The sequence below is a fragment of the Equus przewalskii genome, chromosome 23 (assembly GCF_037783145.1).
Source record: "Equus przewalskii isolate Varuska chromosome 23, EquPr2, whole genome shotgun sequence".
Taxonomy (NCBI): Eukaryota; Metazoa; Chordata; class Mammalia; order Perissodactyla; family Equidae; genus Equus; species Equus przewalskii.
In genome coordinates this window covers 20460525-20604703 of record NC_091853.1, presented here as the reverse complement: position 1 = coordinate 20604703, position 144179 = coordinate 20460525, and the positions used below count along the sequence as shown (strand labels likewise).

General features: G+C 39.1%; 1 protein-coding gene across 2 annotated transcripts; it reads left to right on the top strand.

The window, feature by feature from the left end:
- Positions 1-28324: 28324 nt before the first annotated feature.
- Positions 28325-85078, top strand: CENPF (centromere protein F). 2 transcript variants are annotated; one of them, XM_008533144.2, is made up of 20 exons: positions 28325-28470; positions 30898-31100; positions 31930-32126; positions 36350-36471; positions 36911-37002; positions 38599-38884; positions 40014-40216; positions 48645-48770; positions 50150-50278; positions 53637-53759; positions 59041-59176; positions 61085-64479; positions 65745-68591; positions 69791-69943; positions 72499-72675; positions 73266-73427; positions 75766-75928; positions 77145-77621; positions 79075-79253; positions 84146-85078. In XM_008533144.2, the coding sequence occupies exons 2-20, from the start codon at positions 30939-30941 to the stop codon at positions 84347-84349; spliced, it is 9333 nt and encodes a 3110-aa protein (XP_008531366.2). In that variant the 5' UTR covers positions 28325-28470; positions 30898-30938; the 3' UTR covers positions 84350-85078. The 2 variants fall into 2 exon arrangements, with proteins under 2 accessions (XP_008531366.2, XP_008531367.2); XM_008533145.2 differs by having other exon boundaries at positions 28413-28634.
- Positions 85079-144179: the final 59101 nt, after the last annotated feature.

Here is a 144179-nt window from a genome sequence, read left to right as displayed (position 1 = left end):
AGAACACTAGGGTCATAAGCAAAGGACTCAAGAACCACCTTGAAGAGACTCTCAGTGGCTAAAGAGCCAATTTTAGCATCAATAAGGATAATAACAGCAATTAGTTATAACATTTCAACTGTGTTGAAATCGGTAAGTTCATAATGGTACAATTAAAAAAACTAATTAGTCATCACTGGAATCAACTCATTATTTTGAAAAATGATAAATAAAAGGATAGAAATAAATCATTCTCCTTGTCTTTCCTAAGAAATTATAGCACTGCTAAGCAAGTAGTAGATGAAGAGGAGTATTTCATTAGGGAAATATCCTAAATAATAGATAAAAGGGATGATAAAATGAGAATATTATCATTTTGCAACCTCTGATGAAGTAATGGATCTAGGCATGAGCTTCAGTGGTCGCTAACATCACAAAAAGAGAGAGAATCAGATATTAGACTATCAGTGTTTTTCTTTGAGAAAGATAATCTGAATTTGATCAAGCCTCTAGAATAGATTCAGCTACCAATTTACAAAAAATACAAAAACAGAGGAACATGTTCAGACAGATCTCAGAGAAGCAAAGAGCAACATCTAGGCTATGGAGAACTCTAGAGGAAAACTTTTTTTTTTTTTAACATACATTTCAACAATGAGGGGAATAACAGGGGTAAGCTGTACATTAAAAGAGACTTAAAAGATATACCAACTATCACAACACATGACCTTATTTGTATCCTAATTCAAGTAAACAGACTCTAAAACAAAAAACCATTTGTGAGGGCATTTGAACACTGATAATTGTAAAATATTTTAGATATGATGACTGGTATTGTGTTTATGTTAAAAATCAAGAGTCCTCCTCTTTTAGAGATATGTATTGAAATATTTACAGTTGAAATGTTATATCTGGGTTTTGCTTCCAGATAAGACAGAGGTGGGAAATGGGTGGGAATATAGATAAAACAAGATTGGCAACACATTGATGATTATTGAAGCTGGGCAATTGGGTATATGGGAGTTCATTATACTCTTCTGGTTAATTTTGTTTGAGTAAATAATGAAGTTAAACACCTAATAATAATGAAAAGTTTAAAAAAGAAATATATTACAAAAAGAACACATTCTCACTTCAAACAATATTGAAGTATATAATTAAAAGGTGGATTGTCTGTTTTCACATCCCATTTTCATCTTAACATTCCCCAGAGGTAATCACTTTAATTATATATATGTTTTTTTTTTTTTAAGTGCAAGGAAAAGCCAAAGTTAAGTATTAGCTACTACAAAATGCTGACTGTGAGTCACCCTATATTTTGGGTAGGACATTCACAAGATTTTTTTTTACGTCTGGAAGTACAGATACCAAACTGTTAACAATATAGGGGAGACAATGGCCTTTTTCTTTGTGCTAAGTTTGGGGTTTGAATGTATCAGAGTAAGTTCAGAGGTACCTCACATTAGAGAAAACACAACATAAAGATTCTAAACTTAGGAAACAAATTTGCTTTGGATTGGGCAGAAGGAATCTTCACGAAAAATACGTAACCTTAAGTATAACCAAGGGCTCCTTTAAGTGATGAACACCACTACCGATTTTGATTTTTAAGTTTTCAACTTTTCAAACGCACACACAAGTACACACCCCATGGTCTGTGATCTGAATCTGAAGTCAGGAGACTAGGGTCTCTAGGTAAGGTTTGTATAGGGCACCAAAACAACTGGTCAATCCTAGCAACTCCGTTTTTAAACCATTCGTTTCAGCTAGAATTATTGCGTTAAAATAGCTGATAAGTTAATCACAGTAGACTTGTCCAAGAAAGAGAAGGAGAAAAGAAAGCTCAGCAAGCATAAAAATATAAATAGAGACCAAGTATCATAACGACATGAGCCTTATTTATAAACAGAGAAAGAAACACTTAGTGTGTATGTCGGTCTTACTCTCTCTCTTCTGACAAGAAGCAGGAAGAAGGACCCACAGGGCCCTTCTGCACGCCAGGAACCACCTACTCCCACCCATCTGCCAAGCCAGCTCCATATGTTCTGTAAAATCAATGTAATCTTCTTGTGAAAATTTTTCTAATTAAGGAAAACATCTTTTCTACTCAATTTTTCTACATATTCCTTATGAACACTTATATGATGGTATTTATGTAAAATTTAATCTACTGCTTATAGACCATATACAGATGAATATTGACTAAAATTAATTACTCTTTTCTGTGTACATAGTGGATGTTAACATTAATTCAAAAACACTTACTAAGCCCCTACTGTTTGCTAAGTGCTGATAATACACAGTTGAGTAAGACCTGTATGGGGGAGCTTTTCAAACATCTTCCATACCTAGACTGAAGCAAGTCTTTGTTGTCATCTTTTGATATCTTCCTGTCCTTAAGACAGAATTTTGAATGAATACATGCTTTTGATAAAGAAAAAGGGTGTGTTTTTTTAAAATAATAGAATATGGGGAAAATGTTCAATAGCTACTTTTCTTGAAAGAATAATTACCACATTTTTCTGTATTCTTTCATTTACAAAGGAATCATTCAAATTAAATGACACTTGGCATAAAACTTCAAAAAAAATTATGACGTCATCAAATCATGAAAACAGGATTAAGATTTTAAAAAACAGTCCTCAGTAGGAGCACAGAAACACCATTTCTGGCTAAAAGCACTTTGCTGTCAGAACTGTAAATGGATATAAATAGATTCTAAGTTCAAAATTCCTAATATTTGCAAATAATACAAAGCAAGAAAACAATGTTAAAATAAGGAACAAAAATTTTAATGTAAATAATAGCTGTTCTGCAAAGTGAGTTACATCTTTATGTGTGTTTTTTATATGACTAAATACTCGTTTTCATTGATTTGAAGTCAGCAAAGCTACTGGTACCAATTTTAGTATAGAAAGCAAGTACTCTAGGAAAAGAATTTGAGAAAACTCCCTATATTTCTGGAGGATTAGTCACTTCTTCACTAAATTCTGTTATCAAGAAAGTAAATATTAATATGTGGCCGTAAAGAACTATCAATTTCCTCAAAAATGCACAGAAATAAGTGAGTTATAAGAAATTGGCAGGATAGGGATATAATTCATGTATGAGCCCCTCCACTCCAGCTATTGGGAGCCCTGCCTGGGTCACCGGAGCACAGGGCTCTGGCCTTGCCGTGTGACACATGGTGAGCTCACCACTGTCTTAGCAGAGTTTGTAAGGGGAGAAAGTGACATTTTCACTTGTACTAAAATTGAGATTTCATCAGAGTAGTTCAGCTGTGCCTCACTTTAGAAAAAACCTAATATAAAAATTCCAAACTTATGAAATAAATATATTTGGGGGTGGTTTTTCTTTCAAGGTAAATTACCAAAGCTAGAACCATAGGCTTGTTTACACTATGTGCACCAGTATTGATTATAAGTATGAGTTCAATATTTACATAAATTTACACACACACCCCCCTCAGGCCTCAACGGATTGGATAATGCCCATCTGCCTTGGTGCGGGCATCTTCTTTACCTAATCTACTAATTCAAACGCTAATCTCTTCCAGAAACACCCTCACAGACACATCCAGACATAATGTTTTACCAGCTATCTGGGCATCCCTTAGCTCAGTCAAGTTGACACATAAAACTAATCATCAAATGTTATGAAGGAAAAGAGAAAAAATAAGATTGAGAGAGAGAGTAGGGGCTGGCCAGGTGGCGCAGTGGTTAAGTGCTCACGTTCTGCTTCAGCGGCCCAGGGTTCTCCGGTTGGGATCCTGGGTGCGGACCTACACACCACTTGTCAAGCCATGCTGTGGCAGGTGTCCCAAATACAAAGTAGAGGAAGATGGGCACAGATGTTAGCTCAGGGCCAATCTTCCTCAGCAAAAAGAGTTGGATTGGTGGCAGATGTTAGCTTAGGGCTAATCTTCCTCAAAAAAAAAAAAAAAGAGGGTAAGATTTCTAACTTAGAAGTCGGGATACGTGACTCTTCAAAACAATTCATCTTTTATATAAGGTCCTTCCTATAGATCAGATGTGATCTCTGAGGCCAGGCTGGGGACAGCAGAACATCCTGCCCTTCCTTTTCCCATCTTTCTTCCCTTCCTTCCTCATCCCCAGGTGCCCAGGTACCAACTTCTTTCCTTCCTCCTCCTTTAAAACAAACAAACAGGCCCCATGTATGTCCAATTATGAAAACCAATAACCTAGGAGATTGCCTGGAATCAGCCATGATAGTGGTCTTCCTCTTATAAATGGTAAGTGGTAAATGAGAAAGCATTAAGTAAATAAGCAGACGTACCAGACATACAATACACAGTGCTAGGCCCTGGTATGAAACCTTATGTTTATTTTTCTGTTCTCATTTTGCTTGGCTTCTTGGCAGCATTTCAGAGTTGATTGCTACCTCTTTCTTGAAACACAACCCCTCTTGGCACACTCTTATTCCTTCCCCCTGCCCCCATCTCTCTAGCCACTCCTTCTCTACCCTATCTGTAAGTGTCGGAATTACTCAGGGTTTAGTCCTGAGCACTCTCTGTCCTTGATTAATCTCCTTCTCTCCTTGATTAATAATTTCCATTGGTGTGGCTTCAAATGCCATCTACAAATCATGCCTCTCAAATTTATATCTCATGTTGAAATCTCTTTTCTGTGCTCCAGAATCAAAACTAGACACTTAATTTGTGTTCTTTAGCCCTGTTCCTCTCTCAGTCTATCCTACTGTATTTAGAAACACCACCATCCACCCAACTGTACAAGCCGAAATGTAGTGGCATCCTTGCTGCCCTCACCTCCCACAGTCTTCATCCTTTCCATCATATAACCTTGAGGCAGCCCACATCTTCCCATCTCCTCTGCCAACACACTGAGCCAGGCCATTATCATTTCCCACCTGGACCACTAGAGTAACATCTAAGTGTTCGTCTGCCTCCATTCTCTTCTCCACGAAGCAGCCATCTTTCTCCAGGTTAAAAACCTTCAACAACCTTCTGCAGTAGTTTGAAAAATAAGTTCAAATATCTTACTAAGAGTCTTGCATGATCTGACCTCTACAAACGTCTCCAACCCCATCTTGGGTCATCTCTCTTTTGTTCACTGTGCTTAAGACATCCTGATTTCCTTTCTACTTCCGTATTTATGCCAAGCTCTTTCTTACCTCAGGGCCTTTGGGTATGCTCTTCACTTTGCAAGGAACATAATTAACCTCTACTTTTCATATAGTTGTCTCCTTATTCATTGCGGCTTAGTTTAATATCACCTCCTCAGGCCTTCCTTGGTTACTCTCTGTATCAAGGTTCTCCAGAGAAACAGAACCAGAGATAGATAGATACGTAGATAGATAGATGTAGGTAGATAGGTAGATGATAGATATAGATAGATAGTGGGGGCTGGCAAGTCTGAAATCTGTATGTTAGCCCATCAGGCTGGAAATTCTCAGGCAGAGCTGATGCTGCACTCATGAGGCCGAATTTCTTATCTTCCTCAGCGAAATCTTAGTTTTGCTCTTAGACCTTTCAACTGATTGGATGAGGCCCACATTCATCATCCAAGATTATCTCCTTTATTTAAAATCAATTGACTGTAGATGGTAACCACAGCAACATCTAGATTAGTGTCTGATTGAAAAGCTGAGTACTATAGCCCAGCCAAGTTGACATATAAAACTAATCATCACATCCTGCTAGAAGTATTTGACTTTTCATCTTTATTCTTATGTGGTTGGCACGTGCATCTTCCTTCCTCACACCCTTGATAAGAGCCCAGAATTTTTTCCTCCTTACTATTCCCAGGGTTGGACTGAGGCACGCTTGATATGTAATAGAATTTCTGGGCTAAGGAATGGCTTCCATAAATTTCCCATCACCTGTATTTTTCCAGTCTAAAGCTTTGCCAACTAGAGATAATATTAGGTGTCAAACACTGTCAAAATGTAAACTCTACAAGTAGTAGTAATAATTATGCTGTTATTGGAAACTCTAAGCTGGTCTTGGTAAGGAAAGGGAAAGGGGAAAGCAAAGCTTGTCTGCTGCACAGTTTTGAGTATAGCTCACTCTGGCTTTCACAGGAAATTGCCTCCTCTGACCCCTTTTCCTTCTAGTCCCTACTGTTTACATCTCTGCTTTAATTTCCTCCTCTTTCTTCACCATGGCTTCCTGTGACCCTGAATATTCTTTTTTGCACTTGAGCCTCATTATTCCAGGATGCTTAATTAATGTCTGATGTTCCCCAGATTAGCATCCAGAGGTATTATCTAATATTTATGAATCCTGAAATTTTACTTGCAAGAAAATAGGGGGTGTTTTTCTTATAATGATTTATAACAAGGAAGCACCCTTCTTCTCATACAATAATAGGAAAAATACACATTGTGAAGTGATCAAGGAAAATATTTGAGAGAGACAGAGCCTCAGTCGCTTTCCAGTGTAGGCAATAATGAATAGGCATGTCCTACTGAAAACAGTGCAAAATTCTCCCTTCCCGAAGAATGGGAGGGAGAGTAAAAATACAGAAATCTGCTGACTGTAGTCAAGTGACTTCTTTAGCCATAATTAGGCTAAGGTTCCCAAACTTGGCAAAAGCATTTCTGGTATTGACAAATAAGAAACATATCAAGATCAAGAGTGATTTTCATATTAATTCTCATCAATCTTAAATAAGTGACACCCACCTGCAATCTTTGCACAGTTAAGTGATGGAGGAGAGGCTCGCTGGGTGGAGAATCATATGGACCACTTGCTTTGTCTTTTTCTTCTGATAATGATCTTCTAGTCTACTGACTGAGCACCTCGTGGGTGGGAGAAGGCAAGAGTGGGGACAGGATATTATCTTCTATTTGGTCTACCTTTCTTCCCTTTAGAAGTACCAATAGAAGGGAACAGAGGTAGAAATTAATGAGGTGGAAATGAGATTCTGAATTATCAGTGCCTTTCACTTATCTCTGCTCACCCTTGCGGGTTGACTGCACTCAATTTCCTTTAGGTTTCTTTGGGTGGAGAAGTCTAGACTCATGACAAAGAATTACTTCTCTCTCCTGGGAGCTCTATTCCCTGTATCCACCTCTGTTCTTTTTAGGAGAGATTTAAAAACTTAGGAAAGTAGTAAAAACATTTCTACTTTTTGTTTCTCATAAAAAGTCTTTAAGACATTTTTATTAATAGAAACATGATGTTTTTCCTTAGTGTCTTTGGACTGTATTTCTGAAAAGTCTTTCCATGTTACTTCCTGCCTATGTTCTCCAGAGTAGAGAAATGTAAGTAACATAATATACCCTTTATGTACTAATTTCTTCCTCAGTTTCTCCTGTCCTTACTGGAGAAATAGTTTCCATTGTTTCAGATGCTTTTAAATTCTAATGTCAGAGAACTTCTGCAAAAACCAAATATGGGCTTGGGTTGATGTGCAGTGGATTGAGAAGTTGAAATAACAATGCCTAGACGCAACAGCAGTGACAAATCAGTTGTGTTCTATCTCTGTGGGTACAGTGAACAATGATAAAATCAGGCAGAGAGATCATGAGGGTTTTTTTTTTTTATAGAAAAGAAAGAAAAGTACAGCTAGGAAAGAAAAGAGAATGTTTTTTGTCTCTAGTTGACCACCTAGCTCAAAGATTCTACCAGAAATAGTGAAAATTGTAGCAACTTGATGATAGCTTACAGGAATGAGAGTGCCATTGGGTTGACGTGCTTTGTTGGGTACTTTTTGAGGACCTAGAGTTGGGCCTGGGAGGAGGTGAAAGGTTGAGTTAAACAGAGGCAGAAAGAGAGAATTCTAAGCAGAGTTTGAAAGGGCACAAAGGTCAGAATGGGCACAGTGGAGGGGGGCGGGGGGACTGAGGAAGATTATCTGACCTTCCCAAGGGAGGGGCTGCCTCAGAGAAGGATGCAAGCCTCCTCTTCTCTGAAGGAGGTTCAGGGACCAGCCTCAGTGTGACTGGGTAGTGGCCTGCCCTGGTTCTGTCTGGCAGAAAGCTTTCATTAAGAGCTTTTGAGCTGCTAAGGAAATTAGTCCCCAATTCAGCCAAGTTAAAATTCAACTCTCCCCCCATCCCTACCCCTTCAAGATCCTGTCCTTTGGCCACAAGACTTTTAAAATTGCTAGAATAGTGGGGCAGAGAAGAAAAGATCAATGGTTTTTCCTAAGCAATTAAGTTGGGCATGCTATTTGAATAACTAGTGTTCTAGTATTCTCTTAATTTGTTTTCCACTTAAAATTCAAAGCAGACTTTTAACTACTCCATACAAGGACAAATTCTGGAATTCTCTCTCTCAGTATCTGTCTCTCTGTTTGCTATACACCACACACACACACACACACACACTCACACAGAGCCAGAGTTAGAATCTATCTCCTTCACTTATAGTTTCCAGTAGGTTCTGACCTAGGGCCCATTTCATAGAGCTAGCTGGTGAAGACAGCGCAAGAAATCTTAGCATTTGACTTTTATCTCGTAATACGCATACAGCTGTGTATACAAGTTACATAGGAAAGCGCTGAATTATCATACCACTTGAAAAAAATCTACCATTTCCTCCAGAAAAAAAAAAAAAAATCATGTTAATCATGTTGACCCAAGATCTTGTCATCTTCTCTTTCTCGTTCTTCTCTGTCATCATCTTCTCCTCCCCTCACTGGTCCTCCTCTTCCTCCTCCTCCTCCTCCTTCTTCTGTTTTTCCTCTTAATTCCTGAAACCTACCAAGAAAATCCCAGGCAATGATTAGAATTTTCCAAGTTTGGTTCTGGCTTATTCTGAAACACTCCTTTTTTGGGATTTGGGTGTGTGGATCTTTATTAGATATGGTCTTTGCTCAATTGCCTAACTCGGTCTGTTCTCCTGCAATTATCTTCAAGTGAAAAATAACACCTGGTCTGGCACCCAGAACCTTCGGGGCTGAAAGCCAGAGAAGATTCTCCAACAATAAGAATCAAACCATTCATCGTCTGTCCTTCGAGTCTGCCCAGCCAAGAGGGAACAGGAAGCTAGCTTGTGAGGCCAGGATTATGGAATGCAAAACCCCAAGCAGTTACTTGCTGTGGTTTTAAGCTTTGTCCTAGAAGTTAAGAACAATGTGAACTCTCTTCTAAATAGCCTTCTAGCCAATAAATACCCACCTAGAACCTCAAGTCTTTGAACTTACTCTAGTATGCACACTTTACACAATATTTTAACATCATATTAGTTTTCAAAGCCAATCTAATATGGGTGCTAGTATACACAGCGCCCATCTCTGGCTGATGAGGTTGCTATTTAAGACTGAGAGAAATCAAATACCCTCCCTAAAAATCCCTAGTAGGCATTTTAATGCTTTCCGTAAACCTCAGCCAGCTCCTGGACATTTCTCATGGGTCACGCTTGATTTATCATTTATAGATTTGTACAGGGGTGAGGAGGCAGTTTGAGAGGAAGGGTCTGAGTTTACTGTAGTTAACGTAGATGTGCGTTTAGACAATATGCTTGCTGGCAATCCAATTTAATAGCTCATTTCCAAATCCTTTCTTGGAAAAAGAATTCAGATTACATAATCATGAAAAACAAACCTGCTGCCACCCAGCATGAACTAACATGTTACAGTACTTTATGGCCTAAGGTTATGCCAGCACCCAGTTTCAGGCACCAAGGAGAATACTGGGAAAATGAAGATCTGCCAGTTTTGTTCAAGTTACCCCACTTAGTGGTAATGACATAGGCAATTCACCTTTCTTGTTAGATCACAGTACCTTGGGACTTTGGGTTGATTAAATGTGTGTCCATTTCCTGCTGATTAGAGCTGTAGGATCATTAGCAACCTAGAGGCCTATGAGAACAATTCTTTAGATTAGCTAAAAGAATCTAATTCTTTACAGCAATTCTTTAGACTAGCTCTTCTTAGTAGGAAGACCACCTTGGATTTTCCTACTCATCCTCAAGATTCCCATCAAATGCACTCTCTGCTGTGCAGCCTTCCCTGACAGTGTACCCCAGGGGAGTGAAACTGAGCTCTGATCTGGTGAAGCTATCCACGAGCGTAAATTGTCTGTTAAAGTCAACCAAAGAATTCTGATGTTTTGAGTTTTCCAATTTCAATTCAGGTGGGCTTGGAGACAAAAGACTCTAAACCAAATTTTAATCAATGCTTTCTGGCTTAAGAGCCCATATACAGACTCTGTCCTAAGGCTCCTGCTTCAGGTTGCCAAAGGAAATCTATTAACATCAGCTGAGGGGCTGGATAGGCGTCCAGACATTAAGAGGGGTTACTGTCTTATTTCAGACAGGTAACCAATTAAGAAGGCTTTTCTGCCTCAAGCAAAACTTTGACCTAAATTTCTATTTTCAACACAGAAGTGAGAAAAGAAAACAATCTTACTCATCAAATTAGGCAACCACCAACTCAGCGCGTAACCTTTCCTGTGGTTAATACACCTTGTAAACTTACTATGAGCTATGAAAACCACCTTAGTTCTTCCAGCAGAAATTATAGGGGATTAGATGACACAACCTATCCAGAACAGTAAGTACCAATAGCTATCTTTTGAGTACTTACCATGTGGCTTGGTGCTGGAGCTTTACACAGATTATCTCACTTAGTCCTCATAACAGCCCTATTAGGTGAATAAGGGTGAAGAGAAGTTGAGCGATTTGCCCAGCATCTCACAGCTGGTACGCGGTGGTGCTGGGAGGTGTTCTTCGGTTTGACACGCACACACCCGCACCGTGCTGCCTCCTGGTTATCAGACAGCATAGGACTCTAGATGGCAAGGAGAACACTCTTCAGTTGCTGTGGTCAACAGGTCACCTTATACATCCTGAACACATGATCTATCATAGTTGACTTTCTCATGAAGCAATACCTTTCTCTTGCTAATTACAGGAACATAGGCAAATCTGAAAAGTGTTGGTTATCTGTTTTTTAAATAGGCAAGGGTTCCTATTTTCTGGTTCTAGGATCCCAGAAACAGAATCTCCTGGAAGGAAAAATATAAGGGGTAATTTTGTACCCTTTATGCCTTAGGTATCTGGCTAGCCGCGACCAGCCGAGAGAGAAAAGCTAGGTTCCTTCAGCTGCTCCTCTGTCTCCAACTTCCAAGAGGCAAAGGAGAGAGGAATGAACAGTTTTCCTCAGTTCGTTTGTGGTTTGTTTGTATTTCACCTCATCCACTGAGATCTTGGGTGGGGCAAAAAGGGAAATGGTTATTCTCGAGCTTTTTCTCCTCCCTCCTTCCCTGACGACTTTCTTTCATCAGATAGCTGGGAGAATTCAGTTGGATGAGTTCCCACTATTTGGGGGCGCTTTGATCTATCATTCACAAATTCTACATATATTTATTGAAAACTTGCTATGTGCCCGACGTTGAACTAGGCATTAGGGTTCAATGTTCAGCTTTCTGGGTGGGCAGCAAAGGAACTGGACTCCTAGGAAGTCAGGCAGGCCCCAGACGCTGTTCAAATATTGCATCTCCTCTCAAAAGCAGGACTAGTGTTAGGGTTGGAGTGTGAAGAAGCTGAAGTGAGGCATCTCCTGGGGACAAAGGAGAAGGAAGTGAATCATCACAAAATATGTGTCTGGGTTTTTTCTGGTTTGAGAAATGAGGACTGGAATATAGGGGCGGCAGAAAAGTGGCTTTTTTATTTTGTGATATACTAAAGGGAGGGAGTTCCTTTTCTGAAACCGTGGCTCAGAGGCTCAGTATTTATGAATTCTCCCACCTCCACATGCCAACCAGACCTCATCTAAACACACAGGGGAAATGGAAGGAGACCATCAATCTCAGCTTGTCGGGGACTGTCACAGTTTTAGCATTGAAAGTCTCATGTCCCAGGAAATCCCTCAGTTCTGGGCATTTGGTTGCGTCGGTCATCCTCACGGCTCCTTGAAATTCAACAAGCTCAACCTACGCAACTTCAGTGTGTAGGGTCATATTTTGCTTAGAATCAATTGAAACAGTTTTAAAATGTTACATTCTCTCATCTTTTTTTCAATGTCCTATACCCTAAAATGACAACAAAAGGTCCTCCATCCAAATCCATTAAAAAATATTCCAGAACTATTCTCACCAATTTAGGGCAAGGATGACTTAACTGTTTCTCAAATTTGGGCTTAAAATAGAATGACTATACAATTTAGCTGCCAAATTAAGATATTTTTGAGAATAAAAGAGGGGACTAAACTTACTAAAAATTTATAATTTTAACATATTTATTAACCAATAAATTGTTTTTCTTTATATTGTTGGAACTATCAAATAAGTTCCATTAAAAACCATTTTCGAAAACAGAGTTCTTTCAGGGCCAGCCTGGTGGCGCAGCGGTTAAGTTTGCACGCTCCACTTTGGCAGCCCTGGGTTCACCAGTTCGAATCCTGGGTGCGGGCCTACATACTCCTTATCAAGCCATGCTGTGGCAGGCGTCCCACATATAAAGTAGAGGAAGATAGGCATAGATGTCAGCTCAGGGCCTATTTTCTTCAGCAAAAAGAGGAGGATTGGTAGCAGATATGAGCTGAGGGCTAATCTTCCTCAAAAAAAACCCAGAGTTCTTTCTTAAAACCATATATATCCGTGTATATTAAAGCAAAATTTTGAAACATATTTATATTGATTATCTGAATATTAAAAATAATATAAGCAGAGTAATTGTTGGTACATGTTTTAATACTTTAGTTTCTTAGATGTATGATTTGCTGATACTCTGTTACTGAGATATTTCTGAATAATGTATTTTTTCAATATCAGCTTCTTCTTCTTATTCATAAAATTACCACAGTCTTTTTCAATTGACCCTTTTCGAGAGCCCACGATATCCTCAACTGAAAAATTACTCTTCAGGTGTTGAGGTTGATGGTGAGTTCAGAACAAATTCTGCTAAATGGAGGAGATTCTCAACTCTATTCTTTTTACTGTAAAATATGTAAATATTTCAGTGCAGGTATTTTCACAGACAACTTCTGTTTGCCCCCATTCAGAGTAGATTTCTTTCACAAATACTTTTACAAGACAAGACTTGTCAGTAGGTTGTCTCTATACTTCTTTAAAATACTTGGTATAATTTAGATGCTTCAACATTTTAAGCTTTCATTCCATTCTGGGATGGAATATACATTTATGAAATAAAAACAAGGAGCTCCATCAAATGATTATTCTACAAGTCTAGATATTTTAGGGCACAATTTTAGAATTTCAAAATTAAATCTTAATTGATTTAGCTCTCATTGCTTAATTTATTCAATTCTTCACTTGCTTTTATAGGATAAATTTCAATATCTCCTTGTTTCCAAATTTTGTTTTTCATAACTGCAATTCTTTAAAAGCTTCATAGAACATTCCTGATCTATAGATTTCTTCTTTAGTAAGAAATTTATTGACAAGAGATAGAATGAATGCAGAATTTGTACCCATGTGATTCACACAAAACAATTTTATTTTCAAAGTTAAACTTTTTAACTGAATTTACAATAGCATTCACAATAAGGTCAGCGGAACTTTTTTTACTTTGATTCCATGAAAAAATTGAGCAATTATTAGAATTAATTAATTTTTAATTTGAAGCAACTGGTGACACATAGTAAAAGAGCCATTTAGCTGTCTGCAAAGTTCTCTCGTTAATTAAACCAAACACATTAACAGCTATTGCTCATATTTCATACTTGTCCAAGAGAGCCTTAAAATAATTTCTAAGGCTTAAAGTAAATTCTGGGGCCTCTATAGCTTATTTATGTTTTCTGGTTTTCATTCCTACAGGTCCCATGGTAGATGGTAAATGTTGGCAAATATTTTATGTACGTTATGTATTCATCATTAACTTCACTGAGAAATAAAATTTCTGTACTTAATTTTTCACTAAATGTCATTTTTGTTTTACTTTTTTCTTGGGTTCATTGCTGTTGAGAGGGCTCATTGCAAAATCTTTAAAAAGTATTACCAAACAATAAAGTAAATAAATAGTTGTAGATTTACACTATCTAGTATATGACAAAACCGTTTTTCAGGATTGTCCACACCATTCTCTATAAGCTCTATGGCAGGCATCCTTAAACCCCACTTCCTACATATATTTCATATTTACCGAATTTCTAATTTCCCACATTTCACAATGATGCCCCCGACTGGCAGACTGCCAGCCTGATGGCTTGATCATCTTGCAGGTCCCACTCTGGACTAAGGCACAACCAACTCATCCACCAGATGGCCACCAGGGGCAGCAGCAACAAACACTTTTCCCACATCCCTTGAGACCAGAAGTTGCTTGTCCCAAGCCATCTGCATGCAACCACACTTAATCAGCCAGCATCCTGCATGCTGTCCTTAAAGTGGACAACTTAGTTACCTGTGTCTAGAAAGGTTTGGAAAAAGTGAGAAGGGTTATCACTGATGGTTCAGATTTAACCGCTTGTTACATGTTGAACTCTGCTTACCGCACCTGTATCTCACACACTGCTAGAAAAGACCGTGGTAGAATGTGGGAGTATGATATGATCTACCAAACCTGTCCTGTCTTATTTTGCAGCTGTTAATAATAATATTTTGTTAAAAGCAACAACAATTAACAACAACTCTGGGACACATGGTAAACCAGAGGGATGCCAGGACAATAGAAATAAACCAGGAAGTATATCCACCTTATCTGTTGACCACAGAGGTGCTTCATAAAATGGATTTGTGTGCTCTACCCCAAACCTATTAATCAGAACTAGCTATAGCCTCAAAATTTGCATTTTAGAAAAGTTTTCCATGACACTCTTGGGGACACTAAATTTTCATTCCTGGTTTAGGGAATTTCTTCAACTTTTATTCCAAAGTGTCAAACCCCCTAATCATAGAGGTCAGGAGAATCATGCACTTCCCTCCATGGTTAACCTAACACCTGGATCAAAACTACTATTGAAAATGAGCTAGAGACAAATTGAGCTTAAATTCGGTCACGTGATGATAAATACCGTCATCTCCTTGATCAAACTTGTCTTGGAGGTTGGGAGACTTATTTTTGGCTATATCCTTGTCATTCTGGAAACTTGGACCTGTACCAGCCACTTTCTTTCTTTGATGATCAGCTTTCAGAGCAAGGAATAGAAAATATAGTGAACATTGATTTTAATACTTTGGAAAAAATCAACACTAAGTAAGCATCTTCTTTCTATGAAATGCTATTAGAATTTTAAAAATGTACAAGTTGTTTCAGTTCATTCATAAAAACTACTATTGCAAGAGTCATAAGAATGTGTTTGGAATTTCTATAAGGTAATTAATTCCAGAATGATGACATTTTATCTGTTTAAACTATTTTCTTTATTTGCATTTTTTGGGCCGGTATCTTGTTGTGTGAATTTCCAGAAATATCTTAATCTCACTGACCTCAGCTGCAAAATGAGAATTTTAGTCTAGAGGATGTCCAATATTTGTTCTAGTTTCCCAAATTCATTTTTATATCTTTTTTGAATGTTTACAATTTCTTATCATGTGCATGTGTTACTATTGTATTAATAAGATATACTATATAAGCAGTAGGATTATGGGCCATCATTTTTTCTGTTATTTTCCTCTACTTTAAACAAGCAAGTGTTATATTAAAAAAAGAGTAAACAACAATATTAACTACACTGAGGAAAGGGACAGAGGGAGCTAGAAAGAAAGGAAAATGTGAGTCAGAGCGTGTGGGACAGTTCATTTTAAAGGTTTTCTAAGGTATAGGGAATCACCTAGTGGTGGGAATAGAAAAAGCTCTTTAAAAGTTTAAGACCCTTTTTTTGTGCTTTAATTCGCTATCACTGAGTAGTGTCCCCATTGTAATCAATTTACTTAAAACATACCAAGATGTTGAATATTTATTTAAATCACATTAATATGTTGAATATGTAATATTTACCGCAAGGCTGTCTTTCCTAGAGGGATCAAAAATCTCCTAATATCAAGCTTTGAAAATTAATTCTTTTCCCAGAGAATGTGTTAAGTTCATGGTTCTGTAGTCAAAAGAAGTCTAGATTTGCACAAAACAAGCATGAAAGCATGACCCTTATCTACCAGAAACCCCTGGTCTAAAACAACTCTCACCAGGGAAACCCATTATGATGGCACTTTTTTTTTTTTTTGAGGAAGATTAGCCCTGAGCTAACTATTGCCAGCCCTTCTCTTTTGGCTGAGGAAGACTGGCCCTAAGCTAACATCCATGCCCACCTTCCCCTACTTTATACATGGGATGCTTACCACAGCATGGTTTTTGCCAAGCCGTGCCATGTCCGCACCCAGGATCTGAACCAGCGAACCCCGGGCCTCGAAGAAGCAGAACTTGCAAACTTAACCGCTGCGCTGCCGGGCCAGACCCCATATGATGGCACTTCTAATTTCACAGATGGGGTAGTTGAGGTTCAATCTACATCACAGAAGCTTTTGAAACATTTGAGAGTCCAAGATGGATTTTTCACTTGTTGAAAATAATAAATCATATTTGTATGCACATTTAGTTTGGGTTCTCCTAAAAATAGAAACTAAGATAAAGACTTGGATGGAAGTTGTTTATTTAGGTGATGATTCCAGGAAGCAAAGTGGGGGGCAGGGAGAGTGAGACGGGGAAGGAGGAAAAGCCAATCAAAGGATGCTATTTGGCAATTACTGTGATGGGTACCAGGGGCTTGATTCTAACAGGACTGCTCAGAATTGTCCATGTGAAAGATGGAATGCTAGGGCAATTATCCACTGGCTCCTGACCCCATTCACTGAGGATTGTCCCTAGAAGCTATAGCTTCCCCCACATTTCCAAGCTGTGCTTGTGTGCTGGCTCAGCAGCTCCCTCAGCTTTGGAGAAAGCCCTGGATCAGAGAAGTAGAGTGGCCCATGGCTTGCACTTTAGATGGAAAGAGTCTGAGCCCACACAGAACTGTACCACAGCTGTGGCTGAAATCAGAGGTGGGCCAAGGGGATATCATAAAAGTACTTGCTATAGACCACAACTTATCCTGCTCAGATCCACTTGTCCCCATATTAAATTCACTCTGTTGTATCTTCAAAATGGCAGCCACAATCTCTACAGAGAATTAGTGGAATAAGCTATGGTCCCTGCTATTACAAGTGGCCCCAATGCCGTGACTGATATTCATCAACTCTCTGCTCCACCTCCCATTCTAGATTTCCCCATCCTTGGCCAACATCAGCTGGTCTAATTTGCCTGGTGGGGGTTCCAGAACTTCACCTCAGAGTGGTCAAGCCTTTGCCTTGCCGTTGTTGGATGATGGTGGCTGCAATTACTTGTTCACTGTTATTATCAGACACAAAGGCACATAGGAGTACCCCAGTGATTCCTCTGAGTTCCAGACATATTATACCCTGCCCCCTTTATGTAGCAGCAAGCCTAGCTTCTCATGATAATCTAGGTTGATTAACCTCACCAGTATTGTAATTCCTTTCTTTGTCTGCTGTTCCATCCACATAAGGAAACCAAAGAGACTAGTGGTAGCTTCAGGTTTTGTGGAACCCTTTTGTGTCACTAGGAGTACTGTTCCCCACTCCCCACTTTAGCCAGTGAGCCTAAAGTAGAATGGGAAGCACAAATGGATTACTGGGAGTGATAATGAGAAGGGCTAATTCTTGCTCAATTTCTTGGTGTCTGGACCTGGATATTCTAGCTATTAAGGACACAGCTTGATATATTGGCTCAATAGAGATGGCGTATTATGGAGGATAGTTCCCCAACTCTACAGGACGCTATACCTGAACTAGCGCCGTAATAGGTGATTGCAATATGGTATCTGTATTTGTTTCCTCGGGCTGCCGTAACAAAGTACCAAAATATAGGTGACTTAGAGCAATGGAAATTTATTGTATCACAGTTCTGGAGGCTGGAAATCTAGTTGGCAGGATTGGTTCCTCCTGAAGGCTGTGAGGGAGAATCTGCTCCATGCCTCTCTTCTAGCTTCTGGTAGTTTGCCAGCTATCTTTTGTGTTCCTTTGCTTGTGGCAACTCCATTCTTTACATGGCATTCTCCCTGTGTCTCTGTCTCTGTGTCAAAATATAAGGACATGGTCATATTGGATTAGGGCCCACCCTAATGACTTCATCTTAAGAGATTACATCTGAAACAACCCTGTTTCCAATGAAGGTCACGTTCTGAGGTACTGGGGGTTGGGACTTCAACATATGAATTTATGGGGGACACTGTTCAACCCGTAACAGTATCAGACCACTTACTTCCAGGAAATAGGTAGGATATGGTAGAACTAGCAATCTCATGGTCATGTACATATTTCTCAAGGGGTCTCTTGGTCCAAGACAATTTTATGCAGGATCCCATGACTATAAATCAGGTATTCTGTAAGCCCTCAGAGAGTAAAGCTGGCAGAGGCACTTCAGAAAGAGAAGATAAGCCCATATCTGGAGTAGGTATCAGTTCCTTCAGAGTGGAAGGGATCCAATGCAATTGACTTGTCACCAAGAAGCTGGTTGTTTCTACTCAGGATAGTTCCATACTGAGGACCCAGTGTCAATCTGATGCTGACAGATTGATTATGTAGCAGAAATAGTGGCTAGACCACCTTTGGTGAGGGAGCCCATGCTGTTGGGCCCATCTATAGCCACCATCCCTGATACAACGGCTACTCTGATGATAAGACCACTGTGCACTCAGGTGACTGAGGATTGCCACTGAACAATCCACCAGACTAATTGTTCTGTCCACCTGGTTGTTTTGTGTCTTCTCTGTGGTGGATACTCTCTAGTGGGCATTGACATAAGACACAAAGACTTACACACTTTGTTCCTATTCCCATAAGGTCTGTGTACCTGCTCCTTCCAGGCCCCCAATCTATTAGCTAAGTCATTTGCCCAGGAATATATCTTGATCTTAGGCTACTTTTTCCTCCATATGAAGTAGACGATCAACTGTACTGCTTCTAGCTCTGCCCACTGGAGTCCTCCCTTAGTGGTTCTATAGGCAACAGCAGTCTATTTTCAGGACACACCAGCATAATAAGCCAACCTATTTGTGAATGAAGATCAGGCATTTTTCTCCTCTGTTGGCTTGTTTGGGGAACCCACCATCAGACTATAGATGTGTGTTGAAAGGGAGCCCTGGTGAAACAGAGCAGGTAACCTGTGGCCACTACTTGTGAAGTTATTTGTGGCTTTTGGACCTGCTCAGGCCTCACCATAGAATGGTTTGCTGCTGCACCAACTAGAACCTCTAACTTGGTGGGTCTGACAATACTCAGATAGTGATGGGCAGTTCTGGTTACATACCTGATGTTCCAAGGTCAGGTGCTCAGTCTTTACTAAAGCCAGTAGCCCAACAGGAGCTGCTTTTCAAATGGTGAGTCATTGTCTACTGGAGAAAACATGGCCTTGCTCAGAACGCCAGGGGGTCTGTGCAATGAATCTCTTGTTGAGGCTTGCTGGAGGGTCAGCCATATCTGCTATAGTTATCACTAGCATTGTTAGATATGCCAGATGATGTGGCCAAGTGCAGGGCCCTCTCTTGATTTTGCACTGTAGTGGCTCTCAGCTTTTTCCTGGGCTACTGTTTGAGTTCTTTTGGTTATAGAAATCAAGCTAAACCCAAGTGTGTTGTCCCTCTATCTCTCACCTAGGATCGCAATAGTCTATCAGCCACAGCCACAGATCCCTTCACTCTAGTCTGTGCTCCAGCTGGGCTATTCATTACAGCAGTTACTTCCACCTTGTCATTGCCAAGGTGGTTAAATCCTGGCCCTGGCCTTGGCCCTTCTGAAATTCTATCTTCCACATTGACAGTAGGGAGCCCACTTCCATAGCAGCTTCTCCTACTATCAACCCTGGCCTACAAAGGTCAGCTACCACTGAACTTCTTAAAGATGCAGGTGACCCTTACTGGAACATTTTTTATTGCCTCAGTGAAGGCAATATCCTCTGAACCCTCCTGGAAATAAGCAGGTGGTAGTCTTAAGTAATAAATCTAGTCTAACATTCCTACCTCCTTAAGACTTTAATCTTGTCCTCAGTATACTTAAGTATGGTTCTAGTATATCAACTTTGCCTGTTAAAGGCCATCATCATGTTCAAGTCACAGGGAACCATCTCAGCAGTATACTAGCACCAGCTCCAGGTGACCTTGCCAGAATGTTAACTGCTGAACTGTGAAAGAATGCTCCCATGTGAGTGAAACTTAGCCTACACAGCCTTATATTCTGTAATCCCCCTCTCCAAACCTCCTCAAGATGTTTCCCAAAGGTGTTTCCCTGATTCCTGCTGGTACATATTAGCCAGATCCTGTAACTCTTTTGATGAGGAAGCTATTTCCTCCCAGTAACCATAGTGTCTGCCTCCCTTTGGACAATGCTGAGGCTTGATTCCAGTTATTGGTGTAGAGACAATGAGGGGAGGTGGAGTGGGAACAGGAGAGTCTTGTCTAGGAAAATCATCACGCAAGGATCTGCCATAGGTGGATCCATATGAATATTCCCATCCCAGGTCTCGGAGTCCCATTCCTTCCATATCAAGGTTCTTACTTTAGCAAGGAAGCACCTGCCATGAGACCACCTAGGAGGTTTCAGTAATGAAAGCAAAAGTTGATAGCAGGGAGGACTAGGTATGGGGTAGTAGAGAGGAGAGCAGATTAGGGAAATATTTACAGGAGACAGAATCGATAGCATCTAGAGGAAGGAGGCAAGGATGACTCAAGTTTCCAGGTTGGGCAACTGAGTGAATGGAGGATGTCATTTCCTGAGACGGAGAAGTAGGAAGAGGAGCTGATGTGAAGGAAATCCTTATTACAGGTGTTGAGTTTGAGTTTTCCTTGAAGCATCCAGGTAGATATATCCAGAAGATAGGTGTAAAACTTAAGAGAGGGATGTGGGCTAGAGTTACAGATTTGAGAATTAAAAGTTTATTGATGGTTATTGAGACTGGTTAAAAGTAAATATAGATAGGAAAAGATATATAGTGCAAACAACAAACAAAAGAAAGCTGAAGTGGCTATATTAAAATCAGAGAAAGTACACTTCAGAACAAGGAATATTACTGTGGATAAAAAAGGTTATTCAGTAACAATAAAAGGAACAATTTATCAAGAATAATGACTTATGTATATATCTAATAACACAGATTCAAATTACATGAAGCAAAATCTGACAGAATGGAAAGGAGAAATTGACAAACCCACAATTACAGGAGAGAAGACAAAATTGACACAATTGATATTTGTAGAGTACTTCATCGATAAAATGTAAAATATACATTCTTTCATGTGCATGTGGAACACCCACTAAGGTTGACAATATGCTGTGACTCGTTTAGGTCTCATTAAATTTAAAAAATGATTGGAACCATACAGAGTATGTTCTCTAGTCGCAAAAGAAATAAATTAAAATCTATAACAGAAAGCTATCTAGAAAATCTACAAATATTTGATGATCAAACAATATACTTCTGAATAACCCACAGGTGAAACATGAAATCATAAGGGAAATTAGAAAATATTTGAACTGAATAAAAATTTAAACACAACAAAGAAAATTTGTGTGATCAGGTAAAGTTAATACTATAAACTTTACATGCTTATTTTAGAAAAAGAGAAACATCTAAAATCAATTATCTAAACTTCCACCTTAAGCAGCTAGTAAAAGAGGAGAAAATTAAACTTAAAGTAAGTATAAAGATAGCATAAATCAATAAAATAGAAAGTGGACAAATATTAGAGAAAAAAATCTATAAAATCAAAAAGTGGTTCTTTGAAAAGATCAATAAATTGATAAAATTCCAGCTGGATCGATGAGAGAGAGGGTGGGTGGAGAGAACATGAATTACAGCATCAGAGATGAAAGAGAGAAGATAACTACATACCACAGGGCCACTAAAAGGATAATAATAGAAAATTTCAAAAAGCTATGTACCAATAATTTTGACAACCTAGAGGAAATAGAAAAATTCCTTGAAAGACACAAATTACTGAAACTGAGTAAAGTAAAAATAGAACATTTGGAAAACTCTCTATCAATTAAAAATTTTAATTCCTAAGTAAAATCCCCCACAGAGAAAACTCCAGGCCTAAGCATTGATGAATAAAGGATGCCAATTCGACACAAACTCTTTCAGAATGAAATGAGGAGGGCAGGCCCGGTGGTTGAGTGGTTAAGTTTGCGCACTCTGCTTCAGCGGCCCAGGGTTTTGCCGGTTTGGATCCTGGGTGCGGACATGGCACCGCTCATCAAGCCATGCTGAGGCGGCATCCCAGATGCCACAACTAGAAGGACCTACAACTGGAATATATACAACTATGTACGGAATGAAATGAAATGAGGAGGAAACACTTCTCAGCTAATCTTACGAGGCCAGATTTAACCTGATGCCAAAACCAGGCCAGTTTACAATCATACTTAATGACATAACAAGATGGAAAACTATGAACCAATATCCCTCCTATACATCATTGCAAAAATCTTCAATAAATATTAGCAAGTCAAATCCATCAACATATAAAAAGGATAACAAACCATGAGCAAGTGGCGCATATAACAGTATTGCAAGGTCGCTGTAACATTTCAAAATCAAACAATACAATCCCCATATAAACCCAATAAAGGGGAACTACCATATGATCATCTCAACAAATGCAGCAAAACAATTTGATAAAATCTAATACCTGAGCATGAAAAAAACTGTCAACAAACTGAAATAGAAAGAAACTTCCTCAATGTAATAAAGGGCATCTATAAAAGCATATTGCTATCATCCTATTTAGTGGTGAAAGACTGAATGCTTTACCTTAAGATCAGGAAGACCAAAAAAGATGTCCACTCTCATCACATCTAGTCAGCATTATACTTGAGGCCCTAACCATCGAAATAAGGGGAGAAAAATAAATGGAAATTGTATAGACTGGAAATGAAGAAGTAAAACCATGTTGATTCACAGATAACATATGTAGAAAATCCTAATGGAACTACAAGAAGCTACTAGAACTATTGTGATGTCTTGGGTTAAATTGTGTCCCTCATCCTAAACTCATACGTTGAAATCCTAATTCTCAGTACCTCAGAGTGTGACTTTATTTGGAAATAGGGCGTTTATGGATTTAAAATGAGGTCATTAGGTTGGGCCCTGTTATGGACTGAATGTTTGTGTCCTCGCAAAACTCACACGTAACCCCTCAGTGTAATGGTATTAGGAGGTGAGGTATTTGGGAGGTAATTATGTTATAAGGGTAGAAGCTTCATGATTGCTATTAGCGCCCTTATAAGAAAGAACACCAGAGAGCTTATTTCCACTTTCTCTCTGTTCTCTGCCATATACGGGCACAGCGGGAAGTCAGCCATCTGGTAAGGACGAGGGATCTCACCAGATCCTGACCATGCTGGCACACCTGATCTCAGACTTCCCAGTCTCCAGAACTATGAGAAATAAATATCTGTTGTTTAAGCCACTCAATCTACGATAATTTATTACAGCAGCCTGAACTAAGACAGGCCCTAATCCAATATGACTGGAGTCCTTATATAAAGGGGAAATTTGGAGACAGCCTTGCATGTAGGGAGGATGCCATGTAAACATGAAGATAGCCATCTGTAGGCCAAGGAGAGAGGCCTGGAACAGATTCTTCTCTTACAGCCCTCAGAGGGAATCGACCCATTGATTTTGGACTTCCAGCCTCCAGAAGTGTGAGACAATAAGTTTCTGTTGTTTAAGCTGCCCAGTTTGTGGTGCTTTGTTATAGTAGCGCTAGCAAATTAATACAGGAGAGTTTAGCAAGTTTGCAAGACACAAGGTCATTTTACAAAAATAAATTGATTTCTATATACTAGCAACAAAATACTAGAAACTGAAATTTTAAAAAATCCACTTACACTAGCATGCAAAAAAATGAAATACTTATAGATGAATGTATCAAAATATGTATGTACAATGAAAATTATAAAATATTGCTGAGAAGTGTTATTTAAAAGACCTAAATATTCAGAGAGATATACCATGTGCATGGACCAGAAGACATGGTATTCTTAAATTCTCCAAATTGATCTATAGAGTCAATGCAATCCCAATCAAAATTCCAGGAAGCTTTTGGAAAAATTAATATTCTTATTCAAAAATTTTTCTGGAAAATAAAGGCCCTAGAATAGATAACAATTTTAAAAAGATCATAGTTGGAAGACTTACATTTAATTTCATGATTTACTATAAAGCTACAGTAATCAAGACAATATGATACAAGTGTAATGATAAACATATAGATCAGCAGAATAGAGAGGCAGAATATATCCATGTTTGTGTGTTCAATTAATTTTTAACAAAGGTGCTAAGGTGATTCAATAGAGAAAGGATAATCTTTTCAACCGAGTGTTAGAACAGTTGGCTCTCTCAGTGGGAAAATGTAAACCTCATCCCTTATTTCACACCATACACAAAAATAAACTCAAAATGGATTATATACTGAAACGTTAAACTCAAATTAGAAAATTTCCAGAAAAAAACATAAGAAAGTCCTTGCAAATTTGGGATAAGTGAAAATTTCTTAGGTAAGACCTAAAAAAAGCATGACCCATGAAAGAGAAAATTGAATAGACTTTGTGAAAATAAAAAGTTTCTGCTTTTTGAAAGGCTTCATTAAGAAATTGAAAAGACAAGCAATACACTCGGAGAAAATGTGTGCAAAACATATACCTGACAAAGGCTTTGTAGCCAGAACATATGAGAAATCACAGTAAGAAGACCAACAACTTAATAAAAATACAGGAAAAATATTTTAATAAACACTTCACTAGGTAATAAGCTCATCAAGAGATGCTCAACATATTGGCCATCCGAGAAATTCAAATTAAATCCACTGAGAGAAAACATCCACACCAATTAGAAGGGGAGAAATTAAAGACTGACAATACCAAGTGTTGGTGAGGATGGGGAGCAGAGCATTGTGGGAGTGTAAAATATACAACCTCTTTGGAAAAGATTTTGGACATTTCTTGAAAAGTTAAACATCCACTTACTATTTGACCCAGTAATTTCACTCTTATCTATTTCACAAGAGAAATGAAAACCTATGTCCATGCAAAGACTTGTACACCAAAGTGCATAGAAGATTTATTCATAATAGTTTCAAACAGGAAATAATACAAATATCAATCAACGGGTAGATGGATAAACCAATTGTATATCTACGCAAAGAAATGTTACTAAGAAATAAAAAAATAAATAAAGTTTTGTACAAAATACAGTTTTGCATTCAATAAGGATGAGACTCAAAGACATCATGCCGAGGAAAAGAAGCCAGACACAAAAGACACACTATGTAATTCCAGTTATATGCAACTCTAGAAAAATACAAATATAATGTATTGTGACAGAAAATAGATCAGTGGTTGCCTGTGTCTGGGAGTTTTTGGGGTGGATAACTGGGGAGGGGGCATGAGGAAACGTTTTGATGTGAAGAAATATTTATGTTTTCACTTTCACGTAGCTTACAGAGGTATTTTTCAAAATTCATTGCATTACACACCTAAAAATTAGTGTATTCTATGTCAATAAAGTTTAAAAAAAAAATAAGACCTAGATTTTCAGAGTGGAAAAAATAAAATTAAATTATGTGCTGCTTGCAAGAGAAACATCTAAAACATACAGATGTAGAAATGCTGCAAATAAGATGAAAAAATGTATTCCATCTAATACTAAAAACAACTGATTCCAGAACAAAACAAACTAAAATCACCACCACCACCACCACCATCACCACCAGCTAGTTAGGGTTCCTTCCTCATGGAACTGACACTGTAGTGGGAAAACCTATCTCATAATTAAACACATGTATAATTGTAAAATGTTTTTAGTCTTCATGAGCTGAAACATTAATATGAAATAAAATAGAAATTGCTGCTTAAAATAATAGGTTATATTGTCTTTGTGATTCAGAGATAGAGACAGCTTTCATTCATAGAAAGTACTTTCATGGTTTTTTTTTTTTGAGAAAAATAATTGATTAAATGGAGTATGGCAACTTATTTTATCAAATCTAAAAAGGAAATTGTTGGGGCTGGCCTGGTGGTGCAGCGGTTAAGTTCACACGTTCTGCTTCCGCGGTGTGGGGTTCGCCAGTTCGGATCCTGGTGCAGACCTACGCACTGCTTGTCGAGCTATGCTGTAGCAGGCATCACACGTATAAAGTAGAGGAAGATGGGCACGGATGTTAGTTCAAGGCCAGTCTTCCTCAGCAAAAAGAGGAGGATTGGCAGCAGATGTTAGCTTGGGGCTAATTGTCCTCAAAAAAAAGAAAGAAAGAAAATGGAATGTGATGAGAGAGATGATGACCACTGTAAGGGAATGTAGTTTGAGAAAGTATTTCTTTTTAAAGGGAAAGACTTGAGCACTTTAAGTGCTTTGAGGAAGACCCAGGAAAGTAGGAAAGTGAAAGATTCTTGTTTGCAAGTGCATAATGGAGAGCCAAGTTCCTAAGAAGCAAGGGCCTCCAGAACACGGAACGATTGTTTGGGCTTAGAAAGAGTCACAAACATGCTTCTTATGGTTGTAACAGGAAAACTGGAGGGAAGAATGGGTACAGATCGTGCCAAATTTGTAGACTTGAGTGGCTGGAAGTTGAAGGTGTTCCCGTCAGACATACATTTTCTGTGAACTGGGAGATGAGGTCACCTTCCGAGAGGTAGCGGGAAGACGATGGTTGGAGAAGATTAAGAGAAATTGTGGAACTGGGCGAAAGGGCTGGGGAGGGGCAGTAAGGCCCCAGTTAGAGGTCGTACAGTTACAGCGGCTCTCTGCACAGTCCTGGGATTTCTCTCTAGCCCTATTCTGCAGCAACAGTGCTCTTTGGGAGGAAATAGAAGGCTGCATGGATACAGATTAGGGGAAGCAGAGAACAGGGGCAAGAGAGCTGAGGACACCAGCAAAAGAATGGTTTAAGTGATGGGCCCTGCAGTCTAAGCTGGAGAGGAAGAGATAGACTCAAGAGCACTGATTCATAGGCAGAAAGTAGAAATGGCGGATGAACTGTCCAGAGAGAGTGGACTGGCTCAGTGAGAGAGTGGCTTTACAAAGAGAAGGGGAGGAAGCTGAAAATGGCCCCTCAGAAGAGATCTACATTTGGTTGGATGGGGTTCACCCTTTTCTCCCCTAAAAAAAGAAACAATCTGGGCAAAAATAGAGGCACGGGAAGGGAACTGTAAAATTGAAGTCACATAAATATCACAAAAGTTGCTAGAAGTCTTCACCACATAATCCCCTTGTTCAAGAAGTGAATGTATTTCTTTATTGTTTATTATAGAATAATAATAATTTGAATCTGATGGGGGAGTCACATATAGACATATAGACATATATATATATATTTATATTTTATAAATATAAGGCAAAAATCCTAAAAGTGAAGTATAAACCAATTTGAGTCTGATGGGGGAGCCAAATATAGACACACACACACATATATATATATATATATTTATTTATTTATATTTTATAAATATAAGGCAAAAATCCTAAAACTGAAGTATAAACCAAGCTCTAGGAAAGGCATCAGAAATAATTATTGTAGGTGGGAATAGGGAGGTTTAACAAAAGTGGCATTTGAATTGGGTACTGAAGGATGAGCAGAATTTCAGTGAAAGATAGGAGGCAGTCTAGGCTGCAGGAGCAGTCTGATGAAAGGAACAGAGAGGGATACCAAAAGTTTGGAATCTACTGAGGAGGACAACAGCATCAGTTCATTGTTTGCTTTTGCCTTTAGAAGCTTACTTTTAGTTGGATAGGAAAATAAAACAAGTACATCAATACACCCCATAATAGTGGGCTTCCGAAAAAGAAAGGAGAGATTACATCCAGGTTTAAAGATTCTTCTGGCTACATTGTCCTCCCCTGGAATCCTAGCTAACAAGTGTTCAGAGTCTCCTCTTTAGAACATGATCATTAGAGCACAGTTGTTAGTGACATCCTGCATGTTCTAGATTTAATTTCAAAGTACTTAGCTTCTACGTGCCTCAGTTTACTTTTAAATAAAATGAGAATACTTCCGTCAAAGAATTGTTAAGAATGGCACTGGATGAAGAACGCATGGCAGCATAGTACCTAATATCTCTATCCTGATTTAAATATTTAATAAATAAGTAGATATAGACGTGCAGCATTAAGAGTTTTCACCAGACAGCGCCTCACCGCTGGCTGTAGGCGATAGACCACACCCTCCTAATCAGCCGGCCCACTCCCTGGCTTTTGCGGAAATAGCGGATCAAAACATCTTCTAGCCTCAGCAACAGCACGTGGTCTCCGCCCCCCTGCAAGAGCAACAAAACTCTAACTCCGGCGCCGGCAGCCAGGTGGTGATAACTTGATTTTTAAATCCATCCGAAAGGACCAATCAAAGGCCGCAATCCGAGTGCGCGGAAGCGGATTGGCTCACAGCTGCTCGCGGCGCCCAATAGGCTTGGAGGGGAGTTCCGTCGAGACCGGAAGCGGGCGAATCGAAAACGGGTGGCGGCCGCGGGCAGTTTGAATCGGAATCTGCGCTCCAGCCCGCGGAGGCTGCACCGGAACCCGACTCTCTGCGGGGTTGTTTTCCCTTCCCCGCCAGCAAGGTGAGCATCCTGCCTAGGTCCCGGCTCCGGCGGCGTGCGTAGGGGAGCTGCTGGCTTTCTCCCCTAGGATACTGGGCGGGGATGCTTGTGGGATCGCGCTCCCGGCCCCGAAGGTGCAGCGGACTGCCCCCTCGCTCCTGACGGGCCTGGAGAATCCGACCCCGGTGAGTTTCTTAGGGGGTGTCGGCGCCCCTCTCTGCTCCGGGTCAAGCTGTGCTCGCAGTAGTATCCAGAGACTCTGCTCGGTCACCACCTCGCACTTTGGGGGATCAGTTTCCTCCTCTGAAAGGTCAAAGATTGGAGATCAGCAGGTATTTCCTAGCAGCCTTCCACGTTCAGGAACCAGTGGCTCCTATTTGAAATGTGGATATCAGTCCTTTGTTGCGTGGAGGAGGCGCAAGCTTGGGTTTTGATCTGGGCGGCGGGTCGGTGTGCCTATTGTTAGTTGCGAGAGCATTTCTCTCCTGCCTTCCACGTTTATTTGGATATGCCTGTGTACCTGGTTCTGCTGAGTTATGAGAACCCAGAAATAAATGACCTGACTCCTATCTCTTGAGTCTGATCTAGAGGAGCAGGCAGCGTATTCTCAGGCTCACCATGGTACCCCCCACGCCCCGTAGGCGGAGACTCGGGTTTCTTGGTGGAAATGGGGGATTGCGATAAAGGAAAAGCGTGAAAACTGGGCCTTCAGTGCTGGGGGTTGGGGGGGGGGGCTGTCACACGTCACATTTTGTTGGCTCTGGCGTCTTGACCTAATGCTTTCAGTGGCTAGCAGAATTCTTTAGGACAGTTATAGTTGTGTGCCTCAAGGGTGCGTACTCCCACCCCTGAGTGAGCAAGCTAGGTCAGAATGGAAGGAGTAGCCTATCGGGACCTGTAAACTGTCTTTTGTTGGTGGAGAGGCAGGCATAAGAGTTTTGGGGCAAATGGGAGTGGAGTTTAAGATGCTGTGTTCAAAGAGCTGAGACCTGGAAAAAAGAATTCAACTAGCAGAGAAAACACAGCTTTCCTAGGCTTGATATCTACATTATGCGTTTTCTGAGATCTTTGCTTCTCTCTTAATTTTTGAAAATCTTTTTATCATTCTTAGTACTTTCATCAACTACTTATTAGTTGTTCTGATAAAAATTTCGTTGAAATTCAAAGTCAATTGAAACAAAACACTAAAATGGTTGTGGACTTCATTTAGTAAAAAAAGAATCCTTACTCTGTTGCCAAAATAACTGGGAAATGAATGCTTTTTTCTTTAAGTTCTAAAGGCTAATAAGTAAAGAAGAATTGCCATACTTTTCTCCCAGGTGATTTAAATTTTCTAAGATGTGGCTGAGAAGGAGGCAGGCCACTTGTGGGTTGGTACCATAGACTGAAATATACAAATGAAAAAGTGTTTTCAAGGACCAACATAATAGCTAACGTGTACAGAAAGCTTATCAGGAGATGCTGTTCTAAGACTTTAGGAAGTCACACCGTTATTATCCCCATTTTACAAACGAGGAAACCGAGGCACAAAGCAGTTAAATAACATGCCCAAGGTCACACGTCTAGTAGGTGGCCAAGCTGGGATTTGAATCATTAAGACTATATACCTGTTTCCTGCTAAGGTCTGTTTGGAGCATGACTTCACTGCATTTTGCAGTGGTTCTGTTACTATATGGCATTCACTCTTTGTTCATTCATGCATTAATTCAACAACTGATAACTGCTTGGAAGGAGAGGGTGGACCTGTGCCATGAGAGACTGTGACCGGGAGATGCCACCAGGTTATGGATGGGTCTCCTCAGGGAATGCTTCCCAGAGGAAGAGGGACAAAGTATGAGTGGGAGTTAACAGTGTAAAGAAGGGAAAGAAGAGCATTTGCAAAATAACTTGTCGTGCATTTTATTTGTTAACAGGACCTATTTCATCTGAAACCTTATAGCAAAATATTCATGTTTTGTATAAGGAAAATCAGGTGAGCAGTAGAAAGCAGGTAGCCGTATAAGAAGTCAAAAATGAAAAATAAAATCGGAGGGGGTGCCCGGTGGCGTAGTGGTTAGGTTCGTGCACTCTGCTTTGGCGGCCCAGGGTTTGCAGGTTTGGATCCTGGGTGTGGACCCAGTATCTCTCGGCAAGCCGTGGTGTGGCAGCATCCCACATAAAATAGAGGAAGTTTGGCACAGATGTTAGCTCAGTGCCAATCTTCCTCAAAAGAAAGAGAGAAAGAGAGAAAGAAAGAGGAAGCTAAAGAAGCATGTGATGTACTTTACAATCAGAGTTATGGGGAGGGGCCTTTCAGAGGATGGAGAAGATAGATGTTGTACTGTGTTATCTTTTGAAATGTGGAGTTTTGAAACTTGATTCTTAGTGGTGCTTGTGTAGACTCATTAGTCTTAGAACATTACGTTTCCTTTACTGTCTTGAGACCCACAATCTGGTTATTCTTTTCAGTTAATTTCTAAATGTTTGAGTGATAAAGGAAGGAGAGCAAAATGAGCTGGGCTTTGGAAGAATGGAAAGAAGGCCTGCCTACAAGAGCTCTTCAGAAAATTCAAGAGCTTGAAGGACAGCTCGACAAACTGAAGAAGGAAAGGCAGCAGAGGCAGTTTCAGCTTGAAACTCTGGAGGCCGCGTTGCAGAAGCAAAAACAGAAGGTATCATTGTAATGCTGGTATTGATTTCATCTTGGTCCTTTAAGTTTAGAGAAAAATGATTTTGCTATCGTCAGGCGTTAATTCCCTCCTCTCCTTTTTGGAGTCATTTTTATTTTAATCGCCTCATTTTCTCCATCCTCTGTCCTCATTTCTGCTTATCTGCAAATATTTAGGGCTGCTGGGTTCCATTTTCACTTCTGTTTCGGACCAGGAATTGGGAACTGCTTTTGCGTTCTGCACCAGCAAGGCCAAAAGTCTCTGGCTGTGAATCTGGGGACAGTATTTAAGTGCGTTGCAGTCCAAATGGATATCGCTTTCTGAGAGGGGGCTTTTCCCCCTCGTAGTCCCAGAACTTGTCTCTTTAGGACTACAAAATGAAAACGTCACCAGTCCTTTCTTTCCTCTGTATTAGCCAAGAAAGCAGTGATACAGTCACTGCTTCTGAAAGGTTTTTGCAAGTGAGAGAGTTTCCCAGTTTCTTAGAGTCATTAGCTTGAGCAGCCGAACTTGAAAGTGAATTGCTAAGGGAAATTTATAGGGTTTATTTTTTATTTTTTAATACTCGAAAGCATATTAAATCTCCTTTCTAGGATGAGTATGTGTGGCTTTGGCCAAAGATGATGTAATCCGTGACTTTGTAGACATTTCATGTCTATAGGCTTCAAAGTGAGGTCATCTAAGATGTCTGTGTTCATCAAGCATTGACATCTGGATTATTACAACCGTATCTCAGAAACTTAGCTGTCATTGTTAAACTCAGATTCACAAATAATACCCTGGTGAATTCACTGAGTAAGAGAACGATTTCCTTTTGAACGATTCCCATTAGGTGGAGAATGAAAAAACTGAGGGCACGAACCTGAAAAGGGAGAACCAAAGCTTGATGGAAATATGTGAAAATCTGGAGAAGACCAAGCAGAAGATTGCCCATGATCTTCAGGTCAAGGAGTCGCAAGTGAATTTCCAAGAAGGACAACTGAATTCAAGCAAGAAACAAATAGAAAAACTGGAACAGGAACTTAAAAGGTAATTTTTTTTGAATGATATATATACATTGATGTCTTTGTATGGATTCATCAGATGCATTTATCTTTTCCTTTAAGGATGTAATTATTATACATTGCAATATATTTTTTCCAGTGGAATAAATAATGATTTGAGGAAAATTAATTCTTTTCTTTTATACTTCAGTCCTATCATTGCAAGGCTTAGTACTATATAAATTCATTAAATGGTTGTTTGCTTATTTATTCATGCAGCATATGTTTATTAAGCTGCTTTATGTGCCAGACACTGTGATTATTACTGGGTGATACTATAATAAATAATACAAAAACTAGCAACAGTGGTTACTGAAAAGATGGAGGGAAGTTAAGGCATGGCTTATACTGATGGCTTATGTTTTCTCTGAGTGGAAAAGCTGTTGTAGAGAATGAGAAGTAGGGAATTACAAAAGGACTGAGAAGCACTGAGGGCCTAATTGAGGTTGGAGACCAGAAATTATAGTGGGACCAATCTGTAGAGTTGTATGTCTTTTTTTTTTTTTTCTTTAGCATCTGGGATGTAAGTGCTGAGAAGGTAAACAGGAGGATGGATTTCTGGTTGTTCTTGGCCAGGGTAATGGGGTAGAAGACAATGGAATAATCAAGGATATTGGAAAGAGAGTGGTTAAAGTCATGTGCTGTGGAATCTAATTGGAAAGGGAAGGAAGTGAAGTCAAGAAGAAGTTCCTTCGAAGATCCCCATCGTAAGCATTACATAATCAGTTTGCCAGTTTCAATGCCATATTTAAGCAATAAAACGGTGCTTATTACTACTCTTACATTAAAAAAAAAAATCCCCCAAACAACAAGAGGCATTAATCAAAATAAAGTTAGTGGGACCTAATCACTGCTAGCTTATAAGTGGTACCTTCTTGTTCTAATAATCGAATTTTGTCAAAATAACAAGGAGTGATAAAGGCTAAAAGCCAAAAGACTTCAGCAGTTTGCCCCCTTGTTGGTTTGGCAAATGCACACCCAGAAATTATAATAAAAAATTATATTGAAAGAACTTTAGGCTTACAGAAACGCTTGTTAACATCTTATATAACCAAAATACAATGAGGCCAGAAATAAACATTGATTCAATACTATTAAGTAAACTGTGGACTGTTAGGATTTCAGTAGTTTTTTCAGGAATGTCCTTTTTCTGTTCCAGGAACTGATCTAGGATTCCGCCTTGCATTTGTTGATGTTTTCTTAGTCTTTTTCTAAGCTGTGACAGTTTCTTGTCTTCTTGTGACCTTTACATTTTGGAAGAGTATTCGTCAGCTCTTTTGTAGAATAGTCCTCAATTTGGGTTTGCCTGCTGTTTTCTCACTGATTAGATCAGAGTTTTCCAGCAGTGTCCCAGTTGACATTTTGGACTAGATTATTCCTCGTGGAAGGCAGCCCTGTGCATTGTAGGATACTTAACAGCACGCCTGGCCTCTATCCACTAGATGCCAGTAGCATCTACTCCATTTCCAAGTTTTGACAATCAAAAATGTCTCCAGGCATTGCCAAATATCCTTTGGGATGGCAAAATCATCCTGGATTGAGAACCACTGGGTCAGACTGAGGTTATAAATTTTTGGTAAGAGTACTGCAGAAGTAGTGATGTGTCTTTCTCAGTGCATCAAATCAGAGGGTACGTGATGTACTATGACTTTTAACTTGATCACTTGGTTAAGGTGTTGTCTGTGTTTCTCCACTGTAAAATCACTATTTTTCCTTTTGTAATTAATACATATCTTGATACCAAGAAACTTTTTTTCCTGGCATAGCTATAGTAATCTTAATTCTACCTACATATCAAACATATTTCTGAAAGTTAAAACATTTTAAAATCACTTTTATTTTTCTTTCTGTGAAGATCATTCACCTGCACAGAAATCTTTTTCTAATTTTGTTTCCTATCCCTATAGGAAGGTGGTGTCTATAAGTTGTGTGTATGAATGATAAATAAACTTCGATCTCATTGAGTTTTTTGTTTTCTTGTTTGTTGTCTGTCATCTCTAACTCCATGAGAACAGAGACCTTGTCTGTCTTGTTCATCACTTTGTCCATTGCACTTGGCAACTGCAGGCCCTCAAATATTTGTTGAATAAATGAATGAACGATAGGCATTTGTTTTGGATAGGAGGTGCTAGGGAAGTGGGAAGCTCACCTCAGTATGTTGGAATAATTATTTCTTTGGAAAGCACATTTTTGCTGTTGGTTTTAGAAATAGTGGTTTTAACAATTTAGATGGAAATGTTTGTATTTTTAACATTTTAGGAACAAAGACTTTTGTATACATTTCTATATTTCATTGCACAATGCCATTTGGTAGCAATACTTGCAAATATAAAGTGCTCAGGATTGTACATGACATGTAGCAACTGTAAAATGGTAGCATTGTTATCAGTTGTTATTAGCTGTCATTGTCATATCATGGGGTTAGGATACCCCCATAGCACATTTAGTTTAAAAATATTCTTATCTCTCCATTTAGATGTTTAAGAAAGTTTGTAAACTGTAAACTTTAGATTATAAAAACTGTTGAGTATAGTTTTCTATAGTATAAAAACTATAAACTACAACATTATCGAGTATAGTTTTCAAATTCTCACTGGTAACCTTCAAGTGCAGTGCAGGAACTTATTTCTCCGTCAGTGGCCACTGATTAGGTTTCAGGAATGTCTTGAACAAGTTAGTTTGAACCATTTGAAATGATGGCCAAAACTGTAGCATGGTGGCAATCTCATATAGTTAAACCTAGTAGAAAACAGCTTAATTTAGTGCTTTTTCTGGTGGTGGTGGTTTTCTCCCTAAGAGAAAGGAAAAACAACAGGTTTATAATAGCAGGGTATACTTTTATTTAGTATTTAAGATAAATAAACTTTTATATTTTTAAAATGAAAGAATAGGGAAACAGGGTTAAGGTGAATTTGAGAGGGGAAAAAACAGTGATTTTGCAAGGTTCTTCAAAATTCCTCTCTTGAATCACCAACCTTGTGAGACCTTTGGTAAGTCTGTAGACCTGCCCTGTCCAATATGGGAGACGCTGGCTGCATTTGGCTGCCCAGCACTTGAAATGTGGCTGGTGCAATTGAGATGTGTTGTAAATACACAGTGCATACCAAATTCTGAAGATTTAGCACAAAGAAATGTAAAATATCTCATTAATAATGTTTGTATTGATTACAAGTTGAAAAGATAGTATTCTGAAAATATCAAGTTAAATATTAAGATTAAAGTCACTTATTTCTTGTTACTTTTTTCATGTTAATAGAATATTTGTATTGGACAGTGCTGCTACCTCCTGTAAGTTCAAAAGTGATGATTTGATTTGCTGAGTGGTCACTTTCAGCTCGCACAGTGCTTCTTTCTTCCCAGATTGAATTTGGAGCTTGGCGGAGCTAGGGCACCAAGGCACTTTCTTCATTCCCTGCTTTGAGTAATGCATTGATGGCAAAAAGACTGGTGCACGTCATTAGGCATTCTAATAGGGTGTTCATTTTATTTTTGTGTTAAGTTAAAATCAGAGATATTAGAGACTTGGAAGAATTGAGTCCTCTTAAAATAGGTTGTTTGATTCTGAAGGGTGTTCAGAGCACAAACGGTAGGGATATTCTGTACATAAATATAATATATAGCTTACTTTCCCCATTTCTTTGTGACTGTTTCCAGCCATATCTTTTCGAGATGTGTTATATTAACTTGATTTTTGTATCTGTGTTTCAAAAAAGTCACACAATACATGGTATGTATGTCAAGTCTATGTTTTTGTGGTAACTAATATTATAAGTAATGCCATCCATTCTCACGATTTGAACCCAAGCTTCAATGATAGCAGTTTTCTCTTGTGTTCCTGAGTTCTGAGTTCTTTTATCTCTCTGTCTTTCTTTGGCTTAGAATATAAAATTTGCCTGGATTATATCTCCAACCTCCTTACTCTTTACTACTACAACGGTTATTATGGATCTTCATCATAGCCTTTATAACACTGTAATTCTTGGTTTATATTTCTGTTTCCCTAACTAGCCTGAGTTCCTCTGAAGACAGGGGACTGAGTTTATGTCTATCATACAAGTTAGTTCTTATTAAATGTCTGTTGGGTAAATGAAGTGGTAAGAATTCTTAGAGGAGGGGTTCCTTTGTAAGTTTATTACTCTGGAAACATATGGTGTAGGTATCCTATAGCCTTTGCTCTGATTTGCATTCTCTTGGGTCCTCTTCTAACAGGTGTAAATCTGAACTTGAAAGAAGTCAACAAACTGCCCAGTCTGCAGATGTCTCTCTGAATCCGTGCAATACACCGCAAAAAATTTTTGCAACTCCATTGACGCCAAGTCACTATTATAGCGGTAAGGATTTTTTCCCTCAGTGTAAAAAGTGCTTTTATTGAGATTTAAATTCTGCCAAAGAAATGAATTAATTCAACTTTGAATTCAACTTCTAATCTGGGCATTAAAAAAAAAAATGCAACTGCTTGTTACATATCCATTTGTGTATTTGTTGAACTCTGTTGAGCTGCCATGTTAAACCTTTAAACTTTTATCTTTGTCCTTCTCTGGGATGTTTTTAAAAATAATTCAGTTTTCGAATATTCAAAACACCTATGTTTCTGTGTATTTTCATATTTGAGTAATTTGATCAGTATTTGTTGCCCTAATCAAAATGTTCTTTTACTTGATATACTAAGATACTAATTTCTAGATTATCTATTGTGATGATTATTGATCTGTGAATTCCTTCATGAAATCAGTGATCGAAATAAAACTGCAACTCCTTGTCTGTGTTTAGGTTCCAAGTATGAGGATCTAAAAGAAAAATATAATAAAGAAGTTGAAGAACGAAAAAGATTAGAGGCAGAAGTTAAAGCGTTGCAGGCTAAAGTAAGTTCATTCCGGGCCTTATGATCGAGTATATAGTTAGGGAAGTATGTTGAAATTTCTTAGTTTTAAAAATAGATGAGATGAGTAAAATAGAGCTGGGAGATTAGCTTATCTCCAAATCTTAAATGTTCATCAAATTCCAGGGGAAGAGTAGCCATGTAATTATTTCCCTATTAAGATCTAATGATAAGTAGCATATTTGGAGAAGGTAGGACCAAGAGTCATTCCTGACTCACTGCTGGCTTTGTCACCGGGAAGCAGCTGCTTCCTGTTCGGTTCTTTTGTTAGAATGTGGTGATTGCTACCAGGAACATGGGGTTTGAGGATCGTTATTTATGAAGTTTATTTCAGAGGAGAATGTTATCAACATAATCTTGTCAATTCTTTTAAATGAGTTGCTGACAAGTGTTCTGAACTCCATTTTGATGTGGGTAAATAAGCTGAGAGAGGTGGGTGAGGAGATTTGCTTAATGTCGACAAGATAAAAATGCAAGGGTTAGAAACCCTTGCTTACAGTTCAGGGACTGACCTTGAAAATATCTGGTATCTACAGAATTTACCTTTACCATTTCTGCTCTCATGAACTTATTTGCTAGAAAAAAAAAATAACAGCCCAGTTTGGCACTTAATGGTGCATTTCCACCAAATATAAGAACTTGGGGAGATGGCACCCTTCAGCAAACAATTTAAGGTTGAGTTTTTAAGTAGATACCTTAAATACTGAGGATCAATAAGTATCTATTAGAACTTTAACACTTTTAATTTTTTTATGACATTAACCCTTGAGGTCACCAGGATTCTGGTATGTAGCAAGACACTGCTTATCAAGATGAATAAAAATTAAACAATAATTTTCTGCTTTGTCCTAGAAATAGCATATGCTTTGTTATCCACTTCAGTCATTGGTACCAATTCTGCCCCTGACATTGATTCCCAGAGTTATTTATGGAGGAATATGAATCTCCATAAACATGAAACCTCTCCCTGTGGCAAGAAAAGCACTTGCTGTAAAAAGCTTAATGCAGCATCTACAGCCAAGTCTTGATATTTGTCAGAATGGAGCCTGAGAGAAGAACCAAAGGAATAATTCAAGGCAGTACAAAATACACAATGTGTATTATATAGTACAGAATACCATATATGACATTTTCGGGGGGAGTGATATGGTGGAAAGTGAGATTCTTGAAAGAATTCTTTAGGTTAATATTTAATTTTGGTTCTCTTTGTGCAAAGCCACAGGGGGAGGTGACCAAAGATGGCAAAGGAAAATCAATATCAGAATTCAAAATGGTGGTGAATACTCACGTGTGTTTAATGGAGTATTTAAGGGATGCAGAATAAATGCAAAACGCCCATTTAAAATAGATTGAGCCTCAAATGGTACTGGCTTTAACCCTTCAATGCTGAAGTCTGACTGACAGAAAATTTCCTCACTGGGTATTGGGACTTAATGGTTCCCTTGACATGATGAACATTCTTTCTTGGTACACAGTGGAAGAGTTAACTTCTTGGCATCATGGCTTTATGTTCTCTCTGAAAATAAATAGCCTTGAATATTGAGACTCTAAAGAGCTCTAAAGATTTCTATTTTTACAGAAAGTGAGCCAGGCTATTCCCCAAAGCACTATGAATCACCGAGACATTGCCCGACATCAGGCTTCATCGTCCGTGTTCTCATGGCAACAAGAACAGACCCCAAGTCGTCTTTCATCAAGTGCTCAAAAAACTCCGATTGGGAGAGATTTCTCTGCATCTCACTTTTCTGGGGAGGTGACTCCAAGTAGATCGACTTTGAAAATGGGGAAAAGAGATGCTAATGGCAGTTTCTGTGAGGATTCTAGCAATTCCTATCTTTTGGATCAATTAAAAGCCCAGAATCAAGGTAACTTCTTGAGCTAAATTTAGTTCTATATTAAATTTTCCTGAGATAATTTCAGAGGTGATTCCAGACATTTTTAGTCCTACGAAGTGCTTATGTGTTTTGTTAGACACATCGGTGGGCAACATCCCAGTGTGGTGATGTGAAATACTGTCTTTTCTACAATAAGTAAAGATACCACAATTTTGGAATGTACCTTTATTTGTACTGAAAAGCTGGTGTCCTGAAGCCTTCAAAAGTAGGATGAGTGGCTTTGACTTGTCTTTCCGAAGGAGGGCGAGTAGGTTGGTTGTAGTTGACACTTCCCACACTTCTCATCAGGCTCCCTTTGTGGCCCATGGAACAATCATGTGGCCTAGGCTGCTTTGGCCAGAGGTGTGGCATGGGTTTGCCGAACAGCTTTGCTCTGCCCTGCCAGGTCGTCCATATGAGAGCAAACCTGTAAGTTTGGCTGCTGTACCGCACTGCAGCTGACAGCCAAGGGCACCAGGTGGTGTTTTGGAATCTACTCTGCAGACTGATAATTTCCACTGCTATGATACATTGAAAATCACCGTCATTGTTCACTGGTGAGAGCTGTCATACTGCCAGTGCCGTTGGAACCCATATTGTGTGTATGAGCGGAAAAAAATGAAAAAAAATTATTGTTAATTTTGGCAATATAGGAAGTTCACACTGTCTTCATCTTTACTGGAGATAAATCTACCAGAGAATATGAGAGGATGAATTTTTCACTGCCTAGTGCTCATTTGCATTGATATGGGCACAAAACAAATATTTTTTTGCCAGTGTATAAAACCAAGTGGTAGTTTTAACAAAGCGTGTTAAATGTCATGTGCTTTTTGCAGCTTTGCTGAGATTCTATTCACAATTTTAGAAAAGCATTTTCTCCCCCAAGTTTCTCTGTGAAAACATAAGAAAATTTGTTTCTTCTGCTTTCTGTGGGATGTTTGAATCCAAAAGACAATAGAGACTAAACATTGAAATTCAATCCCACTAAAGTAGCTTCTGTGTTTAAGGTGAATTGATTTATATTTGTGCAGAGTAACAAATCATACATTCTGAATTTAATTGTAAATTATTTGTGAAAAATATATATTCATTGGAATTTGGGTTTTGTTTGTGATTTAAGAGCTAAGGAGCAAGATTAGTGAGTTGGAACTACGTCTGCAAGGACAAGAAAAAGAAATGAAAGGGCAAGTGAATAAATTTCAAGAACTCCAACTCCAACTTGAGAGAGCAAAAGTGGAATTAATTGAAAAAGAGAAAGTTTCGAATAAAAGTAGAGATGAACTAGTGAGAACAACAGCACAGTATGACCAGGCATCAACCAAGGTACTTGACTTTTCATGAGTTATCGGAAAAAATTTCCATTTCTTCATGCAATTCTTTGGAAAGAGTACTTTCCACTTACGTTTCTGAAATAAATGTTAGTAATGGACCTTATTAATATATACCAGGTAATACTGATGCAGTTGAACTAGTAAAGTCTTTTAGAGTTGGGTAGATCTGGGGTCCAATCCTGACTGCACATTCTCCCAGCTGAGTGACTTGGGCAAATCACTCGTTTCTTTTATGTCTCAGAGGGTGGTGAAGAATAAAGATTATGTATCTACAGCACCTGGTGTGGTGCCTGGCACGTAGAAGAGGCACTTTGAAGTAATGGAACTTTAAAAAAGTTTTAGGACATACGATGGAATTTAATCGATCTATTCATAGGATCCAGTATATGTTCTGCCATTTAATCTTAAGGCTCTAATTAAGGCCAAGCTTCTTAGCCTGTTATTTGAGGGTGTTTTGTTTGTTGTTATTGTTGTTGTTGTAATTGCTTTGGCCCCAACCTACTTCTCTAGTCTTTTCTTCCCTTTTTTCTACTCTTCATTCATTCGCCAACTCATTCAACAAATATTTATCGATTGCCTTCCATGTGTCAGGCACTGTTCTAGACCTGGGGATGGAGCAGTGAGAAAATAGACAAAGATCATTGCCCTTGTGGAACTTCATCCTAATGGGGGATGTGACATAAGTGTATGAGTAACATGGATAGTATGGTATATGGTGACAACTGTAGAGAAAAACGAATTATCTTCTAGGACCAACCATGATTATTTGGTGTTTCTTGAACCTAACCTTTTTTGGGCCTGGTGTTTTGCTCACATTTGCCTTTCTGCTTGGCACACCCTCCTCTTGGAATACTCTTGACATGTTCCTCATCCTGTGAGCTCCTTCCCTCATCTCTTAATGCACTGAGATCTTTTCTCCTGGCATCCCCCTTGTGACCCTTTTATTGTCATTATTTGTGTTCTAGCCTGTGGTTCCCACACTTGGCTAATTGTCAGAATCACTGAGAACCTTGCAAAATTAATCCTATGTCTAACGTAGGCCTAAGAAATTAACTTTTGATAAACTCTCTAGATATTTTTAAGGCAGTAGGTAAAAACAGCTGTGGTAGGTAGACCTTTGTCTCCTATTTGCTTCCTGAGGGCAGGTTCTTTCTGTCTTTTTAAAAAAATTAATCTTTTTATTTTAAGATAATCATAGATTCATATGTCATTGTATGAAATAATAGCTTGTTAAAATGGTGAGTTACATTGATTGCTCTTCAAATATTTGAATGAGCCTTGCATCCTTGGAATAAGCTTTACTTGGTTGTAGTGTATAGTTCTTTTTATTTATTTCTTTTTATTTATATCTATTTATCTGCTAACAATTTGTTAAGGAATTTTGAATCTATGTTCATGGGAGATATTGGTCAGCTGTTTTCTTTTTTTTGTACTGTCTTTGGTAATTTATATCAGAGGTGATACTAGCCTCATATAATGAATTGGGAAACATCCCCTCCTCTTCTATTTTTTGGAAGAGATCGTGTAGAATTGATGTTATTTCTTCTTTATACATTTGGTAGGATTCTCCATGAAACCATCTGGGCCTGGAGATTTCTTTCTTGGGAGTTTTAAAATTGCAAATTCAATCTTTAAAATAGTTATAGAGCCATTAAAATTATTTCATATTGGGTGAGTTAGGATAGTTTGTATTTTTAGAGGAAATGGTCCATTTCGTCTAAATTGTCAAGCTTATGTGCGTAGAGTTGTGTGTACTATTCCCTCATTCTTTTGGTGTCTGTAGATCAGCTGGTGACTCCCTGTTTGTTTCTGATATTTGCGTCTTCTCTTTTTTTCTCTTTGCCAATCTTGGAAGAGATTTCTCAGTTTAATTGGTCTTTTATCGATCTTTCTAAAGAATCAGCTTTTTGGTTCATTGATTATTCTCTTTTCAAATTCATTGATTTTTGCTCTTTCTTAATTCCTTCTGCTTACTTTGGGTTTATTTTGCTCTTTTTCTACATTGCTGAGGTGGGTAGCTTAGATTATTGATGTGAGACTTTTCTTCTTTTCCAATGTAGTCATTTGATGCTATAAATTTCCCTCTTGGTACTGCTTTAACTGTGTCCTACAAATTTTGATATATTGTATTTTCATTTTTATTTTGTTCAGTGTAATTAAAAATTTTTTTTCTGAGACTTCTTTTTGACCCATGGATTATTTTGAAATACCTTGTTTAGTTTCCAAGTGTTGTGAGATTTTCATCTTTCTGTTAATGATTTGTAGTTTGATTCCATTGTGTTCAGAGAACATACTGTATGACTTTAATTCTTTTAAATTCGTTGAGGTTTGTTTTATGGTGTGGAATCTAGTCTATCTTGGTATATGTTTCATGGGCACTTGAAAAAAAAGTATATTCTGTTTTTGAGTAGAATGTTCTAAAAATGTCCTTAGCTCCTATTAGTTTATGGTGGTGTTGAATTCTTCTATATCCTTGCTGATTTTCTGTCTAGTTGTTCTGTCAATTTTTGGGAGGGATTCTGAAATCTCCCATAATTGTTGATTTGTTTCTCCTTTCAGTTCTACCAGTTTTTGCTTCACATAGTTTGCAGCTCTGTTGTTTGGTGCATATACATTTAGAATTTATATGTCTTTTTGGTGGATGGACCATGTTCATTATACAATGTCCCTCAGTGTCCCTGGTAATTTTTTTTATTCTGAAGTCTACTTTACCTGATGGTATTATAGGCATTCTTCATTAATATTTGCATGATGTATTCTTTCTGTCTTTTTGCCTTCAACCTATCTATGTTACTTTATTTAAAGTGTAGACAGCATCTAGTTGAGTCATTTTGTATTTTATTTATATTATTGAGGTCATATTGATTTATAACATTATGTAAACTTCAGGAGTACATCATTATATTTTGGCTTCTGTATAGACTGCATCGTGTTCAACCACCAAAAGCCTAGTTTCTATCTGGCACCATATATACGTACCCCTTTACCCTTTCACCCTTCCCCCACCCTCCTCCCTTCTGATAACCACCAGTCTGTTCTCTATGTTTGTTTGTTTATCTTCCATATATGGATGAAGTCATACAGTGATTGTCTTTCTCTGACTTATTTCGCATAGCATAATACCTTCAAGGTCCATCCAGGTTGTTGCAAGTGGCACAATTTCCTATTTCTTATGGCTGAGTAGTGTTCCATTGTATATGTATACCACATCTTCTTTATTCATTCATTTGTTGATGGGTCCTTGAGTTGCTTCCAAGTCTTGGCTATTGTGAATATTGCTGCAGTGAACATAGGGGTGCATATATCTTTTCAAATTAATGTTTCATGTTCTTTGTAGAAATACCCAGAAGTGGAATAGCTGGATCATACCATATTTCTATTTTTTATTTTTTGAGACATCTCCATACTGTTTTTCCATGGGGGCTTTACCAGGTTGCATTCCCACCAGCAGTGTATAATGGTTCTCTTTTCTCCACATCCTCTCCAACACTTGCTTTTTCTTGTCTTTTTAATAGTAGCCATTCTGATGGGTGTGGGGTGATATCTCACTGTAGTTTTGATTTGCATTTCTCTAGTAATTAGTGATGTTGAACATCTTTTCATATGCCTATTGGCTATCTGTATATCTGCTTTGGAAAAATGTCTGTTCATGTCATCTGCCCATTTTTGATCAGGTTGTTGATTTTTTTGTTATTGAGTTATATGAGTTCTTTATGTATTTTAGAATATTAAACCCTTACTGGGTATATGATTTGCAAATATTTTCTCCAAGTTGGTGGGTGGTGAGTTGTCTTCTTGTCTTGTTGATGGTTTCCTTTGCCATGCAGAAGCTTTTTAGTTTGATGTAGTCCCATTTGTTTGCTTTTTCTTTTGTTTCCCTTGCCTCAGGGGACATGATATTCAAAAAGATAACTGCTAAGACCATGTCAAAGAGCATACTGCATATGTTTTCTTCCAGGAGTTTTACGGGTCTTATATTCAATCTTTAATCCATTTTGAGTTAGTTTTTGTGTACGGTGTAAGATAATGATCTACTTTCATTGTTTGGCATGTGGCTATCTGGTTTTCCCAGCAACATTTATTGAAGGGACTTTCCTTTCTCCATTGTATGTTCTTGGTTCCTTTGTTGAAATAGCTGTCCTGGGTCATATTTTTTGATTCACTCTTCTATTTGTCTTTTAATTACCATATTTAGATCATTTACATTTAATGTAATTATTGATATGCCTTGGCTTGTCTACCATCTTATTTTTGGTTTCCTATTTCTTTTTCTTTTTCATTTCTCTTTTCTTTTTTTCTTTTCTTCCTGTGGCTTAGTTGAACATTTTTTAGAATTCCATTTAGATTTATCTATACTGTTCTTGAGTATATTTCTTTGTAGAACTTTTACAGTGATTGTTTTAGATGTTACATTTTATATACACTATTTATCACAATCTGTTGGTGGTGTATTTACTGGCTCTAATGAATTATAGGAAATTTACTTCTCTTTTCCTTCTTTTAACTCCCCCATTTATAATATAATTTTCTTGTGTTTTTTCTATGTACATTTAGAACCACATTAAACCAGTTCCACTGTCAAGCATAATTTAGAAAAATGAGGAGGAGAAGGAAAGCCTATAATATGTATCAGTATTGCTGTTTACTTTGGTCTTCCTTCCTCCCTGATTCATTCCAAGTTTCCTCTCTTCATCATTTCCTTTCGGGTTAAAGAGTTTTCTTTTCTTTTTTTTTTTCTGCTTTATCTCCCCAAATCCCCCCAGTACATAGTTGTATATCTTAGTTGCAGGTCCTTCTAGCTGTGGCATGTGGGATGCTGCCTCAACGTGGCCTGATGAGCAGTGCCATGTCCACGCCCAGGATTCGAACCGGTGAAATCCTGGGCCACCACAGTGGAGCATGTGAACTCAACCCCTCAGTCACGGGGCCAGCCCCCTAAAGAATTTTCTTTACCATTCTTTTAGGATAGGTCACCTTGCTGCAAATTCTCTTAGTTTTCCTTTATCCAAGAATTTCTTGATTTCCTCTTTGTTCCTGGAAAATATTTCCTTGGGGTATAAGATTGTGGATTGATGGTTCTTCCCTTTCAGTACCATCGTGTTCTTCTCTCGAGTCCTGAAGTCCCTTGTCAGTACGCTTTCTCTCCTTACAGAGTGTTCCTAACTGTGTTTTAAGATAATGTCCAGGGTTTTGCATTGTTCTTGGTGGGAGGAATAGGGAAATGCACATCTATTCTATCTTCCTGGAAGTGGTAGTCCAGGTACATTTTTAGATATTCTCCTAGTTCAGTGCTTGGACGGAGAAATTTTTGGTAAATATTGATTAGATGTATGAAGGTGCAGTGGAAGGTAATGGGACCATGACCTCCCGTGATCCATGTATTTATTCTCTTCATGCAGTCTAAGTTTGTCAATTGGTTTTTTAAGTTAGAAAGACTTGGACTTGATCCCTGGCTCTGCCATATCACCATTTTGTTGCTTTTGGAATTAATTTAATTAACTTCTGAGCCTCAGTTGCCTGATCAATAAAATGCTGCTAGTAATGCCTGTGTCATAGGATTGTTGTAAAGACTGAGATAATTTTTCTAAAAGCTTTAGCATAGTGCCTGGTATACATGGTGAACTTATATTAATATTAGTTGTTTTTATTATATTGAGTTCCTTGTCAGTTAAGCTCATTTTCAGTTGCATTTTTGCCAAGTCAGGCCTTTCTGTATATAAGATTTATACTTATCTTTCATCATTTTGTCTTGTCAGGTTTGGTATGACAAGATCACCAAGTCCTTGTTCTGTCTAACATATTTGATGAGGTCTCTCCTTATCAGATGATGACTTAAGATTTTTGACTAGGACAGTGCTGAGAACACAGCTCTAGCTTTATTTCTGTTAGAGACTTCCTCCAGGTTCCTTTCTTAGGGCCGGGAGGTGGGGTGGAGACTGGCCCTGAGCTCACATCCATGCCCATCTCCCTCTACTTTATATGTGGGTATGAGGGATGCCTACCAGCATGGCTTGATAAGCAGTGGTAGGTCTGTGCCCACATCTGAACCAGTGAACCCTAGGCTGCTGAAGCGGAGCATGTGAACTTAACTGCTGTGCCACTGGGCCGGCCCCTCCTCCAGGTTCTTAGGACTCATTTGTTCACTGCTTTCTGGATTGCATTTTTCTCAATGAACTACAAATCCACCTAACTGAAAATTCAGTCCAACCTTCTCCATCTTGCCTCTAAGGATAATATGACTTTGTCAAATGTGTTGCTGAAATCAGATTATGCTTTGTTTATGCTGTTCCCTGATCTACCATTAGAATTACCTATTAAATAAAATGGACCTAATTTAACTCAAATCAATACCATGTTCATTAGTGAACAAATGCTGTTTCTAGTATGCTTCTTTTCCAAGTATTTATGAACCGCGTGGGATACAAGGCTGCAACCCATGTAGAAACAGAGTGTTGGGGCTGGCAGCAAACCTGGAGTTCAGCACTCACATTTTATGGGTGAAAAAGCCACGCCCAGAGCACTAAGTGAGTGCCCAGGGTCATATGCTACATATTTTCAAGGACCAGCTCTGGGCACTGTTTTAGAGGACTATGGAGCATTCATGACACCTAGTGGTCAGCTACTCTTACATGGATTTTGCATCATCAGTATCATAATGTGGTTTTTGAAAAATTTGAATAAAGTGTAAATACCTCATAAGGGTCTTTTTTAACCTGCTGTTTGATTCCTGGGATCCTTTAGTGGAATGTGTTGCAGTTTGAAGGATGGCCAGCAGAGGGTGCCAAGGGTTCATTCATCTACCCTGCCATGCCTGGTTTTCTTTCTTGAGAATTGTTAACCATCAAAATTTTGGACTATTATTTGGGCAATGATTTTTTTGTCTGAGTTGTTTCCTGCTGTATCCCTAGTGCCTAGAATAGTGCTTGATGTATAGTAGGCTTCCAGTAAATATTTGTTGAATTCATATTTACTGTTGTAAATAATTTGTGTAGCACTTTTCGTTGGGGATTTAAGAATTCAAGAATAGGGGCCGGCCCGGTGGCGCAGCGATTAACTTCACACGTTCTGCTTCTTGGTGGCCTGGGGTTCGCCGGTTCGGATACCAGGTGTGGACATGGCACTGCTTGGCAAAAGCCACGCTGTGGTAGGCGTCCCACATATGAAGTAGAGGAAGATGGGCATGGATGATGGCTCAGCACCATTCTTCCTCAGCGAACAAAAGAGGAGGATTGGCAGCAGTTCGCTCAGGGCTAATCTTCCTTAAAAAAAAAGAATTCAAGAACATTAAGGATAATGACAAAGGTGCCTTAATGTCCAAGTCAGTGGATTAATTTGAACCACTGACTCAATATTTTACTTTTTGAATGTGGTATTTTTATAGTTCTGATATTTGCAAAATCAGACCAGACTTTGATGACCATCTTGGGTTAGTTAATGGTGTCTGATTGGTCTTGTAGCAAAGTGTTACATCGTGTTTTCTTTTCTTGTGAATCCTCTGTTAAATTTTTAATATTTCTGATAGTTCTAAATGGGACTATAATGAGTCTCAGAGTAATATATTAGTAGAGAGATTTGCCAAATTGGGGCACATTTCTTTTAGACAAGGGAATTCTCCCTCAGCGACATAAGGTGTTCTAATTCCTGCCTGGGACTTTACAGTCGTTGGGTAGGGCAGTTTAAGGATTTGAGCACCACGGGGAAGAGTCAGAGGAACGGGTTTCAAGACTTGAAGATTTAAGACCGTTTTGTTCCAATTTAATTTTAGAAGAACATCTTAAATTTTGATGTAATTCATGTTTTAAAAATTAGTTTAAGGATAATTGGCTGTGTAAAAAGGCAAAAGAGTGTTCTTTGTGTTGCTTATGGCAGCTTGGTTAAAAAACAAACAGTTCTGATGTATCTGGAGAACTGTGAACCTCCAGATGTTAAAAATGGCGTCAGTGGGAGCATTGTTCAATTAATATTCAAAATTTCCCACAAAGTCTGTTATGCTTGGAACAGACTACCAGACTGTCCATTGAGGGTATCGGGTACCCTCTGATTATTCCACAGCCTCTAAATTATATGGGTCAACATCACTGCGTTTTAACCTCTCATTTCCAAGCAACAAAATGTTAGATGAATTATTCAGACGTGATTTCTTTTTTCATAGCACAAATTATGAAGTATTTATTTAAATGGTCTCATGTTTTACCCCCTTGCTAATGTTTCCCAAATATAAATTTTATGTGTGCTAAAATAATTATGGTAGTTTTAGTATTTGGCTAATAGTTTTAAACCCAACTTTTTACAAAATAACAATATTAAAACAACGGTAATCTCGAACCAGATCTTGAGACTAATTTTTCTAAAATTCAAAATATTTGCATCTTTCCTTGAATAGTTTTTGTTTTGTATTGAACATTTTTATTTGTTGTCAGTGTACTGCATTGGAACAAAAACTGAAAAAACTCACTGAAGATTTGAGTTGTCAGCGACAAAATGCAGACAGTGCCAAACGTTCTCTGGAACAGAAAATAAGGGAAAAAGAAAAGGAATTTCAAGAGGTAAGGTAAATGGATTCAGGAGTTTGTCCGGAAGGGTATTGTGGGCATTTCATAGTTTCATCATTTGAAAAGAGAAGCTGTTGATCATCTTTTAGGTTGTTCTAGAGAGGAAGTGCTTTGTGAAGAAAAGGTCACTGTATTTTCCTTCACACTTTCCATCTTTTTGTTTTTGATTGGAGAAGGGGCTAGTAGTCAGCATGTTCTTTTTTATCCATGTTTTCTGATTTGTTGGAGATTTGATACTGAGTAGGAAAAGATCATAGCCAGCCCTGGTGGTCTAGTGGCAAAGGTTCGGTGCTCTCACACTGCAGCCCGAGTTTGTTTTCCTGTCAGGGAAGCACACCACCCATTGGTGGTTGTACTGTGGTGGCTGCGTGTTGCTGTGATGCTGAAAGCTATGCCTCCAGTATTTCAAATACCAGTAGGGTCACCCATGGTGGACAGGTTTCAGTGGAGTCTTCCAGACCAAGACAAACTAGGAGCAAGGACTTGGCCACCCATTTCTAAAAAAATTGGCCATGAAAACCCTATGAATGGCAGCAGAGCATTATCTGATAGAGCACCAGAAGATGAGAGGATGGTGCAGAAAGACCGGGCAGGGTTCCACTCTGCTGCACACAGGGTCACTAGGAGTCGGAATCAACTGCATGGCACAAACATCAAAGGAAAGGACCATATTTCTTTGAAACACTCTCTGTTGTGAAGGAAATTGTATTACATTCTATAGGTGTTTTTAGAGCCTGTGGGTTGGAAAATAGGAAATGTAGTTGATGTGGTGGGGAAAGAAGTTGGCAGACAAGTTAGGGCTGAAGATGCTGTTCTACACGTATTGGTACCAGTTTCTGGTGAGTTAGTCTGAAATTGTATCATACAGATTGAAGGTCTATAGTCTTTTAGTTAGAGAAACTGGAAATATTAATCCAGTATCCTTATGTGGTTATCAAAGTTAGTTGGTGGCCTATACTTCCTACCATTCTAAATTGTAAGTGGTATGTGGTCTTTGGTATTTTAAAGCCCGTTTCTGAGTGTATTTGATTTCTCGGCTGAGTTGTGACTATTACAGCTCAGCTCTACTCTCTTTTGCCCCTGGATATTTCAAAAGAGAGATAATTAATTTAAGATTGAGGATGGGGCGGAAACAGGCTAGTTTGCATGTGTTCAACTGGCTGCCTCCTTCCCCTTTCCCACAGAGGCCTGGATTTGATTACTGGGACCAGAGCTCAGGCTGATTATGTTTATCGCTAAGTGGATGGTCAGCCTGGCTCCCTGTTGTCTCCCGCTCTTTCAGTCTAGCATCGCCCTGGCGATGTTTGTGCCTCACCCTGGAAGCTCCCTTTTTAACCAGCGTCGGTGTGATGCGTGTGTGTTTTGCTTTTCAGGAGCTCTCCCGTCAGCAGCGCTCCTTCCACACGCTGGACCAGGAGTGCACTCAGATGAAAGCCAAGCTCACACAGGAGTTACAGCAAGCCAAGAACATGCACAACATCCTACAGGCTGAACTGGATAAAGTAGGGTGCTAGCTTATTTCTCACTCCTTAATAACCCCCCTTTTTCCTTATATGTGTTATTTCTGTACCACAACTGACATTATGATACTTTTAAAGAAGAAATGCTCTATCCTCACTTTCCTTGCTTATCAAAGAGGAGAAGAAACTGAACCTGTCAGGGTCTGGGTTTTCTCATTTACAGAAGGGAGGAGGAAGTGAGGGTCTCAGATCTGAAGGTCTCTGGAGGGCTCTGGTATTCCAGGGGTTCTTGGTCATGTTACCAGGTGGGAGCTATCCCAAGTAGTTTATGCCCCTAAATAGTCAAAGCACTGAAAATTATAATCAGCTCACTTATTTAACACTCATTCCAAAAATGATCTCATCCAGTTTTATGGCTTTACATGTCATCTACATGACAAGGACTCCCATGTTTGTATCTCCAGCCTGGATCTCTGTCCCGAACTTCAGACTTGTGTGTGTGTACCTGATATTTCCACTCGCGTGTCTCATAGGCATCTCACACTTAGCATGTCAGTAATGGAACTCCAGCTGTGGTTTGCAAACTTGTTCCTCCCTTCGTCTTCCTCATCCTAGTAAAGAACAATTCCCTTCTTCACAATGCTCAGGCCAAAACCTCCATGTCGTCTTCAACTTTGCTTTTTTTCTCACACCTCAAAGTAATCCATTAAAACACTGTCTACTCTACCTTTATTTATTTACATGTTTGTGTATTTGTGTATATCTGTGTATATTTGTGTGCATAAGTATATGTGTGTGTATTATATGTATAGTATATCTGAACTTTTTTGTGTTAAGACACAAAATCTATATAGAACAAATGTTTAACGATAAATTGGTATAAGGCATGCTCTCTCGTAATCATTATCTATGTCAGGGGATAGAATCTTGTCAGCCACCCAGAAACTGTGCTGCATACCTCCCTGCTAAGAATCAACCTGACTTATGTCTGTCTGTTTTGTACTGAATATGACTGCTTTCACCAACTCTAGTGCTGTATCTGGTCTAAGATGCCATCATCTCTCACCTGGGTCCCCGTACCAGCCTCCTCACTGGGGTCCCCCCACTTCCTCCTTGCTGTCTGTTTTCAGCCCGCGGCCAGAGCGAGCCTTTCACAGTGTGAGTCAGATCACGTCACTCCTCTACTCAAAACTCTGCAGTTACTCCCGTCTCTCAGAGTAAGAGCCAGGTTCTTCCAAAGGTCTGCAGGACCCTCCGTGGCCTTCCCACCACCTCATGCGCTGACCTCATCTCCCCGCATGCCCCTTGCTGACTCTATTGTAGCCACGTGGCTTCTTGCCGCTGGTGGGCACACCCAGCACCTGACAACTTCGGCTTTGCTCTTGGGGATGCTCTTTCCCCAGACAGCAGGGCTCACGCCTTCACTTTCTTGAGCTTTCTGCTCCGGTGTCACCTTACCAGTGACATCTTCCCTGGGGTCACTACATAGGTCCCCCCTCATTGCTTTCTGTTTACCTTGGTTTATTTTTCTCCACGGGGCGTATCATCCGACATACGAGACAGTTATTTGTTTATTTTTATATTGTCTTCCATCACTCAAATCTTTCCACGAGGACAGAGCTGCGTCTGTTTAGTTCTCTGCTGTGACTATAGCACATAAATCCTGCATATCCGCAGCTTTAAAACGGCAGAACATGCAGTGCCATTGTTCATGCTTTTCTTGACTTGACCCATTTTGCCTGAGAGGGTGACACTGCTTTGAATTTACCCCGAATATGTCGGGTATTCACTTGTTGTCACAGTGTCATCTATGTTCTCAGTGTTTGCTTCTTTGTTTATTTGCTAAAACTAAGGGTTTACCATTTAGGTAGAGTCTCTTATTTTATGAAAAATATATTAACTCTCAAATTCAAGATATAACAGTAGGGCATGTCGGCCTCTCTGAGTAGAGGAACCGAGCGTGGGGGATGGCAGTTGGGACTGGGAGAGCTACCGCTTATCGTCATCCATTATACAGGATGGACTGTCAGGAGTGCTTACAGAGTTATCCTGCTCTCTCTGCATCTTTCCAAGTTTGGTAAAAAGAAAAAAAATCCTCCTTTCCCAGGATAGATTATTAACTGTTTAATGGATTTCCTCCAAGCCCTTTAAATAAAAATACTTTTATAAATATGTAATTGGGGTTTTTTGGTTTGATTTTTGTTTAAAGAGGAATATTCTGTTTGTAGTGTCTGAGCCTTGTTGTTATTGGATGTTTTGTGGTCTATTTAATCACCCCCCTGCTGATGTATGTTTAGTTTCTCAGCATTTTTTGTTCACTGTCACACCGTTGGTCATATCACTGGGCAGGTATCTGTATGCGTGCTGAGAGCCCTTCTGTGGACCAATTTCTCCATGTGAAATTGATGGCTTCAGGGGCATATGTGTTCTATCATTTGTTACATACTGTCACCAAAAACATGTGGTTTACTCTCCCACCAGATGTGAGAGAGGTCCGTTTCCTCCCATCCTTGCTAATAGCAGACAGGTTGGTTTTGCCAACAAAGGAGTGAAAAATGTCGTCTTATCATTGTTTTAATTCATACTTCCTTGATTGTCATTCAGGTTATTTGTTTCAGAAATTTTTTGCCGTTCATATTTTTTTTGCTTTTGTGCTTTTTTGTTTTGTGAGGAAGATTAGCCCTGAGCTAACATCCACTGCCAATCCACCTCCTTTTTTTGCTTGAGGAAGGTTAGCCCTGAGCTAACATCTGTGCCAATCCTCTGCTTTATATGTGGGATGCCTCCACAGCATGGCTGATGAGTGGAGTAGGTTTGCACCTGGGATCTGAATCGGTGAACCCTGTGCTGCCAGAGTGGAACTCACAGAACTTTAATCACTTGGCCACAAGGCTGGCCCCATCATTCATATTTTTTAAATAAAATTTTCTGTTTCTATCCTTTGCTCTTTTTAAAAATTGGTTTGTCTTTTGGTAAATGAAATCATAGAAGTGCTTTACTTATTGTGTTATGGATGTCTCATTTTTATTCTATTGTATGGTATGTTCTCCTAGTCTGTTTCTTATCTCAACTTTTTTTGGGGGGTTGTTTCTTACTATTTAGTTGTTTTATTTTTCATGGTTAAATTTTTTTCCTTCGTGGCTTCCTCCCCAAACCCAGCCTTTTTCGTCTCTCAAATGCTGTTGCTAAGTGATGTCACAGGTTGATATGATGGCATTTTAAGTTAAACTTATGGTGCTGTATTTAACAGTCTTGACCAAAATTATATATTGTGTCTCAACCAATAGCGATGGCATCAATTTTTTTAATCCATGATTTGTTTTTTGTTATCGAAGAGTAAATGACTATGTAAAAAGTAAAGAACATAAAAATGAAACTTTGCCTTGTTTTCTCGTTGTAGGGCACATCAGCGAAGCACCAGCTAGAAAAAAATTTGGAAGAGTTTAAGCAGAAGTTCAGCAGAACTGAGCAGGCGTTTCAGGCGAGTCAGATCAAGGAAAATGAGCTGAGGCGAAGCAGTGAGGTGAGTGAGGGGCAGAGACGCAAATGCAGCTGTTTCTGTGCAGAACGAAGAGGAAGGGTCAAAGAGAATTTCCACACCGTTTTTCAGTGGGTTTTCATGACCCTACATAATTTTTTTTTTTTTATTTGCCACAGGTGAGTATTACAAAGTATTTTTTTATACAACCTATAACATAGAACATAAGTGCTTTTTTTGCTTTCTATTCCATTATAATTACTAATTTGCATGTAGCAATTATAGGAAACCTTGACTTCTATTAAGAACACGCACTCCTTTTTTTTTTTAAGATTGTTTTAGACCACCTGGGAGGTGGAAGGATGGAAGAAAGTGAAGGATTTTCCAAATGGAAAGAAAAAGAAATTGGCGATGGGACATATAACGTAAATCTCTTTTCCAGGGGTTAACTTCTGAGTCATCAAAGATTAAAAACCTTGTGGAAAATAATAGATTTCAATGAATAAAAGTAATGACAAAGAGTTTCTACATTTAAAATTCTTATAAAAACATGAAGTTATTGTACATTATGTTACTCTGGCTTCAAAAGTCAGCACTAACCTTAGTGTTGAGCCTGTGCAAGCGTGGTTGACTGTGTCTTTGGAGATTCATGCTTTTTATACAGAATGGTGGATGAGGTATTCCTGATGGCATGGATATGAGGAGGACCCTGATGTTGCTTCTACCGATAGGATTTTATCCATACTTAACTTTAATTTGGCTTCTCCCTGAATTTATTTAGTAGCCTGGTGTTTATTTTAAAGGGCGTAATTAAGAACCATTTCGGGATGGTTAATGGGCTGAAACAATTCGAATAGAGCCATAAATCAGCGTTGTAATTTTACAAAGAAGCACAGGCGAACAGAAGTTTCTTTTCCTTCAGCTGTCACAGGAAAGAATCTTTTCCCCTTATTCTTTAAATATTTTGCAATCACTTTTTTAGACTGTAGAGATTCCTTTTTTTAAAAATTCTCTCTAAAGAACAGTTACTTATCCAGTTGAGGAAAATCTAAATGGACTTATCCCCATGGCTTTGAAGAATGTAGCGTGATTGTAAGATCAGAGCAGCTGTCGGTAGCAGACTCTTGTGAAAGCATCCAGCCTCAGAGGGTAATCCTGCTGGAGACAGCAGGCCACAGCTCCAGGAACCCAACTGCAAGAAAACTTCATATCAGATGATGGTTTCATCAGCGAACGTTTTCAAATGGAAGTGTTTGTTTCAGCAAAACAAATGTTTGCCTTTTGGCCAGTGGGGACCAACCAACAGATGCTTCTGCTCACATTTCCACAGGCAGACTGGCACCGAACTCTTCCCTCTGTGAGCTTCCCTTTCAGCCAGGAGCTCTCCCGCGACTCCACTGGCTGCTTGGTGGAAACATTTTGTAAAAGCAATCGTCTGGTTAAGAGGGTCCAAACGCTTGTGAAGCTGCTTGCTTGGCCAAGGCGCAGCAGTGGGCTGGACGTTGCCTTGCAGGTGTTTCTGAAGACTTGTGCATCCCCGCAGGGTCTGGTTTGTCAGCTGTAGAGCTGTCCACGATGAACTCCAGCCTGGACCGAGTTAAATGCCTATCGTGTTGCATTTATATTTCATTGATTGCTGCGTCCAATGAGGGCGGTCATGTGGAAGTGCCTAGCACAGGGCCAGGGAATTCATTTAGTATTTGTCTTAATTTATGTGTGTGTGTGTGCATGTGCGTGTGTCTTCTTTTGAGGATGATATCAAGAATTCAAAGGATTTGGCTGACTCTTGCATTTTGAATTGGGATTGGGGTCAGAAGAGTGCTTTACCCAGTTAGAGAGTGGTATAACTTAGTGGTAAAATGTTGGTGGCTTTAGTGAGTGAGATCTGAAATTGCATTGCTTTTCTGCCACCTACCTGCTGTGTGACCTTGGGACAATGACTTACCCTTTCTGATTCTGACTTTCCTTATTTGCCTATAGGGACTAATAATACCCCTCCCTTTTCAAAGCTGTATTAAGGATTAAATTAAATTTTGTAGGTAAAAGGCTTAGACCAGTGCTCAGCACACAAATGCTCAGTAAATTATTGCAGTCCACCTGCTCATTCCTTTCATCTTCACAACTGTTGTGACCTTGTGTGCTGTCACCCAAAGTCACAGAAAGTCCTGAGCAGGGGCAGTGCATTTGAGATGTTTCTCATTTAAAATTGTGCCTGTTCTACTATTCTTTCACTCTGCGTATCTTTCTGTATCTAGTTATAAGTAAGTACAAGCAAGTTTAGCGTGCTTATAGGTTTTGGATGCCGAAATAATGTGACAGTTGTACTGAAATTTTACTTGTCCGTGTTTAGCAAACTAATATGCTGCTCACAATGAGAAACCGTCGGTAGTGGAAACGTGATTTAATGGCCCAACCAAGGGTACAGTTAACATTTAGTGTCAAAGTGAATGGAGGGTTTAGAGAAGCTGCTCGTCCAGCATCCAGTGGCTGCCCATGTCATTGTGGTTAGCAGTAATAGAGCATCATTTGACAGCCAAGATGAGGGAATGCTTGCTTGGGGACCTTCTCAAGCGTGGGGATCTATATTACACCAGGTCCTCTAAGGAGCTTTGGCTGGCAGGGAAGAATGATGCAGTGGAAGGCGAGAAACACATCCTTTGCATCCATCCTTTGTTCACGGTATAGACTTAGCCCCAGCAGGGGACGTATTAAGCTTCATTCATGGATGGGATCAAGAAGTGCCACACTGTAGCTGAAATGTGTTTTGTCTGGCCCTGGGAAATGGTGCTTCCCCTGCTACTGCTAAACCGAAGTTGATCTTGGTGGAATTGCTTGCTTAAGCTCTCACGCTGGCTTGTGGTTACGGGGATTTTTGTTGTGTTTTTCCAGACTAGTGCCCAACTCTGCACACCCTGTGAGGATGCAAGAGATGCCTAGGAGAATAGATCCTTGTATGCTTAACTCATTGTTGATAATGAACTACCCAGTCAAGTCTTAAGTGGCTGTAGCCTTGCAGAAAACTAATTGCTGATGGATGGCAGCCTACAGCTCCATTTTCAGATGCTCATTTTCTAAATTCTGGCCTTTTAAAATTCTTGGGTTGGTCATAGCCATAGCATTATAAGCCTGCTGGGTCCCAGGATTGGCTGAAAATTTCTTCGTTAGAAACAAATATTTACGGAGCTAATGCCAATGTAGAGAAAGACATGTTAATCTTGCCAATGAGCGCACTATTCATTTAAACGTCTCTCAATATGGACAAAGATAGATAGAGACCACCAGATACATAAACATACGTTGCCCCCTCCCTGCCTGGCTCCCCCCCCCCACCTTTTCTCCTTCTTTTTACCTTCCTTCCTCCTATTGGGTTGTACCCAGCTTTGCACACAGTGTCTTCTCAAACTTCTTGTCACACCTCTAGATGTAGATGCCATTTGATTAACTTTTTAGAGTAAGAAAATATTTTATAAGTTGCAAAATAACAATGCTAAGTCAACCCAGGTGGTTAAATTCTAGCGATGCTCTTACCTTGGACTCATTCAGCTGTTCTTAGCATTGATCACATGGCAATGGCTGCTGTTAAATTTTGGGAAGGAATACTAATAATAATGCTCCATTACCCTTGTTAAAATGCTTTAAGGTATTTTTCCTTTCACATCTGTGGTCTCATTTGAGTGGTGATTATTCTGAGCCTGAAGAGCAAACAAGCAATTATAGTTTCTGTAGTTTAATGATGCTAGTTTAAGTCAATAACATCGTTGCACCTTCATGATCATTCTTTGCAGAATTTAACACTGACTGGTACAAACATTGGCCTCTCAGTCTTGAGGTCAGTTGGAGCTGCCCTTTAGTCCTGATCGATCTCTTAATTTGGTAGAGTGTGGGTTGAGCTCATGGAAGGGAGGCAGGATTAGGACAAAGGAGATGGGAGTGGAACTGCAACAGACTCTGTCTTATTTTGATGGTGAAATGAACCTACATACATGAGTACAGCAGCTGCCAGCAAGTTTTCAAGTACTTTCTACTAGCCAGATTCTCCCTCTTCTTGAATTTGGCTTAGCTGCATCAGTACCCATCTGCTGGTAGTAACCAGACTGATAATTGAAGGCAGCCTTCCAGCACAGCGTTGCCAGGGCCATCTGTTTTCTAACGGTGCAGTAGGGTTTTGGAGGATGGGTCTTAATTGTTTCTTTAAGATTCAAAATTTTCCTCTGCTTCTCAGAGGGGTATTTTTGGAATGCGGTTTTATAATAAGTTAGCTCTATGAATTTTTTGTCCCCCCAGGATGTGAGGTGCTTGGTTCTGTCAGTTTGTAGCGCTATGTGCCAATTCCCCGTGGTCCACACGGTGGCATAGAATATAGGCTGAGATATTTATCAGCTATAAAATCGTCGAAGGTTGAAACACAGGTTGAGGAATATGGATAGAGGATTTATAAAATTTATTATGCAAGTCATATTTGGTTAATAAGCAATAGCGTTTCTATTTGGCATATAAATATTGCTTGGTTTTAAGATTCAGAAAAATATCCAGGTCTGCCTAGTAATAGAACGGAAGTGCATGTGTGTCTCTGTCACTTTGTTGCACATCGATGAATGGATTCTTCATTTCATCAGGTACCCAAAAAGCCTGTTTTCGTTGTGGAAGCTCAAATTCCCCATCTAAAATTAATTCTTTCTTCCATGATCCAGCCCTTTGCTTTCCTGTAGCATACGCCACCTTTTTTGTATTTTAGCACATCCTGATGTGTGTTAAGTGGTTGGTATAACATCTTCCCCCACTGGGGGACCTGCCCTCAGGGCAGAGACTCAGTCTTATTTATATGTGCATCTTTATAATGCCCATTCCAGCAGCTTGCACATTGCATATTTTCTTCATAAACATTTATTAAAGGTCGTTTTACTCATAAAGACAGCCCCATAGCAGTGAACCTTAAGATGGTTTTAATGACAAGTAAAAATGTGTCACGTGGATTTTTTGGTCCTTCAGCACCACAGACCTCTGAGAAGGTATTAAGGCTTTTCCTTATGAGCTAACTCTTTAACAAGCATAGAGACATCCAGAAAGTTCAAAGAAATCTGTTTCTTAAAGGAAAAAGATTATCGTCAGTTTTGGGTTTTGTGCTTTGTGGTTTTTCTTTTGACTTTTATTCATAAATCATTTGATTGAAGTAAGAATGTCTAACTCCATTAAGTGCTCAAAGGGAAAGTGTGATTTCTCCCACAGAGAGAGAAACTAACAGTTCCTTTAGGGACCCTTCCGAAGGAAGAAGGCATAACTGGCTTGAGTGTTGTTTTGATTATAACCAACTGAATGTGTCCTTCAGGAAATGAAGAAGGAAAACAGCCTCCTCAAGAGTCAGTCTGAGCAAAGGGCCAGAGAAGTGTGCCATCTGGAGGAAGAACTGAAGAAGGCTAAGCAGTGTTTGAGTCAGAGCCAGAATTTGGCAGAAGAAATGAAGGGTAAGTAAGCTTTGTGTTTTAGGGTTATATCTCTAAGCTCATGTTCCCCTGAGGGAGGATGGATGGCATTAGAAACTTCTCTGAATTTTTCCGTATATTCTCCCAGAAAGATATCTGCAGTTAGCAAGGAGAAAGTTTTCCTTCTTCCACTTTTTAGTTTCCACAGTGATAGTTGGCCATTTTTTATATTGGAACACGTTGAGTCCCAAATTGCCTGGCTTTTCAGCACAACAGAAGGGTAAATATTTTCCACACAGAAGTAAATTATCAGTGCTGTCTCTTGCCCCAGAGTGCTATTCTTTGTGTCTCAAGCGTGTTAGTTATGTCTAGACAGCTCATCTCCCCACTCATTACCATTTCCCTGATAATGGAAAAAACCCTATATTAAATACTTGTTTTCTCAGCCCTTAATGACCGTTGTTTTTTGATGACTTACTTCACTGAATGATTTTATTTCCTTACTTTCTGTAGAGCCGCAGAGTTATGCTATACACGCCAGATGAATCCACCGTTAGTTTCATGTTTATTTCTATGGACCATATGTCTTTTACTTACATTTTTTCTCACCTGAGGTATTTGCATGTCTAGGATTTCTTATGACCTGACCTGTGGAATGTGTGTCACACTTCTCTGTGACTGTTTTCTTTTTGTAAATTCTCATCTCCCCAAGGCAGCTTTCAGTTTTTCCATGGCAGTCAGTAGAAATGTCAGTCTTCAGCTTTCTTGAAAGAAAACTATCAGAAAAGGAAGGATTAGAGCATGTTTCAGTGTTGGTCACCAGTGTCGTCGTTTGAGGTCCTCACAAGCAAAGTGGATTGCTAGCCCTTGTGGCGCCATCTCCACGAGCCATCAACTCTCAGCGGGTTAAAAATAGGACTTGTTTTCCATCCACTGTAACATCTGAGGTTATAATACGTGCTACCTTTATCATCTGCCTTTGAGATTCTCAACTTGTTTTCCCCCGACATTCTTGAGGAATATGAAGCCTTCCCATCACTGTTGAGTGAAAGAATTATGGTTATTCTCAACTAGGGAGGGGCCAGTGGGTTGAAGCGGGTTATTAGGCAGAAAACACTGTGGTAATGGAGTTTGAAAAATCTTACAGGTGATTCTCATATTCATAGATACCCCCGTTATTGTGAGGGGCTGGGCTGTGGGTGACGTTGTTCCTTTGTAATACATATAAGCCTTGAGAGCTACTGGTATACAGCATCACTTACTCTTTTCTATTTAAGCCCGATCCTGTGGATTTTTGGCTAAAACGGTGGAGTAGTTATTTACTTTTCTGGGAAATCAGAATTCCTCCATAGTGAAGTAGGATATTTCCATTTCAGTGCGGCTCTTGTCACAGTGTTCTCGCTTTGAATAAGTATTTCAAAAGGGGAAAAATACACATATACATAAACAGAAAAGAAAGGAAAGCTTCAAGTGCTTAGGAAAATAATCCACTGGTATTTTATACAACAACACTTGAGTAAGCTACTTAGAAGATGAAGAAATATATTACCATCCTTAAAAGGACTGTCTTCTTATTGTCTTTATATAATTAGATAATTATCAGATAGATCTGCTTTCCAGGAGGGACCCAGGTAATAATGCCAATTTTTTTTTTTAAAGATTTTATTTTTCCGGTACATAGTTGTATATTTTCTTTTAGTTGTGGGTCCTCCTAATTGTGGTGTGTGGGATGCTGCCTCAGCATGGCTTGATGAATAGTGCCGTGTCCACACCCAGGATCTGAACTGGCAAAACCCTGGGGCCGCATGAACTTAACCACTCAGCCATGGGGCCAGCCCCTAATGCCAATTTTTATAGGGCTTGAAAAGCCATTTTAGAGTTTAGAATTCTTGTAGAATAAATATTTATTAAAAACATGACAACTTAATAAAATTTATTTCTTTTTAATAGCTAAGACTACCTCTCAGGAAACCATGTTAAGAGATCTTCAAGAAAAAATAAATCAGCAAGAGAATTCCTTGACTTTAGAAAAACTGAAGCTTGCCTTGGCTGATCTGGAAAAGCAGCGAGATTGTTCTCAAGACCTTTTGAAGAAAAGGGAACATCACATTGAACAACTGAACGATAAGTTAAGCAAAACCGAAAGAGAGTCTGAAGCTTTATTGACTGCTTTGGAGTTAAAAAAGAAAGAATGTGAGGAATTGAAAGAAGAGAAAACTCTGTTTTCTCGTTGTAAAAGTGAAAATGAACAACTTTTAAGTCAGATGAAATCAGAAAAGGAAAGCTTGCAGAGTAAAGTCAATCATTTGGAAACTTGTCTTAAGACCCAACAAATAAAAAGTCACGAATACAACGAGAGGGTCAGAACATTAGAGATGGAAAGAGAAAACCTAAACGTTGAGATCAGAAACCTTCGCAACACAATAGACAGCAAGACTGTGGAGGTAGAGACACAGAAGCAAGCTTATGTAGAACTACACCAGAAAGCTGAGTTCTCAGACCAGAAACATAGGAAGGAAATGGAAAATATGTGTTTGAAAGTTTCTCAGCTCACTGGGCAAGTGGAAGATCTAGAACACAAGCTTCAGTTACTGTCAAGTGAAATAATGGACAAAGACCAGCGTTACCAAGACCTGCGTGCTGAATGTGAGAGCCTCAGAGATCAGCTAAAATCCAAAGATTCTTCTCTAGTGACAAATGAGGCTCACCACAGAAGTCTTTTGGCTTTTGAACAGCAGTCTGCAATGAGTAACTCCTTTGTGAATATAATTGGAGAACAAGAAAGCGTGCCTTCAGAAAGGAGCGAATGCCCTTTAAAAGTGGACCAAAGTCCCAAAACTTCATCCGTCTTACAACACAGAGTCGTTTCTCTTGAATTTTCATTAGAGTCTCAAAAGCAGATGAACTCAGATCTCCAAAAGCAGTGTGAAGAGTTGGTGCAAATCAGAGGAGAAATAGAAGAAAATCTCATCAAAGCAGAACAGATGCATCAAAGTTTTGTGGCTGAAACAAGTCAACGCATTAGTAAGTTACAAGAAGACACTTCTGTTCATCAGAATGTTGTTGCCGAAACTTTAGTTGCCCTGGAGGACAAGGAAAGGGAGTTGCAGCTTTTGAATGAAAAATTGGAAACTGAGCAAGCAGAGACTCAAGAATTGAAAAAGAGCAACCATTTACTTCAAGAAGCTCTGAAGGAGCTACAACTTTTGTCTGAAACTCTGAGCTCGGAGAAGAAGGAAATGAGTTCCGTCATTTCTCTAAATAAAAGGGAAATCGAAGAGCTGACCCAGGAGAATGGGACTCTCAAGGAGATTAATGCAGCCTTAAATCAAGAGAAGATCAACCTACTCCAAAAAAGTGAGAGTTTTTCAAACTGCATAGATGAAAGAGACAGAAGCATCTCAGAGTTAGCTAATCAGTACCAGCAAGAAAGACTTATTTTACTACAAAAATGTGAAGAAACAGGAAATGCATTTGAGGATCTTAATGAAAAATATAAAGCTGCTCAAGAAAAGAACTCTAAATTAGAAAGCTTGCTAAATGAATGCACTAGTGTTTGTGAAAATAAGAAAAATGAGTTGGAACAGCTCAAGGAAGCATTTGCAAGGGAACACCAAGCATTTGTAACAAAATTAGCTTTAGCCGAAGAAAGAAACCAGAATCTAATACTAGAGTTAGGGGCAGTGCAGCAAGATCTGAGATCCGAGATTACAGATATCCAAAACAATTCCAAGAGTGAGGCTGATGGTTTAAAGCAAGAAATTGTGACTTTGAAGGAAGAACAAAGCAAGATGCAACAGGAAGTTAATGCCTTATTACAAGAGAATGAGCACCTGATAAAGTTAATGAAGACTGAGCATGAGCATCAAAATCTGGAATTGGAACCGGCTAGGGACTCAGTGAAAGAAAGAGAGAGTGAGATAAATAGATGTGATCTTCAACTTCCGATGGATCTTGAAGTGGAAGATACTTCTCTAGACAGTTATAAGGCACAATTGGCACAATTAGAAGCTAAGATAAGAAATATGGAATTAAAACTTCAGGAAAGTGAGGAAGAAAAGGAGTGCCTGCAGCGTGAATTACAGACAATTAGAGGAGAATTACAAACTGGAAGTTTGCAACAGGTAACCCAGTCTCAAGAAGTTAGAGGCCTTAAAGATACAGAAGAACAGTATATTTCGGTGCTTCACGAGTTGTCAACGAGTCAAAATGACAACGCACACCTGCAGTGCTCTTTACAAACAGCCATGAACAAACTGAATGAGCTCGAGAAGTTGTGTGAGGTACTGCGGGTCGAAAAGTTTGAACTAATATCTGAGCTGAATGATTCAAGATCAGAATGTATCACAGCAACTAGTAAAATGGCAGGAGAGGTAGAGAAACTAGTGAATGAAGTTAAAATGTTAAACGATGAAAATGATCTTCTCCAAGGTGAGTTCGTGAAAGAAATGCCAGAAGGTGAATTTGGTGAACAGCAAAATGAGCAGAAGTCTGTGGCCGTAAATCCTTTGGATGACGGTGATTTCTGTGAGCCCTTGACATTGTCAAACAAAGAGGTTCAGATGCACTTTGCTGAATTACAGGAGAAATTCTCCTCTTTACAAAGCGAACACAAAATTTTACATGACCAGCACTGTCAAATGAGTGCTAAGATGTCACAGCTACAGTCCTATGTTGACATGTTAAAGGCTGAAAATTCAGTCTTGTCAACGAGTCTGAGAAACTCTCAAGGTGACTTGGTGAAGGAGGAAATGCCGGGACCTAGGGAGGGGCGTTTTCTGTCATTGTCATTCTCTTGTGTGACTGACAGCTCTAGTATTACAAGTCTGGGAGAATCCTCCTTTTACAAAGAACTTTTGGAACACACAGGGGAAGCATCCCTTTTGAATAATTTAGAGGGGGATGTTTCGGCAAACCGATCTCCTGCAGAGGAGGCATCTTCCAGCAGTCTGGAGGAGGAGGTTCTGACCAAGACAGACATCCCACCTGCCCCAGCGAGGACTATTGAAGAACTGGAGACCCTCTGTCAGATGTATCGGCAGTCCCTCCAGAAGCTAGAAGAGAAAATGGAAAGTCAAGGGATTATGAAAAATAAGGAAATTGAAGAGCTCGAACAGTTATTAAGTTGTGAAAGGAAAGAGCTTGACTGTCTTCGGGAACAGTATTTGTCAGAAAATGAACAGTGGCAACAGAAGCTGACAAGCGTGACTATGGAGATGGAGTCCAAGTTGGCGGCAGAAAAGAAACAGACGGAACAACTGTCACTTGAGCTTGAAGTAGCGCGACTCCAGCTACAAGGTCTGGACTTAAGTTCTCGATCTTTGCTTGGCGCGGACGTAGAGGATGTAAGTAACATGGGCTGTACGTGCTGTTTCTCTAATTACATGCCTAGTAGGCACTCAATGAATGTTTGTTGAGTTGAAATCTACGTTAAATCTAAATTAAAATATTTTTAGGATTCAGGACATAAAAACCAAATATACCAAAGTTTTTTGAAAACAAACCAGAACTTTAGGAAAATGAGTAAACCTTGCTTGAGGGGTATGTTTTTATTGTAATTACATTTAAACACTATTAAGTGGGAAATTACTAAAGATGTTTTTAAATTCTGGAGAAAGTGATATTAGGGAGTCAGAAAGTCTTCAGGATGTGTATGGGTTGTTACTCTTTGTAAGTTAATAAAGCACATTTAAGTATTAAGTTAGGGCTAATATGATATGAATTTTAACCTCTCCTGCTCTTTTCAGACTATTTTTAATGTTATAGTTACAGTCATGATGCTAAATATAGGAGTTTATTACATATTATTGAGTAATTTTCTAACAAATTTGCTCTGATACAAATCTATGATTTGGTATCAGTCATTTAAAGAGACATTTCTTTCCTTATTGAATATGAAATTGTTTGGTTACTTATAACTTTGTCCTTTCTAGTCGACCAGTTAAGCTAATACAGCTGCTCAGTTGACGAGTCTCGCTGACTCTCTCTGTCCACCTCTGTAAGGTGGGGGGCAGGTGGGGAGGGTGCAACCGTAGTCGTCACAGCACCAGATCCCCATTTTACAGACGAGAGGAAGGTGAGGCCCAGACATGTGATTGATCCAGGAGTGTGGATTGTCAGTGCTGGATCTCTGATTAGTCCTTGGGCTGGGAATCTGGTCAGGAAGCCTTGCTGCCTTCTCTTTTTGAAGAATATCATAAGTAGTAAAGATGGAAGTTGAGCATTTTGTGTGGAATTTGTTAGCCTCTTTTTTGATAATCACCAAGAGAAATTTTATATTTAGGCTACCTAGAATATTCCTAGCAAGAAAAAAAATATGAAATTTAGATACATCACAATTTAGATGACTAAATAACTCATCTGAAGGGTTTGTCCTTTTGATAGATGCCTTACCCAGGACCTCATCCCAGACGACACCTACTGATGTTTGTTTAATTCTGTTGAATATTTGAATGGAGAGAGGAGAATGTGCCGGGAGGCATACCATTTGAAGAGATGTATTTAGCAGAAGAAAGTAGCCAGTTTATATAAAATAATAATTAAGTCTATTTATTCAATTTTATTCTTCTTGAAAAATAAAATGCATTTTCGTTATATATTACAACTACAGGTTATTCGGGATGGAAATGATAGCTGTGACATAAAAGAATCAGAAGAAAATACTTCAGAAACTAGAGCGAGAACACCAAAGGATGACATTCATCAGATTGGTGATAAAGCTGATCAGCAGGACCTCAGCCTAGAGGTGGAGAAAATAACCGAGACTGGTGCAGTCAACCTTACGGGAGAATGGTCCAGGGAGCAGTCTCCGGACACCAGTCACGAGACCCCAGTGGAGGATAAAACCCTGGGCTGTTCAGAATGTGTTTCTGAATTGCCACCGTCTGGTCCTAATGCTTTAGTCCCTATGGATGTTCTGGAGAATCAGGTAACCATTCAGAATCTCCAGCTGCAGGTAAAAGAGACATCAGATGAGAATTTGAGATTACTTCATGTCATAGAGGAACGTGACAAGAAGGTTGAAAGCTTGCTAAATGAATTAAAAGAATTGGACTCCAAACTCGATTTACAGAAAGTCCAACTAACTACCAAGGTTGAAACATGCCTAGAATTGGAAAAAACAGTTGAGGAACTTAAGAAAGAAAAATCAGATTTAAGTGAAAAATTGGAATCCTTTTCTTGTGATAACCAGAAATTACACCAGAGAGTAGAAAGTTTGGAAGGCGTCAGTTCTAATTTAGAAGTGGGCACAGAGAAATCGTCCCATGAAATTATTGAAGATAATGTAGCCAACGTGAACAACTGGAGAGAGAGATTTTTTGATGCAGAAAATGAGCTGAAGAGGATCAAATCTGAGAAAAGTAGCATTGAGCTCCACGCCCTCTCTGTGGAAGCTGACTTAGAGAGAGTTCAAACGGAGAAGCTGTATTTAGAAAAAGACAATGAAAATAAGCAGAACGTTATCACCTGTCTTGAGGAAGAACTCTCTGTGGTCACAAGTGAGAGAAACCGGCTTCATGGAGAATTAGATACTTTGTCAAAAGAAAATAAAGAACTGGACCAGGCGTCTGAAAAGATGAAGGAGAAAGTACTAGAGCTCGAATCTCGTCAAGGTGAGTGTCTGCAGCACCTTGACGTGGTGGGGGCTGAGGTAAGGGAGAAAACACAGCTCCTTCAGACTTTGTCCTCTGAGGTAAGTGAGCTGTTAGAAGATAAAGGTCATCTCCAGGAGCAGCTGCAGAGCTTGGAAAAGGACTCACAGACACTGTCTCTGGTAAAAAGTGAGCTGGAAAACCAAATCGGACAACTGAGTGAAGAGAAAGAATCACTCGTAAAAGAATCCGAAAGCCTGCAGACCAAACTGAATGAATTGGAACATGAAAAGCTGGATGTCGCCAAGGCCTTGGAGGCCGCACTGATGGAGAAAGGTGAGGTCGCAGTGAGGCTGAGCTCAACGCAAGAGGAGGTGCATCAGCTGAGGAAAGGCATCGAGAAACTGAGGGTCCGCATCGAGGCTGATGAAAAGAAGCAGCTCCACGCCTTAGAGAAGCTGAAGGAAAGCGAGCGTAAGAATGATTCGCTTCAGGATAAAGTTGAGAACCTTGAAAGGGAATTGCAGATGTCAGAAGAAAACCAAGAGCTGGTGATTCTTGATGCTGAGAATTGCAGAGCAGAGGCGGAGACCCTAAAAACCCAAATAGAATTGATGACTGAAAGCCTGAAAGTTTTGGAAGGAGACCTTACCACGGTAAGGTCTGAAAAAGAAAATCTGATGAAAGAACTCCAAGAGAAACAAGGTCAAGTGTCTGAATTAGACACGTTAGTCTCTTCATTTAAAAATCTATTGGAGGAAAAGGAGCAAGAAAAAATACAGATGAAAGAACAATCTAAAGCCGCAGTGGAGATGCTGCAGACAGAATTGAAAGAGCTAAATGAGGAAGTGGCAGCCTTGTGTGATGACCAAGAGACCTGGAAGGCCAAAGAACCAAGTCCGGACTCAGCAGCGCTGGGAGTGCAGCAGCTGAGAACTAGCATCGAAAAGGTGAAAGTCCTTCTGGAAGCTGATGAAAAGAAGCAGCTCCATACCTTAGGAGAACTGAAGGAAAGTCGGCATCACGTGGATTTGCTTAAGGATAGAGTGGAGAACCTTGAAAGAGAACTAGAGATCTCAAAAGAGAAACAAGAGCGTGTGCGTCTTGAGGCTGAGAACTCCAAAGCAGAGGTCGTGACCCTGAAAGTGAAAATAGAGGAGATGGCTCAAAGTCTGAGAGATTTGGAATTAGATCTTGGCAATATAAGGTCGGAGAAAGAAAATCTGACGAAAGAATTACAAAAAGAGCAAGGGCGAGTATCAGAATTAGAAGTATTAAATTGTTCATTTGAAAATCTGTTGCAAGAAAAAGAGCAAGAAAAGGTAGAGATGAAAGAAGAATCTAAAATTGCAGTGGAGATGCTTCAGACACAATTAAAAGAGCTGAATGAGAAAGTGGCAGCTTTGTGTAACGACCAAGAGATCTTTAAGGCCAAGGAGCAGAATTTGAGTAGTCAAGTAGATTCTCTGGAACACGAGAGGTCTCAGTTGCTACAAGGCCTTGACGAGGCCAAAAGTAATTACATTATTTTGCAATCTTCTGTGAATGGCCTCGTTCAAGAAGTGGAAGGTGGCAAACAGAAACTAGAGAAAAAGGATGAAGAAATCAGTATACTAAAAAATCAACTCCAAGACCAAGAGCAGCTCCTCTCTAAACTGTCCCAGGTGGAAGGAGAGCAGCAGCTTTGCAAGAACCAGAAAATAGAACTGGGGAATCTGGTGGTGGAATTGGAGCAGAAGATCCAAGGGTTGCAGTCCAAAAATGACACTTTGCAGGACACCCTAGACATGCTGCAGAATTCTTACAAGGATTTGGAGAAAGAGCTTGAGTTGGCAAAAATGGAAAAAATGTCCTTTGTTGAGCAAGTAAGTGTCTTAATCTGTTTACGTTTGAATATGTTGTCGTGTGAATTGTATTTCCTTCAGACAGTGTTTGCAGCATTGGATCTAACTTTGTAAAGACCTTTGGACTATAGGGACGTTGAGTTGGCTCCAGCACTAGTGACTCTGCTTTGGCTCACATTTACTTGAGATACTTTGGTGCATTGGCCCAGGGTTTCTGTGTGGCACCTGGACATGGGAGAAGCTTTGGGTTATGCACAGTTCCTGGTTCTAATTACATTTCCCTTTCAGAATAGTAGCCTCCGTACCCATACTCAGTTGAGAACCACTGCTGTAGAGATTATAACAGATTCTAGTTAGGATCAGGAGGGATGCCCTTGGCCCCTGCTCTGCCTTTAAGACAAAAAACTATCAAAGATATTGATAGAACCAACAAAACCCTCATGGCTCCCACGGTGTGTGCTGGGAATCTTGTGTTTCAGTCCCTTCTTTTACACCTCTTTGTGTAGTCTCCTGTTTTGTTAGCTGATGATTAAAGGGCAAATCTGCCATCAAGAAGCTCAGTGATTAAAGAAAAATTAAGTTTTTCCTCTATGTGCTTGCTTACTGAGCTAGGAAAGTGATTCCTTCAAATTAAATTTTTACCGGACAAATATTAAAAGAAAAAGGGAGAGTCCAGAAAATGCAACCCACCATAACTGTATTTCCCAAGAATTTCAAATTTTTGTACACCTTGCAAGAGATGGCGTTATGGTAGAGATGATTAGGAAAACTGTACCAGGCTCTTTCAACTTCCAGGGGTGAACTCATACAATGGAGCTTTAGTTGGTTTTAACTAAGCGCAAGCATGTTTCTTGCAGATTAGTATGGCAGTGGAGGATTAGTAGAGACCCGAGAACTGATAAAAACCTAAGACGCTGCCTCATTCAGTATTCTCTGATGTTTAAGTTTAATTCAAATTAATATCTCAATGAGAGACTTTAAGACTTAGTAATTTTATCTTTCTTTGTCACTCCTTTCCTTCTTGCTTTCATTAAATCTTTGCTGAGAAGAAAAGGTAAGCTTTCCAGTAGGTTTTGAGACTATTAGTTAAGGGAAGATTAGCCGGGTTCCATTTTGTTGTTGAAGACTAAAGCGAGTGTCACGAAATATGTGATGTCAGAGTGATTAATTTGGTCAAAACAGACAACCCAAAGCAGATCCTAACAAAGATTAAATTTCAGGTAAACACAATGACTGCGAAGGAAACTGAGCTGCAGAGGGAAATGCACGAGATGGTCCGGGAAAGGACAGAGTTGAAAGAAGGATTTACTGGGGAGAAACAGAGGCTAAGAGAAGAATTAAACTTAATGTCGGAAGAAATAAAGAGCAGCAAAGTAAGTTTCCCTGTCACAGATTCATTACCCTCTGATAATTCACTGTGCACACTCTGCTTGTTTGTTTTTGTAAGGCCTTCTGAAATATACCAAACCTTTTTTAGCTTTTGAGAAAAAGTAACCCCACGCTATGTCATGACCAGACTTGTAGGAATCTTCACCACCCAGCGCTGTCATGAGCCCAGAAGGAGTCATGAGAGGCCTCTGAACACATGAAAACACCTGTCATAGAGCCCAAGTAGTTTTGCACAGAAGACGAGCCTTGCACAACATTAACGCACATCAGAAATAGATTTCATGCAGTTTTCAGTGAGTTGATCTGCTTTCCTGGCCTGCCACAGATTACAAGCCAGAATGTTGCTAGAGACAGATGCACTGATCTTGCAAAGAACTAACAAAGTAACAGAAAGAAAGTCACAGTGAAATGTGAAGTTGCAGCAGTCTTGGAGTGTCATTTTAGGGCGGGGTTAATGTGCAGATCTATAGCATTGGGCCACGCTCCCCGCTGCTGTTTCCATAGCAGACCTTGCTGATTTGTGCCCTCCCTTTCTCCTGAATTTCTTAACACTGAGTCCTAGGAGCAGTTACTATGAGTGCAGAGCTGGCAGATGCAATGAAACCTGTCTGCCAAACCTAGTTAAATGGTAAACGTTCCTAGATCCACACAGGCTTCATACAACTTCATCCTAGAAAAAGGTAGCAAAATATAGTTGTGATTGTGACCCTCAATAATCACTAAAACTTGAAATGATATTTGTAATAGCCTGTATAAGGAGTTGGGGGAAATTTGTACTCTTTTCTAAATAAAGTATTTAATCTAATGAAAATGGAAAAGTTTTGGCATTTAATCTCAGCAGCTGATTTATGGAGTTTTCTGGCAATGCTTTGTGGAAGGAGTTCCTGTGGGTGATGTCTGAGTGCTGCATCTGCTGAAGTCTTTGGTACTAAGCAGCGTGGGAGTATCCCAAGTATATTGTTGTTTGTATTTCAGTTACAGGCTCTACTAAAAGGAAAAGCTAGGTGTTCAGCCTCAAGTCCATACATGTGAGTGTGTTAGTCTGCAACAGCTGTATTCATTCATTTGTTCATTCTATAAATAAGTGCTACTAAAGTCGGGATGGAACGTTGAGCCATAGCTATCCTGGGGTTCCTGTACTCAGAGCTTACGGTCTAGACACACAATAAATCATTAAATAGGAAACATGAAATATTCATAAACTGTTAAGTGCTATAAAGGAAACAAACAAGATTCTTTACTGCACAGTAATTGGGAAGTGTGGTGTGAGGGTAGAGAACAACTTAATTTAGATAAGGTGGTCGGAGAATGTCATCTGCAGGATGAGGAGTCCACATGCGAAGAACAGGGCAGAGGAAGGAGCCTTCTAGGTGTAGAGAGAAGTAGGATGAAATCTCTGAGATTAGAAATATCTTTGTATTTTTTAGAAATTGGAAGGAAACCATTGTGGCTGGAGTCAGATGGAAAGTGATAAGAAGAAAGATTGGCACAGTAGGACGGCCGTGGTAAAGAATTAGAATAAGATCTAAAGTAACACCAAACACAGGAGGCTGGAGTTTAAAGGGAAGGTTTAGGCTGGATACAGGGATTTGGCTAGTACAGAATATAGGCTATTCAAAAATGATGGGAATGATAGAAAATACAGATGGAGAAGAGAAGGTGGCTCAGGGCCTGGCCCAGCGGACCTCCAGCATGCAGGGTGAGATAGAGGAGGAAGAGCCAGCAAAGAAAACAAGAAGACGTGATGAGGCAAACCAAGAGAGTGTCGTGTTCTAGAAGCCAAGAGTGGAGGCTGTCTCAGGATGGAAGGAGTGGTCGACTTCGAGGACGAATGAGATGAGGACTGAAGAGCTCTTCAGACGTGCACGTGGAGGCTGGTGGCGCCACGAAAAGCTGCTTCAGGAGGAGTTTGGGATGAAACCAGGTTGAAGTGGGTTGAAAAGTGAATGGGAGATGAAGAGGACTCAGCATATATATAAACATATGGAAGCAGCTATTTGGGATCAGGCATAGCGAAGACAGATGCCTCCAGGGCTGCAGTTTTGCCAGTCCTGCACAGTGAAGGGAGAGAGGGGCAAAAGAGTTGGGGGCATTTGGAAGAAAATTCTTATAGAGATAGAACGTGGACTCTAAGCTGGTCAAGGAAAAGAACATCAGTCTGAGGGGCTTGAATATGAAGGGTGGTGGTGGTGCTGCTGTTGATGATGTCAAGGAATTATTGCAATGCAAGTACTTAAGTAAGTGAGCCTGGAAGCCTAGGAAGGTGTGGTCCCAGAGGGGTTCTGTTCAGTCTGAGGTTTCCGAGATTCTGTGGTCCCTGTGGATGTGACTTTGGAGGTTGGGCTGGAGCAGAGGAAATTGTCACTGGAGATGAAGGCGCAATTTAAAGTGAATACATCGCTACGGATTATAGCACTTTTCTATATGGGTTTTGTCTTGCCTGTAAACTATCTTTTCCCCCTCAGTACTCAGTATTTCCTGGAGATAGATATGCAAGTTCTTAATTATTTTCCTGTGATTTCACTTCTTTTCTCATTAGGGTCAATTGAAGGAGCTCATGCTAGAAAACAGTGAATTGAAGAAGAGTTTGGATTGCGCACACAAAGACCAGATGGAAAAGCACGAGAAGATGAGAGAAGAAATAGCTGGATATCACCTACGGCTCCAGGATGCTGAAAAGAAACACCAGGCTTTGCTTCTGGATACAAACAAACAGGTAACAACGTGGGCTTGGTTACTGGGGGAGCTGGAGAGGATGTTTTGACCATGGTAATGAGGCATTTTTTACAAGAAGGTCAATGTTCTGCATTATTATTATGCTGTATAATCTTACAAAGGATCCCATTGTATTAACTTCACTATCTTTCCCCCAGTTACTTGCATATATCTTATTTTATGACTTGATTTTTAAAACTACATTTCCATCTTGGAGCAGAATAGTAGGAGAGTCTCAAAGACTATTTGAAATGGTCCTTGGAACAGCAGTTTTTTGTTTTTCCTACAATTTTTTTTGTTTGTTTTTGAGGAAGATTAATCCTGAGCTAACATCTGCCAATCCTCCTCTTTTTGCTGAGGAAGGCTGGCCCTGAGCTAACATCCATGCCCATCTTCCTCTACTTTATATGCGGGCCGGCTGCCACAGCATGGCGTGCCAAGCAGTGCCATGTCTGCACCCAGGATCCGAACCAGCGAACCGCAGGCCGCCGAAGTGGAGTGTGTGAACTTAACCACTGCACCACTGGGCCGGTTCCTCCTACAATTTTTTTAGCTGAGCCTCCTGGCTAAATTAACTTTTTTCTGCCCTAGTATGAAATGGAAATCCAAACATATCAAGAGAAATTGACTTCTAAAGAAGAATGCCTCAGCTCCCAGAAAGCAGAGATGGACCTCTTAAAGTCTAGTAAAGAAGAACTCAGTAATTCTTTGAAAGCTACCACTGAGATTTTAGAAGAATTGAAGAAAGCCAAGGTATGTTCACTTCTTGCTTCATGACTTCTCATGTTCCTATAGATAATAGTGGTTTTAATGGTATAGAATTAAGCGCTTTCATTTTAATTTTTATCAACATTTTTTTGTAGTCAAAAATAATATCGTATATCAATTCTCTGTTGAGTTATTTTAAAAAATCAGTGGATGGCCTGCTGTCTCAAAGCTGGAATAAACTTTCCATTGCTCAGCGAATCCCCTCAAACTAGAGAATGTTAAAGACTTTTCAAGATGGATATGAAGATTGAGCCAATAACAGATTAGGGCAGGCCCCTCCAGCTGTAGATAATAATTTGGTGGGTAATTCCAAAGTCTTGCTTGATTCATCCTCAAATTCACTGCTGTCACCAAACCTACTTTCCTGGGGCTTTTGGGGAGATCAAAGTGTGGCAAAGTATTTGATCAGGCACACGGATGTATACATTCTTCTCTTCCTCTCCAGACAAGCATCGTAAAACTTTTTTCTTTAGATAAAAAGGAGGTTGAACCCTGGGCTCAGGATTGTTAGACTGTAGATGGTGCTACAGTAATTCTGCTTGGAAAGAGATGCTGTTTTCATTCCTACAGGTATTTTCCATAAAGTGAATACCATCCAGAATGCATAATAATGATCCTGGAAAATAAATATCTTTCAGTAAAGGTCTTCATTTATAGGGTGACTTAAATTTTTAAAATTATGGTATTAATTGTATATTGAATATATTGAAACAGAAAACTCTAGGTATAAGCTTCTTATGTTTATAGCTCTTACACAACTATTATCAAGCTGAAGGAACTATACCAATAAAATATAAACTAATAAAATTCCGTGATCAGTAATGTTCTGCTGCTACAAATGAGAGATGAGAGATCCTAGGTTTAATAATAGAAAGAAGTAGCTTGAGGTCTACTTTTTTATTTACTCACTTTCTGCTTTTTTAATCTTTGACAGTTCTCCTGTGGGGAATGTCTATTTATATACATACTGTGTACAAAATGGTACATTGCTTATTAGCTGTCTATTCAGATCTCATATAATTTTAGTGAGGTACCAGTTGATAAGCATTGTTGAAATTGAATTAAATGGATCTCCAATCCAGTTATGGTTGGAATCAGAAGTAGAAAATTCCAAAAGTGCAGATTTGCCACAACCTTGCTAATAAATTGTTTCAAGATGAAATATGCGAAGAATGAAATCTACTTGCAACATGACTGTGATGCTCAGGTTCTTCTTTATTTTAAATAGTGTGGTCCGCCTTTGTATGTTCATGATCTCTTATCAGATACTCCTAGAGCTAGATTGTTTTAGAATTCTGCATTTTTTAGATATTACATAGTATACACAATATCCCAGCAGGGTCTGGGGTAATACTTCATACTCAAATTCATATTTCTGCAGCAAAATGTATGCATATTCTCACAAGGTGGGATAAATAGACGATAAATACCTTCATATCTGTTCAGGTCAAGTTTTGCTTCTAAATCCTTTACAGAGCTTTTTTTGGGTTTTGCAGTTGTAAAGAACTGTGAACTTGTCCTACTGAGAAGTGTGTGGTGACACAATTTCCAACCGTTCTATTCCTTTCTATTTAAGCTACTATAAAATTTGAATTTGTGTCGTGAGTGATAATTTAGTCTTCACTTGGTGTGACTAAAACAAATGCCATCTTAGGTATTGAAATTGTGCGATAGCACAGGATTACAAATGGGAACACAGTTGTCTCACTGCAGATTCTTTCTTTTTTAAAGATTGGCACCTAAGCTAACATCTGTTGCCAATTTTCTTTTTTTTTCTTCTCCCCACAGCCCCCCAGTGCATAGTTGTGTATTCTAGTTGTGGGTCCTTCTGGCTCTGCTATGTGGGATGCCACCTCATCATGGCTTGATGAGTGGTGCTAAGTCCATGCCTAGGACCCAACTGGCAAAACCCTGGGCCACCAAAGTAGAGCGCATGAACTTAACCACTCGGCCGTGGGGCTGGCCCCTGAAAATGTTTGACCCCCCAACAATATGTTCATGGACTTCTACCCCCACCCCCAATGTGTGATTCCCACTGGGTAAACACATACATAGTGGGCTACGCATAATAGGATATTATCTTAGGAATCATGATTTATGCTTGTCAATACTAAGAAAGGGAGTAACAAAACCAGTGTCTTTGGGGAGACCTTTCTAGAGTAGAGAAAGTGAATTGTTTTATGCATCTTCGAATATTTTCTTTTGGACATAATAATTCTTAAGTTTATAATATATGATTCTTAGTTATATCTCCTAATTAATTTTTCCATATGCTCATAAAAAGCAATTCAAGGTTTTAGGTGGAATTACTTTTGTTTTGTAGATGGACAATCTGAAACATGCAAATCAGTTGAAGAAGGAAAATGAACGAGCCCAGGGGAAAATAAAGTTGCTGATCAAATCCTGTAAACAGCTGGAAGCGGAAAAGGAAATGTTGCAGAAAGAGCTATCTCGCCTTGAAGCTGCACAAGAGAAACAAAAAACAGGTGAGTGTGAACTGGGCCCGTCAGCGAGCCAGACCCCTTTCCCGCTAGTGACATCACACACAGATGGTGTCTGCCTAGGAGGTGTTTTCAGTGCTCTGTTCTGTTACTGCGTGCTCATTTTTAGCAGTTATCCATTTTTCAATTTCTGATGTTTGTGCTCAGCGTGCAGTCATTAACAGGATTCTGAATGAAGCCTATAGTTTGAAATAGAATGATCGCATCTTCTGTTCTATAAAACATACAAAAAACTGGCAGCACTTATTGCTAATGAGCTGTTCCAAGAAGAGGTTTTCATGTGGATGTCCATTTACGTAGTTCTTCCATCAAAGGCAGACTGGTATCTGAGCTGGCATTGATAATTTATAAACAGCTGATTCTGGTTGTCCTTGGCTCATCCGAGTGGGTCAACGAAATAGAAGGGTTGGGGGCCTATTTTTTGGGAGTGGAGGTAAAATAAAAATAGAAAAGAAATGACAAGTCTCCTTGTCACTTTTCTCTCCTTATGCCCCCAGAGCGGAATGCTCTTACTGTGTGGCTAGATTATGGCAAGTGTAGTAGGCGTGGCTCTTCTGGACCATAGCTTTGCAGAGTGGGTCAATAATCTTCCCTGCTGAAAAGAGTCCTGAGAGTAGACTGGAGCTCCAGGGAGGTTGTCCAGTGGATTTAATGCCAACTACGGCACTACAAGTTGACTAAGACATCCACCTTTGCAGTATCCCTCAAGCTCTTGTTCATCAGCTCCTCCATTGCTTTCAAATGGTTTTCAAAGCTTTTTTGGACTTACTTTGTCACTGGCCCCTGCCTGTCTCCCAAAGCCATAACAACAGAGACTTTATATTCTCTACTGACTTTTTTGTTCATTCACTTACAATGGAAAGAATGGACAGGGCAAAAATAGAGGATGTGATAAATTGATTCATTTGATCTCATATGATCACTCTAAGAAAGTCTGATGGATTGGCTGAAGTATGAGTTTGAGATTTTGGTGGATTTTATTTAGGCTATCCCAATAAAGATGTAACTTACTAGGATATGGACCTTGGTATGATCCCTCCCAAACAAGAGCTTTTTGAACTATAAGAACGTACACAGCTGTATCTCCCCCACTCCTCCAAAAAAAATCAAAGAGCAAATCTAAGGTTACCTGCCTTGTGACGCCCAGGGTTAACTAGAGAAGTGTCAAGTTAGACTTGATATGTCACTTTATTTATGACAGGTACTGTTGTGGATGCTAATGTAGATGAATTAATGACCGAGATGAAAGAACTGAAAGAAACTCTTGAAGAAAAGAACAAGGAGGCTGATGAATACTTGGAAAAGTACTGTTCCCTACTTATAAGCCATGAGAAGCTGGAAAAAGACAAAGAAATGTTAGAAACACAAGTTGCTCGTCTGAGTTCACAACAATCCAAACTCAATCTCCCAAGTTCTCCTTTGCTGAATTCAGTTGTTCCAGGATCATCTCCGGCCCCTTCTGTTACTGAAAAGAAGTTACCGTCCGGCCAAAATAAAGCTTCAGGAAAAAGACAGAGGTCTAGTGGGATTCGGGAGAATGGAGAAGGAACGACGCCTTCTACACCAGAGACATTTTCTAAGAAAAGTAGGAAAGCGGTCAAAAGTGGCATTCACCCTGCAGAGGATGCAGAATATGCTGAGTTTGAGCCAGAGGGCCTCCCAGAAGTTGTAAAGAAAGGTACGTATAATTTAGAAACAAAATTATGTGTCTTCTTTTGAAACTCCACATAAAAATTCGCATACAAAAAAGACAAGCATTTATTTTTTAGGTTATTGTGCAACAGTACGAATTGATCTTCAGAAGCGATAGTCCACTTTTAAATTGATAGGGTTATATATTTTCCTTTCTGTCATGAGAGAATGACTAGGATCTAATTACTCTTGTCACACTACAAAAGGGGCTGGTAGATTTGAAAAGGACTGGTAAAAACCTGTTTAGAATTTGATATTTCTGTGCTGAAAAATCCTGAATGAAAGACACCCTTCAAGCTTTTCTCCCTTTGGTTGTGTCGCACCCAGGTAGTAGGTGAGCTGGAGGATGGATCTGATGATGCTGGTCCCCTGGCTGGAGCCACTTACCACTTTTTTTTTTTAACCAAGTGGTCCTCCAAGTGTGGCCCAGGGACTGGAGCCTGTCTAGGAACCGTTTGTTCCTTGTCCGTGACAAAAAACAATGTGCAGAAATCAAGAGTAAGAGTTTAAAATTTTCAAAGCAATTTGGCATTGTTTCGACATCCAAGCGCATAATCATTTTTCTATTGATTCATGCTTATTGTCTTAGACAAAAGTATCATTCCACAGCAGACTGGGAATTAGGCCCCACCCCTCCCCTTCTAAAAGATCAAAGCTGGTTCTTTGCCATAGAAGGTTTGAGAAGCACTGTTCTGAGTAACTCTAGCCTTTAGGAAATCTGGCTCAAAAATAATTAGCTGTCTTTCTCATCACTGTTTTTTATTTGTAGTTATAGGGTTAAAAATAAAACAGAAAGAAATGCTGCTTTAGTTAGCCATTTATGCTGCTCTGGAGTGTGTGTGATATGCTGTCTTGAGTGTCCTTCAGATTGACTTTCTCATGGTCCTCACAAGTCCTGTCCGGTCCCTCAGTGGAAGGAGACGATGTACGCAGAGAGTGAGGTGACCCGTAGCACAAGGTCAAGTCTCTCCTCCCACCTACTCTCTACACAAGAGCCATCACCCGAAGTAGCTGTAACCATTGCACATTAGCCCCCCTTAAACAAAAGCTGGCCTTTCTTTTTTGTTTTTCCTTTCTATTTTATCCTCTGACTTTCTCAAATGCAAATTTTACAGTAAGGCCTGCTGGTGTGTTCTTCAGATCTTAGGAAAATGTGAGTTAAGACATCCACGTGGAAGAAGCAGGAAAAAATTTCCTGTTTAATATTATTTTCCCGTTGTGGTTTCTTATGTTTCTAATAAGAGAAAACCTGCTAGTTATTTATTCAATTTGATGACTCCCAGGGTAGCGATGAAGTTAATCTATTGTCCACTGTGGCCAGGAGAAAGTGTTTTTGGCATTACCCTTATCTTCGTAAAAACTTTACCTGATGACCGTCATTTCCACTGTAGATAGAATTGCACCCAGCAGTGTTGACAGTCAGCCTTTTTTGTCCTTAGGGTTTGCTGATATCCCTACAGGAAAGACAAGTCCGTACGTCCTGCGGAGGACAACCATGGCCACTAGGACCAGCCCCCGCCTTGCCGCGCAGAAGTTAGCACCGTCCCCCCTGAGTCTCGACAAAGAAAATCATGCTGAGACCTCCAAGCCAACAGCTGGTGGCAGCAGATCACAAAAGGTAAGCTTCTGTGTGCGTGTCCCTCCCGTTTGAAATCCAGAGAGTTACAGCGTTATCTGGACGAGGATTTGACGCTGCACCCTCTGACTCGGGAGCTCTTTAAAGTCTGACCTTCTGGATGCGGTATAAATAGGTCAGTGTTGAGGGGAGTGGTAGGCAGACCTGAGGATGAGCATCACATTATCCTGCCTGCCCACAGTCTCATCCTTGACCTAGCAGGCCGCTTATAAATAGTCTATTGGGAAATGACATTGACAGATCAGAACTCACAGGATTTGTAAGACAGCTTCAAGCATTACCGCTGGAGGATTTGAAGAGGTTGTTGCTCTTTGGGCACAGGCATTGGACATTGCTTGCTTCATCTTTTTTTTTCCTCTCACCTATCTGCCCCCCAGCTGCCGATTCTTTGTTTTTTCTTACTGCTTTACTTACTACAAAAAGCAAATACTTCAGTAGATTTCTAAAGAAAGGAACTCTGTTTATGGATTTCTATTTATTTATTTTGAGTAAGATTAGCCCTGAGCTAACATTTGCTGCCAATCCTCTTCTTTTTGCTGAGGAAGACTGGCCCTGAGCTAACATCTGTGCCTGTCTTCCTCTACTTTTTATATGTGGGATGCCTACCACAGCATGGCTTGACAAGCGGTGCCATGTCCGCACCTGGGATCCGAACCGGCGAACCCTGGGCCGCCGAAACGGAATGTGCACTTAACTGCTGAGCCACCAGGCCGGCCCCATATGGATTTCTCTTGATTGTTGAGGGTAGAGCTCTGACCTTAGTGATTTCTGTACCTTGCAAACAGCCCAGGAAACGTTATTTAAAGCAGAGAATATTTGCTTAACAGGTCTTTGTTCCATTACTATAATCCATAGCAGCTACCATTTATGTATGCGAAGTATGTGCATTTTATTGAATTCTCAAGTTTTATTTTCTCATTTTACTGAACTCTCGCAGTAAGTAGTCTTAGAAAAGGATGAAGAAAGTAAGACTCATAAAGATTTAACCTGCCCAGAGTTAACACCTAGCTTCTCTTGACTATAGTTTTGCTCCCCCAGTGTTTCTCAAACTAGTGGTACAGGAATATTGTTGGAAGTTGCTGGAATAGTGTCAAGAATTTTAAAACTTTTGCGATTTTCCTCTGCTTACTTGTCAGTTTGATTAAGTGTGCAATCTGGTTACCTCGAACCAGCAAGCAAAGCTTTGACAGTGTACTAACTCCTATTTGGTGATATGATAATTCTTAAGTGAACAGGCGTGCCTTCTCATTAGGACTGTGGATGCCAAAATACAAAGACGTTGGTGGTTAGTTGCATCAAAACAAGACTATATGTGCAAATTTGTTTGGTACGTTGATGTGTAAGAGCCTTAAGTGTTGAGGAATTTATACTTAGTATTAAGTTTGTTCGTAACTTATAATAAAAATTTTTTAAATTCAGGGGTGAGGATGAATGGTCTGAGATTTTCTTTCCTTCGTTAAAATGGGCCCATCCTGAGCCAGCCTTCATGGCCTAGTGGATAAGCTTTGGCACTCTCAACTGCTTCTGTGGCCCAGGTTTGTTCCCCGGTCGTGGAATCACACCACCCGTCTGTCAGTTGCCATGCTGTGGCGGCAGCTCGCATAGAACTAAAGGGACTTATAACTAGAATATACAACCATGCACTGGGGTTTTGGGGAGAAGAAAAAAAAAGAGGAAGGTTGACAACAGATGTTAGCTCTGGGTGAATCTTTCCCTGCAAAAAAAAAAAAAAAGGGGTGGGCCCATCCATTACTTGTGTTGGAAATATTCTACCATTTTGTGCAAATCCTCTCCCTGCCCCCCACCTCTTTTTCTTTCTTTTCTTTCTTTCTTTCTTTCTTTCTTTCTTTCTTTCTTTCTTTCTTTCTTTCTTTCTTTCTTTCTTTCTCTCTCTCTCTCTCTTTTTTTTTCAATTTTTAATTCTTTTTTTAATTGCAGTAACTTTGGATTATAACAATATATAGCTTTCAGATGTACACCGTAATATATTTCGAATTTTGTGTAGATTACATCATATTCATCACCCAAAAACTAATTATAGTCCATCCGCTCACATGTGAGCCTAGTCACCCCTTTTGCCCTCCCCCCCTTCCCCTGTGGTAACCACCAATCCAATCTCCATTGCTATGTGTTTGTTTGTTGCTGTTTTTATCTTCTACTTATGAGTGTGTCCGGCTCTCTTAAAACAGAAAATCACGACAAATAGGCAGTACCCTGTACTTCCACCGTTTCGCGGTGGCTCATTTTGTTGTAATGACTTGCTTCAATAGCAGCCTTCTGAGTTCCATTATGAGTTCTGTGAGGTTCCTGATCATGTTTGTGGTTTACCTGTGTCCTCATGTCTAGCACAGTGTTGACGTTCAACAGATATTTGTTGAATGAGTGGAGCTGTTAATGTTGTCCTGACATGACTGCAATAATAGATGTTTAAAGGTATGTCAGGAAAGCATCTTATGAAATCACCCTATGGGTCATTTTTTTCTCTTTTTATGAGGAATTGATGGTAAAAGCAGTTTGCATGTGGAGTTCAGACTTAATATCTGAGAAAAGAGCTTTGCACACTAGGGGGCCCGCTCTCCACGCTGCTGTTGAATCTGATGTGTGTGGAGTAGTAACCATGGTTTCCTGCAGATTTGTGTCCAGTGCATTAGCTACCAGCTGCAGTAGGCACCAGCGGCTATGAATTGCTAAGCAATTTTGTGCACTTGTACGAATGGGTGGAAGGGGGATCCTCTTCAGAGCAGCTTATAGGAGACTTCACGATTAGATGCAAACTCTTCGAAACCTAGCCTATTGAGTTTTAATTTAATTCAGCATTTTCTGAGTTGCCTTATAAATGATTGCCTCATCTGTTAGGTATAATTCATCATTTAGTTTGAAAAATATAGAGCAGGATGTCATTTCCTAAAGCAGATGCTTAGAAACTCAGGATTATGAGCCCTCTCCTTAAGTGACTGGCTGAGTTTTGAGAGACGTGATTGCCTAGGTCGTTTAGCAGGACCTTTGGTGACATCTGACAAGTTCAAAGGGGAAAACGGGTAAAATGCCGAGTGGTGAGGAGCATTCTCTGTTATCTCTCTGGGATGAATAAGCCCAGGAGCTCCTAGTTTGCTGGCGACAAGGGAGTCGGTGATTGTGTGTAGGCTTGATCTGAACGTGGGATGGGCGCTCAGGGCCAGAGGACTGGCCACTAAATTGTAGTCATCCTCTACAGTGAGGCTGGCACCACAGCGTCAGTCAGCATTTCTTGGGGTCTTATGAGGTTCCTTTTCACTGAGCCATCTGCATACTCACCCTCTCCCCAGTCGGGCTGCAGACACAGTTTGTAAGTAAGATGATTAGGATATGACCTAATTGTTTAAGTACTTGGTGAATTTGACCTCATCTAGTTATGGACAAGTCTGAGGCTGACTAACCAACATGAGGATCAAATCCACAGTTTAAACCCTGATCACAGACTACGATTTCCTCAATTCAGTATCAGAGAAATTGAATCTGCAGGGGGAAGGCAAGGAGTTTGACTAGCTCAGATTCTCTTTTTCCAACGTGATCTCTCTCTCTTTTTTTTAATTGTGAACCTAAAGATTTGACTCTCCTGCATCTGATGGGTTTGAAGGAAACAGCTGTCTATTGTATCACTTTCTAATTTAAAAAAATTAAAAAGAGTACTAGTAAAACTGGGTTTTTTTTCTTTCGACTTTCCATGGACAGTAATTTTCCACCAAGTGCTGATCCTTCAAGGCTGCTCCTTTTAAGTGTCCCGCGCATAATCAGAGGTGGAGGCAAGCTTTCCAGGCATCCAATCTGTTGGCCAGATTTACTGTGTTTTCTGTAATGAAAAGTATTTAGCTGCCTTTTAAAACCACATACTTCCTGTGGAAAGACTATAAATGGGGACATAATTTCCATTCTTTCTTCTTACTGTTTGAGGAGGTCACGGGCCATCAGTCGCTCTGGAAGTGATCTGTCACCTAGCTGTTTTCCAGCATCAGCACTGAATGCCTCTCGCCCTTGTTCAGAGTCCTTCCTCTTTTTCTTGTGACGATCTTCCTACTTGAATCTTCCACTCTTGCCTTTAACTTTGATTAAGGGAAGCTTTTTTGTGTGTCATCTCTCTTGCTGCTCTTTCTCTTTCCTGACCCCCTATCTTCTTTCACTACTATGTAAACCTCAAAAATCTTGACTCTGCCAGCTATGTGGCCCTCTCTGCTGCTCCTTAAAGCCTCACATTTTCTGAGATCCCTCTTCTTTTTAAAAGGCAGGACATCAGAAAGGGGATTTGCTCTTCTGCTATAATCCAAAACCAATATGGAAACAAAACAACAATGTAAGGAGAATGATTAGAAATGCCATTTTATGAGTAACAGGTTCTAGGTCTTTTAAATGTTGCAAATAAAGCTCGCACCCTGTGAAGGTGGTGTCTCCTATTTGGATTTTATTCATTTGAATGACAGCAGGGGCTCAATGAGGATACATGAAAGCTGGTTGGGGTTCTCTTTGAGGAATAGATTGAGCGATGGCCAGGTAGTCAAGCATATTCTGGGCCCTAGGGACACAAAGCTTAAGAGGAGATAGTCTTTGCTCTCAAAGAGCTTACCTGCTGATCTGAGAATGTCATGCTGGCCTTGGGAGTGAATCTCTGGCTATCAGAAGTGTCAAGGAAAGTTTGCAAGATGACTCGTCAGAGGTCGTGTCTGACGTCCTTCCAGCTTCTCTGTTAGGCGTGGCCTGTTGTTAGTGAAGATGCAATAGTGGAACTGTGTACAACTCTGAGAGAAGAAGAACTTACACTTTGGTGACATAAGTGCTTTACTTTTCATGTTGTAGAAATGTGAACGTGATTGAAGCCTGTAACAAAGATGTTTGTGTTGCAGGTCAAGGCTGCTCAACAAAGCCCAGCGGATTCAGGCTCTGCCTCCCGAGAACCCAGCACGAAGTCTCTCTCGGTCAGTAACCTTCCTGAGAGAAGTTCGGCCGACAGCCCCAGGGAGGGCCTGAGGGCCAAGCGAGGCCACCTCACCCCCAGCCCAGAAGCTGGCCCCAAGTCCAAGAGCGGCGAGAACTGTAGGGTCCAGTAGAAGAGACTTTGTGTGTCAGGACCCCTGGAAGGTGGCAGGAGTTGAATAGAAAGCAGTCAGGGGGCATATTATCAGTGGGAAGAAAAAGATTCCTTAGAAGTATGTTGTACTCTTTAGATCTCCCATGTATAAGTGTTAGAAAAGTTTGGAAGCACTAATCACCTATTCATCATCGATATTCCTCTTCTGTGATGTAAATAGCACTGTGAAAAGCTTTTTGGTAATGTTACACTTAAATGACAAAGAACTTCTGTTTGTATGTGGATTTTACACTAAAAAAATGAAAAACACATTGATACTTCCAGTTCACAGCTCCCAGGAAAATGTAAACTTTTGCTTTATGATTTTCCTACGTAGAGTGTTAGGCATGAAATCGTTTTAGATCAAGACTTTCTTTGAGCTGAGTAAAATGAAGGAAAACTATGTTGCGTGTGTTTACGGAAGACTGCACACACATGCATATATGGGTGTATTCATCCTTCTCTTCCAATGCGTCTTCTCAATCTTTGCTTATAAAACCTGTACATATTTGTGTGTGGTGGTGGGAGTTGTGTGTTTATTTTCAATTAGCCCGGTTACAGGCTCCTTGAAGGTGTGGTATATCAAGTTTTCTGTCATTGTGCTGTTTCCTTTTAAGACTAATTTGGTACGCATTCTCAGAAATGGTGATCCTTATTAAAATATAGCATGTTTTTCTAATAAAAAAGTTTCCTTTGTTTTCTCTAAAAATGAGTCTTAAATATAAATGCATCGTGAACATTGGTACCATTTCTTGCTAATTTCAACAACCTCTTATAAAAGTAAAAATGTTTTAACAAGTGATACTAGTATATTTAGTGAACATATTCAGTTAAATTAAAAGACATGATTTGGAATACGGGTCATGAAGATTCTATAGGACTATATGTCCAGCTACTGCCTGGCACATTGTGTGTACCCATTAGATCACACACAGCAAGCATATAAGTACATGGTATTTTCCAGCTCATTTATGAATGTCGGGTTTCGAAAATATGCAGGCATTATGAGCCATATCAAATCTAAAAAACTTTGGAACAAGTCCTTGTGTCCTTGAATCAGGGTAGAAAAGTTTTGCAGGACATCAGCTAGTAAAAGATAATTTGTTCTTGGCTTTCCGTTCAGATTGCTGTATAAACCTTGACAAATACTCTCATTATATTTTAAAATTGTCCTTTGCAAGGTGGTTCTATTGTTCAGTAATACTTCAATAATATTAAGCTATTTAGTATTCATCTACTGAAAGTGATATCCTGGCTCTTGTTTCTTCCTTCTGTTTCTCCAGTTGCTGGGGGTTGTGGTCTGGGGCAATGTCCTTATCATAAATCATCCCAAGGTTGCCATGTGCTCAAGGGCATGGCCCGGAGTAGACATCGCTGGGATCAGGCCATCAGCATCATTGGCTGGCTCTAGTGGTTGGAAGATTCCACTCAGTAGGTCTGGCTGGATAGTTCCGTGGGTCCTTGAAAGCTCTTCATCTTTTCCTAGGGGGATTGTAGCTGCTGCTCCTTGTTACAGGGAATACGTGGCATGCCTTCTATTTTCATAATTGTGGAGAATTGTTCACAGTCACAACATATTACATATTCTTTTCCCCGAGCTAACAATATTTCTTATACTATCAGCTGAGCTGCATATAGGATAAGTAAATAAGCTACAGTTCCAACTCTGAAGTACGTGAGAAACCAGTTGAGTCACGAAGAAGGTCTCAGTTGACAAATTATATGGAGAAATAGACCAAGTCCAGACAGCTAAGAATCGGATTCTCATCTGTACAATGAGAGGCTTGGTAGACAATTCTTTCCACTTGAAGATTCTTTAGAAACAGAGATGGCCCCTTTGTGTTATTGGGAGTTATCAAGAATCCAAAGGGACTGCGTCCTCAATAAGAAGGGGATAAAAACCAACATCGAAACATAGCCTGATTTCCTAAGATCACCCCCCACCCCTGCACATACTCTCCCCTCCTTTGAGATTTATTTGTGGTTTTTCTCACTTAACTCCAATCACCAATTTGTTTGAACCTTAAAAGAAGACAGGATACCTCCTCCCAGGGGCCCCTCATCTAGGAGGGGAGACCTGTTCCACTTCCCAGCTGGCTGGAGTCCGTAACACTTCTAACTACTCTTAGAGTGGCTCAGAACATTGACCTTAGAATTTCCAAGTTGGTTCTTTCAAAGTCACTCAGGCTATGGCAGTAGGTCTTGAAAGTAATTTAAAAGAGATATAGACTATGATCAATTTTTGAAATGATAGGTTTATTACACCGCAGTTAAAAGTTGAACTAGTCAATGGCATCCGTGTCATAGTTCTGTTTCACGGTTGAGAAAGGGTTTATAATTATGTCTTCAGGAGGACACGAAGTACCTGGAATTGGTAGTTGAGGCTAGTTGAGCTATGCCCTCCCTCCCACTTCTATTAGTATCAGCTGCCTTCCCTTGTAGAGGAAGGGACTTTAAATTAGGTTCACTGCCTAGAGAGAGCAGAACTTTGATTGCATCAGAAGAACCAGGCCATTCTAATTAGAAGGCCTGGGACCTAAAGCTAGCATCCTCTCTCCAGGTAGAGTTGTGTATCTAATGCCACCCCTCACCTGAGCTATGGCTCGACACCTAAAACACTGTGGAAGGTTATATACATTTTACAAAGTATTTTCAAATGTTTGCTCAAACCTTACACCTTTGTGAGGTAGACTTTAAGATCTCCATTTCATAGGCTGAGATTAAGTAAGAGACACAGGCAGGACTTCTGAATCATACATCTGAGGAGACCTTGTTAATAATAATGATAATGTGCCTCACAACAACCTTGCAAAATGGAGATTATCCTCATTGGAGAAAAGATGCAATAGACTGAGAAAGTTGAAGTATTTTAACGTCAGTTTTGTGAATACAGAGCCCACTGTCTTGTTTGTCTTGCGTCTCTCTAGGGGCAGGCTCTTCCAGAATAATTCGGATAGTACAAATATTCAGGTGATAGAAGCAGCTTTTCTACTTTCTCTTTGCAGTGGAGACATCCTTAATCTAGGATGATGGCTGCTGACTTGTGTTACCTTGTACTGAATTTTCAAAAAAAAAAACGAGACTAGCTGTAAATTTCGAGTTCTAAAAATTGTAGCTACTAACTTAATGTCTAAGCATTATTTACTTAAATCCTTTTAAAGAGTCTGTTTTGGAAAACCTTGGAAAATCTAAAAATTTGTAAGTCTTTGAATGCAAAAGTTTAGTATAAAAGTAGATGTTAAAAATGAAAGTGAGGGGTCAGAATACCTTGGTTCCCCATGTAACCTTGGGCAAATTACTTAATTCACTATGCCTCAATTTCCTCTGGTAAAGTTGACTATAATAATAATACAGTCATGTGTCACTTAGCGACAGGGATACATTCTGAGAAATGCATTGTTAGGTGATTTTCTTGTTGTGTGAACACAGAGTGCACTTACACAAACCTAGATGGCATAGCCTACTACATACCTAGGCTATATGGTGCTAATCTTATGGGACCTGCATCATATATGCGGTCAGTTGTTGACTAAACATCATTATGCAGTGCATGACTAATAACAATACCTCTTGAAGTTGTCATGATGATTAAATTAATTAGTTAACATTTAACCATGTGTGTGATTTTGCACTCAATAAAATGTCTATTCTGTATACAGATAATTACACATAATTAAAATATCGCAGCTTAAAATTGTTAGATAAATCTGTTCATCCAATGCAACACATTAATTTCAGATTAAGTTCTGCCCTACAAAATTCTCACCATTCTCAATACCACTAATGCTTATTTTGCAAATGAGTTTAATAGATTTGTAGATATCGTTCAATTACTGATCTTGCAAACGAACCATCCACTTTTGTTGCAGTAAAAGAAAACAATTACTGCAATTTTAACTACAAATGAGTCGTGTTGCTGAAGTTCATATATAAATTGGTTGTTAGAGCTCAGAATACATTTCCTTATAGAGGCAACATTACAAATTGAGCCTACATTCAAGCACAGAAAGTCAATTTAGCTGATAATATGTTGAAACGGCAGTTACTTTGTTTCACCTCTACAGAACCTCTACTCATAGCATTGTTTCCCTGGAAAAATAGATGTTAAGCATCGGGTTACCAGAAACTCATTTTTCTACCCCTCAACCATTTTTCCAGTAAGTTCTCCACTCTTTGCTTCCCATTTTGCGGTGTTGGACTAGAATTAGCCAGTCGCCTTGGGAGAGAGTAATGCAGGTGTAGATTCCTGTCCACCATATTTCTAACAGCAGCTGCTCCCAGTATGAAAGGGAAAGTGATGGCTTTTATGTTGGGTCTGATGCTGCAGGCAAGGTCCATCCTATGTAATGTTGATGTATTTGTGTGTGTAAATGTAAGCGGTTTGTTCTATTGATGTTACAAGGAAACACACACATCTCCAAACTTCATACATTTGTTTCTGACTATTGGATTGAGTTTCAGCCCACAAAATTTCCACCAGCCTCCATCCCTTCAATGCAAAGAATGTGGCAGATGAATATTACTGAGCTTTGTTATTCTTCTCTTCTCTGGGACACCTTGAGAACGATCCGGGGCTCATGTTTATCTGTATAAAAATATCACCTTTACCAAACCAAATCCTTGCAGTTTCAACTGATTTATCTCATTTGACAGTTAACAATCTTGGGAAGTGGGTCCTATTTTATCACTCAGGAAGAGACCCAAAGAGGTTATTAAATTTGTGGCAAGACAAAACTGAGGCTCCAGTCTCAATTCCCGGTCCAAAGCTCCTCACGTCTGACCATACACCCCTCAGTAGAGAGTAAAGGGATTCAGGAGGCTGAGAAACTAAATACCAGCCTGAGAAGTTCTTTTTAGGATCCCATTCTGAACCCAGGGGAACTCAACTCCGCACCTCGGGAAAACGTGCTTTATTTAACTTCATGGAATTCTTTGAGGTGGTCAGAGATTTGGCCTTTGGGTTTCCAGCAGAAGTTATCCTGTTGTGATAATGGAGAATTTTGCTTCTCCTGCTTTCATTTTTCCCCAGTGATGTTTTTTGCAAGAAGGTAGGAAAATGGCAGCTTTCCAGTTATAGACTTTTTAGCAAAACGTTGGATATTCCTGAGTTTTAAATGTGAACAGATTCTCGTGGTGTTGAAATTGCAGCTGTGTTATCTAACAGAATTTGCCGGCCATGTGTCTCCTCCTTCCTGCTAGACCTTAGGCCCTCCACATGAGGGTGTTATTTGTCTTGGATGCCACCTGCTTGTTTTTTTTTGTTTTTTTTTTGAGGAAGACTAACCCTGAGCAAACATCTGCCACCAATCTTCCTTTTTTTGCTGAGGAAGATTGGCCCTGAGCTAACATCTGTGCCCATCTTCCTCTATTTTATATGTGGGACACTGCCACAGTATGGTTTGATAAGCGGTGCATGGGTTCACACCCGGGATCTGAACCAGTGAATGCTGGGCCACTAAAGCAGGAGTGTGTGAACTTAACTGCTGCACCACCAGGCCAGGCCTAGACCATTATTTTTTAAAGCAACTTTCAGTGGCAAATTCTACTACTTCACTCACAAGCTTCCTGTTATTATTGCAAAGACTGTTTTCTGATTTTTATTAGTCAATGTCTACACTCTTTATATTTCCTTTGGGTTTGGGCTGTTATCTGAGCAAGAGACTCCTTTGAAACCCATTTGCTTCATCTTCCCTTCTGCAGGTCTGTCATGGAAAGCAATTCTGCTTAGACTCGTACAGGGCAACTGTCTGAAACTTAAGTTATACAGGGGAAAACGTGAAGAGAGTGCGTAATTTTCTAATGCCTCTTGATGGAAATCTTTAAAGCAATTCATTATTCTGCCTATTGTGATTTCCCTAAACATCTAGTGATTTAAATTATAATCACTACAAGTGCAAAATCATGACTTGCGTGCATCCATGAATTCTATTAAAACAATATGGCTTAATTATCTAGGTTCTCTTTATCCCTTTGAAGAAGAAGAAATTCGAGAGCCTAAGAAACAGTTTCTTTGCATCCCATACTATGACCTAAAACCTAGATCCCAGCAACTCAGAATGATGCTTTTTAAAAATAGAGCACATGGCTCTTCAATGTAATTATTTGCACATTTTTTTCTAGAAATGATCATTCAAGGTACTAGAAGGAGTGGCAAGTTTGGATCGCATCAAGGTAACAAGACCTTGAGCAGACGGAACATCCCTCCACTCTGCCCTGGCCTTAACGACCAGGGGATGCTACTAGGGAAACCCCGTAGGGAAGCCATGGGTATGCTGCCGGCTGCAGAGACGTGTGTGTGTGTGCATGTTGACAGAATAGTTATGGGGACAGACACACAGAGCCTGAACACCCGGTGTCTTTGCTGGGAGGATCACAGAACCTCTGCACCCCCCTCACCAGGCTTTTCCCCAAGCCAAAGTCCACACTAATTCTGCCTCTTTACGGACTCGAGCGCTTCTCAAACACGGCAGTAGGTGCCTTTTACACAATGTGGGTTTTAAATTTCTAAAAAACATCCTCAGCTGTCACCTGTCAGAATTTTAAGACCTCCTTTCTTCTCCTAGACTCCCCCCCTTCACAGGTGCAACGTACTTGAATTCAACTGAACTTGTGAAAACCAGAACAAAATCAGAGAATGAATACTGATCTTTCCAAATGATTCCTAAGTATTCCCTTTCAATAACAATGGATGAGACCCCTGCCATATTACATCAGAGACAATCACTGGACAGAAAGACTGAATTTTGGAAAGAAATTGAATAAAGAGTCATACCCGCTGAAGAGTAAATAGAAATACAGATGAATCTCTGCAGGGGTCACTGGAAAGGCAGAATATCTTTTATGTCATTAGAATAATAACAGAGAATTTGGAAAATAGAAATATTGTTTATAAACTTGCCCTAACTCAAAAATTAGTCTTATCTGTAACAGATACATTGAGAAAACATTTTTTTTCTCATGTAACTTTTCATGACATATCAACAGAGAAGAGTTATTAACCACACACTCAGACTGTTTACATAGCTGTTTACTTGGTTTCCTCTGAAATCTGTGCTTTGCTTTATGTTACTTTTTAAATTTGAAAAAGATAAACAGTTAAAAAAAAGTCTTTTGTCTTCTGGTTTCATATATCAAATTCCCACTTTAAACACAGGGTCCAGCCTACAAATACGTATTGATGATTATTGCCCAGATGACAGTTGCCTTCTCTTTTTTTATCAGGACACAGAGGGGTGAGAAACTGACAGAGTTGTACTGATTTCTCAGCCTTAGCCCCGACTGGTACTAAGAGCCACCTTCTTGGGCTTGTTTTTGGTAAAGCTAGACCAAATGCATCTTAATAAGCAATCAAATCTTTGCCCACAGCTGTTTCAATGGATGGATTGGGTGAACATCTTATGGAAAATTTCCATGTGATTAATCTCTGTCTCAGAATCCACAGAGTTATTCCATTACCCAAGAGAATGGGACACAGACAAACCCTTTCCTCCCGCTAGTTTGCTAACTCTCTACTTCCAGCTAATTTTCAATCTTTCTTTGAGAGAAATCAAGATGGTACATAGTTCAAGGATCTAATCACAGAAAGATCAACAAAATGAAGCCCAGAAGGTTTGCGTGCACTTCATCTTTTCACTTTTAGTAAGATTACCTTCCATGACTCTACAGGGGCAGTAGAACCTACTGTATCCATTCCTCTTAAATTCGGAACTTGTGAAAACATCTTACATACTCTAGATGGCCATTTGCATTATCTGGGGAGAACAGGTTTTCTAAATGAATTTAAAAAGACATAGAAGATCTTGGGAGGAATGTTTAGCCTACTTAACTTTTAAAGTTTTTACTTTTTTTTTTTTTTAAAGATTTTTCATTTTTTCCTTTTTCTCCCCAAAGCCCCCGGGTACATAGTTGTATGTTCTTCATTGTAGGTCCTTCTAGTTGTGGCATGTGGGACGCTGCCTCAGCGTGGCTTGATGAGCAGTGCCATGTCCCTGCCCAGGACTCTAACCAACGAAACACTGGTCTGCCTGCAGCGGAGCGCGCGAACTTCACCACTCGGCCATGGGGCCAGCCCCAAAGTTTTTACTTTTTAACATTCATTTTTTCGCTTACAAAAATTTTCTCCCTTTTATCAATAGCACTTCCTAAAAGTACCATTTATAAAGCAGTTTTCTTTCAGCTTCAAAACCACCTTCTATACTAGCTTTGTAATGCTGCAGCTGGCACTCTGTAAACCATGTTTCTGCTTTGCCATCAGGCTCTCTGATGGGCTTTCCCGGGAATGGGTGCGAGAGGGGCCCTAGGAAGTCAGAGGAGGAAGAAGGGACTCACTCTTCGTTTGCTTCCTCCCAGCACCACCCTTAGCCTCACTTCACTCCAGCAGTGGCAGTTTATTTCAGTAGCGGCATCTGGATTCAGTTGACAAGTTTCCCAGCACAGATCAGCCTCATCATGTTCCCTTGGAGAACCAGCACCAACCTTTCCTCCAGGTTTTTTCATTTTAGTAATTTTCACCGCCTCTCTTTGTTCCTTTGGCCTTAGGCCTTGTAACTGCTTATTGCAGCTACAGTTTCTGATTCCTTTGTAATAATTTTTTTTTCCTGCCCCGCTCTTTCAGTTCTGCAAAACCTAGTTAACAATTCCTTATTACATTTACTCTATTTGAAGAACCAGTGTCATTTCTGTCTCTTAAATGGATACTGACTGACACAGATCATGTAGTGTTTATGTATTTGGAGGTAATAAAAATATTTTAAGAAAATTCTTTAATCCATATTGTTTACCTTTTAAAACTTCCACCAAATGTGTCAAAATTAGTGGCGTGTTCTAGAAACCGTATTTCTCCCTCCACAATAACATATTTACGAGGCTTGATGCTAACACTTTAAGACTTAAAAAAAAAAATCCACAAATATCCATTTCCAGCAAGCGAGAGTTGATATTGTTCTGTGTTGCTCTGTCCCCATCACCCCAGAAAGAGAGATGACTTGGAACAGGAGTATGCAAGTCAGCCCCACTCTTGTGACATCCCCAAATCACAGAAGGGGGCAACACAGGACCCTGTAAGAATCATGATCCCCAGGAAACTGATGATTCTGGGCCTTTCTTGCTTCTGGCAGGGGAGGAGAAGCCCCATTGGGAGCAACAGAGTTGATTTAAATATTCCTTTCAACATTGCCCAGCATGAGTGTGAATGGGTTTCAGGAACAGATGCTCTGGCTTGAAGTGGCTATTCTGGGGTCAGGGGAAAATTTCTCCCTTGAGAACTGTGCTCAGATGTGGTGCATGTTGCCATTACTCATTTCATAGGTACTTCTGCATCTCTATCAGATTTTTTTTTTTTTTTTTGTCATTATGGAAGGGTATCTTTTGCAGAGCAAAAGTTTTTAGTGAAGTCTAATTTAACAAGTTTTTCTTTTGTGGATCATGCTTTTGATGTTGTATCTAGAAACTCGTCACCATACCCAAAAGCATGTGGATTTTCTCCTATGCTTTCTTTTAGAAGTTTTATTGTATGGTGTTCTATCTCTAGGCCTATGATCCATTTTGAGTTAGTTTTTGTGAAAGGTGTAAGGTGTCTAGGTTTGTTTTTTTGCATATGAATGTCCAATTGTTCCAGCACAATTTGTATCCTTTCTCTTTTGAATTACCTTTACTACTTTTTCAAAGATCAGATGACTGTATGTGTGGGTCTATTTCTGAGCTCTCTATTCTGATCTATGTGCATTCATTCTTCAGATATTGTTTATTAAGCACCTACTAGAGGGGGGCATTCTGCTTAGGCACAAAGAAGAAAGTTGTTGCTCTCAGTCCTGATAATCAAAGCAATAGTTCACCCCAGAGCTTGGTAAATGATACAGTGGAAGTATGCATAGGGTACTAAGAGTTCCCAGAACATAAACATATAAAGCATCCAACCATTTCTTCCCATCCCTATCATGTCTGTTTCCAGCTGGGCCCAAGGCACTATCATCTTTTGTGGATTTTCTTTTTTCTTTTTTCTTTTTTTTTGCTGAGGAAGATTTGGCCTGAGCTAATGTCTGTGCAGTCTTCCTCTATTTTGTAGGTGGGTCACCACCACAGCTTGGCTGCCGATGCGTGGTGTAGGTCCGTGCCTGGAACTGAAACCAGGCTGCTGAAGAAAAGTACGCAGAACTTAACCACCAGGCCACAGAGTGGCCCCTTTACCTGGATTTTTAATGTCACCTCCTAACTAGGTTTTCTGATTCTGTGCTTGCCTTTCCCTTAAAAGAACATAGAATTACATGATTCCTCTGCTCAAAGTCTCCAGTGGACTCCCTTCTACCTTAGAGCAAAAATCAAAGTCCTCACAATAGCCTTCAGGAGGTGGATCCAACCATGTTCCTGAGCTCATCTCCTGTCCTCACCTTCGTCATTCTGTTCTGGCCTCTCTGGCCTCCTTGCTGTTCCTTGATGGTGTAGGAGCTCTTGTTTCAGGGCGTTGCCAAGGATCGTCTTGCCAGATGTCTGCACGCCCTCCTCGCCCCGATTCCTTCAGATTTTGATATAACCTGTGCTGCCAGAATTCATTACCTGCTCAATATTTAGTTCTGCTTTTTTTTTTTAATCTGTCTCTCCCCAGTACGTTCCATGAGGTTATGCAATTTTGTTTCTCCTTCTCCCCTGTCCCCCTCCTTCTCTTTTTTCCCTTGTGGTGCCTAGAGTAATGCTTGGAATATAGTATGAACTCGTCAGATATTTATGGAATGAAGGAATGAAAGCACGGAAAAGAAATAGGGACACTTTGGGGGTAATCCCAGTAAACGATCAGCTTCTCAAGGAAAGAGGAGCTTATAAAAGCCATCATTGATTCCCAGTGCCTGGGCGTGAAATCACTGTTGAATCAATGAAAACAGTACACCCACTTTACAGTTGAGAGCACTGAGGCACGAAACCTTCAGTGATTTCCTAAGATCGTGTATCCCAGTAGTGGCAGGCATGCATTGGAGACTACAGGGATTTTTTTCCCCCACTTCACCATTATAAAACTATAATCTCTAGAGCAAGATGAATTAATTGGGTCAAGGGGATTAATTAGAAGTCATAGGAGGCTTCATGTGTGAGAATATTCTCAACAGGATTTTGAAGGAAGGGAGCTTCAATTAAAAGGCAAAGAAAAAGAGCTCTTCTCCCTCCCAAATTCCTTATCTTGGCTGACATGTCTGCTAATTAAGGACTATGCACCAGAGGGTCCTGACAGCAGCCCTGACAAGTGGCCATGGTGACCTTTGTTTGCCAGCTAATGGGCCGTGGAGGGTAGGGGCTGAATGGATTTAACATCCCAGCAAGGTCTTCTTTCATTTGCGTCAAAAGGCAAAAGGCTGGAGGATGAGGAACACCCGAGGTACCTAAGATGAGGAAGCAATTTTCTCAGACATGGGCTCTTCTCAGGGAGCACCGGAGTTGACCTGGAGAAAGGTATCCTTCTCAGAGGGTCTCTTTTGGACCCCAGCTGGAGATCCCCATCCCACACAGCTCTTTCAGGAAAACATGGAAAACGGATGAGATGTAGTAAACTCTGCTCTCAGCATTCTGCAGGGCAGAGGTGTGCTCTGGGGTGGGAACTGTCTGCGGCGATATCTCACCCTGAGTTCAGTTCAAGAGCAAGTGGCTATTGGACTGCTGTAATAATATCACTGATGCTCGGGTGGGTGCTTGCACAGGTAATTGGGCATGGCCATGTCTGGTCTCTCCATCAAATGGCATTTATAGCTTTTCTTTGTTAGTGTCAACTGTTTTGCTGAAAACTTATGCCATTGGAGAACAAATAATACTGACATATTTCAAGATTTATATAACTGATTCCATATGCCTTTGACAATTTTATCATATTTTTAGACAGTTACAAAAGATATCTTTTTCTCATGGATATCAAGGTAGTACCTTGGAAAGTGGAGGGCTGTCTTGGGAGGAATGTAAAAGAATAGAAAGTCAAACAACTAACTTCCAGTGTTTTTACCAAAACTGCTCTATGAAGAAATGAGGAGAGAGAGTCTTTATTGTGAGATTCTTTATTCTTTATTTTACCACAGAGTAAAAAATGCTGCTTTTTTGCTCGACTGCTGTAACTTTCTTTTATTTTTAGTTTACTATCAGTAAACCATTAATATGTCTTAAATATGTTCTGAGTTTTCTCTTTAAATTTGCCGTGCTTAACATTATTCAGTGTCCTGGATTGAAATTTTGCTTTTGAACCTACAGAAGCTTCATGAACTGGATTCATAATTCAATCAAGTACAACTAAGAAAGAATGGAACGTTTTTTAAGTTGATGTTTGCTTTGTGGTTTTATCCTTTTATACATGTTACAAGAGAAAAAAAGAGTTTTCACTTTAGGAGAAGCATCATGACACCAAATTTCCTCGCCCAATATTTCTATGCCCAGGACCACTTCTGGAAGTCAACCGCCCTTTAAGAGTTTCAGGAACGGAAAGAGTGACTCAGTTTTCACTGTGTAGAGTCTGATTGACCACATTAAATTTTTCTTTGCATGTGGATACATTTTCTTGTACTCACAAAGAGAAAAAAATAGATTTGGAGCACTTCTTATTCCCTCTGAGGGTTCTTCTCTTTCTTTTCCTCCGCCATTTGGCTGAAGGAGCAAAGATGAATGCAAATGGCTATTAAACAATCACTTGTTACAAATAACTGATTAGGATTTGGACCATGTCAACAGCTGTGGCCTGCCAGCCTCTTGGCAGAGCTCTGATCATGTTAGGTTTTGGGTAATCAATTTATTCTAATACAAACCATATTGGATGATTGAGATTTTATGCCTTTTTATTTCCTTTAAACAGCCTTCTGAACAAATGCTTATTATTTTGAAATGCAGCCAAGTTCTGGCCACTACAGGAGTCCAGTGTTAGGATGGAGATCCTAGTACTTTAGATATTTTCTTGGCTTATGCAGAAACACTTAGACAGTTGGACAGAAAAATTATGTTTCTGATTTTCTTTATCTGCTGATTATTTGAGTTTCATTAGGAACTGACAGTAACCTTTTAGTCTGTGGAACTTTTTCTGTGATAAAACCTTCCTCCTCTGGCTTTCTTTTGCGTACATTTTAGGTAAACAAAGAGTGCCCCAAAATTTAGTATTCAAATCCGGTAATAAACAGCAACCATGGGGTGGTCGAAGGCCCAGAGAATGGAGCAGATTGGGGTTTTCTGGGAAGACACCATGCAAATTGAGAACCAGCAATACGGGGGATTAGAAGGGTGGTTAAGCTGAGAGGTTGAGCATAGAAGTTGTTTAGGGCCCTCCATGGCAATGGGGCTAGACCACAGCCATGTTCTAAAACATACACAAGGATAACATCAACAAACCAAATATTTCGAGATACATAGCCCAGCAGAAGAAAGATAGGAACTTCAGACGAGCACCTAGAGATGTGATGGAGAGGTGGCTAAGGTTTGAGCAGCAGTGGCAAAGTCAAGTGTCTGCAGGGAACAGGCAGGTGATCTGCATGCAGGGATGCTATTAATAGCATTTAACAACGAATACAGCACCAACATTTACCCATCAGAACAGACACTGGCCATAGAGGTGGAGCAGGGTCCAATAGGTTCCTTGTAACAACTGGTATTTCTCCTTTATTTCCTGGATCTTAGGGAGATCTGGAGGATCCTTGAGGGGCGTGTCTGGGACAGCTGGAGAGGCAGGGATACGTTTGGAAGGCATAGGATAGTGCTGATTTACCAACTGATACAAACTATTTCAACAGTCTAACAACTCATTTGGCTAAACTATGCTGGTGGATTATCAGCCTTTCCCATGTGGGTAAAGAGGACTCTATGAAGAGACAATAGAGAGTGGTGCAGACTGTGGCAAGCCTGAGCAGGCACACTACCATTAGCTGCAGTCCAATGGATTTAACATTTATGGGAAAGCTCCTTTTTACAAACTATTCTTTAACCCTTTGTGGGTGAAACAAAACACATCTGCAGGGTGATCATGGGGCTTTATCATCATAGGAGACTTTATAACTCAGGTTTCTATCTTAATAGTTGGTGCCTTATAACACTAAAATGTCTCAGGTAAGAAATCTCAATTGTTTTTGACTTCATTCGCTCATTTCTCTATTTATTTATTCAACACTACTGAAAATTATTTTTTTATTGAAGTATAATTGACATCCAATAGCGTATTAGTTTCAGGTGTATATTATAGGGATTTGATATTTATATGCATTTCAAAATGATCACCATGATAAGTCTAGTAACCACCTGTCACCATGCAAGTTATTACAATATTATTGACTATATTCCCCATGCTGTACATTACGTCTTCATGACTTATTTGTTTTATAATTGGAAGTTCGTACCTCTCATCCCCTTCACCTATTTCACCTGCTCCCCAGCCCCCCACTTCTGGTAACCACCAGTTTGTTTCCTACGTCTCTGATCTGCTTCTGTTTTGTTTATTTGTTTTGTTTTTTAGATACCACATATAAGTGAAATAATATGGTAATTGTCTTTCTCTGTCTGGCTTATTCCACTTAGCATAATACTCTTTAGGTCCATACATGTTATTACAAATGGCCAGATTTCATTCTTTTTTATGGCTAATATTCCATTGTATACATATACCACATTTTCTTCATCCATTCATCTATCAATGAACACTTAGGTTGCTTGCATATCTTGGCTATTGTAAATAATGCTGCAGTGAACATAGGGGTGTGTGTATCTGTTTAAATTAGTGTTTTTGTTTTCTTCAGATAAATACCCAGAAGTGGAATTGCTAGACTGTATTTTAATTTTTTGAGGATCTTCCATACTGTTTTCCATAGTGGCTGCACCAGTTTACACTCCCACTGACAGTGCACGAGCGTTCCCTTTTCTACAGATCCTCACTAACACTTGCTATTTGTTGTCTTTTTGATAAGAGCCATTCTGACAGGAGTGAGGTGGTATCTCATCATGGTTTTGATTTGCATTTCCCTGATGATTAGTGGTAATGAGCATCTTTTTATGTGTCTGTTGCCCATCTGTATGGCTTCTTTGGAAGAATATTTATTCAGGTCCTCTGCTCAGTTTTTAATTGGATTGTTTGTTTTTTTGATATTGAGTCGTATGAGTTCTTTACATATTTTGGGTGTTAACTCCTTATCACATGTATGATTTACAAACATCTCCTCCAATTAGTAGGTTGCCTTTTCATTTTGTTGGTGGTTTCCTTTGCTGTGCAAAAGCTTTTTAGTTTGATGTAGTCCCATTCATTTATTTTTGCTTTTGTTGCCTCTGCCTGAGAAGACAGATCTAAAAAACATATTGCTCAGACTGATGTCGAAGAGCTTACTGCCTATGTTTTCTTCCAGGACTATATGGTTTTAGGTCTTACATTCATGTCTTTAATCCATTTTGAATTTATTTTTGTGTATGGTATAAGATAGGGGTCCAGTTTCATTGTTTTGCAAGTAGCTGTCCAGTTTTCCCAATACCATTTATTGAGGAGACTGTCTTTTCCCCATTGTGTATTCTTGCCTCCTTTGTCATAGATCAACTGATCATATATGTGTGGGTTTATTTATTTATTTATTCTATTCCATTGACCTATGTGTCTGTTTTCATTCCAGAACCATACTGTTTTGATTACTATAGCTTTGTAGTATAGTTTTAAATCAGGGAGTGTGATACCTCCATCTTTGTTCTTTCTCAAGATTGCTTTGGCTATTCTGAGTCTGTGATTCCATACAAATTTTAGGATTCTTTGTTCTAGTTCTGTGAAAAATTACACTGGTATTTTGATGGGGACTGCATTGAATCTGTAGATTGCTTTTGGTAGTATGGAGATTTTAAAAACATTAATTCTACCAATCTGTGAGTATGGTATATCTTTCCATTTATCTGTGTCACCTGAATTTATTTCATCAATGTCTTATCATTTTCAGAGTACAGGTCTTTCACCTCCATGGTTAAATTTATTCCTAGATATTTTATCCTTTTCGATGCAATCGTAAATGGGAGTGTTTTCTTAATTTCTCTTTCTGATAGCTCATTACTAGTGTATAGAAATGCAACAGATTTCTGTACATTAAATTTGTGTCCTGAAACTTTATTGAATTCATTTATTAATTTTAATAGTTTTTTGGCGGAGTCTTTAGGGTTTTCTGTATATGGTATCATGTCGTCTGCAAATAGTGACAGTTTTACTTCTTCCTTTCCGATTTGAATGACTTTTATTTCTTTTTCTTGCCTAATTGCTGTAGCTAGGACTTCCAATACTATGTTAAATAAAAGTGGTGAGAGTAGGCATTCCTGCCTTTTTCCTGATCTTAGAGGAAAAGATTTCAACTTTTCACTGTTCAGTATGATGTTAGCTGTGGGTTTGTCATGTATGGCCTTTATTATGTTGAGGTATGTTCTTTCTTCAGCCACTTTTTAAAAATCATAAATGGATGTTGAAATTTTGTCAAATGCTTTTTCTGCATCTATTGAGATGATCATATGATTTTTATCCTCATTTTGTTAACGCAGTGTACCATGTTGATTGATTTGTGGTTGTTGAACCATTCTTGCATTGCTGGAATAAATCCCACGTGATCATGGTGTATGATTCTTTTAACATATTGTTAAATTTGGATTGCTCATATTTTGCTAAGAATTTTTGCATCTATGTTCATCAGAGATATTGGCCTGTAATTTTCTCTTTTTTGATGTCATTGGTTTTGACATCAGGGTAATGCTGGACTTGTAAAATGAGTTTGGAAGCATTCCTTCCTCTTCAATTGTTTGGAATAAATTGAGAAGGATAGGTATTAACTCTTGTCTAAATGTTGGGTAGAATTTACCTGGGAAGCCATCTGATCCTGGACTTTTGTTTTTTGGGAGTTTTTAAATGACTGATTCAATTTCATTACTTATAAATTGGTCTATTCAGTTTTCTATTTCTTTCTCCTTCAGTCTTGGAAGGTTGTTTGTTTTTAGGACTTACCCATTTCTTCCAGGTTTTCCAATTTTTGGTATGTAATTGTTTGTAGTAGCCTCTTATGATCCTCTGTGTTTCTGTGGTGTCAATTGTAACTTCTTCTCTTTTATTTTTGACTTCATATATTTGGACTCTCTCTTTTTCCTGATGAGTCTGGCTAAAGGTTTATCAATTTTATTTATCTTTTCAAAGAACCAGCTTTTAGTTTCATTGATCTTTTCTATTTTTTTCTGTCTCTATTTCATTTATTTCCATTCTGATCTTTATTATTTCCTTCCTTCTACTAACCTTGGGCTTTCTATTTTTCTAGTTCCTATAGGTATAAGGTTTGATTGCTTATTTGAGATTTTTCTTGTTTTTTAAGGTAGGTCTGTATCACTATAAACTTCCCTCTTAGAACTGCTTTTGCTGTGTCCCATAGATTTTGGAAAGTTTTGTTTCCATTTTCATTTGTCTTAAGATATTTTTTTGACTTCCTCTTTGATTTATTCATTGACCCATTGGTTGTTTAGTAGCATTTTGTTTGGTCTCCACATCTTTGTGTTTTTTCCAGTTTTCTTCTTGTAATTGATTTCTAGTTTCATATCATTGTGGTCAGAAAAAATGCTTGATATGATTTCAATCTTCTTAAATTTATTGAGTCTTGTTTTGTGTCCTAACATGTGATCTATCCTGGAAAATGTTCCACGTGCTATTGAAAAGAAGGTGTATCCTGCAGTTTCAGGATGGAATGTTCTGTTTATATCTATTAAGTCCATTTGGTCTAATGTGTTGTTTAAGGCCAATGTTTCCTTATTGATATTCTATCTGGATGATCTATCCATTGATGTAGGGAACATAAAGTCTCTTACTATTATTGTATTACTGTCAATTTCTCCCTTTATGTCTGTTAATATTTGCTTTATATATTTAGGTGCTCCTATGTTGAGTGCATAAATATTTATGAATATTATATCTTCTTATATTGACCCCTTTATCATTATGTAATGCCCTTATCTGTCTTTTGTTACCGTCTTTGTGTTAAACTTTATTTTGTCTGATAAGAGTATTGCTACCCTAGCTTTCTTTTTGTTTCCATTTGCATGAAATATCTTTTTCCATCCCTCCCCTTTCAGTCTGTGTGTGTCTCTAAATTTGAAGTGAGTATTTTGTAGGCAGAATATAGATGTGACTCTTTTTTTATCCATTCAGCCACCCTATGTCTTTTGATTGGAGAATTTAGTCCATTTACCTTTAAAGTAATTATTGATAGGTATGTACTTATTTCTATTTTGTTAGTTGTTTTCTTGTCCTTCTTTGTTGCTTTCTTCTTCTCTCGATGTCTTCCTTTGTAGTTTGGTGGTTTTCTTTAGTGTTACATTGGGATCGCTTTCTCTTTATTTTTTGTGTATCTAATGTAGATACATTGTATTCTATCTATTACATCTAATACATCTATTGTAAATGTATTTTATTTTTTGGTCTGAGGTTACCATAAAGTTCATATATTTTGACCTGTTTATAATAGTCTATTTTTTTTTTATGAGGAAGGTTGGCTCTGAGCTAACATCTGTTGCCAATCTTCCTCTTTTTGCTTGAAGAAGATTGTTGCTGAGCTAACATCAGTGACGATCTTCCTCTGTTTTATGTGGGATGCCACCACAGTGTAGCTTGATGAGTGGTTCTAGGTCCATGCCAGGGGTCTGAACCTGTGAACCCTGAGCTGTGGAAATGGAGCGCATGAACTTAACCACTATGCAACCAGGCTGGCCCCTATAAGAGTCTATTTTAAGGTAATATTCTCTTAAGTTCGAATGCATTCTAAAGCACTACATTTTTACTCCCCCTCCTCACGTTTTATGTTTCTGACATCATATTTTACATCTTTTTATTTTATGTATCCCTTAACTTCTTGTTGTAGTTATAGTTGGTTTTACTACTTTTGTCTTTTAACTGTCATACTAACTTTTTAACTGATTGATCCATTGCCTTGCCTTTACTAAACATTTGCCTTTACTGGTGGGGTTTTTCCTTTCATATATATATATATATATATATTTTTTTTTTAAAGATTTTATTTTTTCCTTTTTCTCCCCAAATTCCCCCGGTACATAGTTGTGTATTCTTCGTTGTGGGTTCTTCTAGTTGTGGCATGTGGGACGCTGCCTCAGCGTGGTCTGATGAGCAGTGCCATGTCCGCACCCAGGATTCGAACTAACGAAACACTGGGCCACCTGCAGCGGAGCGCGTGAACTTAACCACTCGGCCACGGGGCCAGCCCCTCATATATATATTTTTTATTTCTAGTTATGGTCTTTTCTTTTCCACTTAAAGAAAATCCTTTAACATTTCTTGTAAGGCTGGCTTAGTGGTAATGAGCTCCTTTTGTTTTTGCTTGTCTGGGAAACCCCTCTGATCTCACCTTCAATTCTGAGTGATAACCTTGCTGGGTAGAGTATTCTTGGTTGTAAGTTTTTTCCTTTCAGCATTTTAAATATATCATGGCACTCCTCCCTTCTGGCCTGCAAAGTTTCCATTGAAAAATCAGCTGATAGTCTTATGGGTGTTCCCTTGTATGTGACTTGTTGTTTTTCTCATGCTATCTTTAAGATTCTCTCTTTATCTTTAACTTTTGCCATTTTACTTATAATATGTTTTGTCTTTAACGTTTGCCACTTTAATTACAATATGTCTTGGTGTGAATCTCTTTGAATTCATTTTGTTTGAGATTCTCTGTGCTTCCTGGACCCAGATATATTTCCTTCTGCAGGTTAGGATAGTTTTCAGCCATTATTTTTTCAAATAAGTTTTCTGCCCCTTTCTGTCTCTCTTTTCCTTCTGAAGAGTCTAAAATGCAAAAGTTAGGATGCTTGATATTGTCCCAGAGGTCCCTTAAATTATCTTTGTAGCCGCCCCTGATGCTGGAAGGGTTAATAATCACTGGAAAAGGCTTGCCAACAAACTGTGACCCAGAGGTGAGAAGGCCGTTTAGCCAACGACAGGTAAGACCTCCAGGGGGAGGCAACCTAAGTCAAGCACTGGTTGCCTGGGGGCACAGATGGAGACACAATATTGGGAGCAGGAGGGGCCGTTGCCTAGGACGCCTTGCATGTTCCGAGATAAAATATATGAGCACAGCAATAACATAATAATATCAAAACAGAGGCCAAGGGAGGGCTCCTTGAGAAGTCACTAAGAATTCTTGGCACTCGCTAATTACGTTGTCCAGAACACCCATGTATGTTTAACAGATGTAAACTATGTATATATTGAAATGCTGGTTATAATAAACTCAGAGTGGCCATCAGCCCTCTCCGCATCTATCCTGATGTGTACATTGCATTGCGACACCGACAATTTTCATTTTTTAAAATTCTTTTTGCTTTTCTAATTGGGTGATTTCCACGATTTTGTCTTCCAGATGACTGATCTCTGTTCTTCTCTATCACCTAATGTGCTGCTGATTCCCTCTGGTGTATTCTTCATTTTAGTTACTATATTCTTCAGCTCTGATTGGTTCTTTCTTATATTTTTTTTAGCTCTTTGTTGGAGTTCTCACTGTGTTCCTCCGTTCTTCTCCTGACTTTGATGAGCATCTTTATGACCATTACTTTGAAATCTTTATCTGGTAAATTACTTATCTCAGTTTCATTATGGCTTTTTTTCTGGGGTTTTAATTTGTTCTTTCATTTGGAAGATGTTCCTCTGTTTCTTCACTGTGTTTGAGTTTATGTATTTGTTTCTGTGAATTAGCAAAACAGCTACCTCTCCCAGTCTTGAAGGAGTGGCCTTGTGTAGAAGTGTCTCCTGTGTAGACTGTGTATGCTGGGTGGCTTTGGAAGACTGGCTGGAGCTAAAGTGGATGTGTGCTGGGGTAATCCCATGGTGTGCCATGTTCGGTCTACCCTGGAGGGATAGTTGGAGCTGAAGTGGCCTGGGCCAAGGGGTCCTGGGTTGCACTGCCCTTGGGCCACCCTGATGGGATGGCTGGAGCTGGAGTGGGCATGAGTTGGGGGATCCCAGGGTGCTCTGCACTGTCCTACCCTGGTGGGATGACTAGAGCTGGATCAGGCATGGTGAAGGTTATTTTTGTTCTTCATGTTTTTATCACTTAATTCCTTATATCTTTCTTAGGGTATCCATCTCCATCTCCCATTTAACTTCTTGGGATTGTACTTGAGCCTGTCTTTCCTGCACTTTGACATCATACAGTAATTCCTAAATTCATTTGTTCTTCTATTTATCTGTTTAAAATTTATTGACAACTTCCATGCCCCGGGCATTGTGCTAGGTGCTGGTATAGGAAGACTTATAAGATAATCTCTTCTTGTTGCCCTCAACGATCTTACTGTCTAACTCGATTTAACTATCCACTGGTAAAGTATTATTGAGATTCTGGTTGACATCATCTTACTCAGTTCTTAGAGATGCTGATTGAAGGGCCTTCTCCTTTTTTTTTGCTTTTCTTCCCCTATCCTCATGCTACCAGAGTGGTTTCCTTAGTGTTTCACTTCAGGGCCTAGTCCTTTTTCTGAGTTTCAAAGTCGTTACTAAGCTATCTTGACAAACCTCATCTCTCTGGTCCCTTCACATCTTTCTTCCTTTTGTGGCTTTCAGACTTGCTTGCTGAATGCAAACCCTCTTCCGCCTACTCAGCCCTCCTAACAGCCTCATTTCTCCAACTTCACCAGGAAAACTTTCAGCAACCCAGTTCCTTAAGGCCTATGAATTCCTCAGAGTTGCTACCAAGATTACACTTCATCTAGGGGAGACTTGCGCCCTTTGCTCTTGGCTGGTACATAATATTAACAAGTTTCCTAAAGGTTTGGGTGCAATGTGAAATACCACATCCAGTAGAGGAAGGATGCTGCTTGACAAAAAGGAGCAGTAGACACATCAGACTGACTTAGCAGAGAGAATTGAAGGGAAAGACAAAAGGAAAGAAGGGCAAGTGCACTTTTTCTTTTTTTGAAGGAAAGCATTCCCTTATCTACGCTTCTGAGAAGCTGTGAATAGTGGTGCATTCTGAAAGCAGCACTGTGCAGGCCAGACCACAGAGGCAGCTCTAGTTTCAAGGCTGGGGAAATCATGCCTTGGGCTCCACTTAAAGTTGCTTTATCCTCAGTTCCCTGCTAAACCTGTGCCTAGCTAAGCAGAGAAGACACTAGAGAAGGCTAAACATGAGAAGATGGGGCGTCTCAATATCTCCTGACCAAAGTTTTATGGTCAATGCTTTTATGTGGAAATGGGAGGCTGCCAGGACCTCTCACCTGGTCCTGCTGCCCTTTAAGGATTAGAAGGGGAGAGGAACCATGTTAGCTTTCAGGGATTTGCCTACCTCCATATAAGGAAATTATTGCTATACTGAATCTTCTGTGTTGAATTATATGCCCCCCTCAAAAAAGTCATGTTGAAGTCTTAACCCCCAGTACCTCAGAATGTGGCCTTACTTAGAAATAGTTTCTTTACAGAGGTAATCAAGCTAAAATGAGGTCATTAGGGTAGGCCCAATACAATATGACTAGTGTCCTTATGAAAAGGGGAAATTTGGACATAAAGACAGACACACAGAGGGGAAACAATGTGAAGACACATAGGGAGAAGATAGCTACATGATTCTAGCGATGCATCTACAAGCCAAGGAACACCAAGAATTGCTGGAAAACACCAGAAGCTAGAAGAGGCCAGGAAAGATTCTCCTCCAGAGCTGTCAAAGACAGTAGGGCCCTGCTGACACCTTGACTTTGGACTTCTAACCTCCAAAACTGTGAGACAATGCATTTCTATTGTTTCCAGCCACCCCCGTTTTTGGTACAGCAGACGTAGGAAGCTATTACTCCTTCTTACTTTGTCAGCATCTCAGAGCAGATCTGCCTAAGACCTAAGACCTACCACAGGCAATATATTAAAGATAAGTTTCTCCTGCTTAGAGTGTGGAAGGAACCACTGTATTTTGCACACACATTTGCACATACAGCTAGCATTTGTCTATAAGCTAATAATATACATTACTTTCTTGGTTATTCCAGAGCAGCACTGTCCAATAATGCAGTGGCCACTAGTCACATGTAGTGCTTTAAAATCGAATTAAATTAATTAAAATTATTAAATTAAAAATTCAGTTCCTTAGACATACTAACCACATATCAAGTGCTCAAGAGTCATATGTGGCTAGTAGCTACTGTGTTGGATGAAACAGATACAGAACATGTTCATCATGGCAGAAAGTTCTCTTGGACAACGCTGTTCTAGAGAAGGAGGTATTCTAGTCAGTTGAATGTTCTAGTTAACAGAGAGACTCCACATCACATATGTCTAAAAAATTAAAAATAAAAGAAAGAAATAAAGGAAAAAGGAAAAAGAAGCCAATACAGTTAACTTAACCCTGAAACTGTACTTTGATAATTCTGGAGGAATGTCATAATCTTGAAATACTTTAGAGGTGGGAGTATGAATTTCAACACTCAGTGTACTGATAGAAGGCCAGAATGCAGGCAAACTGAGAGCTGGGTTGATTGAATACTAAATAAATCAGTGTTTGCTGTCTAAACCATGGCCCAAATACAAAACCTAACCAAGCCCGGGGAATAATTTAGGAACATTTGAAGTCATTAGGATCATTAGATCTGACTCGAGCAAAGCAAAATAAACAACTCTCCTAGTCTGATTTGGAACTAGTTCCACCGCCTTCTAAGTCGAAGCTAAATCCTCTGAGTTTAAATATATGACAAATGTTTTCCTTTGTTTGGCTATGTTTATTCTCACTTCTATTTGTTTTAGTGTTTGTTCCATTGTATTCTATACCCTAATGACTCACCGTCTCAGAGCCATAGGACTCAATAGTCTAGTTTGTCTTTGCCTCCAACTCAGAATTCAACTGAGCAGACTATCTATGCTTCCTGTATTCTTTCATGGGACCATGGTCAGTCCAGGGGGCTACCTAGCACTTGGACATTACTGCTATGATTTCTCTTGTCCCCTCATTTATCAGAATGGAATTTTTACATTCTTTCTAAACCTTTGGGTCAGAGAGACATTTAGTTCGTCCCTCTGACCTCTAGCTGCGATTGTCTTTGGGCTACAGAGAGGGAGACTAAGTTTCCCTTTTTATTGTGGTTAGAGGGTTCACCGAAGAACAATGGCAGGAATGCAGTTCTGAATTCTTAAATCACAGGTAACTAAATAATACTTTACAGACAGAGGGGACTCCAAAAATATTCTTAACTGACTGGTTGGCTTAAAGGAATTAACACTCTTATAAAAAATGATTTTGTCTGTATAAGAGATAAGTGGTGCTCTAAATTTGAAATAAATTGCTGAAGAATGACTTCAACCCAACTCCTAACAAAGTCAAGTCACTATATTCGGCTTTATTGATAACAGTGGTTTGGACATTGATTTTTTTCCTATACTGGGAAAATGTGCCAGTTATGTTGCCAAGAGCTACAGAATTGGCTGGGCTCTGATGAAGGCTTGATAAGATGGGGTGACTAAGAGGCTCTCCTGGTGAGGCAAGCTAAGGCTCTGCTGGTGCCCTGGGTGCTCCTTAGGGAGACAGCTGGGCCAGTAGGCTTCTGACCTTTCCAAGGCCAACTATCTGATTATGTGACTGACAGATTATTTAAAAATTGTTTTTTCCTACTTTTTCTCCCCAAATCCCCCCAGTACATAGTTGCGTATTTTAGTTGTGGGTCCTTCTAGTTGTGGCATGTGGGACACCGTCTCAGCGTGGCCTGATGAGCGGTGCCATGTCCGTGCCCAGGATTCGAATGGGTGAAACATTCGGCTGCCGAAGGGGAGCGTGCGAACTTAACCACTCGGCCACGGGGCTGGCCCCTGATGGACAGACTATTATGTCAACTAAGAGGAAAGATGAATAGATGAAATGAGAGGGAGAAGTTTAATAGGACGTTTTCTCTGTGGAGAGTAGAGAGGTTCTAGCACATTTTCAAGTCACCCCTCACCCTACACTTTCTGTCCTTGCCCTGAGCTTGGAAGAAACATGGCATTTCTCATTTTAAGAAATTCAATAAACAAAAATCTAGACAAAAAGACCCAGAACATCTTTAGAAAAATAGCTATTATTGAAAAAACTTTCCAAATTACCAAAGGACATATATATGCAGGAATTCTTTGAATAATAAGGTTGGCAGAAATCTCTGTTCTGGTTTTATATAAATTCATTAATTTTTTCTTTTCCACCTAGATTCTGGACACTTCATGATTTACTCAGGTTGGTTTACAATGGGCTGCTTTTTCTCCTATATCGAGGCTCTTATTGCAAATTATAGAAAATTCTTTGTCTCTACTCCCAAATTTATAGCTCCAGCCCAGACTTCTTTTCTGGACTCCAGGTCTGTATACCCAATCATCTAGGCAGCTTTTCCACTTGATGGTCCCAGGGACATCTCAGACTTAACAGTGTCCAAAACTGTCCTTCAACTCCACATCCTTTCTACTGATAGTTTTCCCTGTGTCAGTTTTGCTAATTCCAAAATTCCATCTGCTTAGGCCAAAAACCTTGGAATCAACCTTAACTCTTTTTTCCCCTTTTCCCATATCCCACGTCTACCAGTCAGGAGATTCTCTTTCAAAATATCTCCAGAATCTGACCACTTCTACCTCCCCCACTGCTACCATTACCACCACGATCTCCCACCTTGATTACTGCAGTAACCTTTTGGCAGTTCTCTCTGCTTTCCATTTGTAGTTTACTGATCCAACAGCCAAAGTGTAGGAGACATTTCAGGGTTTTGACTAGAGCAGTGACAAGACCTGACTTTTGTTTTAAAATAGTCTCCTTTCTCAAGTATCACTCACTCAATAAGACCTACAATATAGACTCAGTTTAAAATTACAAGCTACCCTCCCCTGGGCATTCTCAATGACTTTAGCTTGATCAATTTCTCATAGCACTAATCACTTTTATCATAATGTATAATTTACCTATTTATCATGTTTATTGTTTATGTCTCATCCTACTCCCCATACCCCCACCCCAATAGAATGTAGATATTTGGTCTGTTCAGTGATATAACTCAAGGATTAGAATTATATATGGTACATTGTAGGCACTCAATAAATACTAGCTGAATGGTTAAAAATTTTCTTTGTAACCCATCCAGGAATTTTCAGCCCTGTTCAGTGAAGGCTGCATTTCATCCCCTGCTCTTAGATAAAGTCTTGACCAGATCCTATAGCTTTTCCAGTTAGATTTAGATAAGGAAAAGGCTGTGGGACACTTCCTGTCACAAGGACAGTCTTATTTCAGTGCTTTAAATGACCCACTTCCATGTAATACTAAAATTCAGACCTTCAGGCAAATCTAAAGTTTCCCTATGCCCGGTTTCTGCACTGGGCAAGGGCCACGGATACTTCTGTTCCATAGCCCACATTGTTCTACTTTTCCAAGCCCTGCTCACTAGCCCAGGCTTCTGACTTCTTCTGAATTGGGAAGAGAGAATTAGGAAAATGCACAGTCTTCCGAGATTGGTATTTTTACAATCTGTTCTTGGTGTTCATGACGCTTAGCAAATGTAAACCTAGGTCTTTCTCTTGGGATCCATTTTGTGGGTTTCTAGGAAACTCCCTCGCTGAGAACCTCCAGTGGTCATTCCTGTGATGTGGGATGTGGCCGGCCACTCAATAGTACAAACTCTCCGCCCCTGGCATCGGGCCTTCCACCCCACAAGGCTCTCTGGTAAACCTCTTGAGCAAGGTCTCTTTGAAGATGGCTCCAGCCTGGCTCCCACGAGAGCCATATGTGGTAGATGGGGACCTCTCCTACATCCTTGCCTGTGTGAAAGCGCAGTTCTCTTCCAATGCTGCCACTTCCTCTGAACACTGCTCCTTAGCATGGCCGAGCACGGCCTCTCGCCTCTAGATATTTCCGCTGAGTCAGGCACCAGCCCATCGTGGTCCTCTAGAGCCCCCACTCGATCTCGAAGTGTGGGGTAAAACACCCTCTTCTCCTTTGTGGAAGAGACAGAGGAAGGGAGTGGAGGCAGAGCATAAGGACACCTTCTCCAGAGAAATTCTTGCTCTCAGACTTTTCGAGTTATGGTTTAGCATCTCCTTACATCTTTAAAATAATAAAGAAACAAGTTGAAGTTTTCAAGACATCCCCAAGTCTCCCTTGCTCCCACACACTGCTTCCTTCTAGGCTCAGACCCTTCATGTGCCCAGCTCCTCCTCCATTGCGGGTCTCAGCTTACGTATAGCTTCCCAAAGATGCCTGCTTTGCCTGCCAAGTCTAAAACACGTCCCTGTTATACTCTCCCAGCTCCCGCTTCGTCTCCTTTACATATTTATTACAGTTTGTAATCATATATGTATTGACGTGATTAATTACTGTCTCCTACAGCAGACTCTCAGCTCCGGGAGGACAGAGTCGGCTGGGTTCAGAGCGGCCGCCTGGGAACCCAGTTTAGAACCAAGCATGCAGTTCTGGTTCACGGAATGTTAGGAGACCCCACGGTGTGGCTTAGTGCCACGCTGCCTGGTGTGAATGTTGGCTCTGCCGCTTACTAACCACGTGCGCTCAGGAAAGCTCTTTTTCTCAGCTGTAAAACTGGGATAACAATAATACCAATTATTAGGTGATATTATAAGAATTAATAAAAATAAAGTGTTTAGGAGAGGGCCTGGCACATAGCAAGTACTTTCAAAGTGTTTGCAATGATTATTAACTGCATGTGCGTGAAGAATTGTCTAAGCAGTAGGTGAAGTGTTTTTAGGGAACATTCAGTTAAGGAAGAATTATCTTTCTACCACAATCCAGAGAAAACTCACCGGTGGACTGTGTTTCAGAGAATGTGAAGTCATCCCTCATCGCCGGGAGCTGAGAGGCGCTCTCTGGTTCCTGCATCACACAGATGTGGGGAGAGAACATGCAGAATAGCACTCAAGCTTAGCGGTTCAAGCACAGGGTCTGGAGGCAGACAGATAGGGTCCAATCGTGCCTCTTCCCTTATAAACTCTGTGATATTGGGGAGTTACTTTCTCCTAGGCTCAGTTGCTTTGTATTTAAAATCGCTATAATAATAGTGCCTACCTCACAGGGCTGTTGTAAGGATTGCATGAGTGTGTATATGTGCTAGTACTTGGACTATCATAAATACTCAAAAGAGGCAGCTGTTATCAATATTGTCACTAGTAACAGTAGCTAAAGCCATAGAAAAACAGCAGACAAGGACTCTGTACTTTAGAGGGAAACTTTTAGAAATTGCACATAGAGAGGGTGATTTTTGCAATTGGTGTTGTGGCTGGCATGTAACCGTTGGATGTAATCTCATTATGAGGAAAACCCAAACAAACAAAAATCTCAGGACAAAATTAATAAAATACTTTTTCACTCCATGCTTATTTCAAGTAACATTCACTGCAAGTAGTTTCTAGAATATAACATCGACCAGATTGCAAACACAAGGAATAGCTTGAATCCCAATAATCTCTGGATTTACAGGCAAGCAATGCAGCTCCCCGGAAGGCACTTCGAACTCTCAGTGCTGGAGGCACCATGTCAGTCAAAGGTGCTGGAATTATTTCAACCAAAATCAAATTCCGGAAAGCTCTCATCTTACACATATGAATCTCCTAGCTTTCAATCTGAAAAACATTAAGATTCTCAGTGTCTGGTTGACTGAAAAAATATGTTTGGATGATTTTAGAAATGCAGATTCCTCATTAGTTCTATGAGAACCTGGATGAAAAAGCTAGATTTTTATTTAGAATTTCTTTCGCTTGCATTTATTTCTTTGTTTAAATTGTGTAAGCATTCATGTTTAGCAGAGGGCAAATGAAGTTGATAAAAGACCTTTTACCTGCAAGATTCTGTCTCTATTCAGACCCGGCTGGGAAAGCTGTACCCTGGGGGTAAGTGCTCAGCAACTCCCCACTATAATTGGTCTTCGTTTTTAAACACTTTGAGGACATTCTCTTGGTCCATTTTTTCTAAAGACAGTTGTTCTCTTTTGACTATGGAGACTTGAAGTGAAGTCATTTTCTTGTTTTCTCAAGAAAGCTGAATAAGCTAGAGTTTAGAGTTTTTTTGTCACTGCTTATGGAAATTTAAGTAATATATTTAGCAGGACTCCAAATCTGTGGTTACTAGTTTGGTCGTGACAATCATGTGTTTCTGTCGCTCACCAGAAGGCTGGAGTTACTGTGCTTTCTTTGATCTCCCCAGGCTTCTCTTCTGAACAGTCAGCTGTAGAATGTCAGGGAAGCTGTGTTCCAAATGTCAGGGAGCCCTGTGGCGTCGGGCAGGGCGAGCCCTTGGGTTGCCTCTCCATCTCGGTTCCATTCCTGGATGAGCCTTTCTGTATTTGGTCATTGGGGGTCCTACTCTAGATTCAGAGAGCCAGAACTCAGGGGGTGGGGGAACATGGTAGAGAAAAGGGGCCTTTTGTTCCATCTCTCAACACAGTGAAATGCCTGGTCAGGATGTTTAAGAAGGAGGCTCAGTCACTCAGTCACTTTCCTCTCCTGACAAGCCTTTCTTGTTGCCTTTATAATAAATTTTCCTCCCTTCACCCTAAAGCTTTTCTTCTGTTGCAGAGCTGTGGTCTCGAGTACCTGGATTTTGTAAACTGGAAGAGAGAGAATGGACTCAACGGTGACCTGGCTGAATTAAAAGTACTGCCACCTGAGTGTGTGTAGGTTGTAGTCCACATTCATGGGGCTATTTGGAGTTATGCTTACCTGCACCACTGCATGGGGCAACCTTAACCAGAGTAATGGTGCAACAGAACCTTAACTTGAAGATTTATTGTATACTTTGAGTATACCAGTATACCAACTAACTTTCTAATTACGTGTTTAGGTTTCGCTTATGAAAACACTTCTAGTACCTTGGAAAAATAAAAAGTATTTTAATAGCAAATTCCTTTGAGAACTTATAAAATCCATCATAGTTGTCAAAAGCATGGTGTATGGAATTTAAGAGAGAGTACAGATATGCCAACATCACCCCTTGTCTCTTACAGAATGCAGATGAGGTGTGTGGTGGTGAGGAAAGAGCGTATGTGCATATGGCATTTTATCAAGAGACCTGTGGTATGATCCGGAGTGAGGAATGCCATGGCTTACTAGATTTCAAAACATCCAAATGGGGAAATATTCCATATTTTAACAATAAAACTACTGGAGTATTAGACATAGGAGGGCATTTTTGTAATTTTGAAGAGGAGAGAGGCCTTCCCAAGCAGATATAACACGAGAATGATAAAGAAAAAACTGGCAGAACTGACTCTAAAAATTAATTTCTCATTGATTTTTTTCTTTTTAATTACGATTTTTGAGATAATTATAGATTCACTTGCAGATGTAACAAACAATACGGGAGATCTGATGCCCCTTTTGCTTGGTGTCCCCCAATGGTAACATCTTGCAAAACTATAGTACAATAGCACAACCAGGATATTGACATTGATGCGGTCAAGAAACATAATATTTCCATCAACACAAGGAGCACCCAGATTATCTTTTATAACCACATCCACTTTCTTTTTACCCTTACACCCTCCTTAACCCCTTGCAACTACTAAGCTGTTCTTCATTTCTATAATTTTTTCATTTCAAAGACGTTATAGAAATGAAATCATACAGCAGGTAATTTGGGGGGATTTTTTTTAAAACTCAGCATAATTCTCTGGAGATTCATCTAGGTTGTTGCGTGTATTCATAGCTTGTTCCTTTCTTTTGCTGAGTGGTATTTTATGGTCTGGATGTCCACGGTTTGTTTAACCACTAGTTTTTAACTATTATGAATAAAGCTATTATAAGCATTAGTGCACAGGTTTTTGTGTGAACATAAATTTTTCATTTCTCTGGGATAACTGCCCAGGAGTGCGATTGCTGAGTCATATGGTAGCTGCATGTTTAGTTTTTAAGAAACTGCCATATTATCTTCCAGAGAGGCTGTAATATTTTACGTTCTCACTAGCAATGTGTCACTGATGTAGTTTCTCTGCATTCTTGCCAACATTTGGTGTTGCCACTATTTTTTATGTTAGCCATTCTGATAAATGTGTAGTGATAGCTCATTGTGGGTTTAATTTGCATTTCCCTAGTGGCTAATGAAGTTGAACATCTTTTCACGTACTTATTTGCCATCTGTATATCTTCGTTAGTGAAGTGTCACTTCATGTCTTTTGCCCATATTTTAATTGGATCTTTTGCTTTTTATCACTGTTGAATTTTGAGAGTTCTACATATATATATTCTAGATAGTAGTTCTTTGATGGATATGTAGTTTGCAAATATTTTCTCCTCTCTATAGCTTGTCTTTTCATTCTTTTAACTGAGTCTTTCACAGAGCAAAAGTTTTTAATTTCGATGAAGTCTAATTTATGAATTTTTTCTTTTTGTGCTTTTCCTGTTAAGTCTAAGAACTCTGTGCTTAGCTCTAGACTATGAAGATTTTTCTCCTATGATTTTTTTCTTATAGTGCTATAGTTTTACCTTGTATGTTTAAGTCTGTGATCAATTTTGAGTGAACTTTTGTATAAGGTGTGAGACCTAAGTTGAAATTCCTTTTCTTAGCATATGGACGTCCAATGCTCCAGCAGTATTTTGTTGAAGGTTTATCTTTCCTCAATTGAATTATTTTTCACCTTTGTCAAAAATCAGTTAGGCATATTTGCGTGGGTCTATTTCTGGGTTCTCTATTCTGTTCTATTGATCTATGTATCTATCCCTCTGCCAATAAGGCAAAGTCTTGATTATTGTAGGTATATCATAAGTCTTGAAATTGAGTGTACTGAGTAGTCCTACTTTGTTCTTTTACGAAATTGTTTTAGCTATTCTAGTTCCTTTGCCTTTCTACATAAATGTTAGAATAATTTCCTGTATGTCTACAAAAATATTGCTGGGAGTTTGGTGGAAATTACTTTAAACCTGTATATCAATTTGAAGGGGAATTGACACGTTTACTGTCTTGAGTCTTCTGACCCATAAACATGGTATGTCTTTCATTTATCTAGATCTTTTTGAATTTCATTCATCAATGTTTTGTAGTTTTGAGCATACAGGTCCTGTACCTGTTTTGCTAGATTTACATGCATGTATTTAATTTCTTTTGGAGTGACTGTAAATGATACTACATTTTATTTTCTGCACCCCTGGACTCATTACCAGTATGTTGAAACACAATTGATTTTTGTATGTTTGTCTTGTATCCTGTGACCTGGCTTAACTCACTTATTATTTCTAGGTTTTTTTGTAGATTACTTGGGATTTTCTATGTGGAAAGTCCTGTCCTTTGCAAATAGGGAGAGTTTTACCTGTTACTTTCTATATGCACTTAGTGCTATAAATTTCTCTCAGTGCTACTTGAGTTGTGACCCACCAATTTGGTACATTGTGTTTTTGTGTTCATTGAGTTCAAGGTAGTTTTTGACTTTCCTTAAGCATTCCTTTTTGACCTATGGATTATTTATAAGTGTTTAGCCTCCAAGTGTCTAGAGATTTTCCTATCTTTCTTTTATTGATTTATAGTTTGATTCCATTGTGTTTAGAGAATACACACTGTATGATTTTAATTTGTTAAAAGTTGAGATTTTATGGCCTAGGATAAAGTCTGTCTTGGTTTCATGGGTGCTTGAAAAGAATGTATATTCTGTTGTTGAGTAGAGTAAAAACGTCATTAGATCCTGTTCATTGATAGTGTTGTTAAGTTCTTCTATATCCTTGCTAATTTTCTGTCTAGTTGTTCTGTAAATTGTTGAAGACTCCAACTATAATTGTTCATTTGTCTACTTTTCCTTTCAGTTCTATCAGTTTTTGCTTCACATATTTTGCAAATCTATACTTTGGTGCATATACATTTAGAATTGCTATGTATTCTTGATGAACTCTTTCATTATTATATTATGTCCTTCATCGTCCCTGGTGATTTTCTCTATTCTGAAGTGTATTTTATCTGATATTAATATAGTCTCTCCTTCTTTCTTTTGATTAATGCTTTTCTGTTTTTTACTGTCAACTCGTCTATATCATAATATTTGAGATGAGTTTCTTTTAGATGGTATTTAGTTGGGTCACATTCTTTAACCAGTCTTTGTCTTTTAATTGGTATATTTAGACCATTCATGTTTAATGTAATTATTGATAGTTTAGGGTTTAAGTCTGCCATTTTATTTTTTTCTTGTTTGTTCTCTAGATTTTTCATTTCTGTGTTTTCTTTTTCCTGCCTTCCTGTGGTTTACTTGAACATCTTCTAGAATTTCATTTTGATGTATCTATAGTGTTTTTGAGTGGACCTCTTTGTAGACCTTTTAGTGGTTCCTTTAGGTATTGCATTATATAAACATAACTTATCTCACTTGACTGGTGTCATCATTTTACCAGTTTGAGTGAAGGATAGAGATCTGACTTCCTTTATGTTCTTTTATCCTCCCCATTTATAACATAATTGTCTTAAATATTTCTTGTATATACATACTGTACCACATCAGACAGTGTTATATATAATTTTTTCTTCAATTGTCAACCCCAATTTAGGAAACTGAGGAGGAGAAGGAAAGCCTACTGTATTTACTCATGTTTTTGCTTACTGTACTGTTTCTTCCTTTATGATATACCAAGCTTCCTTCTTTTATCATTTCCTTTCTATTTCAAGGACTTCCTTTAGCCATTCTTTTAGGGTAGATCTGCTGATGACAAATTCTCTTAGTGTCCCTTTGTCTGAGAGTGTCTTGCTTTCCTCTTCTTTCTTGAAGGATATTTTCACTGGGTATAGGATCCTGGGTTGACAGCACCTGAAAAATATTGTGCCACTTCCTTCTGTCCTCCATGGTTTCTGATAAAAAAATCAGCTCTCAAATCATTGTTTTTCTCCTGTAGATAGGTATTATTTCCTTTTGCTACTTTCAAGATCTTTTCCTTGTCTTTTGTTTTCAGAATTTTGAAATTTAATTCTAATTGTTTTGGTATGGATTTTATTTGGATTTGTCTTTTTTGGGATTCAGTCAGATTCTTGATTCTGTAGGTTTTATGTCTCTTGCCAAATGAGACGTTTTCAGTCATTATTTCTTTGAGTACTTTTCAACCTCACCTTCTTTTTCTTCTTCTTCCAGGACTACAATGACAAGAATATTAGATTTGTTTTTTGCTGAGGAAGATTCACCCTGAGCTAATGTCTGTGCCAATCTCCCTCTATTTTGTATGTGGGTCATGCCACAGCATGGCCACTGACAAGTGGCATAGGTCTGTGCCTAGGAACCTGGGCCACCAAAGTGGAGCATGCTGAACTTAACCACTAGGTCATGCGGCTGGCCCCTCAATCTTTTGTTATAGTCTTACAGGTCCCTGAAGCATGCTTCATTTTTTAGTCTATTTTCTCCTTGTTCATGTTCAGTAATTTATATTGTTCATCTTCCAATTCATTGTATCTTTTCTCTGTCCTCTCCATTCTACTATTGATCTCATTTACTGAGCTTTTCATTTCAGTTATTGTATATTTCAGTTCTAAAATTTGCACTTGGTTCTTCTTTGTTTCATCTTGATATTCCTTTGATTATACTTTCTATTTATTTGCTGAGAATTTCTTTTTCCATTTGTTTCAAGCATGTTCCTAATTGCTCATTGTAGCATCTTTATCGTGAATGCTTTAAAATCTTTTTCTGATATTTTTTAACATCTGTGTCATCTTAATGTTGACATCTATTTATTTCTTTTTCTCATTCAGTTTAAGATATTCCTCATTCATGCCATGGCAAGTGATTTTCATTAGAAACTTAGACTTTTTTTTATTATGTTATGAGACTCTTGATCTTATTTAAATCTTCTCCTTTCCCTGGCTTTTCCTGATACCATTCTGGTAGAGGAAAGAGAGTTCTGCCTTGTTACTGCCAAATGGAGGTAGAAGTCCAGCTTCCCCACTTGGCCTCTATTGACATGTGAGGGAGGTGCCTCCTTGCTGCTGCTGGGTGATGGTGAAAGTCCTGACTCTCCACTCCTCTGATGCCACCCCAATGGAGAAGTGTTTGGGTGCTTTGTTACAGCCTCTCTAGGATGGAAGGCTGGGCAGCCCATTTCCCCTTTGCTGGCATGAGTAGGAGTGGGGTCACAGTGTTTTCTGTGGTGTTTAGTGGAGTAGAGTGGTTATTGTCTAAAATGTTTCTGTTTTGCTAGGCTTCCCCCCTTCTTTTCCTTTGACTAGAGACTACATATTTTGTTGGGACTTCTTTGGTCTGTGCCCATTGGCATTTCTGGTTTGGCACCTTCTTCAGCTCAAAGTCTGGGCTATCTTAGGCCAAGACAAACAAACAAACAAACAAACAAAATCCCTTCAATGAGGGAACTCATCAACATGTTGTTCCTTGGGTCCCCAGGTCCTTAGCCAATTTGCCTTCTCCTCCTCATCTTTCAGAGTCTTCTTATGTTTGTTTTATATATATTGTCCCAGGTTTTTAGGTGTTCTTGGTGAGAAGAAGAGGGAAAAGTATCTCAATTCTATCCTTCCAGATATGAAAATATTCCTCATTGATTTTTAAGATTTCTTCTAATATCCAAACGTTAATTGTTTTTGTTACTTGTATTGCAAGTATTTTCTCCCAGCTGCAATTTCTCTCTTAATTTTGCTTTTGAAGTCTTTCAGCATTTCATTCACAGGAATTTTTAAGAAGACAAAATATTTTAAAATGGGAAAAAACAAAAGCAGACCATTAAAATGGAAAGAAATATGGCTGGCTAACAGCTAGCAGATGAAGTTTGATATCAGTGAGTTCAATTTGAAGCAAAATGATGAAATTATAGAGGTGCTACAAATGTTAAGATTCAAAATATAAAAGCATTGATGAAAAAATTTAGTGAAATATCAATCTACAGTTTCTTGTAAGTAAAAGGAACTTTAAAAAATACACGCAATTCTGGAAAATTTTTCATCCTACTGTGATGTCTCTAGTTATAAAAAAAAGAAAAATATTTATAAATCAAATGAAGATGTTCAATTTACAAGGAATATCATGGAGATGTCAGAGATTCCTTTAAAACTGGATATGTAGAGAGTTTATTATATTTTTGTTATTTTTGTGCAATGCACAAAAGAGACATAAAATTAAAACATTGGAAGTACTTAGATAAGAATTGGTGTAGAATTCTTGATAATCTAGGTAAGATAAACAGTCTCTGTGAGAGCTAAATGATTTTTTGGGGGGTATAATAGAACCATACTGTAATTTACTAAATGCATCAAATTACTAGGCCCCAATAAAGTAAGAAATATTTTCCACATATAAGGTTCCTTTTAGGGTAGTGGCTTACTTTTCCTGTTTCCCAAGATGCCTTCAGCCTCTTATGTGCTTTTTATATGTAGGATTAATTTTGCAACACAATGCTCTTGAGAATTCACAGCATATCTAGCCTCCTCAGAAAAGTATTTTAGAGGATTACATTGCTTGGTTTTGTTACTGGCCTCACATAATCACATACACTGTATTGGGCTGGATGAAAATTACCTTGGAAGGTTTGGGAAATTTTACTGATGATAATGTAGATATCTGTTTCGCTATTATACCTGCAATTGGCATTCAATTTTCTCCAAGGAAAGGGAACATAGACACTGGATTAATCTTGAAACTTCATTTCAGCTCTGTTCATAATAAAAAGTTACCTGAACTATAAACTATCAGGGAAATTAATTTTAGTTTTACTTGACTCTACCTGGCTATTTTATGAGACTGTTGCTAATGCAGTATGAAAGATGGGTTGGAATAGCAAAGAGAAACAGATGACTGGATTAGCCAGAGTTAGCTGGAAAATTCTCTTCTCAAATTACAGAAACTGAAATACCCATCAAATGTCTTCATATCATGACATAGGTATAAAATAAAAGTAATGATGTGTGATTAATTATTGAATCGTGGAAAAGTCGTGGTAATGCAATATTTGCCAGCCTGAAAAGGAGCATTTCTTAAACTAATAGTATATTTCACCATACTGGAAGGTGGTATTTGAATAGAAGTTTTTAGGTTGAACCAGATGGAATTACCATTTTTTTAGGTCAAATATCGACATTTTCATGTGGTTCAATCTATACAAATTGCCCAAACAGACAACACATATTGGGCAAGATGATTTTAAATAGTGAAATCCTAGACTGCTCTCAATGTGGTGGGTGAGAAGGAATGAGGCTGGGGAGAGAAAGTGTTGCATGTTGGACTGCATGACACAGGAAACAAGACGTCAACTCTTCTGTACAACAGGAGTGCAATGTAAAACATATTGAACTTTCCTTCCAGGCCAGCTATCAAACCTTCACTCCCACCCCACCCTTACCAGTACCTCCGTGCAGACGTGTTCACAGGTCCATTGAGGTGTAAGAGTCTGGATCAGTCCAGAGGAAGAGGAACCAGCCATTCCCAGCATGACTGGGATCTCTAATTGGTGCTGAAACAGCACGAAAGAATACCATGAGAAACACAGGAAAAGGAATCATGGAAAGATACAGAACTACAATAAGAGGAGAGTGCGTGATATCTATTCCCATCCTGGTGTGTGACTGGTTATATTTATTTGGTTCCTTACAGAATAATTCCTGGAAAGCTCTGATCCTTTTTCTCCTAGACAGCTCTGTGTGCTCCACTTGTTGTATCACTTGAGAACTGGTTTGGATTTATGAACCAACATGCCTCAGTGAGGAACAAAGCCACAGTTCGAAATGTAGCTGGGTTTCTGGAATTAGCTGTTCTAGTTGCTGGCACAAGCTGCCCATGTAAGTTTTAAAAACCATACAACCTCTGGATCTGAATTTCTGTTAACTGCTCTTTGCCAAATAGGATATTTTGGTGTATTATTAAGAAGGACATCACGGACTATGAAAGGATCCTGATATGGAGCACGGACTACACATAATAGGGAGATGAAAGGAAAAGCAGAAAGAAACCAGCCATTTGTTTCTTTTACAGTGTGCAGAAATTGTCCCTCTGTATGTTCGCTCCAGCTGAAGAGGGAAAATATGAAAGACATGAAGCCATACAGAGTTTTGGAGTTCTTCTCAAGGAGCTTTTCTTGTTTGCTAGGAAACAGGAATAAAAGAAACGCGATAAGATATATTGGAGTATATGAGGAACTTATTTGTTTAGAACTAATTTGGCCTAAATTTGTTTTTCTGGAAAGGCCTGATGTGGCCTGTTGAGCATGCATTTTACATCTGCTTTAAACATTGACAATGTCCCAAGGCCAAGAATGATGTCTCTAAAGATAGGGATGCAGCTTTCCCTCATATCAGCATTTCTTTAAAGATAAGCATTTCTTTCCAGAAACTAAAGATTAATTACTGACCTGCTGTGCTCAACTTGTGACCAGTGACCTGCTGTGCCAGCAAAGCATCTTGTGGCTGTAGTAAAAGAGATATTCCTGTCACATGTGATGCTTGTTCCCTATTTCAAGAGAGAATATAACCACTCTGTGCACCCTGCTTCTTCAGAGGGCTTCCTTCCTTGGCGGAGGTTCTGTCCCGGGCTATGCGGTGTTCACGATTGGCTCATAATAAACTCACCTCAATTTGATGCGTTGATTCATTATGGATTGTTTGTGTTGACAGAACATACATGGAGAGTGACTACTGCACATCGTAAATAAAATAAAAATTTAACATACAGTCATAAATCCCAAAGAAAGGTGTCACAGTGTTCCATAGAGAGGAGCTGGGTTTATAGCTTTGGCTGACTCTGGCTGACAGTAAGATAACGCCTGAAGCTGGTTTTTAAGAGAACACTTAGATAGCAACAACCAGTTGAAAGTCAACACTCATGTGGATGAGAAGCTAATAAAAAGAACAATTCTGAAGTGAGTCTAGGAGTGGGGAAAGCATGCAGCATTACAGGCACTCATTTCTTTCTACAAAGATCCTTTTTGTCAAAAAGATTAACTGATTTTAAGAGATTTCACTTTATTTTTCCTTAAGAGACTGTTCACTGCCTACTATATGTCATTCAAATTAAAATTTAAACAACCACTGAAAACATCCATTCTATACTAATTGAGACATCATGAAGAATCCAAGATTATTTTTTGCATTTAGTGCACTTTTAAAGTGTGTAGATTATGATTCAACTTTCATACATTGTGCACATTTCACTCCCACATACCTATCGTGTAAAAGAATGAAAAACCAAACACCAGAATGCTGACATTGTCTGTCTATAAAAAAGATTATACCAGAAAAAAAATTTATGGCAAATTTTCAAAAGAGTAGAGTCAACCTAATTCCTCCACAGTTTGAACAAGTTTAAAATCGCATCACATTCATTTCAGAGATGTCCTCTGCTTCTGATTTGGTTATCAGAAAATGGCTAAATGCACATGAATATTATTCGGAAATCTTGAGGAAGCTATTATTACTAAGATTCAAATACATTATTATAATTCTTTTAGATAAAATCAAATTGGTTATAAACACATTTCCTTGAGAGCAGATTGCTAGTTTATTTCTTAGGGATCTCATCCTGTGGTCAAAGTGTGTGCCAATATTCATCATCCTACTGAATATTTTACCAATAGTTCCTCTCCCTGGGCAAGGCAAACCCAGTAAATAAAGCCAGCTTCCCCCACACTGCCTGACACAGGCCTACAGCCCTACTGGCCAGATAGCAGGTAGGCAAATGGCAGTACAGATGCGGCAGGTTGAATCAATGAAGTGGTTGTTTGCAAAATCAGTTTAGCAAATTGTAGCATATCAGCCACATAGTAGGTTTCAGCCTCTCTCTTAATATTTTTCTATATATAATATTCATTTTCAAATTTAAGACGAGCTGATAAAACTGTAGGAAATAAGATTTCAAAAAGATTTTCTGCTTTTTAAATGTTTTCAACTGATCTCTGTCCATCTCTCTCGTTTGTTTTACATTTTCTACTAGGATCTTTTTTTAATCTGGATCTTTTTTCTTTTATTGGGGTAACATTGGTTTATAACGCTATAGACATTTCAGGTGTACATCATTATATTTTGATTTCTGTGTAGATTACATCATGTTCACCACCCAAAGACTAATTGTCCATCTCTTTCTTGACCAATGACCTTGCTCTCAATTTTGTAGATAAGATTGAATTTCGCATCACACGCATGTCTTAATTTTCCTCCTCACCACCTCTAAAACCCCTGTGAATATTCACTAGGCTTTTGCTCCTTTCTTTTCTGGTAAAAATTGTCCTTGTCCTTGTGAAGTCCAAAGCTGCTACCTAAGCTCCTGCTTCCATTTTGCGTGTCCTCCACCTTGGTCACACTTCATGTGTAATCTACAGTCTCTTTTCCGTCTTCACTTTTGCCTTGTCTGCTTGCTCCACCTCCTCGGCCTCTAAATAGATCAAGTTTTCGGGTACAACATACTTTTTCTTGATCCTGCCACCATCTCAAGTTCTACATATCTCAGTATGGTGCAAAGCTTAAAAATCTAGAATCTACAGCTAGACTGTTTGGGTTCAGTTTCAGTTTCGATTCTTAACTAGTTGTGTGATGTTTCTCTGTAAAATGGGCATAACCATAACCCTTGTATGCTGTTACACTAGTTCTGGGGGCAGGTGAGAGAGGAAGCCCTCATCTGTGAGTGTGCCACTTTCCACTGTGTAAATACTTCCACCTCGCTGATTTCAAGCTACCGCCATGACTCACTGAATGCTGAGTTGGGATGAGACCGCCACATTCAGTGCTGGGCAGCAGGGACCAGCTGGCTCCAGCCACCACTGGGTCCACCTTTCACAGGGCTATTGTGACGATTGAGACAATATAAGCAAAACACTCAGAAACAGGACCCATCACATTGTTAGCATTCCATAAGTGCTAGCTATTATTATTTTGTTATTGGAAGAATTAAAAAAAATCCTTAACCATTCATTTATTTCCTAAACGCTGGGAAAGTATGTGAAGAGCACAGACTTCATAGTTAAATAAACCTGGTTTGAATTCTTACTTCTTCACTGTGTGAGTTTGTGTTAGTCTTTAAAAAATATGTAAAATAGCGACAATAATAACTACATTTTAGAGTGAAAAAATTAAATGAGATAATATACATGAAATGCTTAGAACATAGAAAATGTTTATTAAATACCTGTTTCCTTACCCTTCCACACTACTGAAATTGTCTTCAGGTAATCAATACAACGCAAGACAAAAATATGTAAATCTGATGGCAATTTCTCAGTCTTCCATCTCCTTGACCTTTTTGCTTTATTTCATAAATTTGATTACTCTCTCTGGACTTCCACAGTTTTGAGTACTTTTAATTTTCCTACCCTTTTGCTTTTACCGTCTCCTTCATTGATTTGTCTTTTTCTTTCTCTCCCCTAAATGTAGACATTCTCTGTGCTTCTCTGTTTTTGCTTCCTCATCAGCCTTACCCACTGCTCCTGATTTGCTGTGGTCTGTCATACTGCTGGCCTTCTATTTCAGCTCTGTCACACTTTTTTATATAGCACTCATATTCAGCAGGATTACCCTAGAGTTAGTCCCCTTGCCTTGGGAACATCACTTGACACAATCCAACAATCCTCATGACCATTTTCAAGTGACATTTTTCATTGACCCATCTTTGTTTCCCATAACAATTTCCTGTTTTTATCTCCCAATGATCACATGTCACTTTCTTCAGGAGGCCTGCCATGACCAGCGACCACTTTATCCAATAGCGCCCATCACCCCCCTCACTGTTCACCCCTCTCTCCACTTTTTCTGTCTTTGTAGCACTTACATGTGATATCATGTTGTATGCTTGCTTGTTTACTTGATTACTGTCTGTCGCTGATGCTAGAAGGCTAACAGCGAGGACAAGGATCTTGTCTGGTTTAGCCTTGGAACCCCAGTACCTAGAACAGCGTTGGGCACTTAAGAGATGTATAATATCTTAATGGAAAAATAACGTATATATTTGGCTTTGGAATATGGTTTCTCTTTCCCAATCTCAAGCTCAGCGTGAACACTACCCGGTTCACGATATACTGTTGTGATTGGTTCATGAAAGGTTTTACTCTTGCTTTATTTTACTGCTTTCCTTTTTTTTTGGTAACCTTTACTCCCTCTCCACACTTTATTTCTCCTCCTCCTTTTCCTCTCAGGCATCCACTCTAGCGGATTTGAAACAGCTCTTTGGAGATATATCTCGCTAAAACAATAGTGTTCTTTTATGTGTGTGAATTTTAAAGTTCTGAGTTATAATATGTAGGTTCCATTCTGTTTTTTATGTTTTCACTACTACGTTTTCAAGAGAGTCCCGTGTTTCCTTTTGCATGATATTACTTTTATTTTTCTTCTCCCTCCCACTCCTTCAGTGCTGGACACCTAGGCTCAGCTCAGCTCTCTGCTGCCAAAACTAACGTCGAGATGAAGCTCCACATATGTGCTTCCTTGCAGATCTGTATGAAAGTTTTCTGGGATATGGACTCAAGAGTAGGATTGCCACACTGTAAGCTGTAGGCTTAATACATTTCTTCAAAGATTACCAGGTTGCTTTCAAGGATGACCGCACTAGTTTGTACTTCTGCCAGCATCTCATGAGAATCCTCGTGTCCTGTGGCACCGGCGTTATCTTACAGCAAATTGATGCAATCTGATGAGTGTAAATGTTTGTTTTACTTTGCGTCTCTTTCATAACTAAGAAGGAAATTTGAGATTTTCCTTCTGTGCGTTATCTATTCATATTCCTTACTTATTTTTTTCTATCAGGTTTTTATCTTTTTCATGTTGAATAGAAGGAGTTCATATATTTTAGATATTGATTCCTTGACAGTTTCGGGACAGTTTTGGAAATTGAAAATGTTTTCTTCTCATCTCTTGCCTGAGAAATGTTGTCCATGGTTAGTTTCTGTTCCTATGAGTTCTATTGGCCTTTTCCTATTTAGGGACTCACCTTTGTATACAGAATGACGTAGGGAGACTATTTATTTATTTTTCATATTCTTAGTAATTTTCTTCATTACCCTATTGAACTACTCATCATTTCTCTATCATTTTATATTTATAGGAAAATTGCAAACATAGTACAGAGTTGTTGTATACCCCTCACCCAATTTTTCTTTCTTTTAATGTCATCATCTTACTTCACTGTGGTATATTTGCCAAAACTAAGAAACTAACATTGGTTTATTACTATTAACTAATTTCCAGACTTTACTCAGATTTCACCAATTTTTCCTCTAAAGTCCTTTTTTTGATTCTAGCATCCCGTTTAGGTTATCATATTGTATGTAGTTGTCATGTCTTCTTAGTCCCCTCTGGTTTGTGACAGTTTCTCAATCTTCCTTGTTTTTGTGACTTTGACAGTTTTAGAGTATAGTGAGGTATTTTGTAGAGTGTTCTTCATTTGAGTTTGTCTGATGTTTTTCTCATGTTTAGACTGTGTTTATGGATATTTGGGAAGAATACCAGAGAGGGGAATCACCCTTCCTTATCACATCAAATCAGTGGGTACATGCTGTTCATGTGATATTGACCTTGATTATTTGTGTACTAGGTTGAATAGTATCTCCCCAAAATTCATGTCCACTCAGAACCTCAAACTATGACTTTATTTGGAAATAGGGTCTTTGCAGATGCAATTAATTAAAGATCTCACAATGAAATCATCCTGAATTTAGGGTGCACCATAAATCCAAAGAAGGGTGTCTTTATAAGAGATAGGAGAAGAAGGTTTGAACACAGAAATACAGGAGAGAAGGCCGTGTGAAGAAAGGGCAGAAATTGGAATTAGGCCGCCACAAGCCAAGGAAACCTGGAACTACCAGAAACTGAATGGGGCACCTTCTCCTTTAGAGCTTTCAGAGAAGGGTGGCCCTGCCAACAACTTAATTTTGGACTTGTAGGCTCTGGCACTGTTAGAGAAAAAATTTTTGTTGTATTAAGCTACCAAGTTTGTGGTAATTTGTTATGGCAGCCCTAAGAAATGAACACAGTTTGGTGAAAGGAGTTTGTCAGGTGTCTCGACTGTAAAGCTACTAGTTTTCCCTTTCCAGTCTCTGTCTTTTGGAAACAGCCCACTAAGTCCAGCCCATACTTATAGGATGGGGAGAGAAGCTCCATATTCTGAAGTGGGCAATGTCTATGTATATTACTTGTCATTCCTCTGGAAGGAGGATTTGTCTCTTTTCTCCCATTTATTTATACAATTATTCATTTATATTGTTAGGAACTCAGGTATTTACCTTATATTTTGGCCAATGGGAGTTCTTTCAGGTTTGCTCCTGTGTCCTTTTGACATGTCCCCATCTTTTTTTTTGAGCACTCCTTAAGTATACTCGTATCTCCATAGAACTTCGATGCCACTAATCATGTATCAAGCTTCCAAAAGCTATCTTTATGCTTTCCATTCTGATGCATTGATGTGTGTGTGTGTGTGTGTGTGCGCAGTATCATTATTGTATATTTTAGATTAAGTTTGTCAAGTTTCCCTCCAAATTTTGCTGAGATTCTAATTTGAGCTTCTTTGATTTTATAAGTTAATTTTGGAAGAGTTGATCGCATTGCAATTTTAAGTCATTCTATCTGTGACATGTTTTAACTTTTCTGTATATAATCCTTTAAAATTTCCTTTAATAGAATTTTTTTAAAAAAGCCTTCTCCATAAATTCTTGAGAACTGTGAACACTATCTGTGCAGACATTATTGCTTGGATGACCCAACCATTCTTTCCAACTCCTTTTCTAGTCACCAAAGATGCCCCACTGAAATAATCTTATTTCCCAGGTAGGGGTGGTCCTGTGATACAGTGCTGCCAATAAAATGTAAGCTGGAGGCTGTTGAGGGGGAGTTTCTGTGAACAATTTTCCTTCCCTGAAAAAAGAGATGGATGCACCTGGCACAGCCTCTCCTCTTTCATTCCGCCTTAAATATGGATACAATGCCCAAAGCCGCAGCTGCCATTTTTGCACCCAAGAGGGGAAAGACAAGAGTGTTGACAGAAGCAATCTCCCTAATGTTATTGCAGCCCTGAGTGAAGGCAAGCACACATCTACCTTCAGAGATGTGAGAAAAAGCAACTCTTATTGGTTCAAATTGCTGTAAGTGGAGTTTTTCTGGTAAGTGTAGCTGAACGAAAGCTTTAACTGATATGCAGCTGATTTTCCATTTCCTAATTGGATATTGCTGGCATAGGGGAACACCATTAAATAATGTAGATTGATCTTGTGTCTAATAAACTTGCTGAATTTTCTTATTCTGTTGAACAACTGGGATTGTCTCCTGGATTGATTTGCTTGAGTTTTCTATGTGGAGGATCAAACCGTACGCAAATAACGCTAACTTGTATTTTTCTTCCCAATGCTTATAAGAACTCTTTTTCTTTCTTATCTCAGTGTACTGACCAGGACTTCACAGCACCAACATCATTCAGCCTATAACTATCTATTGAGCATTTGTTTTATGCCAGACACTTCCAGCCACTGAGGCAGACAAAGCCTTCTTCACTATACTGAGGACATTCTTGTCTTGCTTCTTATCTTAAAGAGAATTCAAATAAAGTTTCTCTCTAAACATGATATTCACTGGAGGTTTTGGTTAGTAACCTTTAGAAAGTCAAGGAAATTCTATTCTGTGACCAGTTTGCAATAATTAGAAGTTAAAGTATTAAATTGTATCAGAACCTTTTCCGGGTTAGTCATGATGATCATGTGATTGTTTTCTTCCATAGTTTATTAATGTGGTGAATCACATTGATTTTCCTGAGATTTTGCTCTCTTGTGTTCCTGGAATGAACTTCATTTGATCATGGTATATTACTGTATTTTAAATAAACCATTGGATTCAGTTAATATTTTATTGAGGATATTTTTGCGTCTATATTCTTAAGTGATATAGTCCTATACTCTTTATTTCTTCCTGTTTTTTAAATTCCAGTTTTGTAATCAAGATTGTTTAACCTCATAAGGGGTTACTTCTCTTCTTCTGTTTTTTGGAACAACTGTTATGATATAGAAGTCATCTGTTACACTAATGCTGGCTGGAATTCACTTGTGCAATCTTCTGCATCTGTTCAAATTTTCTATTTCTTCCAATTTTGGCCTTGTATGTTTTCCCAAAATTGTGTCCATTTCCTCTAAATTGTCGGATATATTAATGTATAAATTTTCATGTTATCTTTTTATTATTTAAAGTATCTTTTGACACTTTGATATATCTTTTGTTATTTTTCCCTTTTACTACGTATTTTGTTTACCCAGCTCGTCTTTTTTCCCATCTTGTTGCCAGAAGTTTTTCCGTCTAGTTAAACTTTCCAAATAATCTAATTTTGGTGTAGTTTATCACATTTGATTCTTTTGTTTTCTACTTTATTGATCCTTTCTAGCTGTCAGCTCCTTTTTTCTTGTTCTTTCGGGCTTGTTCTGTTGCTCTTTCTACCTTTTCAAGGTGAACATGAAGCTCACTTATTTTCAACTTTTTTTATTTAAACTATAAAATTTCTTTTGAGTACTGCTTTAGTACTCAACTAGAGTCCCACAAATACTGACATACATTGCTTTCATTGTTATTCAGTTCTCAGCATTTAACAATATCCCTTATAATTTCTTCTTTAAACCCAGGTGTTGTTTCTTAGAATATCTTTTGTTTTCAGACAAGCCAGCTCTCGCACTTTTGTATTATCACCTCGGGATGAGACTATAAGCTCCTTGAGGGGAGACATTGTATGTTTCCTCTCAATGTCTTTCCTTCTAACACCCACCACAGATGTTTTATATCTCTATAAGTGCTTAATGCACTTTTATGATAAAATCGGTAATCTATAGTAGAAAATTACTGAAGTGATGTTTACATCATTACATCCTGACAACAGCATTGCTGTCATTGCTGGTTATCATGCTTGGTTTCGTTTGTGCCGGACTGTAAACAATTGTCCTCTCAGGAGTCATGCTCTATAAATGACCCAGATAAAGAGGTCCATCGAACACACATAAAGCTTAAGAACTGCAAGCAGATGATGACATTCGTATTTTTGATGCAGCTCATGTGTTGACCTAAGTCACTGAGCGATTTTCCACCTTTTGTTATGGTAGATTCGCGCCACAAACCTGTGAAAGGCTGGAAAACTAATGACATAGTGCCGATTCCAGCTCTGTATTTATTTGTTGGCCTACCCCATGAAGCTAAATGACTGAGAAGGAACTCTAGATGCTACTACTTCTTATTTTTATAGCCCATAGCTTCACATGTATGGCTACTTCATTATCTGCCAAAGATACTTGAAACTCTTCTCTCTCCACTTCAAATACATAGTGGGATTTATCACTTTCTAGAAATGATGGACTAAGAGTTATTATTTCTGGGTCCCTGAAAGGCATAAATATGTATACGTTTCCATTTTTAAATTTCTTAGTTTTAAAAATCAGAGACTAGGATATGAATAATCAGGCACACCTTAAATCACTTACTGGCACAGGACATTCATAAATAGTTTGATCTAACAGTCCCCCTGTCGCTGCTTTTATGCTATTATTATCCTGACCCTAACTCTTATTTATGGATGACAGCCTAAAGAATGTGACCCAGGATGAGCGATTGTTTGCTGCATCTGTTGGTCACAGTGAAAAAGTCGCTATGGAAACTGCAATCTCTTCGCCTCTCCACTCCCCGACCCTCTTACCATTTACTCTTCAAAAGCTTCTGGACGCATTCGTGCACATTGCATGGGCAATGATAATTGGAGAAAAGATGGCCTTGATTTTGAATGCAGATCAAAGTTCCTTGGAAGAAAGAATGTTTTTGTTTGATGTAGGGAGATTGATTGGGAAAGAGACACATCCTTGGACATATATTCGAAAGAGCCTCACCTCGTCCACATCAGTCAGAGACCCGGCCCCCAGCAAAAGGAACATTTATATGTAGCATTATATTTGGTTGTTTGTAAAAACATACATTTGAGCTTTATGTTTGCATATGAAATGTGCTTCTAGACATGAAAACTTAGTTTATAATATTGTGTTTATGGAGAAAAACAGCTCAGTTTACAACACCTTGACTTGTAGCTGTTGTCCAAGGAACCAAAGGTTGTAGGATGGGGATCATTTGCATTTGAATATCTGTGTTCATTTCTCTTTGGACAAGGTCATGCCTCATCACAGGAAATTTGCTTTTTGTGCATTTGCTTTGAGCATTTTCAGTTCATTCATTCATTCAACAGAGGATGCCCATGTTCCCCCTCATATTTCTACCAAAGGAGAGCGCTACTCCTTTCCCAGTGGGTGGGGGACTAGTGGAGTGAGCACTTCAGTTTCTTTCTCTTCTCACCTAAGTAGATGGACTAACCAATTTTATTGGTCAGTGTTATTGCCTGACAATGGGAAATTTCTTTCTCGGGAAATGCCTGTGGCCTGTGTTCATGCAAAATGGGCCTCCAGGACTATTCTCCATCCTAGGCCCCCAGGGAGGGGCTTTTTAAGGGACAAGGGCTAGAGAAGGGAAAGTCTGACATCTTCTATTTTCTCTGGTTGCAAATGCTCTGCAGGCTCAGCTGTTTTCAAGGGCTCCCAGTTTGGCCTCAGGTTCTAGCTGCATTCTCCAGTCCAGCTTTATCAGTCTTTTAAAAAAAATTTATTAGATCATCACGAATAAAACTGATTTTTAGCTCTCTATACAGGTTCCAACTGATAGATCCAATTGTATTGATCTCTGTAGAGCTATTCTCCACTGGGAATGGCCTGGATAGGAGCAAAGGTGAGTGATTGATGCTCCTATCTCTAGTATTATGAGATATAAAACACGTAAGGCTGCAGTCCTCAAGTAGCTTATAATGTAGTTGAGGAGGCCAGGAATGAGCATGTAAAATTTAATTAAAAAGTTAAAGTCTTATGAATAAGTGTCACCTTCTTGATGCAGAGATGGATTCATAGAAGACAGTGACCCCTGAGGGTTGGAGTGCTCAGAGTGGGATTTGTCAGGGAGGAGATAGAACTCTGGAAGCAAGATGACTTCAACTAAGTAGAGAAGCATCACAGAAGACAGAACTAGAGTGAATAGAAAAATTACAAAAGGGCCTATTTTTGCCTAATATAAGGAAGCTCTTTCTAATATGAAGGGCCACATTAGTTTAAGATTATTAGTTCTAAGAAAAGAACCTTAAAGTAATATCACTCTGAACAGAAAATATAGTAAACAGGAAAGAAAAGTTTTCAGACTTAAATTTAAACTAAAATTATGAAAATAAATTTATTTTATCTTAGAGTTAACAAAGTTCTGGTTTTAATGGCACGTATGTACTAATTCTTAGAATAAAAATAAATCAAATGATTTTTATTAAGTTATGTCTGATTATGTTAGATGATGGTAGGCTGTGGTAGTCTTCACAAGTTTGACTTTTGCAACCTGGAAAGGTTTGTTGATTATTCTCTCTTTTCCTTTTTCTTTTCCCAATTTAATTTCCCAAATTTAATTTCCCAAATTAGAAGACTGAGTTAGTCTTCGTCCTTGCTTGTGATACAGTATAATCATTGGCCTTTGGATTTATTTATTTAATAATATAATTGATACCCTTGAATCCATACTGCAATTCAAGAGCTATGGTGCAATTTACGTCTTCACTTGTGCTCCTCTCTCTTCCCTCCATCTGCTTCTGCACTTCCTGTTAGCGCTATCTTGAATTTTGTGTTTATCATGCCCTCTCCTTATTTTTTTTAGTTTCAGAGCTAACATTTCCTTCTACATTTTACTTAGTTTTGTTTGCTTTTGGACTTTAAAACAAAGGTTTCATATTATACATTGTCTTTTAGAATTTACTTATTTCTCACAATACAATATTACAAAGATTGAGCCATGTTGCTGAGTGTGGCTTTAATTCATTCATTTTCACTGCTGTATATTATTCCATTGTATGAATATACTACAATTTCTCCATCTGCTCTTCAGTCAATGGACATTTTAGTTGTTTTGAGTTTTTGGCTATTTGTTCATGCTACTACGAAGATCCTTTTTGATGTCTTCTTGTTCACATGTGCAAGATTGTCTCTAGCTAAAAGTGTATGTCTCAGAAAGGAAGGTATCTTCAATTTTTAAAGATAATGTTAAAAGTTTTCCAAAGTGATTGTATCAGTTTATACTCCCACTAGTAATGCAGAAGAGATTCTATTAATCTACATCTGCTAAAACACCTGATGTTGTCAGGCTTCTTCATTTTTATCAATCTATAGTTATAAAATGGGATCTCATTTGGTCTTAATTTGCATTTCCCTGATTTCTCGTGAAGCTGAGCTTTTTGTATGTGTTGCTCATATTTGATTCCTCTGAAATCACCGTTCACATTTTTTTGGTTCTCTGAGCCTCGGTCTTTTTTTTGATCTGTAAATTCAGATAATAATGCATATCTTATGAGACTTAACCAGATACTCTATCTGGTTTAGTATATGTCACAATAGTAGATCTTTAACAGATTTTTTTTTCTTTTCTTCTGTTCCCGAGGTTATCTTCTGGTCTTCTCACACATTTCTGGATCCCTCCCTCACGCCCTCTCTCCCTCCTTCCTTCTTTTGTCATCCAACCTCAGAGCCCTTCTATTATATTCCAGCTCAATGTGTGAGGTTCTGAAACCTACATGAACCATCCAAGGAACCAAAAGGTATTTACTACCTTTTTGGACTTTTAAGAAACCTATCTGAGTGGACCACTGCTGGGTTTTTTCTCCATTTTTTTGAGAAATATTTCTACTTGGTCTTCAACCATATTTTGTTAACAATTTGCTCAGCTTATGATCAGACACTTCTGTTTTCTTTTGGATCCTGGGCCTTCTCCTCAGCTTAACTCTTCTTTTTCATATCAGCTGTGGGATGCGTTTCCCAGGGCCTCTTATTTCCATCCCATCCCGCCATAGGCTACCACACCTGCCTCCTAGGTCTCGAGATATGACTGTACTTTGAGCCCCAGACTAACCTAAGTCTGGGCTTGGCAAACTTCATTGTGCGTGTGAATCACCTGGGGGTTGTTTAAATGCAGATTCTGATTCAATACATCTGGGTGGGCTCTGAGAATCTGCAGGTCTAAAAACTCTCAGGTGATGCTGATGCTGCTGGTCTGTGGACCACACTTGGAGAAGAAAATGTCTAGGAAATTTCTGAAGGTTTCTTCCAGCTCTAGATTTTAATGGGCTGTGAGTAGTACATCATCATGTTCTTTTCCTGAAAACACTTTGCTTTCTTTTCTCCGCAGCTTCTCTGTTTTAACAGTGATTCATTCACTTATTTAGCAAGTGTTTTTTGAGCACCCACATGTGGCAGGCATCGATCTGGTGAAAGGGACAGATCCATGAACAAAACAGATAAACACCCCTGTCCTTAAGGTACTACCATAGTTTAAGTGTAACTTCTAAATAAAAATGAATGGCATGTATCTTTTATATTATCTTTCTTTATTTCTCATTTCATGAAGTAGCACTTTATTTTTACATGACAAAGACCAATACCACTACTCTCTCTTACCCTTGGCTCTATGTGGTGGTCTCTGTTGAATGCTATTTTAAATTTTATTAGAATTTAAAAAAATACTCAAACTGTTTACAATATTATCTTATTTAGGACACACAGCTTGTATTTTTTGCTAGAAAGTTACTAACAGACTAAACCATGAAGAAAAAGCATGCTGAAACTTTTGCAAATTAAACATTTAGTGTTTTTTTGATAAGGAAAATTTGCTTTCTGTATCTCTTCAAGTTTTCTTTCAGGCTGACTTTCCCCCATTTATTATAATGCTTTTATTTTTCACCACAGGAAGTAATTCTCAATAAACCTTAAAATTCAGGATGTCTTGGTGTGCGTTTCTCTCCATAACACTTCTTCAAGGCAAAGCTTTTGAAGTGGAGTGAACTTCAAAGTTGGACCCTAGGCTTTTGAAGTGGATCTACTCTGAGACGGATTTTCAAAACAAGAGAATTATCTGCTCCTTCTCTCTGTGCTTCACACATGACGGAGAAGAAATTTGTAGTGACAAACGGCGCCTCTCCCAAGGCCTAAAGAATTTAAACCAATAAGTACAGTAGCCAAATGGTTTAACTTAAGATTTTGGAGGCAGAAGTAAAAAATGCGTTTAAAAATATAAAAGGAAAGTTGGAGGCTCTTTACTGTCTGTGAACACAATGGGTTAAAACGGCCGTTTAATTTTCAAGCTTGGTTTTCATAAAAATGACAGTGAGGTGACTCCAAAAAGGCAAATTTAAGGTATTTAAACTAACCTGCCTCATCGAGCTCAGGCTTATCTATTCTTAATATGTGTTAGAAATGCAGTCAAATGTCCTTTGAATTAGAAGAAAATAATAAAACGAGATTGTTAGAAAAGCAAAATAAAAAGATAATATCTAATTCCCCTATAAAAAAGCAAAAATATTGACGGCATAATTGATTGTGATACTATAGCTGTAACAGGTACAAACTGTAACTATGTACCAGGTTCCCTTGTTTTCTAAGTAATGTTGGAATTTTTTTGGAGCCTACTAAACTCTAAATATTTAATCAATGACCTGTCAGGCTGGAAAAAAGTCTAAAACTCAGTGTCTTTTAATTTCTAATTTATAGTCTCCAGCCAGGGCTAAAAGAGTTCAACACAAAGGAAATGCCAAAGCATGAGTATTACAATGCTAGACCAGGATAAAAAGATACACTTACGACAGATGAGTATGTTACTTTCGTCTGCGCATTATCTTAGAGCAGAATTTTCGTATTGTCATTTCTGGGACATTTTGTTTGAACCCTCTTATCTCTCATTTCTAAAAGTACAGTGTAGAAACTATACTTTATTAAAATAATTTGAATTCCTCTAGCTTGTTCATGTTGGTTTCTTACAGAAAAATCTACATTTCGATTCATCACCACAATGTGTTGACGTATCAATCTTTTCTACTTTTAGAAGGAAATTTTTTCAGACTGTTTTCCGTGGTCAAGTCTTTGTCACAAATCTCTCTGCTTTATAACTATGGGTTTTGGATTTCAGGGCTTGCAATTTCAACTTTGCAGTTATCTTATTAAAGGTGATTGTAGGGCAAATTAATTACTAACCCAAATCGTCATAGGTCTCATGCTTGAGTAGACTGCATTTGCTTGACCTTGTTTAAGGCAACATTCGTTAACTCTTCCACTCAGTTCCCCCCTGCAGCCTCTCTCGGATTAGCTGGTGGGTGAGATCACACTAATTTGAATATTAAATAAGAAATATATCCTTATGAAATTGACCCAACAGGCTGAATCCTGCACACTTCTTTTCAGTATACCCTGGAAGTTCACGGAGTGACATGAAGCCAGGGTCACAGCGTCAACTCCTGTGTAAGCTGTTTAGTTTCTCCATCTTCTCCAACCAGAATCTGCATCTTGAACTCGCCCAGTTGGCTCATAAATGCTTGTGACAGATCGCCATGGAAACTGGGTGAAAGAGAGTAAGTAGATCAGCTCATACCAAGGTCACCAGATGGGAAAAACTGAGGAGTTCTGGACTATCGAGGGATCAATGATACCAGTTTTCTAAAAGAAGAGTACTTTTTGTATTGTGGTTATTGCTGAGTAACAAACAATGCCAAAGTTTATTAGCCTAAACAACCGTTTCACTTTGTTCACAGTTTTGTGGGTTAGGATTTTGGGAAAGGCTCTCCTTAGACAGTTCTTCTCTGATCCCTGTGGTGTCAACTGAGGTGGCTGGGCCTTGAGTACCCATTCCCAAGGCGGCTTTTTCACTCACTGGTTTCTCAGTGCTCCTGGGTACCTCTCTTTCTCCATTTGACTTCTCACTCTCCAGGGCTTCTTCAAGTCGCTTGGATTTATACTATTAGTGGTGCCAAGGGAATAAACTTCTCATATGGTACCTGGTTTCCCCCAGAGCAAGCATTTTAATAGAAAGCAAAAGCATACCAAGCTATAAGGAGTCCTATTACTTAGCTTCAAAAGTCCCAGAGCATCATTCCTCTGTGTTCTATTGGTCAAGCAAGTCTCTCAATACAGCACAGTTTCAAGGGACAGGAGGAACAGATTCTACTTTACTTTTTTTTCTTTTGAGGAAGATTAGCCCTGAGCTTAAATCTGCTGCCAATCCTCCTCTTTTTGCTGAGGAAGACTGGCCCTGAGCTAACATCTGTGCCCATCTTCCTCTACTTTATATGTGGGACACCTGCCACAGCATGGCTTGCCAAGCAGTGCCATGTCCGCACCCGGGATCTGAACCAGCGAACCCCGGGCCGCCGAAGAGGAACGTGCATAACCGCTGAGCCACCGGGACCGCCCCTTCCTCTATTTTTGTATGTGGGATGCCGGCCACAGCTGGGGATCCTAACTGGTGAACCCTGGGCCGCTGAAGCAGAGTGTGCGAACTTAACCACCAGGTCACCAGACAGTCCTTTAGATTCCACTTTTTAGTGGGACAATGACATCAAAAATAGATTCCACTGTTTGATGGGGGAATGGTATGGGAGGGAAGAAATTAATGACAGTTATCTGGAAATAAGCTGTCACTAAGACTGTTCTTTTTAGAGTGCATGAATTAACTGTTGCAAGACTTTGGTGGCCATAGTCCATCACTATGCATTAAACCATTTCCTGCAGGAGTTTACATGGCTTCCTAAGGGGTGAGCTTCTTGGGGGAAGAGTGTCTGCGGCTCAATTCCTTTTTAATTTGAAAAACGTAAAAATTGACTTTGCAGAGATGTGGATGGAAGTAAAAGTACTTTGAATAAACTTAAATCACTTTAGCAACTTCAACATTATAATTGGTTTTCGCCCATTACGCTTTTATCAGTAAAATATGTTCCTGAAATTATGTTATCTGCCGGTAATCATTTCATTAATGCAGCATAGCTATAATTCTAAGTCGACTTCTTAAACTTCTTATGAAAACTGTTAATGTTTGAACACAAAATTCATCATTGATGCCTGCCAAATGTCTTTGAAGGTAAATACTAGGAATTTCCTAAAGTTCTTCTGCCTGACACCTATGTCGCAATAGTAAAAGTTGTTCTGTTTTTAGGAAACTAGCAGAGGGGGAAAAAAGGAAAAGAAGCTTAAATACAAACAAGCATTCTCCCCCACTTTTATTATTCTGGCATCAAGAGTTCTGGAAATGTAATTGCAACTTGACCTATATCTAAAAAGTTCTTAATGAGTTTAAACAATTTTAATTCCAGAGTAAAAGAGTATTTAATGGCTGGAAAAGATTAGGGGTGCAGCCTGAAGGAAGAGCTGGAGCCCAGAGACTGGAAGAAGAGGCTAGATTTGTGCTCGTTACTGGCTATCCTGGGCTATGTGTGTCGTGATGAGCCTGACTCACAGTCCCCAAATAAGTTTCTGATGTGAAGTAGAACGGCAGGGAGGGTTCGCCCTTTACCGTTAGAAGCCAGGCCTCTGCTATGCATGTTACACGTATTATCACATTTTTCTTTCTTTTTTCTTTTTTTGAGGAAGACTGGCCCTGAGCTAACATCTGTGCCCATCTTCCTCTACTTTATATGTGGGATGCCTACCACAGCATGGTGTGCCAAGTGGTGCCATGTCTGCACCCGGGATCTGAACCCGTGAACCCTGGGCTGCCCAAGCGGAATGTGGGAACTTAACTGCTCCGCCACCAGGGAGGCCCCCATTATCGCATTTTTAAACTCACAGTTTCATACATTAGTATTATCTCCACTTCACTGGTGAGGAAATTGGCTTATTGAACTTTAGCAACTTGCTCAAGATGACATGGTTTAAAAATGAGGAGCTGAGTGTGATCTGACGTCTGTTGGTCTCCAAAGTCCATTCACTCTGCCGGTTAAAACACACCTGAACAGTCATTATTATCTCAACTAGTCACCCCCATCTGTGAAGGCAAGCTATTATAATGTAATTTTATATAGATGCTGAAACTGAGGCTCAGAGATATATTTTTTTCATTGAGAAAGAAAGGTCAGAATGGCTTGCACAAAAACAAAACTAGTGAAGAGAAGTGGCAGAACTCAAACGTGTTTCTATGGCCACTTCTTTCTGCAACAATGAAACTCACAAGAGTTGACTCCTGCTCTCTGATTTCTGATTTCTACACTATTAAATGCTAAAATGTATTCATTCATTCGCTCATTTGTCTACAAATACTTATTTAGTGTATAGTACTTTATTAGGAGCCTAAAATATTTAAGGAAGTTGAAATATTTAAGATGGTTCTCTCTAATTCTCGTCTCCAGAGATTTAAAAAGAAAACATGCATTTCACGTTTTCTTGTTTGAAATAAACAAAAAGCTAAAAGCTCAAGATGACACTTGATTCAGCTTTATTTTTTTAAAAAAATTTTTATGTCACGTCGGGGGTAGGTTGGATCAACTTATAGGGAAAACCATTGACTTGCAGTCAGCTAAGACATATCCTAGTTTATTTTGTTGGCAAATTGCCTCCTTGACTAAGGAAAAGTCAAGGCCTGAGCATGTGTGTGGCCAGAGAGATCTCTTTGTATCCTGGAGGACACGGCCTTGCCTATTCTAAAGCGAGTAACAAACTCAAGTTGTAAAAGGACTTGAGGGAGAAGAGCTTTCTTTATGCCCGCGGTGGTGTGGAAATTGATGTGGAAATGACAGATACAATATGGAGAGTAAAAAAGTACTTGGGATGGGGGCAGTATGATTTCTCAATCTTTTCCAACTCACTTGATTTTTCAGATATACCTTTAATTTTTATTTGTAAAACTAAGACACGTATGACAATACTTAAATCTTAAGGCGGATGTTATCTTTTGCATCACCCATTTCTTCTACAGCTGTGGTACTATTCTGAGGGAAAGTGTTTGGGGTTAGGTAGAAGGTTTATCATTAATGTTTTATTAATTTTGAAGGAACGAAGGTACGTCTACACAATAGAAATGGTATTTGGGGAAAATAATGACATGGAAAAATGCACACAATATAATGAAAACTAAAAACTCAGGACACAGCATCATACTACAGACTGAGACCTCAAGATTAGAGAAAAAGACTGGAAGGAAAAAAGTAAAATATTAACTGTGTTATCTCTGGGTGGGCACGTTTACTGTGGTTTTAACTTTCTCCAGGTACCTTCCTGTGTTTCTCAACCCTCTGTGCCATCGTGTGCTATTACTTTAGTCAGAGAAATGCTTCATCAGGAAAAATAAAATAGTTTCTTTGTCTTTTGGCTAGAACAACTAGATTTCCATTATGTTCAGATCTACTTAAAATTTGGCCCACTTACTTCACTGGTTTGTTGTTCATCTCATTAATGAATTCTGTGTATTCAGATTGTACTACCCAAGAGAAGATGGAAACTGATGAGACACTTTTTTTAAATTGAGATCTAGTTGACATACGATGTTATATTAGTTTCAGGTATACAACATAGTGATTTGACATTTACATACATTACAAAATGATCACCACGAAAAGTCTAGTAACCATATCTCACCATGCAAAGTTATTACTATATTATTGACCTTATTCCCTATGCTGTACATTACATCACCACGACTGACTTATTTTATAATTGCAAGTTTGTACCTCTTAAGCCCCTTCATTTATTTCACCCACCCCCTTTTCTCACTCCCCTCCAGGGACCACCAGTTTGTTCTTTGTGTCCATGAGTTTGTTTCTGCTTGTTTATTTGTTTTTATTTAGATTCCAAATGTAAGTGAAATCATATAGTATTTGTCTTTCTCTGTCTGACTTATTTCACTTAGCATAACGCCCTCTAGGTCCATACATGCTGTCACAAACGGCAAGATTTTATTTTTTTTTTATCACTGAGTAATATTCCATTGTATATATACCGCATCTTCTTTATCCATTCATCTATCGATGGACACTTAGGCTGCTTCCATGTCTTGGACATCATAAATAATGCTGCAATGAACATAAGGGTGCATATATATTTTCAAATTAGTGTTTTCATTTTCTTTGGATAAATACCCAGAAGTGGATTTATCCTTCTGGATTATATGGTAGTTTCATCTTTAATTTTTTGAGAACCTCTATACTGTTTTCCATAGTGGCTGCACCAGTTTACATTCCCACCAGCAGTGCTAGGATTCCTTTTTCTCCACATCCTTGCCAACACTTGTCATTTGTTGTCTTTTTGATGACAGCCATTCTGACAGGTGTGAGGAGGTATCTCATTGTGGTTTTGATGTGCATTTCCCTGAAGATTAGTGATGGTGAGCATCTTTTCATGTGTCTGTTGGCCATCTGTATGTCTTCTTTGGAAAAACGTCCATTCAGGTCCGTTGCCCATTTTTAATCAGACTGTTCTTTTGGTATTGAGCTGTATGAGTTGGTATATTTTGGATATTAACCCCTTATCAAATGCATAATTTACAAACCTCTTCTCCAAGGCAATAGGTTCCTACTCATTTTGTTGATGGTTTCCTTCGCTGTGCAAAAGCTTTTTAGTTTCATTTAGTCCCATTTGTTTATTTTTGCTTTTGTTGCCTTTGCCTGAGGAGACAAATCCAAAAAGACATTGCTAAGACTGATGGCAAACAGATTGTTTTCTTTTAGGAGTGTTTTCTTCTAGGAGTTTCTTGGTTTCAGGTATCACATTCAAGTCTTTATTTGAATTTGTTTTTGTATATGGTGTAAAATGGTGGTCCAGTTTCATTTTTTGCATGCAGTAATCCAGGTTTCCCAACATCATTTATTGGAGAGACTGTCTTTTCCCCACTGTATCTTCTTGCCTCCTTTGTCATAGATTAATTGACCATATAAGCGTGGGTTTATTTCGAGCTCTCTGTTCTGTTCCATTGATCTATATGTCTGTTTTTGTGCTAATATCATACTGTTTCAATTACTATAGCTTTGTAGTCTAGTTTGAAATCAGAGAGTGTGATACCTGATGAGACACTTTAAATAACATCTCCAAAGGGAGAAAAGAGCAAAGAAAGTGAAGAACAGAGTAGTAAAATCAGAGGAATACCCAGGGCAAAGTTTTGGGATTCTTGCATTTTATTTCAGCATATACAACCAATTAGATTCTCTTGAAGTCCTTCTTTACTCTTTTCTCATTTGTCCCCTTTCTTTTCCTATTTTTCCCTTTCTTCTTCCTCATATACTTCCCTCTCTTTTCTTTCAAACCTGTTTTTTTGGATAATAATAATAATTACAGCTACCTGCTACGTGCACTGCAAAGTAAATTTATAAGGGGCACCAGGATTCAAATCTAGGTCCTTCTGACTCCCAAACCCTACATCATATTGCCTCCATATTGAAATCCAAGGGGAGAAACTAGCGTTTGACGTTTTTCTTGTTAAAAATAAAGAAAAATGCAGATTGCAAAAATACTTGTGATGTTTCCATGTCATTTTTGATTTGCATTCAAACAAAAAGAAAACAAAACCCAAAATAATCATATCTTCCAGCTTCTCCAATGTCAAATGGCATTGCAATATGTGAAACAGAGAGACTAATCTTCACACTCAGAATACAGATACGAGCTAGAGAAGCCAAATGCATAAGCTTTTGAAAACAAAGGAATGACCCTAAGCCACAGAACATTTAAATTCATGTTTCTAAATAGCTCTCGTTCATTATACACTTAGATATAATTCTCATCTTCAGCTGAGTTTATAGGAGGAGAAATTTCCCACTTGTTGTGGTAGCAGTGTTGAATCAAAAAGCAATTTGTATTTTGTCAAAAGATAAAGGTGCTTCAAGACTTCCCTGGACAAATGTAACAGAGATTCAGCATCAACAAATCCTCCCCACTCTCTTGATAATGTTTGTTTCTTCATTAAATTGCAAACAAATTAGCAACTTTGCCTGTTATGTTAATATTTTAGCAATGATGACTACCACTTACTGCGGATCTGATCTTTCGGAAGTCTTTCCATCAAGATTTCTGGAGAAAATAAATTGTGTTAGTTATTACAAAGCTTCATTAGAACTCAACTTATTGGCAATTCACACTTAAAGCTTGATTATGTATGGCATCTATTGTTTTTGTCTAATGAGCGTTTTTTAAAAATAACATTAAACTGAAA

Bases quoted from the DNA above. Each gene is read 5' to 3' on its own strand.
- CENPF (XM_008533144.2), top strand. From the start codon at position 30,939: ATGAGCTGGGCTTTGGAAGAATGGAAAGAAGGCCTGCCTACAAGAGCT. The intron at 69,944-72,498 runs GTAAGTTTCCCT...TTTTCTCATTAG, and splicing joins AAGAAATAAAGAGCAGCAAA to GGTCAATTGAAGGAGCTCAT. The intron at 72,676-73,265 runs GTAACAACGTGG...TTTCTGCCCTAG, and splicing joins TTCTGGATACAAACAAACAG to TATGAAATGGAAATCCAAAC.